Source organism: Pseudophryne corroboree, chromosome 11 (assembly GCF_028390025.1).
Source record: "Pseudophryne corroboree isolate aPseCor3 chromosome 11, aPseCor3.hap2, whole genome shotgun sequence".
Taxonomy (NCBI): Eukaryota; Metazoa; Chordata; class Amphibia; order Anura; family Myobatrachidae; genus Pseudophryne; species Pseudophryne corroboree.
In genome coordinates, this window is record NC_086454.1 from 99,479,654 (window position 1) to 99,623,832 (window position 144,179).

A 144,179-nucleotide genomic window follows, 5' to 3' on the forward strand; every position below is an offset into this window, starting at 1 on the left:
CAAATTGCTAGATGCTGACCTACAATATGGGAGCAGGAAACTTGCGGCTGTAAAACACGTAACAAACATGGCAGTGTAGAGGGGTGGTCTTCTGTTTGCCGGCGGTCGGGCTCCCGGCGCTCAGTATACCGGCGCCGGGAGCCCGACAGCCGGCATACCGACACTTATTTTCCCTCGTGGGGGTCCACGACCCCCATAGAGGGAGAATAAAATAGTGTGGCGCGCGTAGCGCGCCACCGTGCCCGTAGCGTGGCGAGCGCAGCAAGCCCGCAAGGGGCTCATTTGCGCTCGCCAAGCTGTCGGTAAGCCGGCGGTCGGGCTCCCGGCGCCGGGATGCTGGTCGCCGGGAGCCCGACCGCCGGCCAGCCGTAGTGAACCCGTGTAGAGCAGCTTCCACTTGCCTTAGTTTTCTTTCAAATGCATTTTTTCAGTGGTGTGCCATTGCACGCAATTCTCATGAACTATAAGACATCACTAAACTGTGCACAAAGTAAAGTCGGAAAGTATTTGCACTACTTGCTATTGACTTTGCACTAGTAAAATTATGGGGCCCTTACAGCTTAATGCCAACTATAAACGCCCAAGTTTCCATTCCCATTGCTCATGCATTCATTTATACAATCTGGACAGGAAACATAACGTATAAATAGGAAAGCAATGAAGGGGCAAAGGGTAGACGGTTTCCCTGTTTGCCCAACAGTGAGTGAAACATGGTAGTGTGACTATATGCCTTTACTGGGCAGCAAAGTGTAGTAGTATGGCCTTATGTAAATTCTCATGGGCAGACGGTGAGTAAGCGACCCTGAAAGCCAATTCAGTTCTCTCGTAAGCCCCCCATTAACAGACCAATGACATTGGTTGGCAAGTAGCCTTGGCTGGTAAAGGATGAGTCATGCAAGACTGCCATGAGGCGGCATCCTCTTAGTGCAATGCATCACTTTCCTGGGTTTGTGATCTTCACAAAAATTCTAAAATCCATTTTAGCTGCTGCATGGTCTGCAACACAATGGTGCCACAGGCATAGAACTTGATGGCAGAAGGGCAGCTCTCTTTGCCAACTCAATTACCACTGGTAATTAAGATCTGGTATATCTCTTCATAACCCTGCAGGATTCTGCTCCTAAAGCTGCATTCCCACTACATATCCCAGTTTCCTGTGTGCTTTCTGCTAGAGAGCCGAGATGAGCAATTCGTCCTGTTTGCCATAACTGGGCCCTGTTGGCGTGGCAGTCCGTTTGGGATCAGGTGTCAGGCACTCCTGGCTGCTCATTCCTGTGGGTGTCAGGTCCATAAGCTCACTAGAAGAGCTGAGAGGGAAAGAGGCCGACACAGATATACCAGATGAAGGATCTGCCGAGCCGGCAAAGAGTCTGGGAGGTTTCGGCACCAGATTTGGCTCAAACTGTGCCCTTAGCAGAATTTCTTGATCACTAACAGACTTGGGCATTTCACGGTCTGTTCCTTCTGATACCATTATATGGTAGAGGTCCTGTAGAGAACCACTTTTACTGTCTAGATTGAACAGACTGTCTATAAACTCTGCAAACTCTAACACTTGGGGGCTTGGTACATCTGTGAGGCGCCCATTCTGTAGTGCCAGCTCCTCCTGGGTTGGGGTCTGTACCCTGGTGATCTCGGCTCCTGCCACCACTTCCTCCTCCCAGGGTGGCAAGTCTCCCGGCGATGAACGTCCACTGTTTTGAACAATCTCTGTGTGTTGGCTCTCCTGAGAGTGCTTAGAAAGGGCATCTGCTCCTAGAAGCTCAGTGCGGGAGCTTAGGGATGGATTCTCCTCTGGAATGGTGGGGTCAATGAAGAAGCAGTGTGTCTCGTCACGCTCTAGAACAGCTCGCAGACTGGGGGAACCACGAATGCTTCTGAATCCAGAGGAACGCCTTGAATCAAAGCTGTATACGGACTCATTGTCTGAGAGGCTCTCCATTGTTGCCAACGGTGCTCTGCGGTCCTGCAGAGACACTGCCAAACAATCCTTCGTGCTCATCAGTAGAAGTTCGACAGGATCTTTCAGCACCGGGGAAAGAAGCCGGGAGTCATAAAATCCCTCAAAGCTGATCTCAGACTGTTTACTCCTGCAGCGATTTAGAAAATATAAAAATAGACAGTATTAATACATAGATGGGGTGGGTGATCAGTCAGACATATACTAGGTAACATAAAAGTAAAAAGAGAAAGGGGGTAGTTACCGAGAAAACAAACACAAAGGGCCTAGGCTAAACCTCACAGCAGGCCACGTTTTAGAAGGACTAATGGGATTGCTGAATTTGTACCATCCCTCTGTGCTGCTTTGTAAGGAGACTGCAGACATAAACTGCAAGACGTGACCTGTCAATGTTACATAATTTCAGTCTAACACATTGCTGTTGACATATATGTGCCACTCCTACAGTTTTTGAAAGCCAGTAGTGATCAGATAAAAGAAGGGTAGTGATCAGATAGTCTTCTGAAGCTAGGCTGTCATTTCTGAAATTCCACAATGACTATTGAGTAACTCTTTGAACCTCATTTGAATGCCGTGTTCACTGTCCTGAAAAATACAATGTGCACAGTTGTAACTGTGACCACTCAAACAAAACTGCTCTTCTTGATAATATGTGGGCTGTGAAATCATCCAGAGCATACTATGCTCCGGTGTCCCAACAGCAAAAACTGCAATATGATTTCTCCGTGGATCAATATTATTCTGTGAGTTAACCGAAGTGTCAGAACACTACAAGAATGATGTGCCAGCCAGACCTTAACCCAATTCACGGCTGTGACAGCAGAGCCAAATATAGGCAGTATTGACAATGAATACAGAAAAACCTGAAATTAGAGGAGATAGAAAGCCCTGGGTGAATCACACAAATGGCAGTAATAGGCTGCAAAGTTCAACAGCAGAGGGCACTCCTAGTCAAAACAGGAATCTACTATTGTGACCCAATCACATTATTCTCACCACGTCTCATCCTGGGACTTCTACCACCAAACACCTTCTGCTGCACAGCCTCCTGGTGATTACTGCAGCTCAGCCAGGGGCTTCCTCCCACATTATAGTGTATTCTACAGGACTCTAATTTAAGAGGGAGGGCTGATAACACGAGGAGCTGCATCATGTAACTGTACCCAGTAAAGCAAGCTTTAGACCACTCTCTTTAATTTTCAGGTTTGTAAGTGAAAACATATAGCACATCACAATACCACTTTCCATATACATATTTATAGTTTAAGTCCCATACTACACTAATGAACACCCTTATACTGGACGCCCTATATATCTAAATGAAAAACATCCTCATATTATAGTCATTAAGCCACTAGTGAATTTGAATATTTACTATAAACAATTGTGCATAACTGAGTTGACTAAGATACAATAAATAATTGTATGGTTTGTACACTTTTCTATATAAATCCACAGTGTTTTATTTAATTGCTATTTTGGAATGTTAGGAAAAATAGGCTTCACTAACTGAGCAGATAGTGAGTGACTGGCATGGTTACAGCCATGCTCTGCACACATTAACTGTGAGGGCAGGACAGGACCAGTGATATCACAGCAGCTTAGAAGACTGCAACGTGATGCTTTTGATCACATCTGGAGAAAGCCTAAAGGTGGGTACACACTGGAAAGATATATCTGCAGATCAATTGATCTGCAGATAGATCTATGGACGGATCGGGCAGTGTGCTGTGCATACACACTGCCCAATCCGTCGGGGACTGACGTCATGAACTGGGCCGGGCATGTACACACGCCCGCCCAGTTCAGCTGTCAATCACCGCCGGCCGCCGCAGCATGTGTACGGGCGGTCGGCCGACCGCCATACACACACAGCGATGCGCCAATATATCGTTAGATATATTGGCTGCCGGCTGTGCTGCGGGGCCGACGCGATACGTCTGTGAACGAAGGAGTTCACAGACGTATCGGCCGTACACACTGGCCGACGGACCCGCGATATATCGGCCGTTCAAGAGAACGGCCGATATATCGACCAGTGTGTACGGGCCTTAAGGAGGTCAGATAAATCGATACTGTAGGCTTAAAGCTGACCCTGGAGAAATTGCAGATAATTCTAGGGATATTAGACATGTTATTGGGATATCAGACATGTTCATTTACATAGAACATTTAACTTTCTGTTTTCAGGTCAATATTCTTTACTTCACATGCAGCGCAAACTTTCAAGGCAAATCAGTATGTCTAATGGACATACCGTACAATTCATCCTCACATTCAGAGTAAGAGCAGTTGCACAGATCTCACACCAAGATGGACAGCACTAAAAACTACACACAGGACAAACAACCGACAAAGAAGCCCAGGAAGGATGGATTCTGAAGGCACATATGGGACAACGGAGAACACAGGGGCTGTGTAAATAATGGTGGGTGGTACATACAACAAGCAAATGAATTACAGATGTAATAAAGATTGAAAAACTCACAGATGAGATTATTAATCGCGACACAAACTGGCCATGGTAATGCAAGAAAAAGTGACAGAACAGTGTCCATTATACAGGCGAACAAAGAGAAATCAGATCACACAGGCCCCTGAATAATGAGGACAAGAGACATGCGTAAGGAAGAGGGGACGGTGGGGAGACAAAAAAAATAAAATAAAAGGTACAGTGGAGAATGTAAGATCATGTTCCCCACAACTGTGTTAATTATGTATACAGGAAGAATACAGCCCCGGATGCTGCAGGACACATCACTTACTGACTGCTCTGCAGCATATGGGACCTGCTAAATTCAATGCAATTTCCGAGTCTTACTTGGTACTGCTGTTCCTCCTGTTGGCATTTGTCCCAGGCATTATGGCAGGTATCACCTCCAAGATAGGGGGAGACAGGTGTGGTGGCTGGTGAAAGATCAGTTCTGGGTTCAGATCCACCTCTGTTGGACTCACCATCACCTTGGCAGCTGAGAGAAGGGCAGTCTTACCCTTGTTATAATTCTCCAAAACCTGTTCGGGAGACACCAATCATAGTAGAATATGTCTGTAGCTATCACACCTAACACAGGACTCGTACCTGATGAACTAAAATAAAAATGAGCAGCAAAAAACCCACCTCAAATAATAGGATTTTAATACCTACCGGTAAATCCTTTTCTCCTAGTCCGTAGAGGATGCTGGGGACTCCAAAAGGACCATGGGGTATAGACGGGATCCGCAGGAGCTTGGGCACACTATAAAGACTTAAACTGGCTCCTCCCTCTATGCCCCTCCTCCAGACCTCAGTTATAGGAACTGTGCCCAGGAGAGACAGACATTTCGAGAAAAGGATTTTTGTTCAAAGAAAGGGCGGAAACGTACCAGCCCACACCACAACATACCGTACAACTGGAATAGTATAAAACCAGATAACCGTATGAATCAACAACAGCAACAAGCTGAATAAACCAATACACATCACATGTGTAAACAAAAACAACCAGTAAAACTACAACTGCAAGTAACAGTCAGCACTGGGAAGGGCGCCCAGCATCCTCTACGGACTAGGAGAAAAGGATTTACCGGTAGGTATTAAAATCCTATTTTCTCTTGCGTTCTAGAGGATGCTTGGGACTCCAAAAGGACCATGGGGTCTATACCAAAGCTCCAGACCAGGCGGGAGAGTGCGGACGACTCTGCAGCACCGAATGAGCAAACATGAGGTCCTCATCAGCCAGGGTATCAAACTTGTAAAACTTAGCAAATGTGTTTGAACCCGACCACTAGCTGCTCGGCAAAGCTGAAGTGCCGAGACCCCTCAGGCAGCCGCCCAAGAAGAGCCCACCTTCATAGTAGAATGGGCCTTAACCGACTTCGGCAACAGTAGCCCAGCCAAAGAATGAGCCTGCTGAATCGTATTACAAATCCAGCGAGCAATAGTTTGCTTAGAAGCAGGATTTCCAATCTTGTTGGAAGCATACAGGACAAACAAAGCTTCTGTTTTCCTGGTACGAGCCGTTCTGGCGACATAAATTTTCAAAGCCCTGACAACATCAAGAGACTTTGGAACCGCCACAGCATCCGTAGCCACAGGCACCACAATAGGCTGGTTAATGTGGAACGAAGAAACCACCTTCGGCAGAAATTGTTGACGAGTCCTCAATTCCGCTTTATCCGAATGGAAAATCAAATACGGGCTCTTGTGAGACAAGGCCGCCAACTCGGACACTCGCCTGGCCGATGCCAGAGCCAAAAGCATGACCACCTTCCAAAGCGAGAAACTTTAACTCGACCTTACGCAAAGGCTCAAACCAGTGAGACATAATGAACTGCAAGACCACTTCAAGATCCCATGGCGCCACCAGCAGCACAAATGGAGGGTGGATATGCAACACTCCCTTCACAAAAGTCTGAACCTCGGGAAGGACGGCCAATTCTTTCTGAAAGAAAATAGATAAAGCCGAAATCTGCACCTTTATGGAGCTCAATTTCAGGCCTGCATCTACGCCTGCCTGCAAAAAATGGAGAAACCGACCCAAGTGAAACACCTCCGCCGGCGCAGCTTTAGTCTCACACCAGGAAACATATTTTCTCCAAATACGGTGATAATGTTTCGCCGTAACCTCCTTCCTAGCTTTAAGGAGAGTAGGGATGACCTCCCCTGGAATACCCTTCCGAGCTAAGATTTGGCGCTCAACTCCCACGCCATCAAACGCAGCCGCGGTAAGACCGGAAACACACAGGGCCCCTGCAACAACAGGTCCTCTCGTAGAGGAAGTGGCCAGGGATCTTTCACTAGTAATTCTTGAAGATCCGGATACCAGGCCCTCCGTGGCCAATCTGGAACGACGAGTATCGCCTGAACCCCTGTTCGTCGAACGATCCTCAGCACCTTCAGAATGAGAGGAAGCGGAGGGAACACATACACCGACGGAAACACCCACGGAGACACCAGGGCGTCCACTGCGCTGCCTTGGGGGTCCCTTGACCTGGCACAAAACCTCGGAAGCTTCTTGTTGAGGCGAGACGCCATCATATCTATCAGAGGAAGTCCCCAACGCTTTGTCACTTCTGCAAACACCTCTTGATGAAGAGCCCACTCTCCTGGATGGAGATCGTGTCTGCTGAGGAAGTCTGCTTCCCAGTTGTCTACTCCCGGGAGGAATAATGCTGACAGAATGCTCACGTGCTGTTCCGCCCAGCGTAGGATTCTTGTGGCCACCCTGCTCCTTGTTCCGCCTTGGCGGTTTACATACGACACTGCTGTTATGTTGTCCGACTGGATTAGGACAGGGCGACCTAGAAGAAGGTTCTTTGCTTGCAGCAGGCCATTGTAAATGGCTCTCAACTCGAGAACATTTATGTGGAGACAAGATTCCTGGCTTGACCACTTTCCCTGGAAATTTCTTCCTAGTGTGACTGCGCCCCAGCCTCGGAGACTTGCATCTGTTGTCAGGAGGACCCAATCCTGGATTCCGAATTGGCGTCCCTCTAGAAGGTGAGAGCCTTGCAGCCACCACAGGAAAGAAATCCTGGCTCTGGAAGATAGACTTATTTTCCGGTGCATGTGCAGGTGAGACCCGGACCATTTTTTCAGCAGATCCCACTGAAACACCCAGCCATGAAACCTGCCAAACGGAATGGCTTCGTAAACCGCAACCATCTTTCCTAGTACCCGAGTGCATTGATGAATCGACACATTGTCAGCCTCAGGAGCTCCCTGACCATGGTCTGGATTTCCAGAGCTTTGACCTCCAGAAGAAACACTCTCTGTATCTCCGTGTCCAGGACCATGCCCAGGAAGGGCAGCTGAGTGGCCGGGCTCAACTGAGACTTTGGCAAATTTAGTATCCAACCGTTATGCCGCAGAACAGACAGGGAGAGATCCACATTTCTTAACAACTGCTCCTTGGACCTCGCCTTTATCAGGAGATCGTCCAAGTACGGGATAATTGTGACCTCTTGCTTGCGCAGGAGGACCATCATCTCCGCCATTAACTTGGTGAAAACCCTCGGGGCCGTGGAAAGCCCAAACGGCAACGCCTAAAATTGGTAATGACAATCCTGTACCACGAACCTCAGGAAGGCTTGATGAGGAGGGAATATCGGGATGTGTAAGTAAGCATCCTTTATGTGGACTGACGCCATAAAATCTCCCCCATCGAGACTGGAGATCACCGCTCGAAGAGACTCCATCTTGAACTTGAAAGTCTTCAAGTATGGATTGAGGGATTTTAGGTTCAGAATCTGTCTGACCGAACCGTCCGGCTTCGGCACCACAAAGAGGCTCGAATAGAACCCTTTCCCCCGATCCGACGGTGGTACCGGTACCATGACCCTCTGTTGACACAACTTTTGTATCGCATCTCTTACCACCTCTCTTTCGGGAAGAGAAGATAGCAAGGCCGACACGAAAAACCGGTTGGGGGGGCATCTCCTGAAACTCCAGTCTGTACCCTTGGGACACTATGTCTAAGACCCAAGGATCCAGAGCCGAACGAACCCAGACCTGACTGAAGAATCGGAGACGGCCCCCCACCGGTAGGGACTCCCCCAGGGGAGCCCCAGCGTCATGCGGTGGACTTGGTAGAGGCAGGGGAGGACTTTTGTTCCTGGGTGCCTGATACTGCAGGCGACTTCCGTCCCCTACCTCTACCCTTTGAAGCGAGGAAGGACGAGCCCTTACCTCTTTTGTATTTATTAGGCCGAAAGGACTGCATCTGTTGATGAGGTGCCTTCTTCTGTTGTGTGGGATCATAAGGAAGAAAAGACGACTTACCCGCCGTAGCGGTCGACACCAGGTCAGCCAGGCCTTCACCGAACAAGACACTACCTTTAAAAGGAAGAGCTTCCATATTCTTCTTGGAGTCGGCATCAGCATTCCATTGGTGAATCCACAGCGCCCTCCTGGCCGAAATCGCCATGGCATTGGCTCTTGATCCCAAGAGACCAACATCCCTTGCCGCATCCTTTAGGTAATCTGCAGCGTCCTTAATATAACCAAGAGTCAGAAGAATATTATCTTTATCAAGAGCATCCATATCAGAAGCCAAATTTTAAGCCCACTTTGCAATAGCACTACTCACCCATACCGACGCCACAGCAGGTCTGAGCAATGCACCAGTATTGACGAAAATGGACTTCAAAGTCGTCTCCAGCTTACGATCCGCCGGATCCTTGAGCGCAGCCGTGTCAGGAGATGGAAGGGCCACCTTCTTGGACAATCGGGATAGAGCTTTGTCCACATTCGGAGACGACTCCCATTTTTCCCTATCATCAGAGGGAAAAGGATATGCCATCAAAATTCGCTTGGGAATCTGCCACCTTTTTTCTGGCGACTCCCAAGCCTTTTCACAAAGTGCATTATTTCATGAGAGGGGGGAAATTTTACCTCAGGTCTTTTCCCCTTAAATAAACAGACTCTAGTGTCAGGAAAAGCAGGTTCCTCAGATATACGTAAAACATCTTTAATGGCTATAATCATGTGCTGAATACTCTTGACAATCCGTGGATGCAAAGAAGCCTGATTTAAATCGACATCGGAGTCAGAGTCCGTGTCAGTACCTGTATCTGCCATCTGATTAAAAGCACGCTTTTGAGACCCTGAGACTGTCTGTACCTGAGACAATGCGTCCTCCACCGACTGTCTCCATGTTTGTGTCTGAGAATCAGATTTATCCAGTCTTTTCGACAATAAAGTCACATTTGTATTCAGTGTACTCAGCATAGTCATCCAGTCAGCTGTCGGCTGTGCCGACAGACACATACTTAAATCTTTTTCTGCAGCCCCCATAACCTCCTCCGGGGAGGAACACCCAGGCTCAGACATGTCGACACCACTTGCCGACACACGCACACAGTCCAGAAACCCGGGGACCAACCCACAGAGAAGCCCTTAGGGAGAACACAGAGAGAGTATGCCAGCTCACAACCCCAGCGCCCATACACTAACCGAAGCCAGTAATATGCTCAGCGCCGGCAATATAATTTGAAAAACACCAATTTTATGCGCAACCCCCCCCCCCCCCATTTTTCCTCCCCATGTACTTGCGGGAGCTTGGAGGTCCGGGCAGCGTCTCTGCAGCGCTGTACAGATAGGAGAAAATGGCGCTGGTGAGCAATGTGCGGCTCAGCCCCGCCCCCTTCCCGGCGCACTGTAGCCCGCTAAAATTTGAATCTTTAACCTGGCGGGGGTACTCTATACAGTGATCGGACACTGTATAGCCTGTTATTATGCCAGCCAAACCTCAGTAACTGCTGCCCAGGGCGCTACCCCCTAGCGCCCTGCGAGTGCCGTTGGTGAAGTGTGTGGGAGCATGGATCGCAGCGCTACCGCTGCGCTGTACCTCCGTTACTGAAGTCTTCTGCAGTCACTGAAGTCTTCAATTCTTTTAATATTCACCCGGCTTCTTTCTTCTGGCTTCTGTGAGGGGGGTGACGGCGCGGCTCCGGGAACAAGCAGCTAGGCGAACCAAGTGATCGAACCCTCTGGAGCTAATGGTGTCCAGTAGCCTAAGAAGCAGAGCCCTTGAACTAAGAAGTAGGTCTGACTTCACTCCCCTCAGTCCCACGATGCAGGGAGCCTGTAGCCAGCAGGTCTCCCTGAAAATAAAAAACCTAACAAAGTCTTTTAGAGAAACTTTGTAGAGCTCCCCTAGTGTGTGTCCAGTTACTCCTGGGCACAAAGTCTAACTGAGGTCTGGAGGAGGGGCATAGAGGGAGGAGCCAGTTCACACCCAGTTTAAGTCTTTATAGTGTGCCCAAGCTCCTGCCGATCCCGTCTATACCCCATGGTCCTTTTGGAGTCCCCAGCATCCTCTAGGACGTAAGAGAAAAAAATATTATATAAACAAACATGACAGGATGTTCCATCCTAAGTATCTCTATCCATTTATGAAGAACAGGTGACCTACATAAATTGATTAGATGCTTTCCATTTGTGTATTACACTTTGCGAGACGTGTACATGATCAGAAACGGGGAGGGAATGCTGGTCACTGTAACGTCTGCTTGTTCTGAGGACACAGGGTACCACCTGGTAGGTTTGTTTGGGTACTCCTACTGTTTGGCGTTAGGACCATCCAATCTGCAGAAACACTGATCCGGCGGATGGCTTATAGCATATTTGCAAATGTGTACAATTAAGAATTCTGCAGCTTCTTTGTAAATAGAAGACAGTTTTAATTACTTTATTAGTGGCGGAGTGAGTGCTGGGGATTTTAGATTTCTTTCCTAGATAACCTGTCCAAGTACCCATTTTTAAACAGATCAATGAATTTACAATTTAGGTATCATTGTTACTGAAAACATCACACACATTTATTTAAACTCTGAATCTTCCACCCATGTAGCAGAAACACACAAGCCAAGTCTCTGCAACATGTAACTTACTCCCCTACATTAATTTAAACTCTCTAAATTCACACAATCCTCAATAATCCCAATACAGTGTTTGACATCTATTGTACCATTTATCTATTGGAGCTTAATAAGACCACAAACCTAAAATACAAGTTAATTTACCCACAAGAGCTACTACTAACACTCCAAAATATATATCCCATGTAACAGTCCTCTCCGTGACACTAGCCTAACTGCAATAAAACAGAGATTTACAGTGAATCAATATTTCATCCCAATAGATTATAATGGGGGTGCTGTTACTACAATTACTATCGGTCCCTTTAATGTGACTTGCTATCGCGTGCAGAGGCAGAACTCTGGGAGGCAACGGAGTCATCTGCCGCCGGGCTCCTGCTCTGAAGGGGGGCACCTCTCCTCTCATTCTGTGACACCATTGAATTACGTTAATTGATAGCTGCCGCTGTCTTTTCAGTGGCCGACTTCCTCACTGGTTCCCTGCACCTTACAAATCACACCCTCTTACACATTTTACAAGTGTCATACCCAGGATTAGAAACCACAACCTATTACACTGGAAGCAGACACCTTACTGATGAAGCTGTTTGCTCTTGTATAGGAAATATGAGAATTTTAACTATATGAAGATACTTCTCTGACAATTACACGTAACTTCATATAGTTAGCATTCTCAGGCTTCCTCTACAGGAGCAAATAGCTCCATCAGTAAAGTGTCTGCTGTTAGTGCAACAGGTCATGGGTTCTAATCCTGGGTATGACTGCTAAGAAATGTGTGATTTAAAATAAAGACAATATACAGTATATACATTTTTTTCAGAACACTCCATACACACACACACACACACACACACACACACACACACACACACACACACACACACATTTATCTTGATATAGGAAATAGGGGGGCACCAATATTTATCTTGCCTCCGGGCAACTGGGACGAACTTAGGCCACTGATCGCGTGCAAGTATGCATTCTTGATGCACATGCAGGTTCTCAGCAGGTCCTATTACCATTGCACTACCTTGTGGTCTATTCCAGGGGAACACAACTACAGTTGGACTTTTTGAATAACATTTCTGATCACTGAATAAGATAATTTGCACTCAGCTGTATGACAAATTAATTTACAATATGGAATTAATTTCTTAATATACTGGAATGGTTCCATAAGGAGACATTCAGCTTTAGTGGTCTTTAATAGGCATCTATGTCTTTTACCTAAATAACCAGTGTAAATACACAAATCAAGATGACTGCATAGGAAGACATTCCTGCAGCATGTCAGACCGGCCTGTCCCGGTGTTCCCAAATGTTTTGTTGATTGGCTGATAGAATTACCCATTGGAAAAATCCGAATTGCAGGAATAGCATGGAAATCATTGTTGGTGAACTAGTTTTAAGCATTAGAACCCTGCTGAATTTAGAAAACAGCGGGACTACAGAACTAATGGGTAAAGGTTTAAAATAAATTAGGAAATCCTGTTGAAGGAATTTGTCCATTAGGACTGTAATTGCCCCTTACCTTGTTCAGTCCTTCCATGACTACGTGTGGGAGATGTTCATGCAGCATGGCCGGTGAGATGATTACTTCCTCAAACGCTTTGTTGTCTCCCCAAATGGCAAAGTAGGTTGGCTCCTCTTGATCCCAGAAACTGTATAATAATAAGTGAAATGTGTTATTATCATCATCCCATACATACAGAATAGGAGACCAATGACTGAACTGAAGCCCTGGCACTCACCAGCACTGCTCTGCAGGATGATTGTGTACAACATGAATGATTCGTCCAGGAGGGTAGAGCGGTGTGCTGGCTGAGAGTGCTATGGTCAGGTCACTGGGGTGGGTCCAGAGACGATTACTGGGCACCGTTATCCCCTCAGACTCATCGGGAAGTTCTGATTTAGGTATACACTTTGTGCCCCCTAGAATGATCCGCCACTACGGAAACATAACAGAAGTGTATAAAGAGAAGATCAACAAACGTTCTTTACTCCATTACAAAAGGGTTTGTGGCCAAGGTCTAACCTTTGGCTTGTTACTCCTCTGTAGAACATCTAAAAGATGCCTGCGGAATCCTTCAAGCTGAGATAACCCAATCCTAGGGAAGGTGAGAGCAGAGTAAATCCCATATTCTGTCTAGCATGTAGGTCACACAGCAGCTGAGAAACATTACCTTGGAACTAAGTCTTTTCCCAGCACTACAGATGTAACAAACTCCTTTGAATATTCCATAGCATCCTCACTGTAAAGCAAGTATTGGCATTAATTAGTATGGGGTGGCATCCTGCACAAGAGTACACTTATATTGTCCTATGCAGTAGGTACCTCAGGAGGCCCCCTGGTGGAGAGTAAGCAAAACACTTCAGGGTTGGGTACTGTGGGCGCAGCAGAAAGGAAAGAATCGCAGCAGTGCCCGCGCCCAGCGAGTGGCCCACCACGATTAGGCCGTAGTGTTTCGTCCCACGGCCCTGGATGACAAAGGTAAATTAGATGTAACTGATCACATATAGCTGCCACTTTCTGAGCTCAGGAAATGATTGACAGCCAAAGGCTACAGGAAGAAAGAACACATGGGGACTATAAAAAAGAACCTAAAAATCATTGTGCAAATAAAACCTACCCTAAAAATATTGCTTTGAAACGTATGGCCATCATGGATGAGCCTTCACGTGCTAACTTACTGGACTCAGATGTGTTTCTGCATTGAGACATCATGTCCTTTTATAGCTTTAGTCGAACGGTCACCCAGGCATAACCACCCAAAGAAACTATTCCTCATACTCCTGAAACTGAATGCAGCCCTTTCTACCAAAGATGTCCCCAGTCTGGTATTTGCAACTTACCAGGTCTCGGCCGAATGCTTGGGAAAGCACCATTTCTTGCTCAAGCTTCTTCTTAATGTACTCAGCAGAGAGAACCATTCCCTGTTAACAACAAGATGCATGCGTGACCACACAGCCTTACATTTAGTCAGCCCCACCCCGGCACAGAGCTAAGCAGAAGTTCATGTCCATGCCAAGGACACAACGTTGACATAACTAGAAGTGCAAAGTGCGTGTCACTCATCGCTCAGTCCCAAAGGGTCATCAATGAAGGTGAACCTGCTCTTATTTGGGATATGTGTATGATGTCACATAGGCATGACTAACGCATACATTACGAAATAACTAGGTTAAAAGTGTCCGACAGTGGTGTGAAACATGACCAATATACTAAAAGTAGTGTAACTACATAAAAATCCTTTTAAGGCAGCATACTAACGGAAGTTTTACATGCATTTGTATAGATATAGATGCGCTTAATATGTTGCTTTTAGTTAAATCAGCATTTTTTTTATACTTTTAAAATACATTTTTGAGATCATTAGAGGCTTCCTGTTGTGTGTAAATGCAAAAAATGGAGCAAATAGCATTAACGAGATATACTCCCAGCAAAGAGGACAATTGGTGCAGAAACAAAAGGGTTTCATTGTGCACTTTACAAACATTAAAAAGCCAGTAAGATGCATCAAGAACCACCAGTGGGAACAAGGCCTAAAAAGCATATTGGGCTCCTGAGGCCAAAGGGAACTAAGTCCCTAGAATATGGAAATAAAAATAAAAGTAACTGAGCAGGAGCTCAGTCAGCAGTGACCGGCTCCCTCGGCACCAATTCAAAACTGAGGGACGATGGGGTATAAAGGGGGAGGGAGCCTGTTCCACTTCTTAAATTATTTAAAGTGCCAGCTCCCTGTAAGCCACCATCATCACCCCCACGGTCTTGAAGTTGTACCAGTGTCCCCTAGTGGCTGACAGAATTTTTTTTTTTTTTTATAAAGTGGAGTGATTTTTGGATCCTTTGGAAACCATACCCGTTCTGCATGGAATCTAGTTTGTGGCACAGACCCAACGATAAAATAAATCTACATATATATTTTTTTCTTATTTAGAACCTGGTGTTGACCCCATTTAAAGGATAACTGAAATCACTATCTCACAGAACCACTGCTATAGAATACCATCCACTATTAAACTTCATATATTGCCTACAAATTAAGCAATGATTTAGAGATGACAACTAAAGCCCAGTGCATCTCTACCTTGTGCCCCAACCACGTTCCATGGTGGCCTTCCACCGGCAGGCGCTCCGCATCTCCTGTAAGGTCTGTCAAGGCATCCTGAGAAAATTAAGAGTCAGATTTCTAGCATATACCTGGAAATACGAATTACATCAAATAAGACTTTAACGTCATACCTTTGGGGAGAGAGTCCCACGTATACTTATCACCACTTTCTTTTTATCATGATCTACGGCCACAAAAAATGGTGTTTCGTAAACCTGTAAATACAAAATGATGTTACAGGACAATCTAAAGACTCACTGAGTTACAGCAAAACACTACAGAGGATTAGTAAATATTCATTCCAGAACTATTATAATCAATAGAGAACTCTAATTAGCGTGTTGTGTTATATCATTATCTTACATCAAAAACCCTTTTCTAGATACGCTGACCATTCACAGCCTGGTACAAAAAGAATGTGAGAAGGAAGATGAGCAGGGCAGGAAAACTGACCGCATCGTGACAGGAAGTGTACACAATGTCCACCATATTCATGTTCTCATCCAGGAAGTGTCGCTTTATGGCAATTGCATTACAGCCACAGCAGTTATCTTCCTCGATGGTAACTCCGGGGGCAAATCGGGGACGAGTAGAGAAGAGGCAACAGCAGCTGCTACGGTGGTCATACCATGGATATGCAGAAACAAGGAGAGGTTACATGTTAGGCAGGAAAAAACCTGCAAATGTAAAAATTTGCAAAGAAAAATAAAGTACAAAATAAATGGAGAAGTGAATAAAATTCATGAAAACAAAATGGAAAAAAAAAAAAAAAAAATCAGGAGGAACTCACGAGCATGCACCTGCCAATCGGCAAATGCCACACGTTGGTTTCCGGATCAGGTACATGGGCCAGCCATATGCTGCCAGTGCGAAGAGCATGTAATAACAAACCTCCTTGTACCGCTGCATCTCTTGCTGGAGGGAAAGAGCGAGTATTACAAAGAGACAGAACTCGGGTACAGCTGTACTGTAACGACAGCAGCAATACTCACAGTATTTTTTAGGTCCAAGTACTTTGTTTTTCTAGTGACAGGCATGCCAGACAAGAATGCCAGAATGTCATTATTAGCCTGTAAGTAGAGCAAAATGACAATCAGAACATGACATGCGTTTCACTCAGTAAGTCACCATTCTGTGCAATACCATTTGTTTAACCTTGTCACAGGACACACCTCATCCAGCACTGCGTTCCGTTTTGCCCGCTGTCTCTGACGTAGGAGGACTAGCCCAGCAATGATGTCAGATGGAACAATATCCAGATCACGGAAAAACTCCGCAAACAAATAGGCAATCTCTGAATATGCATCCTGGAAAAAGAGACAGCTTTTCGTTAGGCACAAGAAGGTTAACAGAATAGCATACAATACTATGTCATTCTATATTTAACAGTCTTAGTAGTTACCTTTGCACATAAAAAATACAATTAAAACATGTATATCTGGGGAGAAACCAGTACACAAAAATGATGCAAAGCAGCTGTTATGTAAATGTAGCAATATAAAAGTAATATATCAATATTGTTTGCACAAAAGCGCTCCCAGTGTTGTACAAATGGCATAAAGTGCACGTTCCTCCCCGGTACTTGTAGTGTGAGCCTGAGATGTGTGCGTGACTTGGCCAGTTAACACTGCTTAGCACTCAGGAGGGGTGCAGACTATTTCCGAGGTGTCAAGGAAACAATATTAGATGAAACAAATAAAATAACTAGCTGTGCATTTGCTTTTGTTACGATTTATAAAACCTGATAAAAAAAATAAGAATTTACTTACCGATAATTCTATTTCTCGGAGTCCGTAGTGGATGCTGTGGTTCCTGAAAGGACCATGGGGAATAGCGGCTCCGCAGGAGACAGGGCACAAAAAGTAAAGCTTTACGATCAGGTGGTGTGTACTGGCTCCTCCCCCTATGACCCTCCTCCAAGCCTCAGTTAGGTACTGTGCCCGGACGAGCGTACACAATAAGGAAGGATTTATGAATCCCGGGTAAGACTCATACCAGCCACACCAATCACACCGTACAACCTGTGATCTAAACCCAGTTAACAGTATGATAACAGCGGAGCCTCTGAAAAGATGGCTCACAACAATAATAACCCGATTTTTGTAACTATGTACAAGTAATGCAGATAATCCGCACTTGGGATGGGCGCCCAGCATCCACTACGGACTCCGAGAAATAGAATTATCGGTAAGTAAATTCTTATTTTCTCTATCGTCCTAGTGGATGCTGGGGTTCCTGAAAGGACCATGGGGATTATACCAAAGCTCCCAAACGGGCGGGAGAGTGCGGATGACTCTGCAGCACCGAATGAGAGAACTCCAGGTCCTCCTTAGCCAGGGTATCAAATTTGTAGAATTTTACAAACGTGTTCTCCCCCGACCACGTAGCCGCTCGGCAGAGTTGTAATGCCGAGACCCCTCGGGCAGCCGCCCAAGAAGAACCCACCTTCCTTGTGGAGTGGGCTTTTACCGATTTTGGCTGTGGCAGGCCTGCCACAGAATGTGCAAGCTGAATCGTACTACAAATCCAGCGAGCAATAGTCTGCTTAGACGCAGGAGCGCCCAACTTGTTGGGAGCATATAGTATAAACAGCGAGTCAGATTTCCTGACTCCAGCTGTCCTCGAAATGTATATTTTTAAAGCTCTGACAACGTCCAACAACTTGGAGTCCTCCAAGTCGCTTGTAGCCGCAGCACTACAATAGGTTGGTTCAGATGAAATGCTGACACCACCTTAGGGAGAAAATGCGGACGAGTCCGCAGTTCTGCCCTGTCCGAATGGAAAATCAGATATGGGCTTTTGTAAGATAAAGCTGCCAGTTCTGACACTCTCCTTGCCGAAGCCAGGGCTAGTAGCATGGTCACTTTCCATGTGAGATATTTCAAATCCACAGTTTTTAGTGGTTCAAACCAATGAGATTTGAGAAAGTCCAAAACAACATTGAGATCCCACGGTGCCACTGGAGGCACCACAGGGGGCTGTATATGCAGCACTCCCTTAACAAAAGTCTGGACTTCAGGAACTGAAGCCAATTCTTTCTGGAAGAAAATCGACAGGGCCGAAATTTGAACCTTAATAGATCCCAATTTGAGACCCATAGACAATCCTGATTGCAGGAAATGTAGGAATCGACCCAGTTGAAATTCCTCCGTCGGAGCACTCCGATCCTCGCACCACGCAACATATTTTCGCCAAATGCGGTGATAATGTTGCGCGGTTACTTCCTTCCTTGCTTTAATCAAAGTAGGAATGACTTCTTCCGGCATGCCTTTTTCCTTTAGGATCCGGCGTTCAACCGCCATGCCGTCAAACGCAGCCGCGGTAAGTCTTGAAACAGACAGGGACCCTGCTGAAGCAAGTCCCTTATCAGAGGTAGAGGCCACGGATCTTCCGTGATCATCTCTTGAAGTTCCGGGTACCAAGTCCTTCTTGGTCAATCCGGAACCACTAGTATCGTTCTTACGCCTCTTTGCCGTATAATTCTCAATACTTTTGGTATGAGAGGCAGAGGAGGAAACACATACACCGACTGGTACACCCAAGGCGTTACCAGCGCGTCCACAGCTATTGCCTGCGGATCTCTTGACCTGGCGCAATACCTGTCCAGTTTTTTGTTGAGGCGAGACGCCATCATGTCCACCATTGGTCTTTCCCAACGGGTTACCAGCATGTGGAAAACTTCTGGATGAAGTCCCCACTCTCCCGGGTGAAGGTCGTGTCTGCTGAGGAAGTCTGCTTCCCAGTTGTCCACTCCCGGGATGAACACTGCTGACAGTGCTATCACATGATTCTCTGCCCAGCGAAGAATCCTTGCAGCTTCTGCCATTGCACTCCTGCTTCTTGTGCCGCCCTGTCTGTTCACATGGGCGACTGCCGTGATGTTGTCCGACTGGATCAACACCGGTTTTCCTTGAAGCAGAGGTTCTGCCTGGCTTAGAGCATTGTAGATTGCTCTTAGTTCCAGAATGTTTATGTGAAGAGACGTTTCCAGGCTCGACCACACGCCCTGGAAGTTTCTTCCTTGTGTGACTGCTCCCCAGCCTCTCAGGCTGGCGTCCGTGGTCACCAGGATCCAATCCTGTATGCCGAATCTGCGGCCCTCCAATAGATGAGCACTCTGCAACCACCACAGAAGAGATACCCTTGTCCTTGGAGACAGGGTTATCCGCTGGTGCATCTGAAGATGCGACCCTGACCATTTGTCCAACAGATCCCTCTGGAAAATTCTTGCGTGGAATCTGCCGAATGGAATTGCTTCGTAAGAAGCCACCATTTTTCCCAGGACTCTTGTGCATTGATGTACAGACACCTTTCCTGGTTTTAGGAGGTTCCTGACAAGCTCGGATAACTCCTTGGCTTTTTCCTCCGGGAGAAAAACCTTTTTCTGAACCGTGTCCAGAATCATCCCTAGGAACAGCAGACGTGTTGTCGGAATTAACTGGGATTTTGGAATATTCAGAATCCACCCGTGCTGTTTTAGCACTTCTTGAGACAGTGCTAATCCCATCTCTAGCTGTTCTCTGGACCTTGCCCTTATTAGGAGATCGTCCAAGTATGGGATAATTAATACGCCTTTTCTTCGAAGAAGAATCATCATCTCGGCCATTACCTTGGTAAAGACCCGAGGTGCCGTGGACAATCCGAACGGCAGCGTCTGAAACTGATAGTGACAGTTCTGTACGACGAACCTGAGGTACCCCTGGTGTGAGGGGTAAATTGGAACGTGGAGATACGCATCCTTGATGTCCAAGGATACCATAAAGTCCCCTTCTTCCAGGTTCGCTATCACTGCTCTGAGTGACTCCATCTTGAACTTGAACTTCTTTATGTACAGGTTCAAGGATTTCAGATTTAGAATAGGTCTTACCGAGCCATCCGGCTTCGGTACCACAAATAGAGTGGAATAATACCCCTTTCCTTGTTGTAAAAGGGGTACCTTGACTATCACCTGCTGAGAGTACAGCTTGTGAATGGCTTCCAAGACCGTCACCCTGTCGGAGGGGGACGTTGGTAAAGCAGACTTCAGGAAACGGCGAGGTGGATCCGTCTCTAGTTCCAACCTGTACCCCTGAGATATTATCTGCAGGATCCAGGGATCTACCTGCGAGTGAGCCCACTGCGCGCTGAAATTCTTGAGACGACCCCCCACCGCCCCCGAGTCCGCTTGAGAAGCCCCAGCGTCATGCTGAGGCTTTTGTAGAAGCGGGGGAGGGCTTCTGTTCCTGGGAAGGAGCTGCCTGTTGCTGTCTCTTCCCCCTTCCTCTGCCTCGTGGCAGATATGAATATCCCTTTGCTCTCTTGTTTTTAAAGGAACGAAAGGGCTGCGGTTGAAAAGTCGGTGTCTTTTTCTGTTGGGGAGTGACTTGAGGTAAAAAGGTGGATTTCCCGGCTGTAGCCGTGGCCACCAAATCCGATAGACCGACACCAAATAACTCCTCCCCTTTATACGGCAAAACTTCCATATGCCGTTTTGAGTCCGCATCGCCTGACCACTGTCGCGTCCATAAACTTCTTCTGGCCGAAATGGACATAGCACTTACCCGTGATGCCAGTGTGCAGATATCCCTCTGTGCATCACGCATATAAAGAAATGCATCCTTTATTTGCTCTAAAGACAGTAAAACATTGTCCCTATCCAGGGTATCAATATTTTCAATCAGGGACTCTGACCAAGCTACCCCAGCACTGCACATCCAGGCTGTCGCTATAGCTGGTCGTAGTATAACACCTGTATGTGTGTATATACTTTTTTGGATATTTTCCATCCTCCTATCTGCTGGACCTTTAAGTGCGGCCGTCTCAGGAGAGGGTAACGCCACTTGTTTTGATAAGCGTGTGAGCGCCTTGTCCACCCTAGGAGGTGTTTCCCAGCGCGCCCTAACCTCTGGCGGGAAAGGGTATAAAGCCAATAACTTCTTTGAAATTAGCATTTTTTTTTATCGGGGGCAACCCACGCTTCATCACACACCTCATTTAATTCATCTGATTCAGGAAAAACTATAGGTAGTTTTTTCACACCCCACATGATACCCTGTTTTGTGGTACCTGTAGTATCAGCATTATGTAACGCCTCCTTCATTGCCAAAATCATATAACGTGTGGCCCTACTGGAAAATACGGTTGATTCGTCACCGTCGCCACTGGAATCAGTGCCTGTGTCTGGGTCTGTGTCGACCGACTGAGGCAAAGGGCGTTTTACAGCCCCTGACGGTGTTTGAGGCGCCTGGACAGGCACTAATTGATTGTCCGGCCGTCTCATGTCGTCAAACGACTGCTTTAGCGTGTTGACACTATCCCGTAATTCCATAAATAAAGGCATCCATTCTGGTGTCGACCCCCTAGGAGGTGACATCCCCATATTTGGCAATTGCTCCGCCTCCACACCAATATCGTCCTCATACATGTCGACACACACGTACCGACACACAGCAGACACACAGGGAATGCTCTTAACGAAGACAGGACCCCACTAGCCCTTTGGGGAGACAGAGGGAGAGTTTGCCAGCACACACCAAAAGCGCTATATATGACAGGGATAGCCTTATAATAAGTGCTCCCTGTATAGCTGCTTTAATAATATAGTTTTGCCACAATTTTGCCCCCCCTCTCTTGTTTTACCCTGTTTCTGTAGTGCAGTGCAGGGGAGAGCCTGGGAGCCTTCCTGACCAGCGGAGCTGTGTGAGGAAAATGGCGCTGTGTGCTGAGGAGATAGGCCCCGCCCCTTTTTCGGCGGGCTCGTCTCCCGCTCTTTAGTGGATTCTGGCAGGGGTTAAATATCTCCATATAGCCCCCGGAGGCTATATGTGAGGTATTTTTAGCCAAAAAAGGTTTTCATTTGCCTCACAGGGCGCCCCCCTCCCAGCGCCCTGCACCCTCAGTGACTGCCGTGTGAAGTGTGCTGAGAGGAAAATGGCGCACAGCTGCAGTGCTGTGCGCTACCTTAAGAAGACTGAGGAGTCTTCTGCCGCCGATTCTGGACCTCTTCTCGTTTCAGCATCTGCAAGGGGGCCGGCGGCGAGGCTCCGGTGACCATCCAGGCTGTACCTGTGATCGTCCCTCAGGAGCTAATGTCCAGTAGCCAAGAAGCCAATCCATCCTGCACGCAGGTGAGTTCACTTCTTCTCCCCTAAGTCCCTCGTTGCAGTGATCCTGTTGCCAGCAGGACTCACTGTAAAATAAAAAACCTAAGCTAAACTTTTCTAAGCAGCTCTTTAGGAGAGCCACCTAGATTGCACCCTTCTCGGCCGGGCACAAAAATCTAACTGAGGCTTGGAGGAGGGTCATAGGGGGAGGAGCCAGTACACACCACCTGATCGTAAAGCTTTACTTTTTGTGCCCTGTCTCCTGCGGAGCCGCTATTCCCCATGGTCCTTTCAGGAACCCCAGCATCCACTAGGACGATAGAGAAAAGAGAATATAGTAATAACAACTGTCTAGCTGTATCCTCCAGTAATACTGTTCTACGGGTTTAATGTTATTACAATCTCCATCTCTACTGATGAGGAAAGTGAGGTTTGATTTTGCTTACTTGTCAAATTGTATCTGGTGCAACTTGTTAACTATTGATCATCCCGTAATATTTAACCACCCACAGTTACAATTTGCAATACAAAGCTGGCACATTCTTAGGTACAGTAATGAAGGATGGGCTGTATGAATTCTTTCATATAACTGGTAGAATACATTCTAAAACACCTGCGATTAATCAACTAATGAGCTGATGGAGGAACGGTCAAAACGCAGCAGCAATTGATGTAAGTGCCCCCATTGTGTGTAATATCGTAGACTCTGCAATTTAAGTATACTAAGAAGGTTAACGTTCTGCAATCAACAACAAAAAAAAAATAGATTATAAATCATCAGTATCATAGTAATTGAGGTTGAATAGAGGCAAATTGCCCCTCATGTTCAACCCGTATTAAGTTGTGATGATACAACATACCCGCTGAATAATGTTTCATCGCTAGTTAATCACTATAACTCATATTACCCCCGGATTACCCATGTAGATATTTGAAATATTATAACCTTGGATATCATTTTCATTCAGAAATTTATCTATTCCTTTTTTAAATCCATTTACAGAGTCTGCCATTACCACCTTCCCTGGCAGGGAATTTCAAATCCTTATTGCCCTAACAGTGAAGAACCCTTTCCTCCGTTGCGTTCGGAACTTTCTCTCCTCCAGCCGCAGCTAGTGCCCACGTGTCTTAAACTGTGTTCTTTTAATAATTCCTCTGATAACTCTTTGTAATGCCCCTTTACATATTTGAAGATATTAATAATATCTCCTCTTAGGCGCCTCTTTTATAGCGTATACATATTCAACCTAGTAAGCCTTTTCTCATAATCCAGTCCCTCTAGGCCTTTAATCAATTTAGTAGCTCGCCTTTGAACCCTTTCAAGTTCACCGATATCTTTTTTATACAGTGGTGCCCAAAACTGAACACAATATTCCAGGTGCGGACGTACCAATGCTTTATACAGCGGCAGGATTACATCTGAGTCCCTTGTCTCGATACCCCGTTTTATGCACGCTAGCACCATACTTGCCTTCTTTACTGCGCTTTGACATTGTGTATGGTTGTTAAGCCTATTATCAATGAGTACCCCCAAATCTTTTTCCAATTCTGTTTCCCCTAGACCAGGCATGTCCAAACTGCGGCCCTCCAGCTGTTGAGAAACTACACATCCCAGCATGCCCTGACACAGCTTTAGCATTCCCTGACAACAAAACTGTGTCAGGGCATGCTGGGATATGTAGTTTCACAACAGCTGGAGGGCCGCAGTTTGGACATGCCTGCCCTAGACGTTCCCCATTTAATATGTAGGCTGCGAGTTTGTTTTTAGTCCCGTTAGTATCGTTTTTTTGTTTTTTTAATGACCAACACCGGTGCATTGAGTTTTATTTCTTTACAGAGGAATGTGTTTGGATACTATTACGGACACAATTCTGGACTATGTTGTTTATCTTACACTGCAAAGATCTCCCACCTTGTATTATAATGAGCCATATTATTCAGCTATGAGATCTCAGAGCAAAATAGATCCTCGCACCACTTGTACTTCTCTAGAATAAGAGTGAGCATGCACAAGAGCTGGGGAATGCAATCTACAGTACTCCTGCACCCAGCAGGCACACCATCAAGACTGCGGTGACCATAGCCAGGAGGACCCCTGGAAAGAGCAAAGCAGTGAGTCAAGGGCCCCAACATAGCAGGGTACGTTTTTTGTAATTACAGGTTGAGTATCCCATATCCAAATATTCCGAAATACAGAATTTTTTGAGCGAGGCTGCGATAGTGAAACCTTTGTTTTCTGATGGCTCAATGTACACAAACTTTGTTTAATACACAAAGTTATTAAAAATATTGTATTAAATGACCTTCAGGCTGTGTGTATAAGGTGTATATGAAACATAAATGAATTGTGTGAATGTACACACTTTGTTTAATGCACAAAGTTATTAAAAATATTGGTAAAATTACCTTCAGGCTGTGTGTATAAGGTGTATATGAAACATAAATTCATTCTGTGCTTAGACTTGTGTCCCATCGCCATGATATCTTATTATGGTATGCAATTATTCCAAAATACGGAAAAATCTGATATCCAAAGTACTTCCGGTCCCAAGTATTTTGGATAAGGGATACTCAACCTGCACTATGTTTGTGGGGCATTAAAACAGACAGGACTGTACTAAAAAACACTCACATGGAGCACTGATATCAAAGGAAGTGTATACAGAGAACGTCGGTCGTTTAAAGCTGATTTAATGGAATTACACTAATAAAAAAAATTCCACAGATAAATGGCAATATAATATCCCAAGGGGAGATCTCGGTGTTTCAACAAAACAAGATGCATGTAGGTGGGCATTACGAAGCTACATATGTAGATTATCCAAATATTAGCTGAGGTGTAGATCTAAGTGCAGGTGTTGTGATGAGGTTTTCACTTAGAACACCAGCATACTATACACAAGATCAAGATAACAAGACCAGCTATGAAATGATTAAGAATGCCGCATAGGCCAAGGACTGTCTGAACTGAATAAGCACAAGTTGTAGGTGTGAAGTGAACTGCAAAAGCAGCCTGTCCTACTCTGCACAGTAGCTATATTCCTTCCTAATACACTGTAACATGCCAGCTACAGGACTCAATGACTAGAGCAGGGGTGGGGAACCTTTTCTATACCAAGGGCCATTTGGATATTTATAAAATCCTTCTGGGGCCATACAAAAATGATCAACTTAAAAACTAGCCTGCTATATTTGGCAAAAAATTTAATTAACTCTCCCCTAATGTGTAATAACGTGTAACGTGTAATATGCTTTCTTTCTTGTGTCAATATATGTTTTTCTTCTTTCTAAATTGCAATATTTGGAAGCAGTCTGACATGAACTAGCTATAGTACAGGGGGTGAGGGCAGATCTAGGTGCAGGGGTGACACTGGTAGGGGTGAAGGCAGATCTGGGGACAGAGTGTGAGTGCAGATCTGTTACAGGAGATGACAATGCCAGGGGGGTGAGGGCATCTCTGGGTACAGGGGATGAGGGCAGATCTGGGAGCAGGGGGTGATGGCAGATCTGGGTACAGGGTGTGAGGGCAGATCTGGGGGCAGGGGGTGACACCAGCATGGGGAAAGGACAGATCTGGGAGCAGGGGGTGAGGGCAAATCTTGGCAAAGGGCGTTAGCGATCTGGGGGCAGTGGGTGAAGGCAGATCTGGGGACTGTGGGTGACACTGGCATGGGGAGAGGGAAGATCTGGGAGCAGGGGTGAGGGTAGATCTGGGGACAAGGGATTAGAGATCTGTGGGCAGGGAGAGAGGGCAGATCTGGAGGCAGCAGGTGACACTGGCAGGGGGTGAGTGCAACAGATGACACTGGCAGGGGGTGAGGGCAGCGGGTGACACTGGCAGGGGGTGAGGGTAGGTCTGGGGCAGAGGATGAGGGTAGATCTGGGGCAGCGGGTGACACTGACAGGGGGTGAGGGTAGATTGGCAGCGGCTGACACTGACAGGGGGTGAAGGTAGATCTGGGGCAATGCATGACACTGTTAGGGGCAGAAGGCAGATCTAGAGACATGCAGCTCTTTTGACTGCACCAGACTTTAATAAGCTGGAGCTTTCCCTATTACCGGTAAACAGGCATTTCCCCCCTTACCTGACGGGTCGAGCTTGCTCCTTGCTCCCAGATGGAGGGAAGCTGCTGTTGGAGTATGCGGGCGGCGTGAGGCAGCGACAGCATCTGCAGCTCTTGAGCATATTCCAAGGAGAGCTGCTGCAGATGCGGGCGGGCGGAGCGGGAGCTGCTGCTGGTGCGGGCAGAGCGGGAGCTGCTGCCAGTGCAGGTGGGGAGACCGGAAACCAACAGCCGCAGAGCACATAATAGACACTGGCTTCACAGCAGCCCTGGATATGAAGAAGCTGCGAAAATCTTGGCCCTCCGATTGAACAGTGTGTTACCTCAATTTATCCACAATGACCAAGTGGGCTTTATTCCTGGTAGACAGGCTCGAGATAATACGTGTTATTAGCCTTGTACACAATATAAACCTCAAACATACTCCTGCTCTTTTGCTTTCTCTGGACGCGGAGAAAGCATTGGACAGGATCAGCTGGCCCCTCATGTTTGAAACTTTCACACACTTTGGCTTTAGGGGTGAATTCCTCAAAGGGATTCAGTCCATGTACTCGGGCACCTCGGCAAGGGTCTCTGTAAACTGAGTATTGTCAGACCCACTGCAGATTTCCAATGGTATTAGGCAGGGCTGCCCGCTATTGCCCCCGGTATTCGCTTTAGTAATCGAGCCATTAGCGGCTCATATACGGACTTCGGAAACTATTGGGGGGTTGACTTGGGGGTCTCTGCCTACAAGATATCATTGCTCGCAGATGATGTCCTCCTCTCTCTTTCCTCACCACACACCTCCTTGCCAAGCCTTTCAGCCTTCTTTCTGAGTATGGATGCGTGTCTGGTTACAAAGTTAATTGGTCTAAAACTGAAGCTCTTCCCTTCCACATACCCCAAAACCCACCTGTTCCATATGCAATCTAACTATAAATTTTCCTGGTGTTCCTCCAAAATCCGATACTTGGGGATTTCTATTACACACCGCTACAGAGATCTGTATAAAGAGAATTTCTCCCCTTTACTTATATCTATTAAGGCCGATCTCCATACAGTGCTTTGCTAAAGTATTCACCCCCCTTGGCTTTTTACCTATTTTGTTACATTACAACCTGTAATTTATTATTTTTTTAATCTGAATTTTATGTGATGGCTATGCACAAAATAGTCTAAGTTGGTGAAGTTGAATTAGAAAAATTTATATAAAAAAAAAAGAATGTTTATAAATAAAAATTTTAAAATTGGCATGTGCATATGTATTCACCCCCTTTGCTATGAAGCCCCTCAAAAGTTCTGGTGCAACCAGAAGTCACATAATTAGTGAAATGAAGTACACCTGTGTGCAATCTAAGTGTCACATGATCTTTCAGTTAAAAACACCTTTTCTGAAAGGCCCCAGAGGCTGCAACACCATTAAACAGGAGGCATCACACCATGAAGACCAAGGAGCTCTCCCAACAAGTCAGGGACAAAGTTATTGAGAAGTACAAGTCAGGGTTGGGTTATTAAAAAAAAAAAAATCCCCCGGAGCACCATCAAATCCATCGTCTTCAAATGGAAAGAACATGGTACCATAACAAATCTGCCAAGAGAGGGCCGGCCACCAAAACTCACAGACCGGGCAAGGAGGGCATTAATCAGAGAGGCAGCACCGAGACCAAAGGTAACCCTGAAGGAGCTGCAGAATTCCACAGCAGAGACTTGTGTATCTGCGCATGTGACCACAATAAGCCCTAAACGCCATAGAGCTGGGCTTTATGGAAGAGTGGCCAGAAAAAAGCCATTACTTAGTGTTAAAAATAAGAAGGCACATTTTGAGTTTGCCAAAGGGCATGTGGACGACTCCCCAAATGTATGGAGGATGGTGCTCTGGTCAGATGAGACTAAAATTTAACTTTTCGGCCACCAAGGAAAACGCTATGTCTGGCGCAAACTCAACACATCCCATCACCCCAAGAACACCATCCCCACAGTGAAACATGGTAGTGGCAGCATCATGTTGTGGGGATGTTTTTCAGCAGCAGGGACTGGGAAACTGTTTCGAGTCGAGGGAAAAGATGGCTGGAGCTAAATACAGGGAGATTCTTGAGCAAAACCTGTTTCAGTCTGCCTGTGATTTGAGACTGGGACGGAGGTTCACCTTCCAGCAGGACAATGACCTGAAGCATACTGCTAAAGCAACACTCGAGTGGTTTAAGGGGAAACATTTAAATGTGTTGGAATGGACTAGTCAAAGCCCAGATCTCAATCTAATTGAGAATCTGTGGTCAGACTTGAAGATTGCTGTTCACAAGCAGAAACCATCCAACATGAAGGAGCTGGAGCAGTTTTGCCTTGAGGAATAGGCAAAAATCCCAGTGGCAAGATGTGGCAAGCTCATAGAGACTTATCTAAAGCAACTTGCAGCTGTAATTGCCGCAAAAGGTGGCTCTACAAAGTACTGACTTTAGGGGGGTGAATAGTTATGAACGCTGAAGTTTACTGTTATTTTATCCTATTTGTGGTTTGCTTCACAATAAAAAAACAAAAAACATCTTGGACGTTGTAGCCATGTTCTGTGAATGAAATGATGCAAACCTTCAAACAATCCATTTTAATTCCAGGCTGTAAGGCAACAAAACATGAAAAATGCAAAGGGTGGGTGGATACGGGTGGTCTTCAGGTTGCCGACTGTCGGGATCGCGGCGCACAGTATACCGGCGCCGGAATCCCGACAGCCAGCATACCGACAGATTTTCTCCCTCGTGGGGTTCCATGTCCCCCCTGGAGGAAGAATAAATAGCGCAGCAAGCCCGCAAGGGGCTCATTTGCGCTCGCCACGCTGTCGGTATGCCGGTGGTTGGGCTCCCGGCGCCGGTATGCTGGTCGCCGGGAGCCCGGCCGCCGGCATACCATACTTTAGCAAGGCACTGTAAGTGGCAGTCTTTGATTATCTCCTGGCTAGGACGTATAGTGGCCCTAAAAATTAATATTATCCACCGCCTTCTTTATTTGTTTCAAACATTGCCAGTAAAAGTCCCGGACTCAATCTTAGCACAAATACACTCCTGGTTCCTTCATTTTGTTTGGAGAAACAAAGTTCCTAGGATAGGTTTCTCCACTCTGCGCAAACCGGTACTGGAAGAAGACCGAGGCTTCCCTGATATTTCGGCTATACTATTTGGCCACTCACCTAAGTCAAGCTATCGCTTGGTTTGCCCCTGCTCATATTCATAGGTGGCTTCAGCTGGAATCTGCGCTAGGTCACACTATTTCTTTGACGTCCTTGCTCTTGTCTCCCTCCAAATCCAGACCTCCTCACATACAATTACATCCTGTGCTGGAATTTTCATGTCAGGTCTGAGACTATTGCATTTAATCTACTGTCATCCCCTTCTTCTCTTTACCCCCCTGTGGGACAAACCTTCTTTTGCACTGGCTTGTTCCTTGGCTTGTTCCCGCCTATGGTCGAGCAAGAATATCAGTTTTGTTCTGGATGTATTGTCTGAGGGTTCCTGTGCGCCCTTATCGGATCTCATGACAAGATATCACTTTCCAGAGGTAAAACCTTTCACTTATTTTCAGATAAGACATTTTGTCTCCTCTCCGTCGAATTCTTCCCCATTTCAGCCCCTATCCACGTTAAGAGTCTTTTTGCTATCATAGGCCGCTTGTTCGTGGAATAATTTCATTGCTATACTCCCTCCTCATGAATTGTGGTCAGTCACCGACCCCCGTCATTCATACTTCAGTGGGAACGGGATTTGGGCCCGCCGCTTGGTGAACATGATTGGTCAGACATCTTCACTGCTGTTTCAAAAATAGGATTTTGGTTACCTACCGTTAAATCCTTTTCTCGTAGTCCGTAGAGGATGCTGGGGTCCACATTAGTACCATGGGGTATAGACTGGTCCACTAGGAGCCATTGGCACTTTAAGAGTTTAGAGTGTGGGCTGGCTCCTCCCTCTATGCCTCTCCTACCAGACTCAGTCTAGAAATTGTGCTTGAGGAGACGGACATCTTCAAGAGAAAGATTTAACACGGATAGTGGTGAGATTCATACCAGCTCACACATACAAGGCACATCAAGCTAGCTTAGCTTGAAAACTCAGCAACTGCTAAAACATTACTTACCAAGTAACAATGCAGTACATAACTAAAAAAAGTCATACTGAACCAGATAACGGTTGCAGGAAAACAAAGCGCTGGGCGGGCGCCCAGCATCCTCTACGGACTACGAGAAAAGGATTTACCGGTAGGTAACCAAAATCCTATTTTCTCGTATGTCCTAGAGCACAGGTTCTCAAACTCGGTCCTCAGGACCCCACACAGTGCATGTTTTGCAGGTCTCCTCACAAAATCACAAGTGAAATAATTAGCTCCACCTGTGGACCTTTTAAAATGTGTCAGTGAGTAATTAATACACCTGTGCACTTGCTGGGTTACCTGCAAAACATGCACTGTGTGGGGTCCTGAGGACCGAGTTTGAGAACCACTGTCCTAGAGGATGCTGGGGTCCACATATTAATACCATGGGATGTACCAAAGCTCCCAGAACGGGAGGGAGAGCGCGGAGGGTCCTGCAGAACTGATTGGCCTCTGATGATCTGAAGTTCAGTCAAAGTATCGAACTTGTAAAAGTTTGCATTCGTGTTCGACCCAGACCAAGTTGCAGCTTGGCAAAGTTGCAATGCCGAGACACCCTGGGCAGCCGCCCAGGAAGACCCCACCTTACGAGTAGAGTGGGCCTTAACAGATTTTAGACACTGCAGTCCTGCTGTAGAATAAGCGTGCTGGATAGTGAACCGAATCCAGCGAGAAATAGTCTGCTTAGAAGCAGGACACCCAATCTTCTTGGGATCATATAGGACAAACAGAGAGTCCGACTTTCTGTGACAAGAATCTCTCTTCACATATATGTTCAGAGCCCTTACAACATCCAAGGACTTTGATGTAACTGAGGAGTCAGTAGCTACTGGCACCACAATAGGTCGGTTGATATGAAATGCCGACACAACCTTCGAAAGAAACTGCTGACGTTTCCGGAGTTCAGCTCTATCTTCATAGAAGATCAAGTAAGGATTTTTACAGGACAAAGCCCCTAATTCCGACACACGTCGGAAGCTAAGGCCAACAATGTGACCGCCTTCCAAGTAAGAAATTTGAGCTCAACCTACTGTAGAAGTTCAAACCAATCCGACTGGAGAAACTGCAACACCACTTTAAGGTCCCAAGGCGCCGTAGGCGGTACAAAGGGAGGTTGGATGTGCAAAACTCCTTTCAAAAAAGTCTGAACCTCAGGGAGCGCAGCCAATTGTTTCTGGAAGAAGATGGAGAGGGCCGAAATCTGGACCTTCACAGATCCCAACCTCAGGCCCATATCCACACCTGCTTGCAGGAAGAGGAGAAACCGTCCGAGTTGAAACTCCACCGTAGGAAACTTATTGGATTCACACCAAGAAACATATTTCTTCCAAATACGATGGTAATGTTTAGACGTTACCCCTTTCCTAGCCTGTATCAGGGTAAGAATGACCTTCTTCGGAATGCCCTTCCGAGTTAGTATCAGGCGTTCAACCTCCATGCCGTCAAACGTAGTCGCGATAAGTCTTGATAGGCGAACGGTCCCTGTAGCAGCAGATCCTCCCGAAGAGGAAGAGGCCTCGGCTCTTCCTGCAAGAGATTCAGAAGGTCCGCGTACCAAGCCCGCCTTGGCCAGTGCGGAGCAATGAGGATCGCCTGAACCCTTGATCTCCTTACGAGCTTTAGAACTCTTGGAATGAGTGGAAGAGGTGGAAACACATACACCGACGGGAACACCCATGGAGACACCAGGGCGTCCACTGCCACTGCCTGTGGGTCCCTCGACCTGGAACAATAGCGTTGAAGCTTCTTGTTGAGACAAGAGGCCATCATGTCTATTTGGGGTAACCCCCAAAGGTCTGTAATTTGCTTGAACACATCCGGATGTAGACCCCATTCCCTGGATGGAAATAGTGTCTGCTAAGGAAGTCTGCTTCCCAGTTGTCTACTCCCAGAATGTAGATTGCTGAGAGTGCCAACGCGTGTCTTTCTGCCCAGAGGATGATTCTTGTCACCTCTGACATTGCAGCTCTGCTTTTCGTTCCGCCCTGTCGGTTTATGTAGGCCACTGTCGTTATATTGTCCGACTGCACTTGAATGGCCCGATTTCTTAGAAGATGGGCCGCCTGAAGAAGATAGACGGCTCTTAGTTCCAGGATGTTGATGGGCAGGCCGGCTTCCAGACTTGACCACCTTCCTTGGAATGTTTCCCCCTGAGTGACTGCGCCCCAGCCCCGAAAGCTCGCATCCGTGGTTAGAAGGACCCAGTCCTGAATCCCGAACCTGCGGCCCTCCAGAAGGCGAGGCAATTGGAGCCGCCAGAGGAGTGAAATCCTGGCCTTTGGCGACAGACGAATCCTCTGGTGCATGTAGAGATGAGATCCTGACCACTTGTCCAGGAGATCCAGTAGGAAGGCCCGAGTATGGAACTTCCTGTATTGGAGAGCCTCGTAAGAGGCCACCATCTTTCCCAAAAGGCGAATGCAGTGATGAACTGACACCCGGACTGGCTTCAGGACATCCCAGACCATTGTTTGTATCACCAACGCCTTTTCCTGCGGAAGAAACACTCTCTGCACTTCTGTGTCGAGGATCATCCCCAGAAAAGAAAAAAAGAGAATCGGCGCTACTGGCTAGACAGAGCTATTCATTAGTAAAAGCCAATGTTGGAAAATTAGTAACAATAATATGTTTCTTATTTACACATATATTCCAGCAGCTGCTAAAAAGGGGATACTCAACCCTTATCAAAACACAATATAGACAATAACAACAGCGCTAATATACGAGTAAAATTTATTACCACAATTAGAAATTAATAACAATCAAAAATATATATGTATATTATATATATATATATATATATATATATATATATATATATATATATATACTCGTGCCGGCTACCATAAAACATGCAACTGGATATACTTAGAAGCTTATGCACAAGCACCTATATTAGAAGCATGTCACAACTTTTGTAGTTGGAAATAAACCATTAGTTCATTAGTCCCAATTATATTCATGCAATTTAGATCGGCTCCAAATGTGACTTTGGGAGATTCAGAATCCAACCGTGGACTCTGAGTAGGTGCGTTGTGAGAACAATGGACTGCAACAGCTTCTCCTTGGACAAAGCCTTTATCAGCAGATCGTCCAGATATGGAATGATGTTCACCCCTTGTTTGCGGAGGAGAACCATCATCTCTGCCATTACCTTGGTGAACACCTTCGGTGCTGTTGAGAGGCCGAATGGCAGGGCCTGGAACTTGAAATGACAGTCCAATAATGCGAAACGGAGTTAAGACTGATGCGGCAGCCAAATCAGAATGTGTAGGTACGCATCCTTGATATCCAGGGATACCAGGAATACCCCCTCTTCCAGACCTGATATCACCGCGCTGAGAGACTCCATCTTGAACTTGATCTCCTTTACAAAGGGGTTCAGTGATTTTAGGTTCAGAATGGGCCTGACCAAACCATCCGGTTTTGGTACCACGAAAAGGTTCGAATAGTAACCTGTGGTTTGTAAATGAGGAACTAATACAATGACCTGTGCCTCCACCAACTCCTGGACAGCTTCCTGTAGTACAGTTCTGTCTGCCAGTAGAACTGGCAAGTGTGATTTGAAAAATCGGTGAGGAGGGAGATTTTGAAATTCCAGCCTGTATCCCTGGGACACAATATCTATCACCCAGGGATCCAGGCCGGATGATACACAGACGTGACTGAACTGTCTGAGTCTCGCCCCTGCCGGCCCCACCTCCAGGCCGCGCGGTCCACCGTCATGCGGAGGACTTTGGCGTACCTGAAGCAGGCGTTTGTTCCTGAGAACCTGCAGCAGCAGGTTTCTTGGATTTAACTCGACCTCCCCTAAAGAAGGTATTGGACGTTTTGGCCTTTCTAGGCTTGTTAGGCCGAAAGGATTGAGATGGTGATGAAGAGAAGTATTTCTTTGGAGCAGGAGCAGCTGAGGGAAGAAATGGAGACTTACCCGCTGTAGCCGTGAATATCCACGCATCCAAAGCTTCTCCAAAGAGAGCCTGACCTGTGTAGGGTAGGGACTTCACACTTTTCCTGGACCACTGGCGCAGCCACAGTCCCAAACGAGCTGAAACAGACATGGAAGAGATCCCCGCAGCCATGGAACCCAGGTCTTTCATGGATTCTACCATAAAAGCTGCTGAATCGTTGATGTTACGCTAAAACAATTCAACATCCCCTCTATCCATCGTATCCAAATCCTCTAGTAAGGTAGCCGACCACTTTACTATAGCCCTTGCAATCCATGCACTAGCAATAGTGGGACGTAATATGGCCCCTGAAGCAGTGTACATTGATTTAAGTGTATTATTAATTTTTCTATCAGCCGGCTCCTTTAAGGCGGTAGATCCTGGAACAGGTAAAACCACCTTTTTTGAGAGTCTGTACACAGATGCGTCAGCAATAGGTGGGTTTTCCCATTTTTTCCTATCCTCCTCAGGGAAAGGAAACGCCACCTGAACCCTTTTAGGGATCTGGAATTTTTTCTCTGGGTTTTCCCATGCTTTCTCAAATATAGCATTCAATTCTTTTGACGCAGGGAAGGTTAGTGAGGCTTTCTTATTTTCAGTGAAAAAAGCCTCCTCAACCTGCTCAGGTGTGGTATCATTTATATTTAACACATCCCTGATAGCCTCTATCATTAATTGCACCCCCTTTGCAAGAGAGGCAGACCCCCGCAACAAATCCCCATTGCCGTCTGTGGTATCAGAATCGGTATCAGTGTCATCTTGCGTGATGTTAACAAGCGCACGTTTTTGGGGGTATATAGCGGGGCGTCCTGAGATACCATGGAGTTCTGTAATATCTGGGTTGCAGACTCATTACTCGCAACCCTGTCAGAAATCTGAGTAATTCAAGATTTGATAGAGGAAAACCATTAAAGGTTCCCTTGCTGGAATCTGTGCTAAACCAGTGCTATCCTGACTACATGGAATGGGATCATCCTGCGAGGACATATCCTCCGCAGCATATGACACAGTCTCCCTGGACATAGCTAAAGGAGACCACCAAACACTCCACACACACACAGGTGAGGGCAGACAGAGTTCCCCCCCCCCAAGAATGGCAAGAGAGACACAGAGATTGGAGCCAACCCACACACAGCGCTTTTACCAAAGGGAGACCCCTTGTCAGCGCTGACTGTGCACCTTAATAGGATACACAGTCGTATTGCAGCCCCCCTTCTACAACCCCCTGGTACCGTTTACAGATAGCTGGAGTTGCTGTGGAGGGACCTTCTTTGCTGGTCAGCGCTGCGCAGGCAGGAAAATGGCGCTGAAACGCTGCTGGGTCCACTCTGAGAAGCTCCGCCCCCAAAATGGCGCTGTCTTCCCGCTCTTCCTCTGCTTATACTGGCCTGAGGATTTAGTACTGGCTGAGATCCGCAGACCCCGTCAGGCTTCTGGACCAGTATAGGGTGTAGCGCTGGCTCAGGGCGCCGCACCATGTACCGCTGAGCCATCCCCGGAGCGCAGTTAATACTGCGCCATCTTCACACCGACCCCCCACTTGCTAGGGGGGGGTCGGTGTCTCAATCGCCACCAATTCTTCAGCTCTGCAAGGGGGTGGCGGCATGCTGCTGGGGCAAGCGGTCCCCTGTGGTGGAGAACGATCAGACCCCTCTGGAGCTCAGTGTCCAGTCAGCGGAGACAGTGGCTCAGACCCCGCAGGGCGGACACTGCTCCCCCCCCCCTCAGTCCCTCGCTGCAGGGAGGCTGTTGCTAGCAGCCTCCCCGTAAAACAAAAAACTCTAAAACAACATTTTACTAGGAAAACTCAGGAGAGCTCCCCTAGCTGGGACCGGCTCCTCCGGGCACATTTTCTAAACTGAGTCTGGTAGGAGGAGCATAGAGGGAGGAGCCAGCCCACACTCTCAAACTCTTAAAGTGCCAATGGCTCCTAGTGGACCCATCTATACCCCATGGTACTAATGTGGACCCCAGCATCCTCTAGGATGTAAGAGAAATCCTCTATTTCAACCTTGGTAAAAGAAAATGCCTACAAAATTTTGTATAGATGGTATCTTGTCCCCACTAGACTACACAAAATATTCCCTTCTTCTTCTCCCTTGTACTGGAGAGGTTGCGGTGGGCAAGGCTCTTTCCTCCATGTATGGTGGTCGTGTCCTAAGATTGTGCTTTTTTGGGATAGGATCGTAAACCTAATAAGTACAGTGATCAACGCCACGGTGTCTAAAGATCCTTGGTCTTTTCTCCTAGGCTTCCCAATTGTAAATACTGCTCCAAATTCCGGTAAATTAATAACGCCGCCAGATGCTTAATTGCTCTCCACTGGAAACAGCTGGAGGCCCCTCCTCTTAGTCAGGTCATTGATAAAGTATGGTACTTCGCAAGCATGGAAAAGATCACTGCATACCTCAATAACAAGTCATTCAAGTTTATTCAGGTGTGGGACATGTGGTTCAGCTCCCAAGCTCCCACACTCAGCTCACGTTCCTCTAGGGCAGGCATTCCCAACCACGGCCCTCAAGGCACACTAACAGTCCTGGTTTTAGTGATATCCAGGCTTCAGCACAGGTGACTTAATTAGTAGCTCAGTTATTTTGATTTAACCACCTGTGCTGCAGCCTGGATATCATTAAAACCTGCACTGTTGGTGTGCCTTGAGGACCGTGGTTGGGAATGCCTGCTCTAGGGGATCTCTAGCACTCCTCCTGTGAACTTTTATAAGACCTTTCCCAGTTTTGCAGTCCTGAGAACGTACTTTGCACTAACATACTGTTTATTTCAGCTAATATTTCCAACCTTGCATTAGAATCATGAGATGTATATATTGTATAAGGGGACGCACCAGCGGGTCCTCCATCCCTTTCTCTTCTGTCCCAAATCTGTATCTTTCCCCTCCTTCTTCTTCTCTTACCTCTTCTTCTCAATTCCTTCTACTATTTGTGCTATTACTAGTCTATCATTTGGTTCTTCCACGTATAACATGCTTTTGTTTTTCACAATGTCTATTCCTTCCAGTGTAATGTTTACTACACTGAGTACCCTATTGCTTATTCATTATTGTTATACTCCTGCTTTGTATGTTATGTAGTTTTATGAATATATTCTCTCCTAGATGTAAGGAGACAATGTTGTCTATTTTAACCTGAAAAAAATAAACAATTGAAAAAAAAAACCTTAAAAAACAAAACAAAAACTAATCTATGAAAAGGTGGCAAGAAGTCAATCTTTCAGTGGTTATGAGTTTTACAGTTTAGCTCCAGTTCTAACCCTGTCTAATCTTCTGTGGGATTTATACTGTAAAATAAGATTTTACTCACCGGTAAATCTATTTCTCGTAGTCCGTAGTGGATGCTGGGTACTCCGTAAGGACCATGGGGAATAGACGGGCTCCGCAGGAGACTGGGCACTCTAAAGAAAGATTTAGGTCTACCTGGTGGGTGCATATAAAATAAACAGCGAGTCAGTTTTCCTGACTCCAGCCGTCCTGGAAATATAAATTTTCAGGGCCCTGACTACGTCCAGAAACTTGGAATCCTCCAAGTCCCTAGTAGCCGCAGGCACCACAATAGGTTGGTTCAAGTGAAAAGCTGATACCACCTTCGGGAGAAACTGAGGACGAGTCCTCAACTCTGCCCTATCCATATGGAAAATCAGATAGGGGCTTTTACAGGACAAAGCCGCCAATTCTGACACACGTCTGGCCGAAGCCAGAGCCAACAACATAACCACTTTCCACGTGAGATATTTTAAATCCACAGTCTTAAGTGGCTCAAACCAATGTGATTGCAGAAACTCCAAAACCACATTGAGATCCCAAGGTGCCACTGGGGGCACAAAAGGAGGCTGAATATGCAGAACTCCCGTGACAAAAGTCTGAACTTCAGGCAGTGAAGCCAGTTCTTTCTGGAAGAAAATCGACAGGGCCGAGATCTGGACCTTCATGGACCCCAATTTGAGGCCCAACGTCACACCTGCTTGCAGGAAATGCAGGAATCGACCCAGTTGAAATTCCTCCGTTGGGGCCTTCTTGGCCTCACACCAAGCAACATATTTTCGCCAAATGCGGTGATAATGTTTTGCGGTGACATCCTTCCTGGCCTTGATCAGGGTAGGGATGACTTCCTCCGGAATGCCTTTTTCCCTTAGGATCCGGCGTTCAACCGCCATGCCGTCAAACGCAGCCGCGGTAAGTCTTGGAACAGACAGGGTCCCTGCTGCAGCAGGTCTTGTCTGAGCGGCAGAGGCCAAGGGTCATCTGCAAGCATCTCTTGAAGCTCCGGGTACCAAGCTCTTCTTGGCCAATCCGGAGCCACGAGAATAGTTCTCACTCCTCGCTTTCTTATTATTCTCAGTACTTTGGGTATGAGAGGTAGAGGAGGAAACACAAACCGACTGGTACACCCACGGTGTCACTAGAGCGTCCACAGCGATCGCCTCAGGGTCTCTTGACCTGGCGCAATATCTTTTTAGCTTTTTGTTGAGGCGGGACGTCATCATGTCCACCTGTGGTTTTTCCCAACGGTTTACCAGCATCTGGAAGACTTCTGGATGAAGTCCCTATTCTCCCGGGTGGAGGTCGTGCCTGCTGAGGAAGTCTGCTTCCCAGTTGTCCACTCCCGGAATGAACACTGCTGTCAGTGCTAACACATGATTCTCTGCCCATCGGAGAATCCTTGTGACTTCTGCCATTGCCCTCCTGCTTCTTGTGCCGTCCTGTCTGTTTACATGGGCGACCGCCGTGATGTTGTCTGATTGGATCAGTACCGGCCGGATCTGAAGCAGGGGTCTTGCTTGGCTTAGGGCATTATAAATGGCCCTTAGCTCCAGAATATTTATGTGAAGTGAAATCTCCTGATTTGACCACAGTCCTTGGAAATTTCTTCCCTGTGTGACTGCACCCCAGCCCCGAAGGCTGGCATCCGTGGTCACCAGGACCCAGTCCTGTATTCCGAATCAGCGGCCCTCTAGTAGATGAGCCCTCTGCAGCCACCACAGCAGCGACACCCTGGTTCTTGCCGACAGGGTTATCCGCTGTTGCATCTGGAGATGGGACCCGGACCATTTGTCCAACAGGTCCCACTGGAAAGTCCTTGCGTGGAACCTTCCGAATGGAATCGCCTCGTACGAAGCTACCATTTTTCCCAGGACTCGTGTGCATTGATGTACCGACACCTGTCCCGGTTTTAGGATGTCTCTGACTAGAGATGACAACTCCTCGGCTTTTTCCACTGGAAGAAACACTCTTTTCTGGTCTGTGTCCAGAATCATTCCCAGGAACAGAAGACGTGTCGTCGGGACCAGCTGTGACTTTGGAATATTGAGAATCCAGCCGTGCTGTTGTAGCACTTCCCGAGAAAGCGCTACCCCCACTACCAACTGTTCCTTGGACCTCGCCTTTATCAGGAGATCGTCCAAGTACGGGATAATTAAAACTCCCTTCTTGCAAAGGAGTATCATCATTTCGGCCATTACCTTGGTAAAGACCCTCGGTGCCGTGGACAACCCAAACGGCAGCGTCTGGAACTGATAGTGACAGTCCTGTACCACAAATCTGAGGTACTCCTGGTGAGGAGGGTAAATGGGGACATGGAGGTACGCATCCTTGATGTCCAGGGAGACCATGTAATCCCCCTCTCGTCCAGGCTCGCAATAACCGCCCTGAGCAATTCCATCTTGAACTTGAACCTCTTGATAGAAGTGTTCAAGGATTTTAGATTTAAGATGGGTCTCACCGAACTGTCCGGTTTCGGTACCACAAACATTGTGGAATAGTAACCCTTTCCTTGCTGAAGGAGGGGTACTTTGACAATCACTTGCTGTGAATACAGTTTTTGAATAGCCACCAACACCGCCTCCCTGGCGGAGGGAGTTGCCGGTAAGGCAGATTTTAGGAAACGGCGGGGGGGGGGGAGACGTCTCGAATTCCAGCTTGTACCCCTGAGATATTACTTGAAAAACCCAGGGATCCACTTGTGAGAGATCCCACTGAGCGCTGAAATTCCTGAGCCGGGCCCCCACCGTCCCCGGGTCCGCCTGAGCAGCCCCAGCGTCATGCTGTGGACTTACCGGACGCGGGGGAGGACTTCTGCTCTTGGGAACTAGCTGTGTTTTGCAGCTTTTTTCCTCTACCTTTGCCTCTCGGCAGAAAGGATGAGCCTCTAGCCCTCTTGCTTTTCTGGGGCCGAAAGGACTGTACCTGATAATACGGTGCTTTCTTTTGCTGTGGGGCAGCCTGTGGCAAAAAGGTCGATTTCCCAGCAGTAGCTGTGGACACGAGGTCCGAAAGACCATCCCCAAACAGTTCCACCCCTTTATAGGGCAAAACTTCCATGTGCCGCTTAGAGTCGGCATCGCCCGACCATTGCCGAGTCCATAACCCCCTTCTGGCGGCAATGGACATAGCGCTTATTCTTGATGCCAGTCGGCAAATATCCCTCTGTGCATCACGCATGTATAAGACTGCATCTTTTATATGCTCAATCGTCAGCAAAATATTGTCCCTATCCATATTATCCGACAGGGAATCTGACCACGCAGCAGCAGCACTGCACATCCAAGCTGATGCAATCGCTGGTCGCAATATAATGCCCGTGTGTGTGTAAATAGCTTTTAGGGTAGCTTCCTGCTTTCTATCAGCAGGTTCCTTCAGGGTGGCCGTCTCCGGAGACGGTAGTGCCACCTTCTTTGATAAGCGTGTCAGCGCCTTATCTACCCTAGGGGGTGTTTCCCAACGTGACCTATCCTCTAGCGGGAAAGGGTACGCTGCCAATAACCGTTTTGAAATTATCAATTTCTTATCGGGGGAAGTCCACGCTTCCTCACACACCTCATTTAATTCCTCAGATGTAGGAAAAACTACAGATAGTTTTTTCTCACCAAACATAATACCCTTTTTTGTGGTACCTGGGGTATTATCAGAAATGTGCAAAACATTTTTCATTGCCTCAATCATGTAATGGGTGGACCTATTGGAGGGTACACTAGTCTCATCATCGTCGACACTGGAGTCGGTATCCGTGTCGACGTCTGTATATGTCACCTGAGGTAGCGGGCGTTTTAAAGCCCCTGATGACATTTGAGACGCTGGAACAGGCACAAGCTGTGTAGCCGGCTGTCCTCTGTCGTCAAACCTTTTGTGTAAGGAGTTGACACTTTCACGCAATTCCTTCCATAAGTCCAACCACACAGGTGTCGACCCCGCAGGGGGTGACATCACATTCACAGGCAATTGCTCCGCCTCCACATCCTTTTCCTCCTCATACATGTCAACACCGCAGTACCGACACACAGCAGACACACAGGGAATGCTCTTACAGAGGACAGGACCCCACAAAGCCCTTTGGGGAGACAGAGGGAGAGTATGCCAGCACACACCAGAGCGCTATATATCACAGGGATATCACCTATAAAAACGTGTTTTCCCCTTATAGCTGCATAATATATTTATACTGCGCCTAATTTGTGCCCCCCCTCTCTTTTTTACCCTTTTCTGTAGTGCAGGACTGCAGGGGAGAGCCAGGGAGCTTCCTTCCAGCGGAACTGTGAAGGAAAAATGGCGCCAGTGTGCTGAGGGAGATGGCCCCGCCCCTTTTTCGGCGGGCTTTCTCCCGCTATTGTAAAAGTTCTGGCAGGGGTTAATAAGCACCCATATAGCCCCTGGGGCTATATATGGTGCCAGTTCGCCAGCCAAGGTGTTAATATTGCTGCTCAGGGCGCCCCCCCCCCAGCACCCTGCACCCATCAGTGACCGCAGTGTGTGGTGTGCATGAGGAGCAATGGCGCACAGCTGCAGTGCTGTGCGCTACCTTGGAGAAGACAGAAGTCTTCAGCCGCCGATTTTCCGGACCTTCTTGCTTCTGGCTCTGTAAGGGGGACGGCGGCGCGGCTCCGGGAACGGACGACGAGGTCGGGTCCTGTGTTCGATCCCTCTGGAGCTAATGGTGTCCAGTAGCCTAAGAAGCCCAAGCTACCACCACTTAGGTAGGTTTGCTTCTTCTCCCCTTAGTCCCTCGGTGCAGTGAGCCTGTTGCCAGCAGGTCTCACTGAAAATAAAAAACCTAACATATACTTTCTTCCTAGGAGCTCAGGAGAGCCCCTAGTGTGCATCCAGCTCGGCCGGGCACAGAAATCTAACTGAGGCTTGGAGGAGGGTCATAGGGGGAGGAGCCAGTGCACACCAGGTAGACCTAAATCTTTCTTTAGAGTGCCCAGTCTCATGCGGAGCCCGTCTATTCCCCATGGTCCTTACGGAGTACCCAGCATCCACTAGGACGTCAGAGAAATGAATGTTTGCAGGTGAAATGCAGCACATAATGATGGAATGGTTAGCTAGATGGTACTATACAAAATAGGTGCAATGCCCCAGATTGTTTGCATATTTTATGATGTGTACCCGTACACACTATTGCGCCAGTCGCGCCACACATTCCTTCCCAGTGCATCAAGTCCTATTAACTCGGCTGGTGCACAGCGACTTTTTTGCTCAAATGTACATCTTAATCGCAATGCAACAAAGCTGTTTCACGAGATTGCACTGATTAATTTTATATGACACTTGCATATCAGTGTACAATGGGATCCGGTAAGGATCCCGTCGGTCATGATCCAGGCAGTCGGAATACCGATGCCGGAATTCCGACACTGCTCGGTATACAGACACCGGGATCCAGACATGGAATAAAAAGCTGGTGCGGAGAGGATAGACTGCGGGGGAGGGAAGGTTAGGTCAAGGCTGATGGGGGTTGTGGTTAGGCAGCACCAGGGACGGTAAGGTTATGCTGCTGAAGGAAGGGGGCTGTTAGGGTCAGGCTGCAGGTAAGGTAGGTTAGAGATTAGAGATAATATATTTACCAACTAGGTGTCGGGATCCTGAGCATCGGGATGCAGCTGGTGGTATTCTGACTGCCAGCATCCCAAACGCCGGGATCCCAATTCCATCCCATGTACGACTGATCCGGATTCTGTATACAGAGTACTATGATGCAGCGGTCCCTGCATATCTTCATGCCAAGAACCATTGTGCTTCGTATGCAGATTCAGACTCCGTTGCACACAGCTATACAAGTGTTGCATATCAAATTAAGCAGATTCACATTCTAACAACAAAACCGCTATACCACTTGGCACAGCTCACAGTCGCCAGGTGTCTCGCGGCATATGACGCATTTAGGCTAGGTGTATGAGAACACATCTGTATATGTTGCTGCATGAATAAAAAGCACGCATGAGCAATTTTTGAATAATTAAAATTGTGGGGATTTAGCTTCGTCCTTCACATCTTTTGGAAAATACAGCACCATAGCAGGTAACTGTGTAGTATGTATACAGGGGCAGTCTTAAGGGAGACCAGGAGCACTGCCCCTACAGAAAGGAGACTTAAGCAAGGAACATTAAATCATGCCTTCTATGCAGTCAGGCTATACTATACACAACATGTGTATATCACCTGCTCTTCAGCAAAGTGCCTAAGATTATATTAAAATGTTACCTACTATCAGTATATAATATATAACCACACAATTATACTCTTTACAGATGCAAAGGAAGACTAGGCTCCTCCATAACTACCCCTAGTCCCCTATCATTTTATATAATAAACCCCTCAATGTTCGTCTAAGTAGCGCCACACAAAGATCTCATACAGTAAAGCTCTCCTTGTATATGTAACTCAACAGCAGAGCCATGTAGCACACAAAGATATAAGACTACATAACAACATACATTCATTATTGCAGCTCTGTTCACAGCTTGGGTTCTGTTCCTGCCAGCTTTGTGAACCTGTTGCCGGCCCTCTGCAGCACTGAGCAATACCACAGCAGGTAACGGTGTAGTATGTATATTACACAATCAGTGTACAAGGGCTGTCTTACATGTTGGATAATACAGCACCATAGCAGGTAACTGTGTATTATGTATACAGGGGCTGTCTTACATGTTGGATAATACAGCACCATACCAAGTAACTGTGTAGCATGTATACAGGGGCGGTCTTACATGCTGGATAATACGGCACTATAGCAGGTAACTGTGTATTATGTATACAGGGGCGGTCGTACACGTTGGATAATACAGCACCATAGCAGGTAACTGTGTATTATGTATACAGGGGCTGTCTTACATGTTGGATAATACAGCACCATACCAAGTAACTGTGTATTATGTATATAGGGGCGGTCTTACATGCTGGATAATACGGCACTATAGCAGGTAACTGTGTATAATGTATACAGGGGCGGTCTTGCACGTTGGATAATACAGCACCATAGCAGGTAACTGTGTAGTATGTATACAGGGGCGGTCTTACATGCTGGATAATACAGCACCATACCAAGTAACTGTGTATTATGTATATAGGGGCGGTCTTACATGCTGGATAAAACGGCACTATAGCAGGTAACTGTGTATAATGTATACAGGGGCGGTCTTACATGCTGGATAATACAGCACCATAGCAGGTAACTGTGTAGTATGTATACAGGGGCGGTCTTACATGCTGGATAATACGGCACCATAGCAGGTAACTGTGTAGTATGTATATTACACAATCAGTGTACAAGGGCTGTCTTACATGTTGGATAATACAGCACCACAGCAGGTAACGGTGTAGTATGTATATTACACAATCAGTGTACAAGGGCTGTCTTACATGTTGGATAATACAGCACCATAGCAGGTAACTGTGTATTATGTATACAGGGGCTGTCTTACATGTTGGATAATACAGCACCATAGCAGGTAACTGTGTAGCATGTATACAGGGGCTGTCTTACATGTTGGATAATACAGCACCATACCAAGTAACTGTGTATTATGTATATAGGGGCGGTCTTACATGCTGGATAATACAGCACCATAGCAGGTAACTGTGTATTATGTATATAGGGGCGGTCTTACATGCTGGATAATACAGCACCATACCAAGTAACTGTGTATTATGTATATAGGGGCGGTCTTACATGCTGGATAATACGGCACTATAGCAGGTAACTGTGTATTATGTATACAGGGGCGGTCTTACACGTTGCATAATACAGCACCATAGCAGGTAACTGTGTAGTATGTATACAGGGGCAGTCTTACATGCTGGATAATACGGCACCATAGCAGGTAACTGTGTAGCATGTATACAGGGGCGGTCTTACATGTTGGATAATACAGCACCATAGCAGGTAACTGTGTATTATGTATACAGGGGCGGTCTTACATGCTGGATAATACAGCACCATAGCAGGTAACTGTGTAGCATGTATACAGGGGTGGTCTTACATGCTGGATAATACAGCACCATAGCAGGTAACGGTGTAGTATGTATACAGGGGCGGTCTTACACGTTGGATAATACAGCACCATAGCAGGTAACTGTGTAGTATGTATACAGGGGCGGTCTTACATGCTGGATAATACGGCACCATAGCAGGTAACTGTGTAGCATGTATACAGGGGCGGTCTTACATGCTGGATAATACGGCACCATAGCAAGTAACTGTGTAGTATGTATACAGGGGCTGTCTTATATGCTGGATTATACAGCACCATAGCAGGTAACTGTGTAGCATGTATACAGGGGTGGTCTTACATGCTGGATAATACAGCACCATAGCAGGTAACGGTGTAGTATGTGTATTACACAATCAGTGCACAAGGGCGGTCTTACATGCTGGATAATGCAGCACCATAGCAGGTAACTGTGTATTATGTATACAGGGGCTGTCTTATATGCTGGATAATACAGCACCATAGCAGGTAACGGTGTAGTATGTGTATTACACAATCAGTGCACAAGAGCGGTCTTACATGTTGGATAATACAGCACCATAGCAGGTAACTGTGTAGTATGTATACAGGGGCGGTCTTACATGCTGGATAATACGGCACCATAGCAGGTAACTGTGTAGCATGTATACAGGGGCGGTCTTACATGCTGGATAATACGGCACCATAGCAAGTAACTGTGTAGTATGTATACAGGGGCTGTCTTATATGCTGGATTATACAGCACCATAGCAAGTAACTGTGTAGCATGTATACAGGGGTGGTCTTACATGCTGGATAATACAGCACCATAGCAGGTAACTGTGTATTATGTATACAGGGGCTGTCTTATATGCTGGATAATACAGCACCATAGCAGGTAACGGTGTAGTATGTATATTACACAATCAGTGTACAAGGGCGGTCTTACATGCTGGATAATGCAGCACCATAGCAGGTAACTGTGTATTATGTATACAGGGGCTGTCTTATATGCTGGATAATACAGCACCATAGCAGGTAACGGTGTAGTATGTATATTACACAATCAGTGTACAAGGGCGGTCTTACATGCTGGATAATACAGCACCATAGCATGCATGCATGCATGCATGCATATATATATATATATATATATATATATATATATATATATATATATATATATATAGGGGCTGTCTTACATGCCAAATAATACAGCACCATAGCAAGTAACTGTGTATTATGTATACAGGTTTATGCCTATTTGCTACCTCATGCCTTTAAATGGTTAATTAACTAATTAGTGATTTGTAATGGCCTAATTATTGAGGAGCAGATTATGCTTTATATGTCACATGCACTGTACTGTTCTTCCAGATTATTAGGTGACCATGCCTTTTTAAAAGAAAAAGAACCTTTAATACAAGTTGATGAAACCTAAAATGTAAGTAAACATGGTAAGTAGGAAGATACGAATCATGTCACACAATAAGTATTATTCAGGTGTAATGCTGAGCAACCTGCTCCAACATTAATCATTTGCTGCAAACTTACAGACTGAGAGTCCTTGGTACGAGTGCAGCACAGGAAGACCTTCAGGCGACGAGTCCAGCTACTGGCTTGTCCTTCCTCCAGACGGTGCCTAAGGTTGGGAAACACATAAGATCAGGTCAGGCTAGAATAGAGTAAATAAAAATAAATGAATATAAAAACGCGGTACATGGCACATGAATAGCAACGAATCGCTAGCAAGAGCATCACTCACCGTAAGTTGTATGTGCGCAGGTTTCTCTGCCTTCTCTTCGTCGCTCGCAACTTCACAAAGGTTCTTCCGGTTGGATCAAAAACACAGAGCACCGTGATGCAAACACTGAGTATGACCACCCAATTGCATACCACCATCCCTGCAAAATGCAATTAAGGAGAGTCTGACCATATAGCATGGGGAAAGCGAAAATAGGATTTTGGTACTCACCGTTAAATCCTTTTCTCCTAGTCCGTAGAGGATGCTGGGGACTCCAAAAGGACCATGGGGTATAGACGGGATCCGCAGGAGCTTGGGCACACTAAAAGACTTAAGACTGGGTGTGAACTGGCTCCTCCCTCTATGCCCCTCCTCCAGACCTCAGTTATAGGAACTGTGCCCAGGAGAGACGGACATTACAAGGAAAGATTTTTGTCTTAACTAAGGGCTACCAAATTACCAGCCCACACCATAACATACCGTACAACCGGAATAACACCAAACCAGATAACAGTATGCATAAAACTCCAGCAACCAGCTCAAATAACCCAATACACAAGTCGTGTAAAAACTAACTTAACCAGTAAGAAAAATATATATATATAATGCAAGAAACAGTCCGCACTGGGACGGGCGCCCAGCATCCTCTACGGACTAGGAGAAAAGGATTTAACGGTGAGTACCAAAATCCTATTTTCTCTTACGTCCTAGAGGATGCTGGGGACTCCAAAAGGACCATGGGGATTATACCAAAGCTCCAGAACGGGCGGGAGAGTGCGGACAACTCTGCAGCACCGACTGAGCAAACGCCAGGTCCTCATCGGCCAGGGTATCGAACTTATAGAATTTTGCAAAAGTGTTCGAACCCGACCAAGTAGCCGCACGGCAAAGTTGTAGTGCCGAAACACCTCGGGCAGCTGCCCAAGAGGAGCCCACCTTCCTGGTAGAATGGGCTTTCACCGACTTTGGCACCGGCAACCCCACCGAAAATTGAGTTTGCTGGATCGTACTACAAATCCAGCGTGCAATAGTCTGTTTTGACGCAGGATGACCAACCCTGTTCATCAATAACAAATAACGCTTCCGTTTTCCTAGTAACCGCTGTCCTAGAAACGTAAACTTTTAACGCTCTTACAACGTCCAGAGATTTTGGAATCGCCACCTCTTCCGTAGCCACCGGAACTACAATAGGTTGGTTAATGTGAAATGACGAAACCACCTTTGGCAGAAATTGTTGACGAGTCCTCAATTCCGCCCTATCCGAATGAAAAACCAAGTACGGACTCTTATGAGATAACGCTGCCAATTACGATACTCGCCTGGCAGATGCCAGTGCCAAAAGCATAACCACCTTCCAAGTGAGAAACTTTAACTCAACCTTCCGCAAAGGTTCAAATCAGGAAGACATGAGGAACCGCAAGACTACCTCAAGGTCCCATGGCGCTACAGGCGGTACAAACGGTGGATTGATATGCATTACACCCTTTACAAAAGTCTGAACCTCTGGGAGAGCAGCTAACTCTTTTTGAAAGAAAATAGACAAAGCCGAAATTTGCACTTTGATGGAACCCAATTTCAGGCCTGCATCTACACCCGCCTGTAAAAAGTGGAGAAAACGACCCAAGTGAAAATCTTCCGCAGGAGTCTTTTCTTCCTCCAGATACGGTGATAGTGTTTCGCCGTAACCTCTTTCCTAGCCTTAATAAGAGTTGGAATGACCTCCCTGGGAATACCCTTACGAGCTAAGATCTGGCGCTCAACCTCCATGCCGTCAAAGGCAGCCGCGGTAAGTCCGGAAACACGCATGGACCCTGTAACAACAGATCCTCCCTTAGAGGAAGCGGCCAAGGATCTTCCACCAGTAAGTCCTGAAGATCCGGATACCAGGCCCTTCTTGGCCAGTCTGGAACGACGAGAATCGCATGAACCTTTGTTCGACGAATGATCCTCAGCACCTTTGGAATGAGAGGAAGAGGAGGGAACACATACACTGACTGGAAAACCCACGGAGACACCAGGGTGTCCACCGCCGTGGCCTGTGGGTCCCTTGCTCTAGAACAATACCTCGGGAGCTTCTTGTTGAGCCGAGACGCCATCATGTCTATTAACGGAATTCCCCAGCGTCTTGTCACCTCTGCAAAGACCTCTTGGTGCAGAGCCCACTCTCCTGGATGGAGGTCGTGTCTGCTGAGAAAATCCGCTTCCCAGTTGTCCACCCCCGGTAGGAAAACTGCTGACAGTGCGCTGACGTGTTGTTCCGCCCAGCGAAGTATCTTTGTGGCTTCCGCCATTGCCGCTCTGCTCCTTGTTCCGCCTTGCCGGTTTATATGGGCCACTGCTGTGATGTTGTCTGACTGTACCAGGACCGGTCGACCCTGAAGAAGATTTCCTGCTTGGAGCAGGCCGTTGTAAATGGCTCTTAACTCTAGACATTTATTGTGGAGACAAGCTTCCTGGATTGACCATTTTCCCTGGAAGTTTCTTCCTTGGGTGACTGCACCCCAGCCCCGGAGACTTGCATCTGTTGTCAGAAGTACCCACTCCTGGATACCGAATCGGCGTCCCCCAAGGAGGTGATGAGCTTGTAGCCACCACAGGAGAGAAATTATGGCTCTGGGAGATAAACTTATTTTCCGGTGAATGTGTAGCTGAGACCCGGACCATTTGCTTAGCAAGTCCCACTGAAACACGCGGGCATGAAATCTGCCGTATGGAATGGCTTCGTACGCCGCAACCATCTTCCCCAGAACCCGAGTACAATGATGTATCGACACACTCGACGGCTTCAGAAGTTCTCTGACCATCGTCTGCAATTCCAGAGCCTTTTCTTCTGGAAGGAATACCTTCTGTAACTCCGTGTCCAGAACCATGCCCAGAAACGTAAGCCGAGTGGTCGGAGTCAACTGGGATTTCGGCAAATTGAGAACCCATCCGTGTTGTCGCAGAACCGATAGAGACAACTCCACACTTCTCAGCAATCGTTCCTTGGACCTCGCCTTTATCAGGAGATCGTCCAAGTACGGGATAATTAAAACCCCCTGTTTGCGAAGAAGAACCATCATTTCCGCCATGACCTTGGTGAAAATCCTCGGAGCCGTGGAAAGCCCAAACGGCAACGTCTGAAATTGGTAATGAGCATCATGTATCGCAAACCTGAGGAAAGCCTGATGCGGAGGATATATCGGGACATGCAAGTAGGCATCCTTTATGTCGACTGACGCCATAAAATCCCCCCCTTCTAGGCTGGAGATCACAGCTCGAAGGGATTCCATCTTGAACTTGAAAACTTTCAAGTATGGATTGAGGGATTTTAGATTTAGAATTGGTCTGACCGAACCGTCCGGTTTCGGCACTACAAAGAGGCTTGAGTAAAACCCCTCCCCCCGTTGCGACGAGGGAACGGGAATAATGACCCTCTGTAGACACAGTTTTTGAATTGCTGCTAACACCACGTCCCTGTCCGGCAGAACTACTGGTAACGCCGAAATGAAGAACCGGTGAGGGGGCAACTCCTGAAACTCCAGCTTGTATCCCTGAGACACGATCTCTAGTACCCAAGGATTCAGGCCTGATTGAATCCAGACCAGACTGAAAGTTTGTAGACGGCCCCCCACCGGTTCGGACTCCCCCAGGGAAGCCCCAGCGTCATGCGGTGGACTTGGTAGCAGCCGGGGAGGACTTCTGGTCCTGTGCGCCTGAGGCTGCAGGAAGTTTTCTTCCCCGTCCTCTACCCTTTGAGGCGAGGAAAGACGAACCTTTTCCACGCCTGTATTTATTGTGACGAAAGGACTGCATCTGTTGATGTGGTGCCTTTTTCTGTTGTGTGGGAACATAAGGAAGAAAAGAGGACTTACCCGCAGTCGCGGTCGAGACCAGGTCAGCCAGGCCGTCCCCAAACAAGACATTACCTTTGAAGGGTAGCGCTTCAATAGCCCTCTTGGCATCAGCGTTCCATTGATGGATCCACAGGGCCCTTCTGGCGGATATCGACATGGCACTGGTTCTTGAACCCAAGAGACAGACGTCCCTCGCCGCATCTTTTATGTAATCTGCAGCGTCCTTAATATAACCGAGAGTTAGAAGGACATTATCTTTATCAAGAGTATCCATATCATTAGCTAAATTTTCAGCCCATTTAGCAATAGCACTACTCACCCATAACGACGCCACAGCGGGTCTGAGTAATGCACCCGAATTAGCGAAAATGGACTTCAAAGACGTCTCCAGCTTGCAATCCGCCGGATCCTTGAGAGCTGCCATGTCGGGAGATGGAAGTGCCACTTTCTTAGACAAACAAGATAAAGCTTTATCAACAGTCGGAGATGCCTCCCATTTTTCCCTGTCATTAGAGGGAAAAGGATACGCCATGTAAATTCTCTTGGGAATCTGCCATTTCTTATCCGGCGACTCCCAAGCCTTTTCACAAAGAGTATTCATCTCATGAGATGGGGGAAATTTTACCTCAGGTTTCTTTTCTTTGAATAAGCAAATCCTTGTTTCCTGAACCGCAGGTTCATCAGAAATGTGTAAAGCATCTTTTAGCCACAATCATGTACTGAATACTCTTAAGCAAACGGGGATGTAACGCTGCCTCAGTGAAATCGACGTCGGAATCAGAGTCCGTGTCGGTATCAGTATCCCCCACCTGATTAAATGGCCGCTTTTGCGACCCAGATGGGGTTTGCACCCGAGACAAAGCCTCTTCCATGGACTTTTTTGCACACCTGGGTCTGCGCCTCTGACTTATCTAACCTCTTTGATAAGGAAGTTACATTCGAGTTTAATATACTGAGTAATGCTAACAAATCCGGTGTCGGCTGCGTCGACATTCCCAATTCTAACCCCACATCCACTCCCCCAATAACCTCCTCCGGTGAATAAGCTTCCGCCTCAGACATGTCGACACACAGTACCGACACCACAACACACAGAAAGTCCCTGCTAGGTGACAGGTCTAACAACCAAGCCCAGATAGAGGACACAGAGGGAGTATGCCAGCTCACACCCCAGCGCCCATATATCGCAAAACACGATATATGTACCCAGCGCTGCCTACACCACTAATAAGCACCAACACTGCGGCCCCCCTCATAACAAGCCCCCCGTTACTTGGAGAAGCGTGGAGGTCCCCGCAGCGTCTCTCTCCTGCAGCCGCGTGTTGCAGGGAAAATGGCGCCGGTGAGCTGCGGGTCGAAGCTCCGCCTTCTTCCCGGCGCGCTTCGGCCCGCCAATTTCAAATTTGTAAAAGGTGCCGGCGGGGGTCTGTACTCGGTGCAGAGGCACCCACAATCTTTGCGCCGCTAAGAAAACTCCAGTAGCATGCTGCCCAGGGCGCCCCCCAGCGCCCTGCACCCAGTGAATACCGTTGGTGATATGTGTGGGAGCATGGAGCACAGCGTGACCGCTGTACTGTACCTTCCGTCACTGAAGTCTTCTGATTTTCTCATACTCACCCGACTTCTGTCTTCTGTGAGGGGGTGACAGCGTGGCTCCGGGAACAAGCAGCTAGGCGCACCAAGTGATCGAACCCTCTGGAGCTCATGGTGTCCAGTAGCCGAGAAGCAGAGCCTTGAAACTCACAGAAGTAGGTCCTGCTTCTCTCCCCTCACTCCCACGCTGCAGGGAGCCTGTAGCCAGCAGGTCTCCCTGAAAATAAAAAACCTAACAAAAAGTATTTTCCTAGAGAAACTCTGTAGAGCTCCCCTAGTGTGCATCCAGTCACTCCTGGGCACAAAGTCTAACTGAGGTCTGGAGGAGGGGCAAAGAGGGAGGAGCCAGTTCACACCCAGTCTTAAGTCTTTTAGTGTGCCCAAGCTCCTGCGGATCCCGTCTATACCCCATGGTCCTTTTGGAGTCCCCAGTCCTCTAGGACGTAAGAGAAAACGTGGCTGTAGAACAATCATCTCTATAGAGATATAGTTGGGTAAGTAAATGTCTGTGCCAATACACCTGATAAATGTCCAAAGATTTACCTAACCTCTCTGGGGCAATGCCGAGACAGACGAGATGCACAGGTAAGATCTGGTAGGCAAAGAGATTAGGAAAATGATTCCACTTACCCAGCGTAACGTTCTTTGCAGTGACATCATTGCAGGATGTGTAATACTGAGCGAGCCAGACAATGCCCACAATGGCATACACAAACTCAATCACCAGAATTGCTAGAGAGAATGAAAGACAGTGTAAACAGACTAAGTGCCTCTACTCTGCACATAGCAAGAGAGATTAAATGTAGCTCTAACCCACCAAGCCGCACGTATAGCACATACTGCATGGAGTCCCGGGGCTCAGTGTATAGGATTCCTCCTCTCATACTCAACCAGATGATGGCCACCTCTGCAATCATGCAGCTCAGCAGAATGCCCAGATATCCACGTCCATGATCCACCAAATTCAGGGAACATGTCTCATGCGGGTTATAGGTCAGACCGAAGAGAACCACAGAGAGGATAACAAACCTTTAAGAGACAGAGGCGCACAAACATTCACAAGATCATTAGTACCATCACAGAACCCCACACCACACTGACACACATTGGTGTTACACACAGACGCATGCATGCAAAGTGTGTGTACAGCTACTTAGCAGGGATACTCTTTATGCCAGGTACAACAATGCATTCATTCTATGATATGTCACCCTCTTTATAACACCACCCTTGCTGTAATGCCAGGCCTTGCTTATGTATTAAGCTGGCATTACACAGAGGAAGCCCTGTAATTACAACAGCCTGTACCAGGTGGCGGGATCTCATACTGATCCCCCTGTAGGACACCTGTAACATTGGCTTCTGCCAGGCTACATGGCTACTACCCTGCTCCTCAGTCACTTCTGAGTTCACCCTGTTCAGTACACTGCACACAGTTAAAGGTTTCCAGCTCATGCTTAGTTCAGTAAGAGGCCTGCAGTGCTGAGGACGGATGAATAGATTACAGTAAGAACTAGCGCTGTGTAATAAAATGAAGGAATGGCGCCTGAGACAAGAGAAGAAAATGGGAAATTAGGCATTAGTTGCAGCAAGATCGTCGCCTGCAACTCGGAAGGTGGAGGATATCTGGGCCTCCTGTCAATATAAATGATACCCATGACCTGTGAGGAACGGGGGTCCTGCCTGTGTCATCATGCCCAGGGACAAGTTGGGTATGTGTGACCGGCAGTCACCATACCGACTCCGGGATCCCGGCTTCATAACGCCCGGTGGTGGTGGTGGTGGGGAGCGCGATGAAGCCCCTTGCGGGCTTTGTAGCGCTCCCTTGCGAGCTTCGCCACAGGTTCTTTTCCCAGTCTACGAATAGACACCCATGAGTGGGAATGGTCCCTGTTAAGCAGCATGCCAACTATCTGGATTGATTGGTGGCGGTATCCCGGCGTTGGTATTGTGATCGGCGGTCTCCTGACCGGCAGTCATGCAACTACATCCCCTTAGGGACAGTGCGTAGGATAAATGCAATCCTTTGCAATGCAAACGCGGGAGGAGGTGTATACCACCTAGCTGCATTTGCAATCACATCTGTGAAGAACATCGCGACCATTGGTTGCATGTTCATCTATGACGGCAGGCTGAGTAAGCCTGAGTTTACTCAGGCTTGCCGTCACAGTGCTGCTTGTGAGGCCTCGCCACTCCCGGCAATGCATCCCGCCGCTCCCCCCAAACACCTCTGCCTGTCAATCATCTAGAGGCGTTTGCATGACCCGTTCTGTACATGCGCAGTTCCCGACCATCAAGAAACTGCAGTAAGGATCACATAAGCGAGCCTTACTGAATTAGGCCCTAAATCCATAAACTCAATCCCTGGTCATTGTCTATCTGTGTGGAGTTTGTATGTCCTACATGTGTCTGCATGGGTTTCTTCCCAAACTCCAAACACATGCTGGTTGGGTTTATTGGATTCTGACAAAAATGAAATACTAGTGTATATGTGCTTGTGAATCAGGGAATAAAGACTGTAAGCTCCAATGGCACAGGGACGGATATAAATGGCATATATTCTGTACAGCACTGTGTTTATTGGTGGCGCCATATAAACAAATAATATTAATACTATCCCTAGAAGTACTCTCTCTGGCCAGGCCAGTTTGGGGACGTCACCAGGAGTAACAGCATACCATATATCGGCATTCCGTTTCCACTCACCAGGTGCTGTGCAGTACAAAGAGGAAGATTCCCGGCAGTACCAAATCATCGCTGCCCACAGACCAGCGCCGGCGGAACACGACAATCCCCGGCATGGTGAGCAGCAAGCACTGTGTCACCGCGGCCTGCCTTTACTGTCTGTACAAAAAGAAAACACACTCTTTGGTATACAAGGAGGAAATAGAGAGTAGTAATTACTGTCATTTACTTTATAATAGTAAATAATAATAGCCTATAAAATAAATAGTAATAGTAATCCTGCACAATAAAATTGCTGTAATTGTTTGATAGCAAATACTGATGGCTCAGACAGCATAACCAGATTATGTAGCACAGATATAGACAACCTTAGGATAACTGGCTAGAAGGGCTTAGGGGAGATGTAGTTATCTTACATGCTTTTTCACAGTCAAACACAAATGGCAGAGCTGTAACGCAACCTAAAGCACATCTTACACATTACATATTCACTACTGACACAGGAAGAATTGTTTTCCCCGCAGAGTTTACAATCTGGGATTCGCTAACCGATTTGTAGTCTGCTTCTTTACATCTAGCTTGAAAACGGAATATTAAGATCTTGTTTTTGAAGCCCCAGGCCATACCCAGAACAATTGTGAATGTACAGTAAAGTTCTGCTGTCTGACGCCGCAGTATAACAAGCAGCCTCTGTTCCCACTCAATGCAGCCCCCACCACCATCCATTCCTATCCCATGCTCAGTTTATTTCAATGGCTGCACACACCTGCTGCAACAGACTGTGCGTCGTGTCCTCCTTTTGTCCCAACTATAGCTGGAAACATACATTACTTCTGCTATTGCTCAACGATTTCCTGAATCATTTTAGTCTCTTGCAACATGGCATTATTTGGCTTTCTAACCACAAATCACACATTAGGCTCTATGGAAGTTAGCGACACCCTTTCTATTACTTACTTCCACTCACATCTCTCCTAGATTACTATTTTTACCCACCTTTTCCTACTAATTTGATGTGTCCCCAGCTCTAGCCATCTTGTCTCTCCCCCTTACTACACCTCTGTCATCAGATGTATAGCATACAGTTAACCCTTTACTGGTGACTATACCACTGGCTCTAACACTTGTGTCTTTGCCACCTTTTCATCTAAAAACAATTCAACCTGACTGCTTTTATTATTATAACTCATATTAAACATTGTGCTGTTTATTAGTTTATTGCTCCCTGCTTATTAGAACTTTGAATATCTTGTTTACAGAACTTAAGACTACAACCACGACATACAAGACACCCGTTTGAAGATGCACACATAAGGCATACATTCCCTTACACTAGGGGTGGGGAACCTTTGGCCCTCCAGCTGTTGTTGAACTACACATACCAGCATGCCTTGCTACAGTTTTGCTATTTGCCCATGCTAAAACTGTTGCAGGGCATGCTGGGATGTGTAGTTCCACAGCAGCTGGAGGGCCGAAGGTTCTCCATTCCTGCCTTACACAAATGCACTGTCCGTTTTAGTTCCATTAGCCCTTGTTCATATACAAATAGTTAAAGCAAATAGATGCACGCACCGTATAGCAGATGTGGCTAGTGACGCTTTTGTATGCAGTGCTACTTCCACAGGCTGCTGCATCGCTCCACTGTTTCTCAAACCCAGGCTCCAGACAGAAGTACTAGAACTTATTCTTTAATCAGTGTTTTAATGGCGGAAAGTCCATGTCTCTGCCGAGGCCCACCGGACTCACCGTGCAATGTCTTCCCAGTACTTGCTGTGCCCTCTCATCCGTCCTGCACTCTGCTCTCCCTCTATTCTCTGTCTGTACTATTGACTTTCCAATCAATATTGACAGTTTGATCTATGCCCAGTGAAACAGGTGTAAATAGACAAAATGCCCTGTGCAGTCACACTCTAGATATTTCTTAACCTTTTCCTAGTCTAAGCCTTTTATTACTGCAAACTCCACTTTAGCTGCTCCTTCCTCTCCTCATCCTATGTCCGGGGGATGCCCATTCACCTTAATACAGCAAGGCACATATATTATACAGGCCATGGATAATGTACTGTGTGACTAATGTCAACAACATGTAAGTAATCCTAGATTGATAATTCTTAAAAAAAATTCTACCATCTTTTTACTGTGACAGATCTGCAGAATTAAATGAGAGACTGAGATAAGTGCATGCAGTGCCCTCAGAATACTGAAAGGACATTTATACCCCTTTCAGACATAAGCCTCATACACAAATTTTTGCACGTGAACGCTCACAGACCCGGGTCTGGCTTATATCTGAATGATTGGCTGAGGAAAGTAGTGCTTGGAGATCATCTCCAAGTGCCCACTGAATCCTGGAAGACCCGGGTCCGGTGTGAAGGGGGATAACCTGGGAATAATCCTGCTCATCACCCATGTATGAAAGGGGTAGCCGCGGCTTCAAGCCGTGCCCTGTGTCCTGGGTCTGAGCCGGGATTTTATGTCTGGAAGTGGTATTACCCATGTACTGTGTCTAAATAGGGCAAGTCCTTTCTATGGAGGCTGTCAAAACTGTGAGGATGCAATGTTGCAAAACGCAGACCATAAACATCAGAAAATGTCTCAATTTGGCAGTCTCGGAAGACATTTACAAGTAATGTAAGTAATATCAACAATAATTTTAGGAATAATCCAAGACACCCATCCAGTATTGTGAATCAAACTAGTGTCACTCCAAGATAACAGTGGATGTGAACCTTCCAGCATACCGTTGCCACATACAAAAAAAGAATAGGAGAGGAGGTCCTTAGTTTTGAAACTACTCCAACCATCCATGTGACAAGCTTGTGTCACTATTGCCTGTGATAGCTAAGTAATCACTGCTGACAGCTAAAGTCTGAAATATAATCTTCAAAATCTAGGCCCACTCACTCAGATTTATTATTCACATAGAATTCTCATTTTAATTTAAGCAAATAATGTAAGGAAATTGAAACACTGTTTTAACTAAAAACGACAATATACAAATCCTAATTAGTAGAAATTCTTACTTTTTTAAACAACAGTTGAAATAGTTAACAAGGAAACAACAGCAAAGAACTTTGTCAAGTACATGTATTATTAGTACTGAATGTAACGATCCTGAATATATGTATCTGTGTGTGTTGACTGATAAAGAGGAAAAATAGGATTTTAATTACCTACCGGTAAATCCCTTTCTCGTAGTCCGTAGAGGATACTGGGGTGCATTTAGTACCATGGGGTATAGACAGGTCCACTAGGAGCCATGGGCACTTTAAGAATTTGATAGTGTGGACTGGCTCCTCCCTCTATGCCCCTCCTACCAGTCTAGGAAACTGTGCCCGAGACGACGGACATACTTTGAGAGAAGGATAGATAAGAATAGTGGTGAGATTACCAACCAGCACACACAAGATGAAAGCCAAGCTAACCAAACTTGAAACAGGAACAGCAACGGCTGAACCAACATTATTTAACCAAGTAACAGTGCAGGAAGAACAAAGCACTGGGCGGGCGCCCAGTATCCTCTATGGACTACGAGAAAAGGATTTACCAGTAGGTAATTAAAATCCTATTTCTCTTGTGTCCTAGAGTATACTGGGGTCCATTTAGTACCATGGGGATGTACCAAAGCTCCCAAACCGGGTGGGAGAGTGCTGAGGTTCCCGCAGAACTGATTGGTCCTCAGAGGCCAAAGTATCGAACTTGTAGAACCTAGCAAACGTGTCCGAACCTGACCAAGTAGCTGCTCGGCAGAGCTGAAAAGCCGCGACACCCCGGGTAGCCGCCCAGGAAGAACCCACTGACCTAGTAGAGTGGGGCTGTATAGATTTTGGACACAGCAAACCTGCCGTGGAATAAGCATGCTGAATAGCAAGCCTGATCCAGCGCGCAATGGACTGCTTTGAAGCAGGACACCCAATTTTATTAGGATCATAAAGAACAAACAGCGAGTCAGATTTTCTGTGACGAGCTGTTCGCTTTACATACACCTTCAAAGCCCTCACAACATCCAAAGACTTTGAAGTAGCAGAGGTGTCGGTGACAACTGGAACCACAATAGGTTGGTTGATGTGAAATGCGGACACCACTTTAGGAAAAAATTGCTGACGAGTTCTGAGTTCAGCTCTGTCCTCATGGAAAATTAAATATGGACTTTTGTGAGATAAAGCCCCCAGCTCCAACACACGTCTTGCTGAAACCAAGGCCAACAGTGTGACGATCTTCCACGTAAGATATTTTACGTCCACCTCCTGTAACGATTCAAGACAGTCCGACTGGAGGAACTGCAGCACTACATTGAGATCCCAAGGTGCAGTAGGAGGCACAAAGGGAGGTTGGATGTGCAGAACACCTTTCAAGAACGTCTGGACCTCAGGGAGAGAAGCCAATTGTTTCTGAAAGAAAATAGACAAGGCCGAAATCTGGACTTTTATGTAGCCCAGACGCAGGCCAACATCCACGCCTGCCTGCAGAAAAAGCAGAAAACATCCCAGATGAAATTCCACCGCAGAATAATTTCTGCTCTCTCACCAAGAGATGTATTTCTTCCAAATACGATGATAATGCTTAGTCATAGTCGGGATAACCTTGTGAAGGATCCCTCTCCTGGCTAAAATCAGCCGTTCAAATTCCATGCCGTCAAACGTAGCCGCGGTAAGTCCTGAAAACCGAACGGGCCCTGTTGCAGAAGATCCTCGCGAAAAGGTAGAGGCCACTGATCTTCGAGGAGCATCTCCGGAAGGTCCGCGTACCAGGCCTTTCTTGGCCAGTCCGGAACAATGAATATTGCTTGAACCCTTTCCCTTTTTATTCTCCTTAGAATTCTTGGAATCAGAGGAAGTGGAGGAAACATGTACACCATCTGATAGACCCATGGACTCAAGGCGTCCACCACCACTGCCTGTGGGTCTCTGGACCTGGAACAACACCGCTTAAGCTTCTTGTTGAGATGAGAGGCCATCATGTCGATCTGTGGATATCCCCATCGACTTGTCAAGCACCTGAACACTTCCGGGTGAAGGCCCCACTCCCCCAGGTGCAGGTCGTGTCTGCTGAGGAAGTCTGCTTCCCAGTTGTCTACTCCCGGAATGAAGACCCCTGACAACGCCAAAGCGTTTCTTTCTGCCCAGAGGAGAATTCTTGACACCTCTGACATTGCTGCTCTGCTATTTCGTTCCACCCTGACGGTTTATGTACGTCACATGGGTGGTCATTCAGAGTTGTTCGCTCGTTGCCGATTTTCTCTATATTGCGATTAGTCGCTTACTGCGCCTGCGCAAGGTTCGCAGAGCGCATGCGCTTAGTTATTTTACACAAAAGTAAGGTATTTTATTCACGGCATAACGAGGATTTTTCATCGTTCTGGTGATCGTACTGTGATTGACAGGAAATGGGTGTTTCTGGGCGGAAACTGGCTGTTTTCTGGGCGTGTGCGAAAAAACGCTGGCGTTTCTGGGAAAAACGCGGCAGTGGCTGGAGAAACGGGGAAGTGTCTGGGCGAACGCTGGGTGTGTTTGTGACGTCAAACCAGGAACGAAACTGACTGAACTGATCGCAATGGCAGAGTAAGTCTGGAGCTACTCAGAAACTGCTAAGAATTTTCTATTCGCAATTCTGCTAATCTTTCGTTCGCAATTCAGCTAAGCTAAGATACACTCCCAGAGGGCGGCAGCTTAGCGTGTGCAATGCTGCTAAAAGCAGCTAGCGAGCGAACAACTCGGAATGAAGGCCATTGTCCGACTGGACCTGAATGGCCCAATCTTGAAGAAGATGTGAGGCCTGCAGAAGGGAGTTGTATATGGCCCTGAGTTCCAGAAATGTTGACTGGAAGGACGACTTCCTGACTTGACCATCTTCCTTGAAACTGCACCCCCTGAGAGACTGCTCCCCAACCTCTGAGGCTTGCGTCTGTGGTTAACAGAATCCAGTTCTGAATTCCGAACCTCCGACCCTCGACGAGGTGAGAAGTCTGTAGCCACCACAGAAGGGAGATCCAGGCTTTTGGCGACAGACGGATCCTCTGGTGCATGTGAAGATGCGATCCGGATCATTCGTCCAACAGATCGAGCTGGAAGGGTCGTGCGTGAAGCCTTCCGTATTGAAGAGCCTCGTAAGAGGCCACCATTTCCCCCAGAAGGTGAATGCACAGATGCACCGACACCCGGGTTGGCTTCAGGACATCCCGAACCATCGACTGGATTACCAATGCCTTCTCCAACGGAAGGAACATTTTCTGCGACTCTGTGTCCAGTATCATTCCCAGGTATGGGAGCCTCCTTGTTGGCTCTAGGTGAGACTTTGGAAGGTTCAGAATCCATCTGTGATCCTGGAGGAGTTTGGTTGAGAGACCAATGCTGTCCAGCAACCTTTCCCTGGACAGTGCTTTTATCAGGAGATCGTCCAGGTACGGAATTATGTTCACTCCCTGTTTGCGAAGTATAAACATCATCTCTGCCATCACCTTGGTGAACACCCTCGGTGCCGTGGAGAGACCAAATGGCAGGGCCTGGAACTGGTAGTGTCAGTCCTGCAATGCAAACCATAGAGAAGCCTGATGAGGTGGCCAGATTGGAATGTGAAGGTACGCATCCTTGATATCCAGAGACAATAGGAATTCCCCCTCCTCCAGACGTGAGATTACCGCTCTCAGGTACTCCATCTTGAATATGAACACCTGTAAGTACGGGTTCAAAGACTTTAGGTTCAGAATTGGTCTTACCAAACCATCCGGTTTCGGTACTACGAACAAGTTGGCGTAGTACCCCTTGTTGAGCAGATGAGGTGGAACTGGAACAATGACTTGAGTATGTACCAGTTTTTGGATGGCATGCTGTAAAGTAATATTTGCCTCTTGTGAAACTGGCAAGCCTGCTTTGAAGAATCTGTGAGGTGGGAGCTTTTGGAACTCCAGTCTGTAGCCCTGGGAAATAAGATCTATGACCCAGGGATCCTGGCACGAACGTGACCAGATCTGACTGAAGAATTGTAGGCGGGCTCCCAGTGAAAGGACTGTAACTTAGAAACTGAATAAGTCTTCTTGGTAGGGGGGCTGCGGAAGGAAGATACGTAGACATACCCGCAGTAGCTGTGGAGATCCATTTGTCTAGTTCATCTCCAAACAAGGCCTCTCCTGTGAATGGTAGGCCTTCCACGCCTTTCCTGTTGTCTGCGTCAGCAGTTCACTGGCGTAGCCACAAGTCCCTGCGTGCCGACACTGCCACAGCAGTGGTGCGTGCGTTAAGCAAGCCTCTGTCTTTTATGGCTTCCACCATAAAGTTTGCAGAGTCCTGTATATGCTGCAGGAGAAAAACAACATCCCCCCCTAGACAAGGAATCTAACCCCTCAATTAGGTTACCTGACCATTTTGCAATGGCTTTTGTGATCCACGCACATGCAATAGTGGGTCTGTCGATCACCCCAGCAGCTGTGTACAATGATTTGAGTGTAGTCTCAATTTTACGATCAGCCGTGTCTTTTAGGGAGGCTGCACCAGGAACAGGCAATACAATTTTTCGTGACAGCCTAGAGACTGGTGCGTCCACTATCGGTGGATTTTCCCATTTTTTTCTAACTGCAGAAGAAAGGGAAAAGATGAGAGTGACCTTTTAGGGATCTGAAATTTCTTATCAGGATAAACCCACGGTTCTTCAAACAGGGTGTTCAATTCCTTTGCCACAAGAAAAGTGACTGAGGACTTCTTTTTTACATTAAAATAAGATTCCTCACACTCCTCTGACACCTTATCAGGAATATAGAGAACATCTCTGATAGCGTCTATGAGAGCCCCTATTCCTTGTGACAGAGCCGCATCCCCTCCCTCCAAGTCTACCTCACACTCCTCCAAGTCTGATCCATCAGCGTCACAGTCAAATTGCAGGATATGGGCCAGGGATCGCTTTTGCGGACAAATGGGAGGGGATTGAGACGCTGTTTTGGGGACTGAGTCTCTGTTCATAAACTCATCCACAGTCTGTTTTAAGTATTGCGTCTCTTTCTCATTGCAGGACAATTTTGTAGACAGAGTGGAGATCATTCCTTTAAGAGAATTAACCCACTCCAGTTCAGCCCCGCTATTCTGTGATCCCGGAGTACCCAGTAGTGAGCCCCCTGGTAAAGTGGAAGATTCCGCTGTACAAGAAACACACTCTTTGCCTGACATAATGTAATGTGACAGCGCGCACACACACACACACACACACACACACACATAGGAAAAGGTTAAGTACAAGTAACCCACAAAGAGCCCTTCAGGGAGACACAGAGTTGTTTGGAGCCAGCCCACACTATCAAATTCTTAAAGTGCCCATGGCTCCTAGTGGACCCGTCTATACCCCATGGTACTAAATGGACCCCAGTATCCTCTAGGACGTAAGAGAAAAGTGGTTTTAAACTCACTCACTGTTGGAGTGGATGTGAATTAGCACCTATTGGGCTAATCCATCATGCAATGTCTAAAAATGTTTATTCTAAAAACAATTCCTTTTACAATGTAGCATAATATAAACAAATACAAACGTAACATCTTTTTTATTAAAACACCTATAAATGACCTACACCTTTTAATTTTCCCTCTTTATCAAAATACTTCCAGATGTGTCCTCATACATCCAGCCTCAATACGCCATGCAGCACGAGATCCAGTTCAACTCTGCTGACTTTTTTGCATGTTATTCGCTATGTCATATGGCTAGGACGAACCAGATGCCAATATATGGCACTTGTATATTGTGTGTGACTTTCGGGGACATGTACAAAGCAGTGATAAAAGTGGAGAAGTGAGCCAGTGGAGAAGTTGCCCATGGCAACCAATCAGAATTGACGTAACATTTATAATTTGCATACTATAAACATATACAGAGTAGCTGATTGGTTGCCAGGGGCAGCTTCTCCGCTGGCTCACTTCTCCACTTTTATCACTGCTTAGTACATGTGCCCCTGACAGAACATGTAGTGGCTGCTACATTGTAGCACTTTGTGTATAGATTCAGAAACTCAGTCGCACACAGATATACAAGTGTCCTACAGTATACCAAATGAATCAGTACAGTCGCATTGTGAATAAGAAGCAATTTTGGCAAAAGGTAAAGCAAAAAAAGACGGCCAATGCTAAAAGATTCTCAGGAGACCTTGCGTGGCACTAGGGGCTGTGATGTCTGAGGACACATCTGTATAAACACACCATTTTCATCTCAATAATCAAAACATGGGAACTACAGTACATGGGCTGCTTAAACTTATCATACTGTACCTCTATCATTCTATGTCAGCACCTCACATTAAAAATGTTGTACCTAGAAGTCTTCTGTGATCCCCGATGTTTCTTCATGGTTTTGGTTTTGTGCTACCCTCACATGTGTGTTCAAGGCTTCAACATTGCACATACAGTACAGTAGCATTTATATAATGGAACAATGCCATAAGTGACAGCAATCTTAATGAATCAGGGAGAGACAACCATCATTGATACCCCCTCTCTGTGGACCAATGGGATGAGGGCGTTCCCAATCTACTATGGTACTTAAGCAAAGCCCCCAGCACTACACCATTATCTTTGAAAAAGTATGCCAAGCATGCTGAAACGGCCATCCCACTACAATGCATCCAAACTGCTCTTTGTTGAAAGACCAACATCTGCTTAAACATTGCATGATGTGCCCATATTGAGCTTCAAGTGAGTGTGAACTGCTGCAGTCATATACAGACCCCTGGCTATGCCCTAAGCCCAGCTGTCTACCACCTGCAAGTCTCAGCAGCCACACCAACAAGGTCTAGTTCAAGGGCAGCCGGACAGCCCCCACACAAATGGCCGGGCCTTCTCAAATGATGACCACTGTACAGACGCTGAAGTAAGTGGCAGCGGCATACATGTCACTACTAACAGCTGAGTCCCGGCAGGACCGCCTGCTAGCCTTCCCCCAGTAGCACTGTGCCTAAACCCATCCCACAGATCAACTCAGCCTTTTACACCTCTTTTCCACCCTTGGGTTTGACCCAAGATCTGGAACACAGTTCCAAACCGGACTGGCCCCTATCCACCGCAGCTCCGACCCAAATTATTCCTGGGTCTGAGCTGTTTACACTGCGCAGAGGTGCCATAGCTGCCGGGAGTCTCAGCTGCAGTAAAATAAAGACTCTGGCTCCACCACCTGACATGACTGGCTCCACCCCTGCATAGTGTCATCGCTGCAAGAACCATGGAACCTCCTATGCTGTAAACTGAAGCAGTATTGGATAACCCTGCATACCTGTTTACACTGCCCCTTAATTCAGGACCAACCCTGCAAAATAGCCGGATTGGATTCTCGGGTTACTGGGCGCGGATTAGCCATTTTCCGCTGAGCTGTGACCTGGGTTATCACGGCAATAATTAATGTTTTAGCAGCAGTGGAAAAGGGGTATTACTGAGGACAGCAGATACTGGAGTAAGGTGTTCGGCGTAGTACCTATCGGGAGGGCTGCGACTGCAGAAAAGATCCCCATGACTGTTGCAGAGTCATGGGTCAGACCCACATCAGACTTTACTGAACTGAAATCAACATCCTAGGAACATACAAATCTCCAACTGGTACTTAACACTAAGTAGTCAGAAGGGGGTACATAACCCAATGAAACTTTTAACGGGACATTAGAGCTTAAGACTTTATCAACACTTATCTGTACTCTAATACCCCCACTTCCCCCATTTTTTTATGTTATTTTATATTATGTGTCATTTATATACTTGTCCTAAATTGTAATATGAATTGGTTTTAAAATAAAAATGTATTATACAAATATCCTAGTTTTTCTCTTGGTCACTGCATCATGGATTAACCCAACAGGTGCCCAATTCACATCCACTCCAACAAGAGAGTTAAAAACCACTTTCTTTTTCCTTTATCAGTCAACACACACAGACAAAGAAGAGGTGAGCACAGAGTATTTATCCTTTATATTTTCCATATTGTGGGGAGGGCGACCCCACTAACGTGGCTGCTCCCCAATGCATTATAGTGATCCCCCAAGTGAGCGCACCCCATAACCTTTTATATGTATCTAGAAGTAATCGTTACTTGTGACTCTTCAGCAAGCCAGTGTCCTGCATGTTTAACAAACATGTACTGAACCAGGTTAATTCTCTCCAATTACATTCCCAGATAGTCTACACTGGGGCACCCCCCACGTGAGTGTTCGCCAGGCTTCAAAGCATGGAAAATATTCAAAGGGAGAGTAATGAACTGCAGCTTATGCTGTCTGTCAAGATTCAATACTGATGCTGTGTGTTGGGTCCTAGATAAACGGATAAGCCACAATTAGCCATGATCCAGTTAGGGCTTGTTCACTTACACACTCTTTTTTGTGCTTTCACATATTAATAAATGCATTAAAAGCTTTTTAAAAATAGTAAAATAATGATGCAGCTCTCACCATTGTGTTCTAAACCGTTACAGCTGTTTAATAATCTAGAATGCGTCATGACCTATTTTTCAGGTCTTAATGCGTACTACCAGTACAGTGGATTGTATCTTGTGTACATAGTGTATATACGTCCACATTCACTAATACCGTCAGGAAATCCCTGTTTGGTCGCATCTGATGCGCCCATGACTGTTGACATGTACATGCTGTACCACTGTATACAATATCTACAAAGCGATCGATCCATTGTGGCCCTGCGCAGTACATTTGTCGCACTAGTGTGATACTGTATTGTAAATTGGTTGCAGTCCTCTAGCAGAAAACTTTATTTTTGTGGGTGGGCCTAGATGTCAAATGCTGGACAATGGCTGTTAAATGCAGATGCAGCCCAGTTTCGAAAAACCATCACCTGAAGTTTGAAAACTGGAGTTACATTGTGTAGTGGCTTAGTGTGCCATATTTAGACTTGGCGCATGAATAAGATGTAACACGTATGATGCGCTATGTGGTGGAAAAAAGGGAAATTAAGACATATTAAATTATAAAATGCACCTACAGTGGGCATTAGTTTCATGAGTTTTTACTAATTTTCCCGGCTCATGTGCAAACGAGGCCTCAGTCCTGCTTGTTCAAGGTGAGTCACCAGGCTCCGGCACCCAGAGCGCACACTGGAAGTGGGGAGAAATCCTGATGGCTTAACTATAATATGGGGTAGGTTTAGGTCATTTGTTTTGGAAGCTGGAGTTCGCAAGTCCATGTCACTGTCTTTATTACATCACTCTGGCTGTACTGCCAATCTCAGTCTGAGTTCTAAACTGCCAGCACAGAGGACAAATACTGTAAATAAATATTAACATAAGCCCTCAGAAGGAGAACAAACATTACAAATGTTTAAAACACAAAACCACATTTATTTGGTCGACAAATTCCTGTTATAATACAGAGAATATTCAAGACGTTTAGGTATCAGAACACATTACGTTCTGCTGAAAAGGAGTTTTAATACTGGAATCTACTCTGGGGCAGATGTATTATACCTGCACGTATTGTGTGGGTATAGCGCTTCCTGCTACGCCTCGTTACCGAGGTGAAGCAGGAAACAGTGAAAATTTCTCCCTCTGGCGAGCCCTGTCAGACCCCCACAGCGGCTGATGCGTCGGATCGGATCCATTCCGACATGCATTTGTCGGAATGGATCTGACAACCCCAATTCAATCTCATCTCAATTCGACTTTTAAAAAGTCGAATTGAGAAGAGGGACCCAGAGGAGGAGAAAAAGGGGGGGGGGGGCACAGCCACGGGCAGACGGAGAGCAGCGTTACAGTAGCGCTGCAGGAGGTTGTCTCACAGCCGCCCGACCTCACGGCAGTGTCCACCCGGCTCCAGCAGGCGTGACCTCACTTGCTGGAGCCGGGTGGACGCTGCCATGAGCGGCGCGGCTGTGAGACATCCTGCTGCAGAGCTTCGCTGTAGCACTTCTCGCCCCTGTATGCCCTGCGGCTGTCCCCCGACTCCCCGCTGCTCACCCCCCTCTCCTCCTCTGGGTCCCACATCTCAGTCCGACATTTTTTTTATGTTGGACTGAGATGGTCGGAAACTGGGGCAAACCCTGTCGAATCTGGCCCCGTTTCAGTCAACAGTACGTGAATCGGCAGCTATACCGACGTTTCACGTACTATTTGACAAGTCGAAAAACTGATGAGACTGAATAGGTCGAATCACTATTCAACCTTAAAAAGACAAAAACTGGCGTCTTTTCGACAGATGGCAGGTTTCGACCCAATTGAATATATCCCTGGGTGTCTACTATTTTTTACTTTATTACCCTATGGGGTGAATTCAATCGGTTTGGGCACCGTGCTAATTAATGGGTTACAAACGAGAAAGTGGTTCCTGCGCACTGACAAAGCAATTAAATTGTTTCTAGGTGACCATTATCATGCTTCTTGCGCCCAAAACCACTGCTTACATGGCTTAACCCATCTAAAGTCCTTGTTATGGTGCCCTAATGGAGCAACAACTGAATTGCTATGTCGGACACCATTTATGCAGAGTTGCGTTAAAAACAATTAAATCCCCCCCCCCCCCCCCCCCCCATAGGTCTCTTTCTTTCATTTTGAATAAACTGAATCTAGAAGAGGTTTGAGACACAGAGGAGGATAGGAGCAACTGAATGATCCTTTTTGTTGCTTTAACATATGAATTATATACAGTGTGCACTTGTTTTTTTCCAATATCTTTTTACTGCTGTTGTAAACCCTATAGATGCCAGTGTTCGAAGCTGTTGAACCTGTTCATGCCGCTTTCTCACACCAACAAGTATGGGTTCCACAGCTAAGTTATTTGGGGCATTAATATGTATACAATTATTTGATGTTACAATGGAAAACAATGCAGGTGGAAAATACATAGAGCGGTCTTTTCTTAGCAGCACATGATCACATTGCTAAGGCAGGCCTGTGAGCCGTAACATTCTGGGCCAGTGAACTGGATTTACTACATATTTTGTAAACTATGATTACTCTGCTGAACGCACAGAGAGGGATGGCAACCTTAAATGCTATGCCCGGCAGAGAATGATGGCAAATCTAGGCAAGTGGCTGGTGAGATAAAGAACACGTCTGTGTTTTGTACCCGTGCTTTACAATAAAATAAAACTCTAAAACTATATAATATCATGTTCTTATTTACCAACAGATTTCTTATTTCAGTCCTTATAGTCACATATCTTTCTGAATCTGTTCTACCTTCTCAGGAGCTATTAATACTGTCCGCATTCCTTACAATAAGCGAAGGCTATCTAGCCGATCAGAGCTTCTAATCCTAACTATTTAAGCCCAGTGGGTCAGATAAGGCATTAACGCAGGACTAATCTCCAGGCATACTAATTTGATTGTAATAAAATCTCTGCTAATCTGTTTACAGTACTGTAATTAAAGAAAAGAGGATATTCAAGGCATGAAAGCGGGACTTCGGAAGGATCCAACACTTCATGATTTAAAAACAGACTCAACACCAGAGAGTCGTGATGCAGCCCTGATCGCTGAAGAGAGGGGTGTCATTGTGTAATGGGCACTGTCTATGTTTAGCCTGTGCTAGCAAGTTTACTTTGGCACAAATGAGGGAATGTGGTAATACAAGACCTGGGAAAATTCACAAGAAAATACATTAGCACCTCATGGCCTGCAAAATACTTTATAGCCACATGCAGGATACACCTGACCCTGACGGCTCTCTGATCAACACAAAGTGAGCTGCTACCAAACCCCACATGCCAGTACCTGCACAGCGCAGAACCTTCCTTTGGTTACAACAATTCTTTATGACACACCCTTAATAAGGAGCATCGCCTCCAGCACAGATAAAACTGCCGCCACCGCCCAAAAACATCTCGAATATTATTCTAAAGCATTCACTAATCTAGCAGAGAAATCTCCCATGAGCCTGAGTACTACCATGCTTCAGATCAATACATAAGAAAAAAACAAAACACTTTTTTTTTTTTTCCAAATCAGACTACTGCACAGTCAGACTGATACAGTTTAATAAAAGTGTAACTTCCAACGTACAATATCATTACAACTGGGGGAACACTGCAACCTACATACAGTCTGTGCAAGATATGGTACCACACTGATTCTAGATAGAATAAACATGATTGACCCCACCATGCGAGTGGGAATACCCCGCATTTGTCGGGATTCCGTCCGGCGGCATTTTGCCGGCTGCCAGGATTCCAGGGTTGGGCTCCTGCACGCTGGGATCCCGACAGCCGGGATATTAACGGCTTCTCCATTAGATGGCATGTGTAGAGATACATTCTGCATTGTCGCACTAGGATTACGGGACATAAGGTCATTTTGTGGTTTCCAATGAACCCAGATAATATAAGGTACTGCTTGAAAGCATATAACAACAAGATACTAAATGACATTTTCTTTTGCAACACCACAAGGTGACATTAGTGTGACCGCCAGCGTATATTCTGTGTTGTGGCATACAATTATATGGATGGGTTCTGTGGCGTAATATTACATGTAGTCAGCAATCTGTGTAGCTGGAATACAGGAATAAATGTGGCTGTACACAGCTATATCATTTTACTGCTAATCACTATTCCTGGACTGTGGGCGACTAATATACTACAGATGTGCATCGGTAATATTGGAATCCAAACAGGTGTATATAGCCCCATCAGATCATTGTCCTAGTATCAGTGTCATGTAGTATAGTATAGATATGCAGCTGTAACATAAATGTATGTGTATATAGCCATAGCAAATCATTGTACCACTGCCCATTGCAAAAAACATGTACAGGTTTAATATAGGAATAAACACAGCTACAGTCACATCACATCATTGTACCAGTGTCTGGGTAATATAATATACCAGTGGTTCACAAACTTAGTGCTCAAGGTACCATAACAGTCCAGGATACCTATGCTTAAGTACAGATGTCTTAATTAATACCAAAGTCAATATTATTATACCATCAGTGCACAAGCATGACTATCTTTAAAACCTGAACTGCGGAGGTGCATTGAGGACAGTTTGGCAAACCCTGTAACATACTACAAAGCTGTCATATAGGAATAAACCCAAGTGTATACAGCAGCATCATATCATTATACTAGTATCAGTGTCATATAATATACTTTACATGTGCATCTGTAATAAAGGAATAAATACAGGTGTATAATATACTATAGATATGCATCTGTAATACAGTAATAAGTACATGTGTATACAGTCACAGCACATGAATGGACCACAGTCAGTGCAACAGAATAATATATTATAGATGTGCACACATTATTAGTGAGGAGACTGTGATGTAGTGATTATTCTAGCTCCCTGCACCTAATCGGTGATGATGGCATCATTTAATTTTGAAGGGCAAAATTTAGACATGATGTATCGCTATAACTACTGTAAAAATGTTGCCCTTAAAAATCAAAATGTGCCCTCCTTACTGATTATATGCAGGGTCTAGAATGAACACTAAGGATGTGAGACACATCTGTCAGTAAAAGGAGGAGACATCAGTGTAGACATCTACTATATAATATACAGTAGAGGTGCAGGCATATCCTATATATAATATACTGCAGAGGTGCAGACATATTCTATATATACTGTAGAGGTGCAGCCATATCCCATAACATACTGTAGAGGTATAAACATATCCTATAATATACTGTAGCAGTGCAGACATATCCTATATATAATATACTGTAGAGGTGCAGACATATCATAATATACTGTAGAGGTGCAGACATATCATATAATATACTGTAGCGGTGCAGACATATCCTATATATAATATACTGTAGAGGTGCAGACATATCATAATATACTGTAGAGGTGCAGACATATCATATAATATACTGTAGCGGTGCAGACATATCCTATATATAATATACTGTAGAGGTGCAGACATATCATAATATACTGTAGAGGTGCAGACATATCATATAATATACTGTAGCAGTGCAGACATATCCTATATATAATATACTGTAGAGGTGCAGACATATCATAATATACTGTAGAGGTGCAGACATATCATATAATATACTGTAGCGGTGCAGACATATCCTATATATAATATACTGTAGAGGTGCAGACATATCATAATATACTGTAGAGGTGCAGACATATCATATAATATACTGTAGCGGTGCAGACATATCCTATATATAATATACTGTAGAGGTGCAGACATATCATAATATACTGTAGAGGTGCAGACATATCATATAATATACTGTAGCGGTGCAGACATATCCTATATATAATATACTGTAGAGGTGCAGACATATCATAATATACTGTAGAGGTGCAGACATATCATATAATATACTGTAGCGGTGCAGACATATCCTATATATAATATACTGTAGAGGTGCAGATATAGCCTATATATTATATACTGCAGAGGTGCAGGCATATCCTACATATACAGTAATATATACTGTAAATGTGCAGGCATATCCTATATATAATATACTGCAGAGGTGCAGGGATATTTTATATATAATATACTGTGGAGGTGCAGGCATATCCTATATGTACTGTACAGCAGAGGTGCAGCCATATCGCATAAAATAATGTAATTTTATATATATATATATATATATGGTAGAGGTGCAGGCATATAGAATACTGTATGGATGCAGGCATATCCTATATATAATGCACTGTAGAGGCGCAGGAACATCCTATATGTAAAACACTGTAGGGGTGCAGGCATACCCCAGCATACATAGCATACTGTAGGGGAGCAGGCATATGCAGGCATTAGTGATGGGAGACACATCTGGACGCGGCTGGCATGTCAGTGACAGGAGAGACCCCGGTGTACATGCAGCGGACACACATGCCTGTGCAGTAGGGATGCTGCGCTGTATACACCTGTCTATGACATCACGCACAGCTGTATGCCAGGACCGGCCCATGCTTCCCCGGGGGATCTCCCCCAGAGCGCCGGTTCCCGCGCCGGTTCTCTCACCTCTCGGAGGCTCCATGCTTCCTACTCTCGCTCCTGCTTTCCGTGATCCCGGCGCAGCGGCACGTCCGCACCGGGGCGGGACCTGACGTCACTTCCGGAACCTCCTCCCGCACCGGCGGTAACCATAGTAACTACGCGGCCGCCGTGACGGAGCCGGGGGGATTGTCGTGACACTTTATGAAGATGACGTGGTCCTGGTGCCGCTGGTCCCTCATCACTCTGTCAGACTGCCACTAGCAGCAATGCGCACACATAACAGTACCGGCACTAGCTATATCACTACTACACCGGGACCGACCCCGCAGCGGCTGCACATACGCACAGTCCCGTCACCCGCCTGCACACAGGAGATATACGTTCTCTGAGCGTAACCCATCCGCTATGCCGCATTACTATACAGGATGCTATAGTACTGTCATACCATCCGCTATGCTATATTACTATAGTACTACCATCCAGGAGGCTATGTTACTATAGTACCATCTGCTATGCTACATCATTATACAGGATGCTATATTGCTATAGTATCATCTGCTATGCTACATCACTATACCTGATGCTATAGTACTGTAATACCATCCGCTATGCTATATTTCTCTATCGTCCTAGTGGATGCTGGGGTTCCTGAAAGGACCATGGGGAATAGCGGCTCCGCAGGAGACAGGGGCACAAAAGTAAAGCTTTCCGATCAGGTGGTGTGCACTGGCTCCTCCCCCTATGACCCTCCTCCAAGCCAGTTAGATTTTTGTGCCCAGCCGAGAAGGGTGCAATCTAGGTGGCTCTCCTAAAGAGCTGCTTAGAGAAAGTTTAGCTTAGGTTTTTTATTTTACAGTGAGTCCTGCTGGCAACAGGATCACTGCAACGAGGGACTTAGGGGAGAAGAAGTGAACTCACCTGCGTGCAGGATGGATTGGCTTCTTGGCTACTGGACATCAGCTCCAGAGGGACGATCACAGGTACAGCCTGGATGGTCACCGGAGCCTCGCCGCCGGCCCCCTTGCAGATGCTGAAACATGAAGAGGTCCAGAATCGGCGGCAGAAGACTCCTCAGTCTTCTAAAGGTAGCGCACAGCACTGCAGCTGTGCGCCATTTTCCTCTCAGCACACTTCACACGGCAGTCACTGAGGGTGCAGGGCGCTGGGAGGGGAGCGCCCTGGGAGGCAAATGAAAACCTATTTGGCTAAAAAAATACCTCACATATAGCCTCCGGGGCTATATGGAGATATTTAACCCCTGCCAGAATACACTAAAGAGCGGGAGACGAGCCCGCCGGAAAAGGGGCGGGGCCTATCTCCTCAGCACACAGCGCCATTTTCCTTACACAGCTCCGCTGGTCAGGACGGCTCCCAGGTCTCTCCCCTGCACTGCAAAACAGGGTAAAACAAGAGAGGGGGGGCAAAATAGTGGCAAAAATTATATTATAAAAGCAGCTATACAGGGAGCACTTATTATAAGGCTATCCCTGTCATATATAGCGCTTTTGGTGTGTGCTGGCAAACTCTCCCTCTGTCTCCCCAAAGGGCTAGTGGGGTCCTGTCTTCGTTAAGAGCATTCCCTGTGTGTCTGCTGTGTGTCGGTACGTGTGTCGACATGTATGAGGACGATATTGGTGTGGAGGCGGAGCAATTGCCAAATATGGGGATGTCGCCTCCTAGGGGGTCGACACCAGAATGGATGCCTTTATTTATGGAATTACGGGATAGTGTCAACACGCTAAAGCAGTCGTTTGTCGACATGAGACGGCCGGACAATCAGTTAGTGCCTGTCCAGGCGCCTCAAACACCGTCAGGGGCTGTAAAACGCCCTTTGCCTCAGTCGGTCGACACAGACCCAGACACAGGCACTGATTCCAGTGGCGACGGTGACGAATCAACCGTATTTTCCAGTAGGGCCACACGTTATATGATTTTGGCAATGAAGGAGGCGTTACATTTAGCTGATACTACTGGTACCACTAAACAGGGTATTATGTGGGGTGTGAAAAAACTACCTATAGTTTTTCCTGAATCAGAAGAACTAAATGATGTATGTGATGAAGCGTGGGTTGCCCCCGATAAAAAGATGCTAATTTCAAAGAAGTTATTAGCTTTATACCCTTTCCCGTCAGAGGTTAGGGCGCGCTGGGAAACACCTCCTAGGGTGGATAAGGCGCTCACACGCTTATCTAAACAAGTGGCGTTACCCTCTCCTGAGACGGCCGCACTTAAAGATCCAACAGATAGGAGGATGGAAAATATCCAAAAAAGTATATACACACATACAGGTGTTATACTACGACCAGCTATAGCGTCAGCCTGGATGTGCAGTGCTGGAGTAGTTTGGTCAGAGTCCCTGATTGAAAATATTGATACCCTGGATAGGGACAATGTTTTACTGTCTTTAGAGCAAATAAAGGATGCATTTCTTTATATGCGTGATGCACAGAGGGATATCTGCACACTGGCATCACGGGTAAGTGCTATGTCCATTTCGACCAGAAGAAGTTTATGGACGCGACAGTGGTCAGGCGATGCGGACTCAAAACGGCATATGGAAGTTTTGCCGTATAAAGGGGAGGAGTTATTTGGAGTCGGTCTATCAGATTTGGTGGCCACGGCTACAGCCGGGAAATCCACCTTTTTACCTCAAGCTACTCCCCAACAGAAAAAGACACCGACTTTTCAACCGCAGTCCTTTCGTTCCTTTAAAAACAAGAGAGCAAAGGGATATTCATATCTGCCACGAGGCAGAGGAAGGGGGAAGAGACACCAACAGGCAGCTCCTTCCCAGGAACAGAAGCCCTCCCCCGCTTCTACAAAAGCCTCAGCATGACGCTGGGGCTTCTCAAGCGGACTCGGGGGCGGTGGGCGGTCGTCTCAAGCATTTCAGCGCGCAGTGGGCTCACTCGCAGGTAGATCCCTGGATCCTGCAGATAATATCTCAGGGGTACAGGTTGGAACTAGAGACAGATCCGCCTCGCCGTTTCCTGAAGTCTGCTTTACCAACGTCCCCCTCCGAAAGGGAGACGGTTTTGGAAGCCATTCACAAGCTGTACTCTCAGCAGGTGATAGTCAAGGTACCTCTTCTACAACAGGGAAAGGGGTATTATTCCACTCTATTTGTGGTACCGAAGCCGGACGGCTCGGTAAGACCTATTCTAAATCTGAAGTCCTTGAACCTGTACATAAAGAAGTTCAAGTTCAAAATGGAGTCACTCAGAGCAGTGATAGCGAACCTGGAAGAAGGGGACTTTATGGTGTCCTTGGACATCAAGGATGCGTACCTCCACGTTCCAATTTACCCCTCACACCAGGGGTACCTCAGGTTCGTTGTACAAAACTGTCACTATCAGTTTCAGACGCTGCCGTTCGGATTGTCCACGGCACCTCGGGTCTTTACAAAGGTAATGGCCGAGATGATGATTCTTCTTCGAAGAAAAGGCGTATTAATTATCCCATACTTGGACGATCTCCTAATAAGGGCAAGGTCCAGAGAACAGCTAGAGAGGGGATTAGCACTGTCTCAAGAAGTGCTAAAACAGCACGGCTGGATTCTGAATATTCCAAAATCCCAGTTAATGCCGACAACTCGTCTGCTGTTCCTAGGGATGATTCTGGACACGGTTCAGAAAAAGGTTTTTCTCCCGGAGGAAAAAGCCAAGGAGTTGTCCGAGCTTGTCAGGAACCTCCTAAAACCAGGAAAGGTGTCTGTACATCAATGCACAAGAGTCCTGGGAAAAATGGTGGCTTCTTACGAAGCAATTCCATTCGGCAGATTCCATGCACGAATTTTCCAGAGGGATCTGTTAGACAAATGGTCAGGGTCGCATCTTCAGATGCACCAGCGGATAACCCTGTCTCCAAGGACAAGGGTATCTCTTCTGTGGTGGTTGCAGAGTGCTCATCTATTGGAGGGCCGCAGATTCGGCATACAGGATTGGATCCTGGTGACCACGGACGCCAGCCTGAGAGGCTGGGGAGCAGTCACACAAGGAAGAAACTTCCAGGGAGTGTGGACGAGCCTGGAAACGTCTCTTCACATAAACATTCTGGAACTAAGAGCAATCTACAATGCTCTAAGCCAGGCAGAACCTCTGCTTCAAGGAAAACCGGTGTTGATCCAGTCGGACAACATCACGGCAGTCGCCCATGTGAACAGACAGGGCGGCACAAGAAGCAGGAGTGCAATGGCAGAAGCTGCAAGGATTCTTCGCTGGCCAGAGAATCATGTGATAGCACTGTCAGCAGTGTTCATCCCGGGAGTGGACAACTGGGAAGCAGACTTCCTCAGCAGACACGACCTTCACCCGGGAGAGTGGGGACTTCATCCGGAAGTCTTCCACATGCTGGTAACCCGTTGGGAAAGACCAATGGTGGACATGATGGCGTCTCGCCTCAACAAAAAACTGGACAGGTATTGCGCCAGGTCAAGAGATCCGCAGGCAATAGCTGTGGACGCGCTGGTAACGCCTTGGGTGTACCAGTCGGTGTATGTGTTTCCTCCTCTGCCTCTCATACCAAAAGTATTGAGAATTATACGGCAAAGAGGCGTAAGAACGATACTAGTGGTTCCGGATTGGCCAAGAAGGACTTGGTACCCGGAACTTCAAGAGATGATCACGGAAGATCCGTGGCCTCTACCTCTAAGGAGGGACTTGCTTCAGCAGGGTCCCTGTCTGTTTCAAGACTTACCGCGGCTGCGTTTGACGGCATGGCGGTTGAACGCCGGATCCTAAAGGAAAAAGGCATGCCGGAAGAAGTCATTCCTACTTTGATTAAAGCAAGGAAGGAAGTAACCGTGCAACACTATCACCGCATTTGGCGAAGATATGTTGCGTGGTGCGAGGATCGGAGTGCTCCGACGGAGGAATTTCAACTGGGTCGATTCCTACATTTCCTGCAATCAGGATTGTCTATGGGTCTCAACTTGGGATCTATTAAGGTTCAAATTTCGGCCCTGTCAATTTTCTTTCAAAAAGAATTGGCTTCAGTTCCTGAAGTCCAGACTTTTGTTAAGGGAGTGCTGCATATACAGCCTCCTGTGGTGCCTCCAGTGGCACCGTGGGATCTCAATGTGGTTTTGGAATTTCTAAAATCTCATTGGTTTGAACCACTAAAAAAGGTGGATTTAAAATATCTCACATGGAAAGTGACCATGTTACTAGCCCTGGCTTCGGCCAGGAGAGTGTCAGAACTGGCAGCTTTATCTTACAAAAGCCCATATCTGATTTTCCATTCGGACAGGGCAGAACTGCGGACTCGTCCGCATTTTCTCCCTAAGGTGGTGTCAGCATTTCATCTGAACCAGCCTATTGTAGTGCCTGCGGCTACAAGTGACTTGGAGGACTCCAAGTTACTGGACGTTGTCAGAGCATTAAAAATATATATTGCAAGGACAGCTGGAGTCAGAAAATCTGACTCGTTGTTTATATTGTATGCACCCAACAAGATGGGTGCTCCTGCGTCTAAGCAGACGATTGCTCGTTGGATCTGTAGCACAATCCAACTTGCACATTCTGTGGCAGGCCTGCCACAGCCTAAATCTGTAAAGGCCCACTCCACAAGGAAGGTGGGCTCATCTTGGGCGGCTGCCCGAGGGGTCTCGGCATTACAACTTTGCCGAGCAGCTACGTGGTCAGGGGAGAACACGTTTGTAAAATTTTACAAATTTGATACTCTGGCTAAGGAGGACCTGGAGTTCTCTCATTCGGTGCTGCAGAGTCATCCGCACTCTCCCGCCCGTTTGGGAGCTTTGGTATAATCCCCATGGTCCTTTCAGGAACCCCAGCATCCACTAGGACGATAGAGAAAATAAGAATTTACTTACCGATAATTCTATTTCTCGGAGTCCGTAGTGGATGCTGGGCGCCCATCCCAAGTGCGGATTATCTGCAATAATTGTACATAGTTATTGTTAACTAATTCGGGTTATTGTTAGGAAGCCATCTTTCAGAGGCTCCTCTGTTATCATACTGTTAACTGGTTTTGATCACAAGTTGTACGGTGTGATTGGTGTGGCTGGTATGAGTCTTACCCGGGATTCAAAATTCCTCCCTTATTGTGTACGCTCGTCCGGGCACAGTACCTAACTGGCTTGGAGGAGGGTCATAGGGGGAGGAGCCAGTGCACACCACCTGATCGGAAAGCTTTACTTTTGTGCCCCTGTCTCCTGCGGAGCCGCTATTCCCCATGGTCCTTTCAGGAACCCCAGCATCCACTACGGACTCCGAGAAATAGAATTATCGGTAAGTAAATTCTTATTTACTATAGTATAGTACCATCTGCTATGCTACATCACTATACAGGATGCTAGATTACTATAATACCATCTGCTATGCTACATCACTATACAGGATGCTATATTACTGTAATACCATCCGCTATGCTATATTACTATAATACTACCATCCAGGATGCTCTGTTATAGTACCATCTGCTATGCTACATCACTATACAGGATGCTATATTACTGTAATACCATCCGCTATGCTATATTACTATAGTATAGTACCATCTGCTATGCTACATCACTATACAGGATGCTATATTACTGTAATACCATCCGCTATGCTATTACTATAGTACTACCATCCAGGGTGCTCTGTTATAGTACCATCTGCTATGCTACATCACTATACAGGATGCTATATTACTGTAATACCATCCGCTATGCTATATTACTATAATACTACCATCCAGGATGCTCTGTTATAGTACCATCTGCTATGCTACATCACTATACAGGATGCTATATTACTGTAATACCATCCGCTATGCTATATTACTATAGTATAGTACCATCTGCTATGCTACATCACTATACAGGATGCTATATTACTGTAATACTATCCGCTATGCTATATTACTATAGTACTACCATCCAGGATGCTCTGTTATTATAGTACCATCTGCTATGCTACATCACTATACAGGGTACTACATTGTTAATGCATATAATACAATGCGGGGTACCCCAACAATGTGTGATTGATGATAAATGTCCCAAACGATAAAAAAGTCTCTAATCTTGAGAGAAAAAGTTCACAGAAGGAAGTTCTTGACAGCGGAGAGGAATTTCACGGGGTACACACCGTACTCACGTGGACATGGGGAAGTCCAATGTTCGTAATGGTTTATTTTCCGTCAAGGGTTCACTGATGGGGTGTCTCTAGGGGAAGAGTTCTTCAACCACGGGTGTGCGATTTCCTCGGAAACACAAAGGTGGAAAAATTGTTGGTGCAGTAGGTTTGGACCAATTTATAGATACTGATGATAAGGAAAAGGGATGGTATCTGAATATTAAGGAGTTTTGCGTACCGAACTTACGTTGGTACGCATGTGAACCTCCTATAATGGTATCTTTTAATGGATAATTCACAAGAGGGGATATCCTAGGGTGCAGGAGTATAGGTTGTTTTCTTAGTACACACCGTACTCCCGTAGAATCTGGGTGATTTGAAGCTCATAAAGGTTTTTTTTTCCGGTCAGTGGTTCGTGCGGTAGGTGTTCTCTTAATGATACTTTTTCGTAGTGATGGATGATCTCCCCGGTGGACCGGAAATATAAGCAGTAAAGAGACCAATGGTATAATATATCTCACCCGTAACAAAGGTATAATGGAAATGATACAGACAGTGGGGACGTACCAAACTCACATAAACATAAGTATGGATCCTCATAAAAAGGTATCTTTAACAAGTAGACAACCAAATAAGGGGAAGGTCCTAAAATGGTGCGTACCGAACTCACATGGGAGAGATATAGGATGAAACTCGTAAAGGTATCTTTAAATGGTGTCTCCAGAGGATATTCTATCTTCGTGGGGACAATGCTCACTTTTCTAGCGGAAAAAGTTGCTCCAACGGCCTCCTTCTTTCTGCTTTCTCTCGTGGCACCACGGAAAACAAGCACAAACAGGGAACCAGTCTTTGGTAATCACTAATCAGTACACGTACCACAATGGGTGGGAGAAAGGTAAGTACTCCCTATGTTGCACGTATATTTTTATAATGAAGGGGTTGCCCACAATAATTTTTTTAAAAACCAACAGATTTAATAGACCATAAAAAATTAAGTCTCCAATGAGGCACCTGTTCACTTGGGGGTCAAGTCCCTGGGAGTGTGACGGTCCGGACATCACCACTAACCAGGTTCTGTGTTTTTCTCATCTACCTCCCAAGTTACATGTGCTTCTGTATTCTTCATTGGAGACTTAATTTTTTATGGTCTATTAAATCTGTTGGTTTTTAAAAAAATTATTGTGTATAGACGGGCTCCGCAGGAGACTGGGCACTCTTAAAAGAAAGATTAGGTACTATATCTGGTGTGCACTGGCTCCTCCCTCTATGCCCCTCCTCCAGACCTCAGTTAGTATTTGTGCCCGGCCAGAGCTGGATGCACCCTAGGGGCTCTCCTGAGCTTCCTAGAAAAGAAAGTATTTGTTAGGTTTTTTATTTTCAGTGAGATCTGCTGGCAACAGACTCACTGCTACGTGGGACTGAGGGGAGAGAAGCAAACCTACCTGCTTGCAGCTTGCTTGTGCTTCTTAGGCTACTGGACACCATTAGCTCCAGAGGGATCGAACACAGGCCCAGTCCTCGGTCGTCCGGTCCCGGAGCCGCGCCGCCGTCCCCCTTGCAGAGCCAGAAGAACGAAGAGAAGTTGAAAATCGGCGACTGAAGACTCCGGTCTTCATTAAGGTAGCGCACAGCACTGCAGCTGTGCGCCATTGCTCCCTTAGCACACCACACACTCCGGTCACTGATGGGTGCAGGGCGCTGGGGGGGGGCGCCCTGGGCAGCAATTAGATTACCTTACTTGGCGAAAAGCACATAATACAGTCTGATAAACTGTATATGTGCATTAACCCCCGCCATTAAAGTACATAAAAGGACAGAAGCCCGCCGCTGAGGGGGCCGGGCCTTCTTCCTCAGCACACCGGCGCCATTTTCTCTTCACAGCTCAGCTGGAAGGAAGCTCCCCAGGCTCTCCCCTGCAGTATCCTGGTACACAAAGGGTAAAAAAGAGAGGGGGGGCACATAAATGTAGGCGCAAAACTGTGTATATAAGCTGCTATAGGGGAAACATCACTCAGTATAGTGTACATCCCTGTATTATATAGCGCTGTGGTGTGTGCTGGCATACTCTCTGTCTCTCCAAAGGGCCTGGTGGGGGAACTGTCTTCAAATAGAGCATCCCCTGTGTGTGTGGTGTGTCTGTACGCGTATGTCGACATGTCTGAGGTAAAAGGCTCCTCTAAGGAGGTGATAGAGCGGATATGTGTGTGGGAGGGTGTCTCCGTCGACAACGCCGAAACCTGTTTGGATATGTGTAAGTGCTGAGGTAAAATTATTGCACAAAAGGTTAGGGAACAGAAAGGAAATCTACCCATGTCTGTCCCTATGTCACAGAGTCCTTCAGAGTCTCTCTATGTTCACTATCCAAAATAACAAACACTGGTATCGACACGGAGTTTAACTCCACTGTCGACTACGATAATGCAAAGTTACAGCCAAGAGGGCTAAAAGATATTCAATATATGATTATTGGAATAAAAGATGATTTGCATATCACTGATGACTCATCTGTCCCTGACACGAGAGTACACATGTTAAGGGGAAGAATGCTGAGGTAAATTTCCCTCCTCTCATGAGGAAAAAGAGCGGGAATCTCCAGACAAGAGACGGCAGCTTCCCACAAGAGAATTCTCAGGCTGTATCCTTTCCCCACTAGGGCCTGGATGTGTTGAGAATCTTCCCCTAGGGTGTCCTGTTTGCACTACCTATTCTCAGGGATCCTGCAGATAGTGTGCACATTCTAGTATACTACCCAGACCGGCGATTGTGTCGGCATGGGTTTATAGCGCTGTGGCAGCGTGGACAGGTACCTTATCAGCAGAGATTGAGACCCTAGTATGCATATAAATATTCTAAGATGCTGTCTTAAGTGATAGATATATAATTATAAAGCATGCCCAAAGGGACATGAGTATACTGGGTCCTAGAGACAAAAGCTATGTCGATTTCTGCTTGACGTGTCCTGTAGAATATACATTGGACAGATGATGCCGACTTAAGAGGCATATGGAAGGCTGAGGATTGTGTGGAGAAAGGTTCTCGGGCCTGGTCTCCACAGCTATAGCTGGTAATTCTGATATTTTGCCTTATATTCCTGCACAGCCTAGGAAAGCACGACATTATTAAATGCAGCTTTTCGAATAAAGAAACAAGAAAGTCTGAGGTGTGTCCTTTCTTGTCAGAGCCGGGGGCAGAGGAAAGAAGCTGTACAACACAGCTAGTCCCCAGGAACAGAAGTCCTCCCCGGCCTCTACAAAAATCCACCGCATGTCGCTGATGTTATGATTCCAGCACTCTGGTCAGAGGAGATCTTATGGCAAGGACCGGAGCACTGGAACGGAATGCTGGGGAAGGGAGCAGGACAGGAAAATAGCCCCTGGCGCCCTAACTCTGTTGTCTCACCCGTGTTGTCAGAAATCCTCTGCGAGACTATGGTTTCTTGAGCCCTTGGCAGCCGCGTTTGAAGGGCGGATTATGTCTGCCCAACTTCGATGCCCCCCGGTCTTAATGAGAGACAAAGGGAAACCCGAGACAGGGTGATAACAAGAGGCCCTCTAACTAAACAACCAGGCCAGGGGCTAAGCGAACTCAAAACTATAATATGTGCGGAGAAACCGCCAGGGAAAAGGACAACCAAAATATCCACTTGTCCAATTCTCCTACCCGGCACCGCCGAGTACCAGAGAGGACTTGTGGAAGCGGAACCCTCCGCAAATGCTCCAAACACAAAATATAAAAGGTAAAGCGGCTGAGCCGCAACACACGGCAGAGCCGCAACTCACGAACACCACTGGATATAAAACGGTGATCAGTCAGGACTCTAGGGAACCAAACGACCTCTTGGGATGAGATGACAACTCCCGAATACCGGACTTCTGAGGACTGGAATGACCGGATACAGCAGGACTGGAAACAGACTCTCAGCAAACAAAGGCAGCATGCAGGAAGCTATTACCGGCGTCTGTGAGAAGCCCTGGGAGTGTATTTAACAAGGAGTCCTCCAATCAGCTGCTAAAGGCTGATTAGAATAAATGCCGTGCAGCTGCCTTGCTGCACGGCCAGAGAGCAGGTGAATATCTTAATTTCCTAAAGCCTAGCAACGGAGAACGCGGTCCGCCAGTGGCGTCCCCGTTGCTAGGGTCCGTGTGGCTCAGCGCGCCCGGCGTCTAGCGTTGCTAGGGAGCCGGCGGCTGTACGCGCATGGCGTCTCTAGTTGCTAGGCGCCGGGCCGCGCAGACAAGCGGACCCCGGCGCCTAACAGTACCCCCCCCCCCCTTGAGGAGGGGTCAAGGAACCCCTAAAGCCAGGTTTCTGAGGAAATTCCCGAAAAAATGCCCTCTTGAGCCTCGGGGCATGAAGATCCTTATCCAGGACCCAAGACCTTTCCTCCGGACCATAGCCTTTCCAGTGAACTAGAAAATACAGCCGACCCCGGGACAATTTGGAATCGAGAACCTTCTCTACCAAGAACTCCTGTTGTCCCTGTACATCCACTGGAGATCTACCCTGAGAGATCTTCCGAGGAAATCTACTGGAAGAAACGTATTGTTTCAACAGGGAACAATGAAACGTATTTCCAATCCTGAGAGATCTTGGTAAACGTAACCGAAAGGCAACTGGGTTGACTCTTTTAATAATAAGACATGGCCCAATAAATTTGGGTCCCAGTCTAGCCGAGGATTGTCGAAGCCTGATGTTGCGAGTCGACAACCACACCCTATCTCCCACCTTAAAAGTGCAAGGACGTCGGAGCCTGTCAGGAAATTTCTTCTCTCGAAAGGCCGCTTTTCTGAGAGCAAGGTGCACCTTTTTCCAAATGGCTCTGAGATGGGTGGTTAAGGTTAGCGAGGAGACTGAGGAATGATGAAAAAAAGAATTAGCTCTGGGGTGAAAACAAAAAACTGAAAAGAGTGGAGACTCTTTAGTGGAGGAATGACAAGAATTATTGTAAGCAAATTCAGCCAACGGAAGAAACTCGGACCAATCATTCTGGAGTTTGGCTGAATACAAGCGCAAATATTGTTTCAATGATTGGTTAACTCGTTCGGTTTGCCCGTTGGATTGTGGGTGGTAACCGGATGTTAACGACAATTTCATCTTCAATGAGGCACAAAAACATTTCCAGAATTGTGCGATGAATTGTGGACCCCGATCAGAAACAATATCAGTAGGCAACCCATGAAGCCTGAATACATGGCGGAGAAACAAAACCGCCAACCCTTGGGCAGAAGGCAATCGGGGAAGAGCAATAAAATGAGCCATTTTACTAAAACGGTCCACTACCACCCATATGACTCGGAATCCGGCTGAAAGGGGAAGGTCAACCACAAAATCCATGGAAATATGAGACCACGGCCTGAGAGGAACATTTAAGGGCATAAGTTGCCCGATGGGCAAGGAACGGGGAACCTTATGCTGTGCACAAACCTGACATGAATAAACAAATTCCTTGACGTCTTTAGAAAGACCAGGCCACCATACTGAGCGAGAGACTAACTCCAATGTCTTAGAGACTCCTGGATGCCCTGAAACTTTGTTCTCATGGAATTCCGTTAAAACAGTAGCTCTCAAAAACTCAGGGACGTAAAGACGACCAGCAGAAGTAATTCTAGGAGCTTGGTGTTGAAGCTGTTTTAACTGGGTAAATAAATCTTGTGTGAGGCCCGCCCAGATGACCGAAGATGGAAGTATGGGGGTAACAGGATTGTTATTGTGAACCGGAAGAAAGCTACGTGACAGGGCATCAGCCTTAGTATTCTTGGAACCAGGCCTGAAAGTGATTATAAATTTGAAACGCGTAAAAAATAATGCCCAACGTGCCTGCCGGGCATTAAGCCGCTTAGCCGATTCAATGTATTGCAGGTTCTTATGGTCAGTCAATACCGAAACAGTATGTTTTGCTCCCTCCAGCCAATGCCTCCACTCCTCGAAAGCCCACTTTACCGCCAGTAACTCCCGATTACCAACGTCATAGTTGGATTCAGCGGAGGAGAATTTCCTGGACATAAAGGCACAAGGATGAAACTCCAGAGACTCCGGATCCTTTTGAGAAAGGATAGCCCCCACTCCAACCTCCGAGGCATCAACCTCCACCACAAAGGGCAATTCCGGATTAGGATGTCTGAGGACTGGAGCCGAGACAAAGGCTTGTTTCAAGGCCCGGAAGGACAACTCAGCTTCACGCAACCAGTTGGTAGGATCCGCTCCTTTCTTTGTCAGAGCTACAATGGGAGCAACCAGGTCAGAAAAAGAATGAATGAACCTCCTATAATAATTCGCAAACCCTGAAAAGCGCTGAATTGCTTTTAAATTGGTGGGTTGCGCCCAACTAAGGATGGCCTGGAGTTTCTTTGGTTCCATGGAAAATCCCTGAGGGGAAATGATGTACCCTAAAAAATATACTTCCGTGACATGAAACTCACACTTCTCCAGCTTGGCATATAAATGATTCTCACGTAACTTTTGAAGAACCAGACGCACCTGGGTAACATGTTGTTCCATTGATTCAGAAAAAATCAGGATGTCGTCTAAGTAAACGACCACGAATTTCCCTAGGAAGTCACGGAGCACATCGTTAATGAGGTCTTGAAAAACTGCCGGAGCATTGGACAGGCCGAACGGCATCACCAGGTATTCGTAGTGACCCGACTGAGTGCTGAAGGCCATTTTCCACTCATCTCCAGATTTAATTCGGATGAGGTTGTACGCTCCTCTAAGGTCAATTTTAGAAAAAATCACAGCAGAACGTAACTGATCAAAGAGTACAGAAATCAACGGCAAAGGATAGGTGTTTTTAACTGAGATCTTATTCAGGGCCCTAAAATCAATGCAAGGTCTAAGCGAGCCATCCTTTTTCTCCACAAAGAAGAAGCCTGCACTTAAAGGAGATTTTGATGGTCTAATAAATCCGTTCTCAAGGCTCTCCTTTACATAATCATTCATAGCCGCAGTTTCTGGCCCGGATAATGCATATAATCTTCCCTTTGGCAATGCGGCACCAGGAATTAACTCAATAGCACAATCATAAGGCCGATGGGGAGGCAGAATGTCCGCATTGCCTTTGGAGAAAACATCAGCAAACTCCTGGTATTCCACCGGAATGAGTTCTGGAATGATAGCTGCTACTCTGACTGGAAACGTGATACATTCCTTATCACAAAAAGTACCCCATTGTGAAATCTCCCCCGACCGCCAATCAATGGTGGGATTATGAAAGGCCAGCCAAGGGTGACCCAGAACAACTGGAACTGCTGGGCAATGTGTAAGAAAGAACTCGATTTTCTCGGAATGTAGAGCTCCTACTGTAAGTAGTACAGGGGGTGTATGGAGAGAAATAATCCCATTAGACAGCGGACTCCCATCTAAGCCATGCATGGTGACACACCTACCCAAAGGTAACTGAGGAATGCCTAAGGCCTTAGCCCAAGTTAAATCCATAAAGTTTCCTGCAGCTCCACTGTCAACAAAAGCCGACACCGAAGAACTGAGGCTGCCAAAGGAAACTTTAACTGGGACTAAAAGGGAGTTATTAGAGGAGATAAGCTGCAGACCTAGGTGAACCCCCTCACAATTCACCTGGTCAAAGCGTTTCCCGACTTGTTCGGACAATTACGAGCAAAATGTCCCTTACCCCCACAGTACAGACAAAGACCAGAATTTTGCCTTCTGGCTCTTTCTTCAGGAGACAGCCGGGAGAGACCCATCTGCATGGGCTCCTCTACGTCTTCAGGAATGGAATATACACACGGACTTGACCTTACAGGTGCTCCTTTTTCAGCCCTCCGCTCTCTGAGACGACGATCAATCTTAATAGAAAGCTCCATGAGTTTATCGAGAGTCTCAGGAGCGGGGTACTGAAGGAGACTGTCTTTTATAGACTCTGATAAGCCGAGGCGAAACTGACTGCGCAGGGCTGAGTCATTCCAGCCACAGTCGTTCGACCAACGGCGAAACTCCGTACAGTAAACCTCCGCAGGATTTCTACCCTGTCTGAGAGCGCGCAACTGACTTTCAGCGGACGCCTCTCTATCAGGGTCATCATACAAGAGCCCTAAAGACTCAAAAAAAGCGTCAACTGACAACAATGCCGGATCCTCTGCTCTTAAACCAAATGCCCAGGTCTGAGGATCCCCCTGGAGCAAAGAAATAATAATCCCGACCCGCTGAGATTCAGTACCCGAGGAAGTCGGTCTTAAACGAAAATAAAGTTTACAGGATTCTTTAAAATTAAAAAACTCTTTTCTATCACCAGAAAAACGGTCAGGCAAATGCATCTTTGGTTCAGGGACTACCCTTGGGGAAGCTCGCAAAAGATCTTCCTGCGACTTCACCCAAAGAGAAAGATCCTGAACCATCTGAGTAAGTTCTTGAATCTGGCTGACTAAGAGCTGACCAGGATTTGGCCCTAAACCTGTTGGATTCATGAGGCCGATAAACTCTCACAAAACTGAATGAGAAAAAAATTAAACCCCGTTTAATTTTAAGTTTTGGTATGGCCGGTAATAATGTTATGATTCCAGCACTCTGGTCAGAGGAGATCTTATGGCAAGGACCGGAGCACTGGAACGGAATGCTGGGGAAGGGAGCAGGACAGGAAAATAGCCCCTGGCGCCCTAACTCTGTTGTCTCACCCGTGTTGTCAGAAATCCCCTGCGAGACTATGGTTTCTTGAGCCCTTGGCAGCCGCGTTTGAAGGGCGGATTATGTCTGCCCAACTTCGATGCCCCCCGGTCTTAATGAGAGACAAAGGGAAACCCGAGACAGGGTGATAACAAGAGGCCCTCTAACTAAACAACCAGGCCAGGGGCTAAGCGAACTCAAAACTATAATATGTGCGGAGAAACCGCCAGGGAAAAGGACAACCAAAATATCCACTTGTCCAATTCTCCTACCCGGCACCGCCGAGTACCAGAGAGGACTTGTGGAAGCGGAACCCTCCGCAAATGCTCCAAACACAAAATATAAAAGGTAAAGCGGCTGACGAACACCACTGGATATAAAACCGCAACTCACGAACACCACTGGATATAAAACGGTGATCAGTCAGGACTCCAGGGAACCAAACGACCTCTTGGGATGAGATGACAACTCCCGAATACCGGACTTCTGAGGACTGGAATGACCGGATACAGCAGGACTGGAAACAGACTCTCAGCAAACAAAGGCAGCATGCAGGAAGCTATTACCGGCGTCTGTGAGAAGCCCTGGGAGTGTATTTAACAAGGAGTCCTCCAATCAGCTGCTAAAGGCTGATTAGAATAAATGCCGTGCAGCTGCCTTGCTGCACGGCCAGAGAGCAGGTGAATATCTTAATTTCCTAAAGCCTAGCAACGGGGAACACGGTCCGCCAGTGGCGTCCCCGTTGCTAGGGTCCGTGCGGCTCAGCGCGCCCGGCGTCTAGCGTTGCTAGGGAGCCGGCGGCTGTACGCGCACAGCGTCTCTAGTTGCTAGGCGCCGGGCCGCGCAGACAAGCGGACCCCGGCGCCTAAAAGCTGGGGCTCCACAGGCGGAGCTAGGCCCGGTGGGGACACGCCTTCCTAAGTTCAGCGACAAGTGGGTTCACTCCCTGTTAGATCCCTGGGCAATAGAAATTGTATCGCAGGGATACAGGCTGGACTGTGAGAAGATGCCCCCTCACCAAGGACCCGGCGGGCTTCCCCCCAAGAGAGGGAGCCAGTGTTAACTGCAATTCGTAAATTGTATCTTCAACAGGTGGTGGTCAAGGGTCCCCTCCTTCAACAAGAGGGTGTTATTATTCGACCATGTTATAATCCCGAAACCAGACGGTTCGGTTAGACCCATATTGTATTAAAATCCCTGAACATATACCTGAAAAGGTTCAGGTTCAAGATGGAATCGCTAAGAGCGGTCATTGCAAGCCTGAAATGAATCGGGACATAAGGGATGCATACCTTCGTGTCCCCATTTATCCACCTCATCAGGCGTACCTCAGAATTGCGGTACGGGATTGTCATTACCAATTTCACCAAGGTAATGGCGGATATGATGGTGCTCCTGCGGAAGCAAGGTGTCACTATTATCACATACTTGGATGATCTCCTCATAAAAGCGAGATCAAGAGAGCAGTCGCTGAACAGCGTATCACCTTCTCTGGAAGTGAAACGGCAACACGACTGGATTCTATATATTCCGAAGTCGCAGTTGGTTCCTACAGCTCATCTGCCTCGCCGAGGCATGATCCTAGACACAGACCAGAAGAGGGTTTATCTCCCGATAGAGAGAGCTCAGGAGCTCATGACACTGGTCAGGAATCCATTGAAAACCAAAACAGGTGTCAGTGCATCACTGCACTCGAGTCCTGGGAAGGATGATGGCATCATACATCCCCTTTGGCTGGTTCCATGCAAGGACAATGGAACTTACTGGACAAGTGGTCCGGATCACATCTTCAGATGCATCGGTTAATCACCCTATCCCCCAGGGCCAGGGTGTCTCTCCTGTGGTGGCTGCGGAGTGCTCACCTTCTCGAGGGCCGCAGTTTCGGCATTCAGGACTGGGTCCTGGTGACCACGGATGCAAGCCTCCGAGGGTGGGGGGCAGTTACACAGGGAAGAAAATTCCAAGGTTTGTGGTCAAGCCAATAGACTTGCCTTCACATCAATATCCTGGAACTAAGGGCCATATACAACGCCCTAAGTCAAGCGGAGTTCCTGCTTCGCGACCAACCGGTTCTGATCCAGTCAGACCGCAGGGGCTCATGTAAACCGCCAGGGCGGCACAAGGAGCAGGGTGGCGAGGGTAGAAGCCACCAGAATTCTTCGCTGGGCGGAGAATCAAGTAAGCGCACTGTCAGCAGTGTTCATTCCGGGAGTGGACACGACCTCCACCCGGGAAAGTGGTGACTACATCAGGAAGTCTTCACGCAGTTTTGCAAATTGATGGAAACTGCCTCAGGTGGACTACATGGCGTCCCACCTCAATAAAAAGATAAAAAAAGGTTTTACGCTGGGTCAAGGGACTCTCAGGCGATAGCTGTGGTCGCACTAGTAACACCGTGGGTGTTCCAGTCGGTCTATATATTCCCTCCTCTTCCTCTCAGACCCAAGGGCTGAGAATTGTAATAAACGGAGGAGTGTGAACAATATTCTTTGCTCCGGATTGGCCAAGAAGGACTCGGTACCCGGAACTGCAAGAAATGCTCTCAGAGGACCCATGGCCTCTGCCTCTCAGTCAGTACATGTTGCAACAGGGACCCTGTCTGATCCAAGACTTACCGCGGCTGCGTTGGACGGCATGGCAGTTGAACGCCGGATCCTAGCGGAAAAGGGCATTCCGGATGCAGTTATTCCTACGCTGATAAAGGCTAGGAAAGACGTGACAGCAAGACTTTTTCACTGTATATGGCGAAAATAGGTTGCTTGGTGTGTGGCCGGGAAGGCCCTACAGAGGAATTCCAGGGGGGTCGATTCCTGCACTTCCTACAGTCAGGAGTGACTATGGGCCTAAAATTAGGATCCATAAAGGCCAAGATTTCGGCCCTATCCCTTTTTCTCTCAAAAAGAACTGGCTTCACTGCCTGAAGTTCGGACGTTGTTACAGGGGTGCTGCATATTCAGCCCCTTTTGTGCCTCCAGTGGCACCTTGGGATCTTAACGTGTGTTGGATTCCTAAAATCCCACTGGTTTGAGCCACTTAAGACCGTGGAGCTAAAATATCTCACGTGGAAAGTGGTCATGCTTTTGGCCTTAGCTTGGACTAGGCGTGTGTCAGAATTGGCGGCTTTGTCATGTAAAAGCCCATATCTGATCTTCCATATGGAAAGGGCAGAATGGAGGACTCGTCCCCAATTTCTCCCTAAGGTGGTATCATCGTCTCATTTGAACCAACCTATTGTGGTGCCTGCGGCTACTAGGGACTTGGAGGATTCCAAGTTGCTGGACGTAGTCCGGGCCCTGAAACTTTATGTTTCCAGGACGGCTAGAATCAGAAAAACTGACTCGCTATTTATCCTGCATGCACCCAACAAGCTGGGTGCTCCTGCTTCAAAGCAGACTATTGCTCGCTGGATCTGTAGCACGATTCAGCTTGCACATTCTGCGGCTGGACTGCCGCATCCTAAATTAGTAAAAGCCCATTCCACAAGGAAGGTGGGCTCTTCTTGGGCGGCTGCCCGAGGGGTCTCGGCTTTACAACTTTGCCGAGCTGCTACTTGGTCGGGTTCAAACACTTTTGCAAAATTCTACAAGTTTGATACCCTTGCTGAGGAGGACCTTGAGTTTGCTCATTCGGTGCTGCAGAGTCATCCGCACTCTCCCGCCCGTTTGGGAGCTTTGGTATAATCCCCATGGTCCTTACGGAGTACCCAGCATCCACTAGGACGTCAGAGAAAATAAGAATTTACTCACCGGTAATTCTATTTCTCGTAGTCCTTAGTGGATGCTGGGAGCCCGTCCCAAGTGCGGACTCTCTGCAATACATGTATATAGTTATTGCTTAACTAAAGGGTTATTGTATGAGCCGTCTGTTGAGAGAGGCTCAGTTATTGTTCATACTGTTAACTGGGTATAGTTATCACGAGTTGTACGGTGTGATTGGTGTGGCTGGTATGAGTCTTACCCTGGATTCCAAATCCTTTCCTAGTAATGTCAGCTCTTCCGGGCACAGTTTCCCTAACTGAGGTCTGGAGGAGGGGCATAGAGGGAGGAGCCAGTGCACACCAGATATAGTACCTAATCTTTCTTTTAAGAGTGCCCAGTCTCCTGCGGAGCCCGTCTATACCCCATGGTCCTTACGGAGTACCCAGCATCCACTACGGACTACGAGAAATAGAATTACCGGTGAGTAAATTCTTATTATTACTATGGTACCGTCTACTATGCTATAGTTCTATACAGGATGCTATATTACTACAGTACCATCCGCTATGCTATAGTGCTATACTGCATGCTATATTACCATCCACTATGCTATAGTGCTATACAGGATGCTACTGTACATTACTATAGCACAATCCACCATGCTAAATTACTATACAATATGCTATATTACTATAGTACCATCCACTATGCTAAATTTCTATACCTTTTGCCATATTACCATCCACTATGCTATAGTACTATACAGGATGCTATATTACTATAGTACCATGCACTATGCTAAATTACCAACAGGATGCTATATTATTATAGTACAATACATTAGGCTGAGTTATTATATGGTATTCTATATTACTGTAGTACCATCCACCTGAATTACTATGCATTATGCTAGATTACCATCCACTATGCTATAGGGGATCCGGTCTGAAGATCGACACTGTCTAGGTTGACAATGTTTAGCTTGACCACTATAGGTCGACAGTCACTAGGTCGACAGGGTTAGAAGGTCGACAGGTCAAAAGGTCGACATGAGTTTTTCACTTTTTCCCCCCGTTTTTTTAAAAACTTTTTCATACTTAATGATCCATGTGGACTACGATTGGAACGGTAATCGAAGCAAGCCATGCGAGGGGACACAGTGCACTAATTCGGCTTTCCGGTCACTGTACGCAAAAAATGACACCCAAAAAATAAATAAAATTCATGTCGAACTAGAACATGTCGACCTAGAAACCCTGTCGACCTTCCAACCCTGTCGACCTAGTGACTTTCGACATATAGTGGTCGACCTAAACATTGTCGACCTAGACAGTGTCAATCTAATGATCCACACCCATGCTATAGTACCATACAGGATGCTATATTACTATAGTGCCATACACTATGCTAAATTACTATACACAATGCTACATTATTATACAGGATTCTATATTACTATAGTACCATCCACTGTGCTTTATTACCACGGTATGTTACTGCATTACTCCTAGGCTGTATTAATACTTTACCATCTTCTGTGATCTTACTAAACACTGACCTGTATTAACGTTCACTGGGGGTCATTCCGAGTTGATCGCTAGCTGAAAATGTTCGCTGCAATGCTACGTGTGACGTACTTTCACAACGGCCGATGTATTTTCTCTTACGTCCTAGAGGATGCTGGGGACTCCGTAAGGACCATGGGGTATAGACGGGCTCCGCAGGAGATAGGGCACCTAAAAAGAACTTTGACTATGGGTGTGTACTGGCTCCTCCCTCTGTGCCCCTCCTCCAGACCTCAGTTAGATCTTGTGCCCAGAGGAGAATGGGTGCACTGCAGAGAGCTCTCCAGAGTTTTCTGTTGAAGAAGAATTTTGTTAGGTTTTTTATTTTCAGGGAGTCCTGTTGGCAACAGGCTCCCTGCATCGTGGGACAGAGGAGAGAGAAGCAGAGCTGGCTTGTCAAGTTGGGCACTGCTTCTAAGGCTTCTGGACACCATTAGCTCCTGTGGGAGTCGGAACACAGGTCTCACCTGGGGTTCGTCCCGGAGCCGCGCCGCCGTCCTCCTCACAGATGCCGAAGATAGAAGCCGGATGAGAAGGCAGAAGACATCTTAGGCGGCAGAAGACATCAGATCTTCATGAGGTAAGGCGTACCGCTGCGCGCCATTGCTCCCAGTCACACACACACAGAGCAGCACTGAAGGGTGCAGGGCGCAGGGGGGGGGCGCCCTGGACAGCAATAAACCTCACATTTGGGCACATGCAGATTGATTAGGCTGCGGAGGCAGTAAATCTATGATCCCCCGCCATTTTAATTGAAAAATCACTGGGACCGAAGCCCGCCGTCGGGTGGGCGGGGCTTGATCCTCAGCACTAACCAGCGCCATTTTCTCCACAGAAGCTGCATGAGGAAAATGCTGGCTCCCTGGTCTCTCCCCTGCTGAACTTCACAGGCTGGAAAAAAGAGGAGGGGGGCACATTAGCGACGCAGTGAGTGGGAATTGGTATATTATATATAGAAAAGCGCTATCTGGTCATATTTTTTCCAGTGTTTTTAAGCGCTGGTGTGTGCTTCCATACTCTCTCTCTGTCTCTCCTTAGGGCCTGGTTGGGGTTTTGTCCCCTTATAGGCTAATCCCTGTGTGTGGGGGGTGTCGGTACGTGCGTGTTGACATGTCTGAGGCGGAAGGCTTCTCCAAGGAGGAGGTGGAGCAAATGAGTGGTGTGTCCCCGTCGGTTGTGCCGACTCCGGATTGGATGGACATGTGGCATATGTTGAATGCAAGTGTGGCATCTTTACATAAAAGGCTTGATAAGGCTGAATTAGGGGGGACATCAGGGGGTCAATCCTCCGATTGGACCGACTCACAGGGCCCGTCGGGGTCTCAAAAGCGTCCCTTAACACAAGACACTACTACCGACACGGATTCTGATTCCAGCGTCGACTACGACGAAGTAAAATTGCACCCTAGGGTGACAAACCATTCAGTGTATGATTGTGGCAATAAGGGATGTGTTGCATATTGAGGATGAACCCTCGGTCCCCGACACAAGGGTACACATGTTTAAGGAAAAGAAACAGATTATTAACTTTCCCACATCTCATGAATTAAATTAATTCTTTGGAAAAGCTTGGGAGACTCCGGAAAAGAGACCGCAGATCCCCAAAAGAATTTATATGGCATACCCCTTCCCTAAGCAGGACAGGGAGATTTGGGAATCACCCCCCACTGTGGACAAGGCCCTGACGCGCCTGTCCAAGAAAGTGGCGCTATCCTCTTTCCTCACCAGAGGTAAGGGCAGAGGCAAAAGAGCACCTGCTTCGGCAGGTGCCCAGGAACAAAAGTCCTCCCCGGCTGCTCCAAAACCCACAGCATGACGCTGGGGCTCCCCTGAGGGAGTCCGCACCGGTGGGGGCACGTCTTCGACTTTTCAGTCAGGCCTGGGTCAGTTCAGACCTGAATCCCTGGGTGTTGGACATAGTTTCCCAGGGTTACAAATCGGAATTCGAGGAGGTGCCCCCACGCCGATTTTTCAAATCGGCCCTACCAGCTTCCACATCGGAAAGGGATATAGTGTTAGCTGCAATTCAGACGCTGTGTATACAGCAAGTGATAATCATGGTTCCCCTGCACCAGCAGGGAAGAGGTTACTACTCAACCCTATTTGTGGTCCCGAAACCGGACGGTTCGGTCAGACCTATTTTGAATCTGAAATCCCTAAACCTGTACATAAAAAGATTCAAATTCAAAATGGAATCTCTCAGAGCGATAATAGCCAACATGGAGGAAGGGGAGTTTATGGTGTCTCTGGACATAAAGGATGCGTAACTTCATGTCCCCATATATGCCCCCCATCAGGAATACCTGAGATTCGCTGTACAGGATTGTCATTACCAATTTCAGACGTTGCCGTTTGGACTCTCCACGACCCCGAGGATTTTCACCAAGATAATGGCGGAAATGATGGTGGTCCTGCGCAAGCATGGAGTCACAATTATCCCATACTTGGACGATCTCCTGATAAAAGCGAGATCAAGGGAGAAATTGCTGAGCAGTGTGGCGCTCTCTCTGAGAGTGCTCCAGCAACACGGTTGGATTCTAAATCTACCGAAGTCACAGTTGATTCCGACAACTCGACTACCGTTCCTAGGTATGATACTGGATACGGAACAAATGAAGGTCTTCCGCCCAATAGAGAAAGCCCAGGACATCCAGAACATGGTCAGAGACCTGCTAAAACCGAAAAGGGTGTCAGTTCACCAATGCACTCGAGTTCTGGGAAAAATGGTGGCGGCCTACGAGGCTATTCCCTTCGTAAGGTTCCATTCAAGGACTTTTCAATGGGACCTTCTGGACAAGTGGCCCGGGTCCCATCTGCACTTACATCGGAAAATAACTCTGTTCCCAGGGGCCAGAGTGTCCCTCCTGTGGTGGTTGCAAAGTGCTCACCTCCTGGAGGGTCGCAGGTTCGGAATTCAGGATTGGATCCTGGTTACCACGGACGCGAGCCTCCGAGGATGGGGAGCGGTCACACAGGGAAAAAAATTTCAGGGTCTTTGGTCAGACCAGGAGTCCTGTCTACACATCAATGTGTTGGAACTCAGGGCCATTTACAACGGCCTTCGACAAGCGGAGAGTCTTTTTCGAAACCTACCGGTTCTGATTCAATCAGACAATGTCACAGCAGTGGCTCATGTGAACCGCCAAGGCGGGACACGAAGCAGAGTCGCGATGGCGGAAGCCACAAGGATTCTTCGCTGGGTGGAAAATCATGTAAGCGCTCTGTCGGCTGTCTTCATTCCGGGAGTGGACAACTGGGAAGCAGACTTCCTTAGCAGACACGATCTCCATCCAGGAGAGTGGGGACTTCATCAAGAAGTCTTTGCAGACGTAACGCGTCTTTGGGGAACTCCTCAAATAGACATGATGGCGTCACGCCTCAACAAAAAGCTTCGGAGGTATTGTGCCAGATCTCGGGACCCTCAGGCAGTAGCATTAGACGCTCTGGTAGCACCGTGGGTGTTCAAATCGGTCTACGTGTTTCTTCCTCTTCCTCTCATCACAAAAGTGTTGAGGATCATAAGACGAAGAAGAGTACAGACGATACTCGTTGTCCCAGACTGGTCTCGAAGGGCCTGGTACTCGGATCTACAAGAGATGCTCACAGGAGATCCCTGGCCTCTTCCTCTCAGGGAAGACCTGTTGCAACAGAGGCCCTGTGTATTTCAAGACTTACCGCGGTTACGTTTGACGGCATGGCGGTTGAACGCCGAATCCTAGCGAAAAAAGGGGGTTCCGGAAGAGGTCATCCCTACTTTAATAAAGGCTAGGAAGGAGGTGACGGTAAAACATAATCACCGTATCTAGCGAAAGTATGTGTCTTGGTGTGAGTCCAAGAATGCGCCTACGGAAGATTTTCATCTGGGTCGTTTTCTCCACTTCCTACAGACAGGAGTGGATATGGGCCTGAAATTAGGCTCTGTTAAGGTACAGATTTCGGCCCTCTCGATTTTCTTTCAGAAGGAATTGGCTTCTCTTCCAGAAGTCCAGACGTTTGTAAAGGGAGTGCTGCACATCCAGCCCCCTTTTGTGCCTCCAGTGGCACCATGGGACTTGAAAGTGGTGTTGCAGTTCTTAAAATCACACTGGTTTGAACCGCTTACCAAGGTTGAGTTGAAATTTCTTACCTGGAAGGTGGTCATGCTGTTGGCCTTGGCATCAGCAAGGCGAGTATCTGAATTGGCGGCTTTGTCACACAAAAGCCCCTACTTGATTTTTCATGTGGATCGAGCTGAATTGAGGACACGTCCGCAATTTTTGCCTAAAGTGGTTTCTTCATTCCATATGAATCAACCTATTGTGGTGCCTGTGGCTACAAGTGACCTGAAGGATTCCAGATACCTGGATGTAGTCAGGGCCTTAAAGATTTATGTAGCCAGAACGGCTAAAATTAAGAAAACAGAGGCTCTGTTTGTCCTGTATGCTGCTAATAAGATTGGCGCACCTGCTTAGAAGCAGACTATTGCTCGCTGGATCTGTAATACGATTCAGCAGGCTCATTCTACGGCTGGATTGCCGGTACCAAATTTGGTTAAAGCCCATTCCACTAGGAAGGTGGGCTCTTCTTGGGCGGCTGTCCGAGGCGTCTCGGCATTACAACTAGCTGCCCTCACTCTGTAGGTGACAGCGCCAGGTGTACATTTCTGCATTATTCTTCCCAGTGTGACTGCTCCCCATCCTCGGAGGCTCGCGTCCGTGGTCACCAGAACCCAGTATTGAATGCCGAACCTGCGACCCTCTAGAAGGTGAGTACTCTGCAGACACCACAAGAGAGATACCCTGGCCCTGGGGGACAATTTGATCTTCTGATGAATATGTAGATGGGACCCGGACCACTTGTCCAGAAGGTCCCACTGAAAAGTACTCGCATGGAACCTGCCGAAGGGAATGGCCTCGTAAGACACCACCATCTTTCCCAGAACTCGAGTGCATTGATGGACTGACACCCTTTTCGGCTTCAACAGGTCCCTGACCAAGCTCTGGAGTTCCTGGGCCTTTTCCAATGGGAGAAAAACCCTTTTTTGTTCCGTGTCCAGAATCATGCCTAAGAAAGGCAATCGGGTCGTTGGAACCAACTGTGACTTTGGTAGATTGAGAATCCAGCCGTGCTGCTGCAACACCCTCAGGGAGAGTGACACGTTGTTCAGCAACTGTTCTCTCGATCTCGCTTTTATCAGGAGATCGTCCAAGTACGGGATAATTGTGACTCCCTGCTTGCGCAGGAGCACCATCATTTCCGCCATTATCTTGGTGAAAATCCTCGGGGCCGTGGAAAGTCCAAACGGCAACGTCTGAAATTGGTAATGACAATCCTGTACAGCAAACCTCAGGGACGCCTGATGAGGAGGATATATGGGGACATGAAGGTATGCATCCTTTATGTCCAGAGACACCATATAATCCCCCCCTTCCAGGCTGACGATGACTGCCCTGAGCGATTCCATCTTGAATATGAACCTGTTCAAATATAGGTTTAAGGATTTTAACTTCAGAATGGGTCTGACCAAACCGTCCGGTTTCGGGACCACAAACAGGGTTGAGTAGTACCCCGTCCCCGGTTGAAGCAGGGGAACTTTGACCACCACTTGTTGAAGACACAGTTTTTGAATTGCACTTAAAACTACCTCCCTCTCTGGGGAAGAAGCTGGTAGGGCTGATTTGAAAAACCGGCAAGGAGGCACATCTTCGAATTCCAGCTTGTAACCCTGGGAAACAATTTCTATTGCCCAGGGATCCACCTGTGATTGAACCCAGACGTGGCTGAAAAGTCGATGACGTGTCCCCACTGGGGCGGACTCCCTCAGCGGAGCCCCAGCGTCATGCGGTGGATTTAGTAGAGGCCGGTGAGGACTTCTGCTCCTGGGAACTAGCTGTAACTGGCAGCTTTTTCGCTCTACCCTTACCTCTGGCGAGAAAGGAAGATCCCCGTCCTCTTTTGGATTTATGCGACCAAAAGGACTGCATCTGATAATGTGACGTTTTCTTTGGCAGTGAGGAAACATAAGGTAAAAAAGCGGATTTACCTGCGGTAGCTGTGGAAACCAGGTCCGTGAGACTTTCCCCAAATAAGTCCTCACCCTTGTAAGGCAAAACCTCCATATGCCTCTTTGAGTCGGCATCACCCGTCCATTGGCGGGTCCACAGGGCTCGCCTAGCAGAAATCGCCATTGCGTTGGTTCTGGAACCCAGTAGGCCAACGTCTCTCTGAGCATCTCTCATATATAGGACAGTATCCTTTATATGACCCAAGGTCAGTAAAATGGTATCTTTATCCAGGGTATCAATGTCAGCAGACAAGGTATCTGTCCACGCTGCTACAGCGCTACAAACCTAAGCCGATGCTATCGCCGGTCTGAGCAAGGTACCAGTATGTGTATAAATTGACTTCAAGGTAGTCTCCTGCCTGCGATCAGCAGGATCCTTGAGCGCTGCGGTATCTTGCGACGGCAGCGCCACCTTTTTGGATAAGCGCGTTAACACCTTATCCACCCTGGGGGAGGATTCTCACCGTATCCTGTCCTTAGCTGGGAAAGGATACGCCATAAGAATCCTTTTGGGAATCTGCAGTTTCTTGTCTGGAGTTTCCCAAGCCCTTTCAAACAACTCATTTAACTCATGGGAAGGGGGGAAAGTAACCTCCGGTTTCTTTTCTTTAAACATATGGACCCTCGTGTCAGGTACAGAGGGGTCATCCGTGATATGCAACACATCTTTTATTGCAATAATCATATAATGAATACTTTTTGCCAACTTTGGCTGCAACCTCGTATCATCGTAGTCGACACTGGAGTCAGAATCCGTGTTGGTATCAGTGTCTGCTATTTGGGATAGCGGGCGCTTCTGAGACCCAGAAGGGCCCTGTGACATAGTAAAAGGCAAGGATGGACTCCCTGCATTTTCCCTGGACTCCGCTTTGTCCAACCTTTTATGTAATAAATTCACATTTGCATTTAAAACATTCCACATATCCAACCAATCAGGTGTCGGAGTTGCCGACGGAGACACCATACTCATTTGCTCCACCTCCTCCCTAGAAGAGCCTTCCGCTTCAGACATGCCGACACACGCGTACCGACACCCCCACACACTCAGGGAAATATCCAATCTGGAGACAGTCCCCCAATAATGCCCTTTGGAGAGACAGAGAGAGAGTATGCCAGCACACACCCAGCACCAATGACCCCGGAAAACAATTTCCCAGACACACAGCGCTTTAATATTTTTCAATATACCTTCACTGCCAAATTAAGTGCCCCCCCCCCTTTTAAGCCCTCTGTCACCGTGTTCAGCAGGGGAGAGTCAGGGGAGCCAGCTTCTCTGCAGTGTGCTGTGGAGAAAATGGCGCTGGTCAGTGCTGTGGAATCAAGCTACGCCCCCTCAGCGGCAGGCTTCGATCCCGCTCAAAAATACAATACTGGCGGGGGATTTGTCTATATATTGCCTCTGCAGCCCATTTATAATAAAATGCCAGCCTAGAGGTTTTATATTGCTACCCAGGGCGCCCCCCCTGCGCCCAGCACCCATTCGTGCCTCAGTGTGTGTTGTGTGTGGGAGCAATGGCGGCAGAAGACTTCTGATCTTCACTGAGGTAACGCGCAGCTGCGCGTTACTTCAGCGAAGATCAGAAGTCTTCTGCCGCCTGTGATATCTTCTTTCTTCTAATACTCACCCAGCTTCTATCTTCCGGCTCTGCAAGGAGGACGGCGGCGCGGCTCTGGGACGAACGGCGAGGGTGAGACCTGTGTTCCGATCCCTCTGGAGCTAATGGTGTCCAGTAGCCTAAGAAGCAGAGCCTATCGCTTAAGTAGGTCTGCTTCTCTCCTCAGTCCCACGACGCAGGGAGCCTGTTGCCAGCAGGGCTCCCTGAAAATAAAAAACCTAACAAAATTATTTTAATCAGAGAAACTCAGGAGAGCTCCCCTGTAGTGCACCCAATCTCCTCTGGGCACAGGATCTAACTGAGGTCTGGAGGAAGGGCATAGAGGGAGGAGCCAGTGCACACCCATTCTAAAGTTCTTTATAGTGCCCATGTCTCCTGCGGAGCCCGTCTATACCCCATGGTCCTTACGGAGTCCCCAGCATCCTCTAGGACGTAAGAGAAATATAGATTTGTATTTCTATTTTATATATTATTACGTGTAAAGATGGCAGATAAAATGAGACTGAGGCTTGAGACACAAAGAGAGGTTTTAAACGTATCAAAAATGGCCACCAGCATTAGGAAGTGAAAGAGGGTTGGGAAACTAATCCAAAGATGGCCGCCGGAGCTTATAAATAAGAGCAGGTGGAAGCGAGGCTTGGAACGCACAATGTGAAAGTACAGCACAAGGACGCCGGGACCGGCGACTATAAATAGCCACACCGGAGAAGGTTCACTATGTGTCTGAGGAAGCCGCTGAGGCAAATGAAGAGGCGGAGAAACGCATTACATGGAGAGCCTAACAGTGAGTTATACTGCCGTGAAAAGCTGCGCTGCTGACCACAAAAAGCCGATGGGACCACGAAAATACAAAACCCTGTTTCCGCCAATGCTGTGACTAGCTGGCAGAGGTGTATCTAGGGGACCGGATTTCCCTGGCCAAGTAAGGGACTGGCTCCCCCCCCCCCATATTTGAAATAGGGAAGGTGCATGTGCAAAACAGGGGCATGATCTTGTGGGAAAGGGGCATGACCACACAATAGTACTCCCAATTCAAATTACATTTCACAGTAGTACCCCTTATACACATTATGTCACACACTAGTGCCCCTTACACATCATGCCCACACAGTAATCCTTGTCACACTGGAGAAATCAGTAGTGCCTGGCACGGCCAAGGAGGGGCACTGCCCAGCGATGCCACCAGCAGTCAGGGGGTATAATCAAATTTCTCTAACGTCCTAGAGGATGCTGGGGACTCCGTAAGGACCATGGGGATAGACGGGCTCCGCAGGAGACATGGGCACTTTCAGAAAGAATTTAGTTCCTGGTGTGCACTGGCTCCTCCCTCTATGCCCCTCCTCCAGACCTCAGTTTGATACTGTGCCCAGAGGAGCTGGGTGCTTTTCAGTGAGCTCTCCTGAGTTTGCTGATAGAAAGTATTTTGTTAGGTTTTTTATTTTCAGGGAGCTCTGCTGGCAACAGACTCCCTGCATCGAGGGACTGAGGGGAGAGAAGCAGCCCTACTCTCTGAAGCTAGGTCCTGCTTCTTAGGCTACTGGACACCATTAGCTCCAGAGGGATTGGTACGCAGGATCTCACCCTCGCCGTACGTCCCAGAGCCGCGCCGCCGTCCCCCTCGCAGAGCCGGAAGATAGAAGCAGGGTGAGTATGAGAAGAAAAGAAGACTTCACAGGCGGCAGAAGACTTCATGATCTTCACTGAGGTAACGCACAGCACTGCAGCTGTGCGCCATTGCTCCCACACACCTCACATACTCCGGTCACTGTAAGGATGCAGGGCGCAGGGGGGGGACGCCATGGGCAGCAATATAAACCTCTTATTTGGCAAAAGGAGCATATATACAGCTGGACACTGTATATATGCAGGAGCCCCCGCCAATTTTACACTTTTAGCGGGACAGAAGCCCGCCGTTGAGGGGGCAGGGCTTCTCCCTCAGCACTCACCAGCGCCATGTTTTTCTCCACAGCACCGCTGAGAGGAAGCTCCCCGGACTCTCCCCTGCTTATACCACGGTAGAAGAGAGGGTTTTAAAGAAGAGGGGGGGCACATAATTCGGCGCAGATAATAACAGCGCTACTGGGTGAACATTAAATTGCTGTGTTTTTTCCTGGGTCATATAGCGCTGGGGTGTGTGCTGGCATACTCTCTCTCTCTCTCTGTCTCTCCAAAGGGCCTTGTGGGGGAATTATCTTCAGATGAGCATTCCCTGAGTGTGTGGTGTGTCAGTACGTGTGTGTCGACATGTCTGAGATAAAAGGCTCTCCTAAGGAGGAGATGGAGCAAATGTGTGTGTGAGTGGTGTCTCCGTTGACAACGCCGACACCTGATTGGATATGTGAAATTAAGTGCTAAGGTAAATTTATTGCACAAAAGAGTGAGAACAGAGAGTGAATCTACACATGTCTGTCCCTATGTCGCAGAGACCTTCAGAGTCTCACAATGCTCACTATCCAAACTAATAGACACTGATATCGACACGGAGTCTGACTCCAGTGTCGACTACGATAATGCAAAGTTACAGCCAAAACTGGCAGAAAAGTATTCAATATATGATTATTGTAATAAAAGATGTTTTGCATATCACTGATGACTCATCTGTCCCTGACACAAGGGTACACATGTTTAAGGGGAAGAAAGCTGAGGTAAATGTCCCTCCTCTCATGAAGAAAAAGAGCGGGAATCTCCAGACAAGAGACTGCAGATTCCCACAAAGAATTCTCAGGGAGTATCCTTTCCCTACTAGGGCCAGGATACGATGGGAATCTTCCCCTAGGGTGGACAAAGCTTTGTCACGTTTACCCAAAAGGTAGCGCTGACTTAACAGCTATCCTCAGGGATCCTGCAGATAGCATGCAGTAAAAGTACTTTGAAGTCCATTTACACACAGTCTGGTACACTACTCAGACCGGCGATTGTGTCGGCAAGGGTTTATAGCGCTGTAGCAGCGTGGACAGATACCTTATCAGCGGAGTTTGAAACCCTAGATAAGGATACCATGTTATTGACCCTAGTATATGTATATATATATATATATATATATATATATATAAAAGATGCTGTCTTATATATATATAAAACATGCCCAAAGAGACATTAGTCTACTGTGTTCTAGAGTCAACGCTATGTCGATTTCTGCTAGACGTGTCCTGTGGAACATGCAATGGACAGGTGATGCCGACTAAAAGAGGCATATGGAAGGTTTACCTTACAAGGCAGAGGAATTGTGTGGAGAAGGGCTCTCGGACCTGGTCTCCACAGCTATAGCTGGTAATTCTGATCTTTTGCCTTATATTCCCTCACAGCCTAAGAAAGCACGACATTATCAAATGCAGTCCTTTCGGTCGCAGAATAACAAGAAAGTACGAGGAGCGTCCTTTCTTACCAGAGGTAAGGGCACAGCTAGTTCCCAGGAACAGAAGTCCTCCCCGGCCTCTACTACATCCACCGCATGACGCTGGAGCTCCGCTAAGGGAGTCCGTCCCAGTGGGAGCACGTCTTCGACTCTTCAGCCACATCTGAGTTCACTCACAGGTGGATCCCGGGCCAATAAAAATTGTTTCTCAGGGTTACAAGCTGGAATTCGAAAGGTGCCTACTCGCCGGTTTTTCCTTATCGGACCTACCGGCTTCTCCCCCAGAAAGGGAGATAATATTAAATACAATTCACACATTGTATCTCCAACAGGCGGTGCTCAAGGTTCCCCTCCTGCAACAAGGAAGGCGATATGACTCAACCTTGGCTGTAGTCCCGAAACCGTACGGTTCGGTCAGGCCTATTTTAAAATTAAAATCTCTGAACCTATACGGGAAAAGGTTCAAATTTAAAGTGGAATCGCCCAGAGCGATCATCGCCAGCCTGGAAGGGGGGGATTTGATGGTGTATCTAGATATAAAGGCTGCATACCTTCATGTTCCCATTTATCCACCCCATCAGGCGTACCTGACACTTGCGGTACAGGATTGTCATTACCAATTTCAGGGTAATTGGCGGAAATAATGGTGCTCTTACGCAAGCAAGGAGTCACAGTTATCCCATACTTGGACGATCTCCTAATAAGGGCAGGATCAAAAGAGCAGTAGTTCAACAGCGTATCACTTTCGCTGAAGGTGTCACAGCAACACGGCTGGATTCTCAATTTCCCGAGGTCACAGTTGGTTCCTATAACTCGTCTGCCCTTCTTAGGTTTGATTCTGGATACAGACCAGAAATGGGTTTACCTTCAGATAAAGAAGGCCCAGGAACTCATGACTCTAGTCAGGGACCTATTGAAACCAAGACAGGTGTCAGTGTATCACTGCCCTTGAGTCCTGGGAAAAAACATTCCCTTAGGCAGGTTCCATGCGAGGACTTCAAATGGGACCTACTGGACAAGTGGTCCGGGTCACATCTACAGATTCATCAGTTGATCACCCTATCCCCCAGGGCCAGGGTATCTCTCCTGTGGTGGCTGCAGAGTGCTCACCTTATAGAGGGCCGCAGATTCGGCATTCAGGACTGGATCTTGGTGACCACGGACGCGAGCCTCCAAGGCTGGGGAGCAGTCACACAGGAAAGAAATTTCCAAGGTCTTTTGGTCAAGTCAAGAGACTTGTCTTCACATCCACATATTGGAACTAAGGGCCATATACAACGCCCTACGTCAAGCGGAGACCTTTCATCGCGACCAACCGGCTCTGATCCAGTCAGACAACGTCACCACAGTAGCTCATGTAAACCGCCAAGGCGGCACAAGGAGCAGAGTGGCGGTGGCAGAAGCCACCAGAATTCTTCGCTGTGCGGAGAATCATGTAAGAGCACTGTCAACAGTGTTCATTCCGGAAGTGAACAACTGGGAAGCAGACTTCCTCACCAGACATACGTCCTGGAGAGTGGAGACTTCATCAGGAAGTCTTCGCACAGATTGCAGTTCGCTGGGGACTGCCACAGATAGACATGATGGCATCCCGCCTCAACAAAAAGCTGCAGAGTTATTGCGCCTGGTCAAGAGACCCTCAGGCAGTAGCGGTAGACGCCCTAGTGACACAGTGGGTGTTCCAGTCAGTCTATGTATTTCCTCCTCTTCCTCTCATACCCAAGGGTTGAGAATAATAAGAAAAAGGAGGAGTGAGAACAATCCTCATTGTTCCAGATTGGCCACGAAGGATCTGGTATCCGGATCTGCAGGAAATGCTTACAGAAGATCCGTGGCCTCTTCCACTAAGGCAGGACCTGTTGCAACAGGGCCCATGTCTGTTCCAAGACTTACCGCGGCTGCGTTTGACGGCATGGCAGTTGAACGCCGGATCCTAGCGGAAAAAGGCATTCCGGATGAGGTCATTCCAACGCTGATAAAGGCTAGGAAGGACGTGACATCTAAACATTATCACCGTATATGGCGAAAATATGTTTCTTGGTGTGAGGCCAGGAATGCTCCTACGGAAGAATTCCATCTGGGCCGTTTCCTTCACTTCCTACAAACTGGAGTGAATTTGGGCCTAAAACTTAGGCTCCATTAAGGTTCAGATCTCGACCCTATCCATTTTCTTTCAAAAAGAATTGGCTTCTCTCCCAGAAGTTCAGACTTTTGTGAAGGGAGTGCTGCATTTTCAGCCTCCTTTTGTACCTCTGGTGGAGCCCTGGGACCTTAACGTGGTGTTAAGTTTCCTTAAGTCACACTGGTTTGAACCACCTAAAACGGTAGAGTTAAAAATATCTCACTTGGAAGGTGGTCATGTTATTAGCCTTGGCTTCGGCTAGGCAGGTGTCGGAATTGCGGCTTTGTTTCATAAAAGCCCCTATCTGGTTTTCCATGTCGATAGAGCGGAGTTGCGGACACGTCCTCAATTCCTGCCTAAGGTGGTATCATCCTTTCATATGAACCAGCCTATTGTGGTGCCGGTGGCTACGCGTGACTTGGAGGACTCCAAGTCCCTGGATGTGGTCAGGGCTTTGAAAATTTACGTAGCGAGAACGGCTAGAGTCAGAAAAACAGAATCACTGTTTGTCCTGTATGCTGCCAACAAGTTTGGCGCTCCTGCTTCAAAGCAGACTATTGCTCGCTGGATTTGTAACACCATTCAGCAGGATCATTCTACGGCTGGATTGCCGTTGCCTAAATCAGTTACGGCCCATTCCACTAGGAAGGTGGGCTCTTCTTGGGCAGCTGCCCGAGGGGTCTCGGCATTACAGTTGTGCCGAGCTGCTACTTGGTCAGGTTCAAACACTTTTGCTAAGTTCTACAAGTTTGATACCCTGGCTGAGGAGGACCTCTTGTTTGCTCAATCGGTGCTGCAGAGTATTCCGCACTCTCCCGCCCGTTTGGGAGCTTTGGTATAATCCCCATGGTCCTTACGGAGTCCCCAGCATCCTCTAGGACGTTAGAGAAAATAAGATTTTACTTACCGGTAAATCTATTTCTCGTAGTCCGTAGAGGATGCTGGGCGCCCGTCCCAAGTGCGGACTTCTTCTACAATACTTGTATATAGTTATTGCTTCAATAAGGGTTACGTTATAGTTGCATCGGTCTTGAACTGATGATATGTTGTTTTCATACTGTTAACTGGGTAGTTATCACAAGTTACACGGTGTGATTGGTGTGGCTGGTATGAATCTTGCCCTTGGATTAACAAATCTGTCCATCTCCTCTGGGCACAGTTTCTCTAACTGAGGTCTGGAAGAGGGGCATAGAGGGAGGAGCCAGTGCACACCAGGAGCTAAATTCTTTCTTAAAGTGCCCATGTCTCCTGCGGAGCCCGTCTATCCCCATGGTCCTTACGGAGTCCCCAGCATCCTCTACGGACTACGAGAAATAGATTTACCGGTAAGTAAAATCTTATTATTAATGGCAGTGAAAAGGTATCTATGCACACTACCTAGTAGTGGTGAAGTAGTGATATATTAAGAATAGCATTCTAGTAGTTTATTTTTAGTTTCTTTACTGTGGTGCATTGTTGAGCCAACACTGGTGCCAGTTCTTAGCTGCTGTGCAAACCACCAGCCCAGGCACTGCCACTACTAAGTGATTCTACTCCCTGGCCAAGGGTGGCACCACCAGGCAGTGCCCCCTCCTCGGCCAGTGCACCTGGTGAGTGCCATCCTGGCCAGTGGGTAGATAACCTCCTGTCCCCAGCACATAGCCATAGTCCCCACCCCCTCCCAGCACATAGAAGTCCCCATCCCGCTCCCAGCACATAGCCGTAGTCTCCATCCCGCTCTAGTAGAAGCTTTGGTATTGGCCCCATGGTCTATGATGCTATCCAACATCCTCTAGGACGTAAGAGAAAATAGGATTTTAATATACCTACCAGTAAATTCTTTTCTCGTAGTCCGTGGAGGATGTTGGGCGCCCGCCCAGTGCTTCTGTTCCCTGCGCAGTTATTACTTAAGTAATGGCAGCTGTTGCTGACACTCTTTGGTTCATGTATATTGACATGTTTTCGTTGAGTTACATGTGGTTGCATGTTATAAGTTCAGTGTGAGTTGGTGTGAATCTCGCCACACAACATTGTAGTATCCTCTCTCGAGGTTGTCCGTCTCCTCGGGCACAGTTCCTAAGCTGAGGTCTGCAGGAGGGGCATAGAGGGAGGAGCCAACCCACACTATTCAAATTTTATGGTGCCCAAGGCTCCACAGGACCCGTCTATACCCCATGGTCTATGATGCTCCCCAACATCCTCTATGGACTACGAGAAAAGGATTTACCGGTAGGGTCTCCCCCCCCCCACATATAGGTCTCTCCCTTCCCGGCACAGTCTCCCCCACTGCATATAGTCCTCTCCCCTCCCAGCATATAGTCCTATCTCCTCCCAGTACATAGTCTCCCCCTTTCCTGCATATAGGGTCTAATTCAGAGTTGATCGCAGCAGCAAATTTGCTAGCAGTTGGGCAAAACCATGGGGGTAATTCCAAGTTGATCGCAGCAGGATTTTTGTTAGCAATTGGGCAAAACCATGTGCACTGCAGGGGAGGCAGATATAACATGTGCAGAGAGAGTTAGATTTGGGTGGGCTATTTTGTTTCTGTGCAGAGTAAATACTGGCTGCTGTATTTTTACACTGCTATTTAGATTTCAGTTTGAACACACCCCACTCAAATCTAACTGTCTCTGCAAATGTTATATCTGCCCCACCTGCAGTGCACATGGTTTTGCCCAACTGCTAGCAAATTTGCTGCTGCGATCAACTCTGAATTACCCCCATAGTCCTCTCCCCTTCCAACACATAGTCTCCCCCCTCCCTGCCTATAGTCCTTTCCCCTCTCCAGGGCTGTCTTAGCAGCAGTGTAGGCCCCTGGGCAAAGCAATGCACTGGGGCCCCTACCCATCCTCCAGCGGTAGGGGTGGGGGGTGTTATCAGCAGCAGCTTTGATGTCCTGTGGGCGGTAGGGGGTGTTCGATCTTCCGCTCAGCATGTAGGACCTGGAGCAGTGATTTCTGCTAATTACTCCTTTACTGCACATATGGTGGGAGATGGGGCAGGAGGGCAGGCTTGGGGGCCCACCTCCTGCTTTAAGGATCAGGTTCCAGACTATGCATTGAATTATACATTGTACATATGTTACCTTATACTGGACTATGGTGTATTTTGGGGGTCATTCCGAGTTGTTCGCTCGTTATTTTTTTTTGCTATGGAGCGATTAGTCGCAAACTGCGCATGCGCAATGTACGCAGAGCGCCTGCGCCAAGTAAATTAGCACAAAAGTTTAGTAATTTACTCACGGCGTAACAACGTTTTTTCATCGCTCTGCTGATCGTAGTGTGATTGACAGGAAGTGGATGTTTCTGGGCGGAAACTGGCCGTTTTATGGGAGTGTGCCGAAAAACGCAGGCGTTCGAGTTGCAAAACGCAGGAGTGGCTGGAGAAACGGGGGAGTGGTTGGGCAAACGCTGGGTGTGTTTGTGACGTCAAACCAGGAATGAAAAGGACTGAGCTGGTCGCAATGGCTGAGTAAGTCTGGAGCTACTCAGAAACTGCGGGGTAATCGTTACGAGAAAATTAGCGAAGCTTTCGTTAGCAAATCTGCTAAGCTAAGATACACTCCCAGTAGGCATAGGCTTAGCGTGTGCAATGCTGCTAAAAGCAGCTAACGAGCGAACAACTCGGAATGACCCCCTTTGTACAGTGCATTGCTGTTATTAATCTGTTATTAGTCTGGTACATTATCATGCATGCAGCAGCTGAATTTACTGTATATATTTATGAAGGGGCCCAGACATTGCACTCTCTAATGGTTAGTCAAACCAATGAGGAGCAGACCAGCCACACCCCTAACATGGGCCCCTACCACTGTATACCCCCGGTGGGCCCTACATACCCCAGTCTGACACTGCAGGAGGGTGAACACTAAAATGTAGAAGGGGTCATTGGGCTGAATGAAGGGGGCCCGGTAAATGACTTACAGGGTGTTAGGGGTTGTTTAATATGTAGTGGAGGCGTGGATAGCGGAGTGGGCTTAATATTCATAATTATCCGGTGGGAGGGCAGTTTACTTAACTGCAGATATCTCCAGTTTCCAGAAATAGATTTCTTAGCTTTCAATGGGGTAAAACACTAGAGAGGCCTACCTTTCAGGAGGTACTGGGGACTTAGGGATCAGCGTTCAGAAGTCAGAGCAGTCCACCGATGAATATATAAAACTGCAAACCAGGCGTGTTAAGCTATAGCAGGGACCAGCTGCTGGAAGGCTGGTATCTGTAGTTGTGGAGACAAGCTGCCAGTGTTCACCGAAAGCGGAGAGTCACAGCTTTTGGAATATACCCTCATAAAAACTCTTGGTCAGACAGAACCAAAGATATCTGGCTGGGAAGAGCAATTAACAGGCTCGGATGTGGACCACTGCTTAGAAGTTGGATATCTCAGGTTCCCCAGGGCCGATTTTCAAAATCTGGTACCCCTGGAAAGAGGGGACACTCAGCTATCAGCCTAGGGCCCTTACACTCCTGGGGCCTTTGGGCAAGTGCCCATTGAGCCCATATGAAAAGACGGCCCTGCCCCTACCTGCATATTGTCCTCCCCCCTCAAAGCACATATCAATTAATATGTTGCAGCACCAAGTGTGATGGGGTGTAGTATGGTATGCCGGCGGCCGGGCTCCCGGCGACCAGCATACCGGCGCCGGGAGCCCGACCGCCGGCATACCGACAGTGTGGCGAGCGCAAAGGAGCCCCTTGCGGGCACGATGGCGCGCTACGCGCACCACGCTATTTATTCTCCCTCCAGGGGGGTCGTGGACCCCCACGAGGGAGAATAGCTGTCGGTATGCCGGGTGTCGGGATCCCGGCGCCGGTATACTGTGCGCCGGGTTCCCGACATTCGTCATACTGAAGACCACCCGTGTGATGAGCTGGGCTGGAGGATTGCACAGTAGGCAGGAACACCACACTTAGGCACCACACCACACTTCGTGAAGAAAGTGAGAGTAAACTACAGCTCCCAGCAACCCTTTCTGCCAGGAGCTCCCGACAGCAAGGGCTGTTGGGAACTGTAGTTTACTTTCACTTTCTTCACTAGTGCATTGATGTGCCGAACACCGGCGCCTGTTCCTGCCTACTGGGAGATCCTCCAGCCCAGGCTATGCCACTACCAAGTGATACCACCCATTGGCCGAGGGTGGCACTGCCGGGCGGTGCCCCCTCCTCAGCTGGTGCCCATGGTGAGTGCCATCCTGGCCAATGGGTAGATATGCCCCTGCTAGCTGGACCTGCAGCAGTGGGTAAGAGGGAGAGAACATTTATGCGGGAACCCAGGACACACTAATGGTCTTGAGGACTGTGCAATAAGTGTAAATCACTGCAAATGGAAGAGTAGGGACTAATTTGAATTAACAGGCTTAAAAAAACTGCGCTAAAAAATATTTGAGAGCATATGAACTGTGCAATCTATGTCATATCAATAAGCCATCATATCAAGCTATTTGGGACATTTTCTGACTTACATTTATGCAAGCTTGTTATGAAATTATTGTGGCCTCTAACATAAGTTGAATAGCCATCTTTTATTGTAAATTCTGTAATATTGTTTTTAAATTGTGGATTAATTTTTATATTGTGGGAATAAATCCTTTTCTTTTTATCACAATTTACCGCAAACAGAGTGATGTTTATATGATTTTTATGGGTTAATTGCCGATTGGTAATAAAGTGCTCCCAATTCTATAGTTTTGTTTTTCATAAAAAAAGAGGTTTGCTATTACCTCTCTCTGTGGATGTTGCAGTTAATTCCATTGGGTGATATAACCCTATAGTTTTTTTTATATATATTTCCACCAAGCGCTGTTTCTAGCACTGGGCGTCTGCCACGGCACTTTTCTGTGTGCAGTAATGGTCCCAGCCTCCCCCTCCTCCCTGTCATTAGTACTCCGCTTGGGGGCGGAGTTTCACGGAATGACGCAAATGCGTCATTTTGTGAAACTCCGCTCCCTAAGTGAAGGACTATGACAGGAGGTAGGGGAGAAGAGGAGCGGCTGGTGGTTTAGCAGGCTGTGGGGCGCTGTACATAGCCCAGGCCTGGCATTACACACCCCTGGCCTGGCATTACACAGCCCCGGCACTCATGGCATTACACACCCCTGGCACCCCTAGCAGTACACACCACTGGTATTACACACCCCTAGCACCCCTGGTATTACAGACCCCTTGCAATACACACCCCTGGCGACAAGCATTACCCCTGGCAACATGAATGACAGCCATCCCAGAGCATAAAACCCGTGGCAACAAGCTTAGATCCCAGAGCACAAAACCCCTGGAAACGAGCATGCCACCCAGCATGTGAAACCCTTGGCAATGAGCAGGTAATTTGAAAGTTATTAGAAGCTTTACTGTAGGGCATAATGTATCACAACATTGTAGTGTGTGGCATAATATGGTGCAAGGGTCATTACTGTGTGGGGCTTAATATGATGTAATTTTTTTTTCCCCTGTGGTGGCCAAGGTCTGTTGGTGGCAGGGTCAAAAACTGGGGTATAAGATAGTCTTTTCCTGCGAGGCCATACCAATATTTAGCTAGACCAATCCCATTTTAGTGAGGCAACGCCCCCTCACTGGGAGTACATTTGTGTTTTTTTATCTCTATGGGGGGGTGGGGGGCACATTTTTAAATCTCGCACTGGGAGCCAAATTGGTTAGAAACAGCCCTGTTTCCAACAGTAGGTCAGTGCACCTTCCTTATGTTTTGTTGTTTACACATCTTTCAGCTCACACCTCAGGAGGGTGCGAGCTGAAATGTGTCTCCCCGGCTGCATGCGTGCCCGAACAAAGCAACAATTGAAGTGCTCCGTTGGGCGTCATCTAGTAGCGGCCAGGAAGACCAACAATTGAATCTGCCACTTAGTATCAAGACAAAGGAGATCTCATTAGGAATTTTGATATCCTATAATTGTGGAATAAATGTTTGACACATTATGCTATCACGCTCTGTTGATATAAAAGATTAAATATAGACACCTATTAAATCTAAATTATAATTTTTTAAAACATATTCCTTTTGTCCAAATTCTATATTTAAAATGTTATTTAATATATGTCTCCTTGTATAATAAGAGCCTTAGGGCCTAATTCAGAGTTGATCGTAGCAGCAAATTTGTTAGCAGTTGAGCAAAACCATGGGGGTAATTCCAAGTTGATCGCAGCAGGAAATTTTTTAGCAGTTGGGCAAAACCATGTGCACTGCAGGGGGGGCAGACATAACATGTGCAGAGAGAGTTAGATTTGGGTGGGGTGTGTTCAAACTGAAATCTAAATTGCAGTGTAAAAATAAAGCAGCCAGTATTTACCCTGCACAGAAACAAAATAACCCACCCAAATCTAACTCTCTCTGCAAATGTTATATCTGCCACACCTGCAGTGCACAAGGTTTTGCCCAACTGCTAACAAATTTGCTGCTGTGATCAACTCTGAATTACCTCCTTATTCAGCTGCAATAACTAGGGGGGTCATTCCGACCCGATCGCACGCTGCACTTCTTCACAGCCGTGCGATCGGGTCGGAACTGCGCATGCACCGATGCCGCAGTGCACCGGTGCATGGTTGTCATCGTTGCCTAGCGATCGCCTCTAAGACAGAGGCGGTCGCTAGGCGGGAGGGGGCTGAACGGCTGCGTTTAGCCGCCGTTTAGCCGCTGTTTAGGGGGAGCGGTCCAGTCAACGCAGGCATGGCCGGACCGTTGGGGGGGGGGGGGGGGCGCTGCGGCCGCATGACATGTCACGCAGCCGCTTAGCACAGCTACGATCAACTCGGAATGACCCCCTATATAAGAACGAAGGTACATGAATTAAGCTATAGGATGAATTACATGATAATGTATTCAAAAACAAGCAGTGGAGCTCTATTATATACCATCAAAAATTAGGAAGTGCGGTAGAATTCATAACGTGATTCAGTGCGTGCATTGCAACCCGGAAACGAGGTCTGGAACAGTCAGACAGATGCATATGTATTAACCAGGAGACGGCATAAGGAAGTGATAAAGCAGTGATAAGTGCAAGGTGATAAACGCCCCAGCCAATCAGCTCCAATATGTAAATTGACAGGAGCTGACTGGCTGGGGCGTTTATCACTTTGCACTTATCACTGGTTTATCACTTCCTTATGCCGTCTACACTGTGCGCAGACACGCACACGGAGATGACGGTATTTAAACCAGCTCCTGGGACTACCAATTTACATTTTGCGGAAGCCAATGATAACAGGAGGAGACGGAGAAATGTGTAAATCTCCAAGTAACTTTTTTATACCAGCTGGTTAACAAGCGCACCAAGGCAAGGGAAACAGCAGGAAGGACTTGTACTAACTCTAGATACAGCTGCAATCTGTGGATGAGCACCAGCAGCTGGGAGGTATGCCGTGTTACTGGCTGCACTTTGCTTTCCATTTGAATTATAAATATGGCTGCAACCTTGCATTAACTTTACTAACTCCTTATAAACCGCAACTAAGTCCTGATATGGACGGGGGATTATTAACATACTTAACGGGCTCAGCATATATGCTTAACTAACAAAGCACCTGCAAATGCTCATCATGGACATCTCCTGAAATACTGCTTGCTTATAAGGTGTTTGAGGTCCTTATAAGCACAAGGACCTATATGTTATACCAGCTGTGATTTTAGTTGAGTCATTCATTTATTACTATTTTATGTTTCTACACTGCTCAAAAAAATAAAGGGAACACTTAAACAACACAATGTAACTCCAAGTCAATCACACTTCTGTGAAATCAAACTGTCCACTTAGGAAGCAACACTGATTGACAATCAATTTCACATGCTGTTGTGCAAATGGAATAGACAACAGGTGGAAATTATAGGCAATTAGCAAGACACCCCCAATAAAGAAGTTGTTCTGCAGGTGGTGACTACAGACCACTTCTCAGCTCCTATGCTTTCTGGCTGATGTTTTGGTCACTTTTGAAAGCTGGCGGTGCTTTCACTCTAGTGGTAGCATGAGACGGAGTCTACAACCCACACAAGTGGCTCAGGTAGTGCAGCTCATCCAGGATGGCACATCAGTGCGAGCTGTGGCAAGAAGGTTTGCTGTGTCTGTCAGCGTAGTGTCCAGAGCATGGAGGCGCTACCAGGAGACAGGCCAGTACATCAGGAGACGTGGAGGAGGCCGTAGGAGGGCAACAACCCAGCAGCAGGACCGCTACCTCCGCCTTTGTGCAAGGCGGAACAGGAGGAGCACTGCCAGAGCCCTGCAAAATGACCTCCAGCAAGCCACAAAAGTGCATGTGTCTACTCAAACGATCAGAAACAGACTCCATGAGGGTGGTATGAGGGCCCGACATCCACAGGTGGGGGTTGTGCTTACAGCCCAACACCGTGCAGGACGTTTGGCATTTGCCAGAGAACACCAAGATTGGCAAATTCGCCACTGGCGCCCTGTGCTCTTCACAGATGAAAGCAGGTTCTCACTGAGCACATGTGACAGACGTGACAGAGTCTGGAGACGCCAAGGAAAACTGCTGCCTGCAACATCCTCCAGCATGACCGGTTTGGCAGTGGGTCAGAAGTGGTGTGGGGTGGCATTTCTTTGGGGGGCCGCACAGCCCTCCATGTGCTCGCCAGAGGTAGCCTGACTGCCATTAGGTACCGAGATGAGATCCTCAGACCCCTTGTGAGACCATATGCTAGTGCGGTTGGCCCTGGGTTCCTCCTAATGCAAGACAATGCTAGACCTCATGTGGCTGGAGGGTGTCAGCAGTTCCTGCAAGACGAAGGCATTGATGCTATGGACCGGCCCGCCCGTTCCCCTGAATCCAATTGAGCACATCTGGGACATCATGTCTCACTCCATCCACCAATGCCACGTTGCACCACAGACTGTCCAGGAGTTGGCGGATGCTTTAGTCCAGGCCTGGGAGGAGATCCCTCAGGAGACCATCCGCCACCTCATCAGGAGCATGCCCAGGTGTTGTAGGGAGGTCATACAGGCACGTGGAGGCCACACACACTACTGAGCCTCATTTTGACTTGTTTTAAGGACATTACATCAAAGTTGGATCAGCCTGTAGTGTGTTTTTCCACTTTAATTTTGAGTGTGACTCCAAATCCAGACCTCCGTGGGTTAATAAATTTGATTTCCATTGATAATTTTTGTGTGATTTTCTTGTCAGCGCATTCAACTATGTAAAGAACAAAGTATTTAATAAGAATATTTCATTAATTCAGATCTAGGATGTGTTATTTTAGTGTTCCCTTTATTTTTTGGAGCAGTGTATAATACCATTTTAATAATAAATGTATATTTGTCAGTGCTTTCATATGTGTTTATATGTCTCTATATTTGAGGTTTGAGTATCCACTATTCTCAAAGCTGCAAACCCTGAATTTGTATTAAGCACTGAATATCGGCGCCAGGATTTTATTTTAACAGTATTAGGTCTGCAGTCAATAGTAGAGACCCCCTATCTTCCCAATGTTTTTTTTTTTCTTGCCTTAGTTAGTGCTGGGAGACAGAGGCTAGCTCAGTGAAAGAGCAAGGATAACCATGGGTGAAGCCATCGATGGTCCTCCATTGCATAGTTTAAGTCATCAATGGTGAGTGTACCGATGGCAATCCCTAGTTAGGGGTAGAGTGTCCACTGGCTATATAGAGTGAATGGTGAGAAGAACCAAGTGTGCAGACCCTAGCAGCATATATAGGCTGATGTGGCCAAACTCATATAGAGTAACATATGACAATACTACTACAACCCGGCATTCTCCTATGTAAGAGGGACGTCTTGAGCTGTCCACACATCAAAAAGATTACCTTTTCAATCAACCACTGAGGTGGCTGGCTGCTCACATGCATTACCAGATTTTCATCTCAAACAGTCGACCATTTGCTCTCAAACGGCAGAAGACAGCCAAAAACAGTTGTGTCGGCTAAATACATTTGATTTAAGTAACTTGTTTGAATGTTCATTTTCTGACATTTGGGAGCAAATGGGCAATTGTAATGTCCTCCCACACATTACCAGATTTTAGTTTCAACCAACCGGTTAGTTGGACAGATAACTTTATGCTGTGTACACACTGGCTGATATATCAGCCATTCAAGCGTACGGCCAATATATCGTGAGCCAGGCGACAGGTGTGCACCCTCCGATATGCCTGAACAACGTAGTTCACAGACACATCTTGTCGGTTGTGCACCCCAGGCAATGGTCATTATATCAGACCATCTGGCTCTGTGTACGGGTGGTTTGTTGACTACCCATACACTTGCAGTGGAGGACTGACGTCACAGTTGGGGGCAAATTCAAATGCTCACCCAGTAGGGGATCCTGACCGACACTAAGCAGCCGATCAGTAAGTGTGTATACTTACTTGATCAGCTGCTCAGTCAGCGTGATGATGGGTCCTCAGACGTGTCAGTCAGGTGTATACCCACCTTTAGGGTATATAGCCAACTGTAGTCACCCTCAATTTAATTCCTCCCTAAACAATGATTTATAGAAGTAATCATACGTTTGAGCCAAAAATTACTCCATCATGTTAAAAAATGACAATTGCATTGTACATAGTATGATCATGTCATGGTATGTAGAGTGTAACTATTTTAGCAGGTAGGTTCACTAGACAGCCAAGTGTTGGAACGTTCTACACCCAGGTATTATTCAGAATCAGATGCACCCACATATGGTCTTGGGCTTAGCTGTTGGCAGTGTTTTATTCTGATGGAACTCAAATAGTACACAGGAGCAGCATCATTTTGTTGTCATTTTTAGTTGTTACAACTAGTTCTATAAAAAGTATGTAATATGTCCCACAATGGCACTCCTACAGAAAAGGGGAATATAGATGAAAAAGAGTCCAAATCACCAAAACATATGTCTCTTACTCTCTAGGTATTGCCTTTGAACCCACTTAGAAGCACAGCGATAACCTTTTACTCCTTCTCAATGACACAGTGAGATCAAACTGGCTCTTATTCAGCATGCAGATTTAGTATACACTTTCTAAAATTCCATAAAATGCTTCAAGTTTGAAAATGCAAACAGAAAGACAGCCACAGTAGTGTGACATCGCTGTGCAAAAAAGTTACATTTTATTTATACACATTTCATATAGTGTTAAAAGCATCAATCACCACCTATACATCAGAATTGCACCCAGGGACCAGTTGCATTGGGGAACCAAATTACCACATCAGGTGGAATAGAAATAATAGAGCTGACAGGTCCCAGACACCAGTGCTCTCTCTCCCAGATTAGGCAGCTGCTAGTCCCATCTGTGGTTCTCCCAAGGTTACAGTGTCACCCGCATAATGCATTTTGGACAAACCAGTCCTTCATCAGAAGTGTGGTGACAGAGTCATGGGCAGTTGTAAATACCCTTACCAATGCCTAATACCTCGCCTGATATTGCTACGGTTTCCCGATTTCCAGGTGTGTCCATAACCGGAAATTACATTACATGCCCACCAAAACAAGATGGCTGCTGCTTCTCCAACATATATATTCTACTTACATTCCGTATGCAGATCACAGCGGTCCATTTTAAAAAAGACAGATTAAGAAAAAATAAGACAAAAAATTAACAAAAATAGTGTGATTAAATTATTAAAATTCTTTTTTTTAACTCACCACAATTGTCCACATAAGTGCAGGAGTTCATTTTTGTTAGTATTAAATTTATTTCAATGGGAAGCATTCGATATCCCAGCTGTCGGGATCCCAGGGCTCAGCATACCGGCGTCGGGATACCGACAACTATTCTCCCTCTAGGGGTGTTCAAGATGCCCTCGGAGGCAGAAAAAATAGCGTGGCGTACGTAGTGATCCCGCATGGGGCTCTTTTGCACTCGCCCCACTTCCGGCATTCCGGCGCCGGTATGCTGGACACCAGGATCCCGACATCCGGTATATGGTAGTACACCTTATTTGAACATATTACTTCTATTTCAACAGGTCATTTTTGCAACAAATTGGGACTGCTATGGGTACCAGGTTTATCCCCCAGCTATGCCAGTTGTGACAGGGACATCATGCTTTCACATGAGGTTAATCTGGAGCAGCAGGTTTGTGCAAAGCTGGAGCAGTAAACAGCATGGTGTAATGAGATCCAGTCTAGGTTTTCCTAGCATAAGTGGTAAATCATGTACAAGGCTAATTAACAGCACCTGACATCTGTTTTTAAAGTTGTGTCAGTGCAGTTCCACAGGGTTTCCGATGGTGAACCAGTCACCCGGACAACAGGCTGGGTGTGTGGGGCTATGGTAAGAAGCCATATCGATGTGTCACCAACTTGCTTGTGAACTGCCATGCTGTGAAGTGTATGCTGTGTGAAGCTAATCTGATGCTGTTACCTTCTTGAGAATAAAGGAACCGCTTGAACCTTTTAATCCAGCCTATGTGATCCTTTTCACACAACCGATTTATGGCATTTTGGGAGGAACAAGTGATTTGGCATAAAGATCAGCTGAGGCCAAACCTGGTATCCTTTTATTTGTGTGAAGGGATACACAGGAAGAACTTCACTCTGCCAGTCCATCAATACAAAGCAATCTTTTTTCATTAGTAAAAATGAAATGGTCTTTCTAGATCTTAGCATTTATATAAAAGATGGATATTTATATACCAAAAATGACAGAAAGTAGACTGATTTAAACAGTTACAGATAGGCTATATGATTTGCTCCAAATCACAGGGGGTTCTCACCCTTTCCAACCTGACTAGGTACCATGAGGCAATGCTGCTATGCCAATTATGTGACTGGTTTCTCCCTTCCCATTTTAAACCTTGGGTAGATTTAGGACATGCCCTCCTTCAAGATTTACCTCTCCATGATCACCTTTGGTTACCCCGTCAACTCCGCCCTCAATCTTCATTGTCCCCTGCAGCTGTTCAACACTTTAATGGTGCCCACACACGGTGCGATTATCGCATGCTATTTGATATTTTTAGTTCAAATAGCATTGTGTCTAGTTCATATCGCACAGTGTTTAGTTTCCCTTGCGATCCGCGCTCCCGTGTAGACAATACCGCAAGGCAAAATAGTATGTGCAGGCAGGTATTTCTGAACTACATCGCATACATTACATGTTGTAGTGTAGCCAAAATCGTGTGTAGTTTAAATAGTATACCACTAAAGTACAAATCGCATAGCACAAATAGTATAGCTCAAATCGCACCTAGCCCAGATCTCACCGTGTGTGGGCACCATAAGAGTTTGGGACCTTAAGCACTCGGGATCCGGTCTGAAGATCGACAGTGTCTAGGTCGACAATGTTTAGGTTGACAGTCACTAGTTCGACATGGATGGAAGGTCGACAGGGTTTCTAGGTCGACATGTGCTAGGTCGACAGGTCTAAAGGTCGACATGAGTTTTTCAAAAAAATTTTCAAATTTTTTCATACTTAACGATCCACGTGGACTACGATTGGAACGGTAAAGTGTGCCGAGCGAAGCGGTAGCGGAGCGAAGGCGCCATGCCCGAAGCATGGCGAGCGAAGCGAGCCATGCGAGGGGACGCGGTGCACTAATTTGGGATCCCGGTCACTCTACGAAGAAAACGACACAAAAAAAATATCCTCATGTCGACCTTTAGACCTGTCGACCTAGCACATGTCGACCTAGAAACCCTGTCGACCTTCCATTCATGTCGACCTATAGTGGTCGACCTAAACATTGTCGACCTAGACACTGTCGATTTGATGAACCACACCCAAGCACTCATCCTGTTTTGACCTTACCCTCCCTACTAGAAGTGTTCCACTTCAGGTGTTAGATAGATCATCTTCATGTCTCCTATTGGGTACAGCTAGTCATTGAGCCCTTAGCGGATTTTTCTCTCCATCCTCTATCGTACCATTTACTGACCTTAGTGTTAAATTTAATTTAGGCCCCTCCGCTTGGTTTTATATTATTTCCAACTTCAGCATTGGGTGGATAAAATAGGTACTAACTCTGCTGTATTTCAGACTCCTCCAGTTAGTGTCTTGAGTAGATTCTCTAAGTACTCCTCCCGTGGTGCCATATCTCTTTGGTATGACTTTTTGTATCCCCCAGACTTAATGGTCAAATCTTCTGTTCAGCTTTAATGGGAGGCATACCTTCACCCTTAAACAATGGGAATTTATCCACTTCCCCATATTTAAATGTACCTACCATACTGAATTGCACATTAAACTATTAATAGTTTGTATCTAACTCCCTTCAAACTACATAGGATATGGCCAGCTGCACCCAAATTTTGTTGGTGTCTTTTTCACTCTGATGGTACCATTTTCCATGTCTTCTGGAAATGATCCCTTATTTTATAGCTCTCTCTTCTCCCATTATGAAATGGCTCCCATGGCATATATATATATATATATATATATATATATATATATATATATAAAACAGAGGGTAAGGGTGCTCCCCCACAAGCTCTACTTCAAGGAGCTCTTCCCATCCTTTTAATTTAAATGAACCGCCAATCAAGAGTGGATCTTGATCTAGAGAGGCACCAACAGGCTAAAGCTTTAGGCTGTCCCAGGATGCAATGGGGCCTCCTCTTTAACCCCGCCTCCAGGCACTGTGAGCTCAGTTTTTGAGTTGGTGCCTGTAGAAGCAGTCACTAACAGGAGGGCTCCGCTGGGCAGCCCTGAAGAAAAGCTTTAAAGAAGACTTCAAGGGATACAGCGCTGTTGCATGTCAGGGTGACATTCAGCTCTGCGTCTCCATCACCTCCCAAGCGGCGTCACATACTCCCGCTGCTCAGTTCCCGGGTACTTGCGGCAGAGACGCTCCGACTCTAGGCACACAGTCACAGATGCCCTCCGGGTTCGCGTGGCTGCTACGGGGAGGAGGTAAGAGGGTCTCCCAGGTGGGACTTGCCACTAAATCGCGTTCCGGTCGCAGTCTAGGGTGACGGACTGTGACGCTGGCATGGACACTGTCACCGGGCACGGACCCCACTATATACACCAGGGCATAGGAGTACAGGTCGGGTGTACTAACGCCCATGTTAATAAGGCTCCATAGTACCGGCAGTGAGGCCCAGCATAGGGGAGTCGGCGCTTGACCTGTAACTTCCCCCCTGGCCCAGGGCGACATTTACTGCAGATTTTCCCACCCTGGAGCTTCCTCACACTCTCCCTCACTCCCGGATTGAGATGCTGGGCGCCATCTTAGGTATAGCTGCAGCTGGTATCTGGGACTGAGGGCAAGGTCTCCCTTGTAAAGCCTCCTGTATACAGCGCTGTGACTTTACAGACACTTGAGTACTCTACATGTCTCTGTATAGACAGCGTTAGCTAAGAAAAAGTGTACCAATTACAGAAAATATTGTATGAGTATTCTGATATATACCTCTGCCCTAGGACCACGCGGTGTTTTATATATATATATATATATATATATATATATATATATATACATTTCCATCAACCATTTTAACCTGAAATTCACTGAGAAACATGACCAAATCCAAATAGAGTTCCTTGATCTGACACTTTCTTCGAAGGAATCTAAAATTACCACCTGCAATCATATCAAAAAGGTTGACACTAATAGTTATTTACACTTCAAAAGCTGTCATCAGCAAAGCTGGAAAAATAATATCCCGTACTCTCAATTCCACCGTGTCCAAAGAAATTGCAGCCAGAAAGAGGATCAAGATACACAACTGAAAATTTATGCTGAACGCTTCAAAGAAAGACCAAAATAAAACAAGAGTGATGTAACTTGCGCCCTGTAGCTGCTTTGCACTATCCCCCCAAAGATCACCACTCTTCAATTCACATATAACACAACAATATGGAGTAGTTCACAAGCGCTACAACACAAATAGACCGAAGCCCTTCAAGGACTTTCTTAGTGTTCAGGCAGTAATCTCCTCGATCAGGCTCGCACCTCTGGACTGACCTCCTCTTATTGGGGAGCGTACACCAAAAGGTTTCTTTCACACCACCTCTGATCCGTTTAGTTCCTGGGATTATTCTCTCCCTCAGTGTGGGCGCTCACCTTAGTACAGGTCCCTATGTGCCTTGAAAGGTATCTTTTCTCAGACCTTCATATATCACTTTCTATTCACAGCATTAGGGGTCACCCTCTCCCTCCAATGAGACGCTCACCTTAAACACAGGCCCTATATTCCTTGAAAGGTTTCTTTCAACGTGTCCTTCCACAGACCTCATGCCCTGAGGAAGGATTTCTTTATCCGAAACGCGTTGGCACCAGTGTTTTAAGCCCCAGGTGGTAAGGTTTTTCCATATTTACAACCCTGTATTGAGGACCGTTGGCTGGAGAGATTTTTAAACAAATTTTTTTTTTCCTCGTTGCATTTTTGGGAGGAATTTCTCCTATCGGTTTCCAAGGGGAGTGTTAAAGGATAAACCCAGGCTGCCTTCTTTGGGGATTCTATTTGAGTTTTTTTTTTTTTTAATTGTTTTTTAATGTTTTATGCTGCTATTTATTTGCGGTGTTGTATCTGGAATAAATCTTTTAATACTTTTTGGATGGATTTTTTGATATCTACCCTATAACTGACGAGAATCAATCACCTTGAGGAAAGACGTCACGTCCTCACAGAAGAGGTCTGTGGAAGGACACGTTGAAAGAAACCTTTCAAGGAATATAGGGCCTGTGTTTAAGGTGAGCGTCTCATTGGAGGGAGAGGGTGACCCCTAATGCTGTGAATAGAAAGTGATATATGAAGGTCTGAGAAAAGATACCTTTCAAGGCACATAGGGACCTGTACTAAGGTGAGCGTCCACACTGAGGGAGAGAATAATCCCAGGAACTAAACGGATCAGAGGTGGTGTGAAAGAAACCTTTTGGTGTACGCTCCACAATAAGAGGAGGTCAGTCCAGAGGTGCGAGCCTGATCGAGGAGATTACTGCCTGAACACTAAGAAAGTCCTTGAGGGGCTTCGGTCTATTTGTGTTGTAGCACTTGTGAACTACTCCATATTGTTGTGCTTCAAAGAAAGAGACTACCCCGAGGATGTCATTGAAAAAGCTCTCGTGAAAACTAGAACCGTACACAGACCATCAAGGAAGACAGAAGCGGAAGGGACAGAGAAAAGGATTACAGCCCCATTCATCACAATTTACAGCTGTCACGAAAAACTCATCCGCCAATCCCTAAATAAACACTGGAATATTTTAATGATGGACCCAGTTCTAAGAGAGGTTTTGCCTCCCAAACCCCAAATTGTGTACAGAAAAACAAGCAACTTTAAGGAGATTTTGGCACCCAGTCTTTTGAAGTCTACCACATCCAACCAAACTAAGCCATGTCAGGGCTGCTATAAATGTGGAAGCTGTAATATTTGCAAACTGGTCCACCGTAAGCGGAAGAAGTTTTCAAACAGTGACAATTCTCGGGAATATACCATTAAGCTTTTCATAAACTGCAATTCTACAATGGTGATTTATCTTTTGGAGTGTCCATGCGGACTCAAGTACGTCAGCAAGACGAAGAGACTTCTTAAGCTGCGTATCCAGGAACATGCAAGGAATACTAAAAACAAAGTCACCACACATGCAATATACAGGCACTTTCACGAAGTCCATCACTCAAATCCTGAAGAAATGACCTTTAAGGGTATTGAAATTGTCAATCTTGGAGAAAGAGGCGGAGACATCTTAAATAAATTATCCAAGAGGGAAATGTTCTGGATTTTTGAATTAAAGACACTTGCTCCTCTAGGATTTAATGAAGGGTTTGAGATTGCACCCTTCTTGTAATCCCCTCTTTTTTGATATTTTGTAGATAAATAAGATATTCACCTTCACCTCCATTGCACTTCACCAATCATTAATATTACTTTCTTCACCTAGTAGAGATCATGTTGAGATGTATATATACTTATTTCTTATGTTCTAAATATACATTTGTTATACTGCAATCAAAATTCAAAAATTAACTTTTTACTGGTATTCATTATACACCTTTTCATATTAAATTTTTTAATCATTCTAGATATAAAAGATCCACAGATTCGTTTCATCTGTGTAATATGATTATATGTCAAGCTTTTATCAAAATGGCCGTGAGTTCCACGGTGCTACTACAAGCAGGAAATGGCTGGGGCCAAGGCATTTGAAGATGGCCGTGCGTTCCAGGACATTTAAATCAACTTTAAACTGCATCTCCATCCTTCTCCATTGAACCGGACCGGAAGTGACATTCAACAGTGGAAGTGACGCAGTGTGTTCCACACTGCGTGTCACCGCTGATTATCCTTAACTGTTCCTCCTAGCGGCCGGCAGAAATGACGTGTGCGGCTCACGCCGCACGTCATATGACGCACGATCGCTCCCCATAGCGCCGGGCGGAAGTGACGTCATGCGGCTCACGACCGCGTGTAAGCCGTTTTACAATATAAAAACCCTTCTCTCTGAATGTATTTTTTACTGTGTGTACACCTCACCTGCTAATATTTATGTCAATGCATTACTATAGATACTTCATGTCTAAAGAACACATTTCTGTATTATATTCCATTCTTCACAGGAAGTGAGGTTTGCTTCCTGTTGGTCATGTGACTAATTACTAGCATCATAAATACTCTGCATTGCTCCCACCATGTATCCCCTTGATGAAGTCCTACGATACAGGACGAAACACGTTGGGACTGGGACTTATGACTCACCCGTGACTTCTCTGAATGGACAGATAAGCTGTTTAAAGTTATTTATCTTGTACGTATGCTACCAGCATTTGCTTTAGGACATTTTAACATATGCTAATGAGACTGGGCTGCGGCTCACCTTGTGATTCCAATTGTGGACAGATAAGCTGTTTTACTTGTTTTTCTCTTGTACGTGTGTTACCTACATTGGCTTCAAGACTTGTTATATTAAATTTTGTTTGTGTTTTATAAATTTGTCCAGCTCTTGTATACTGGAATAAGCATTTTTTATCCAGCTTTTGTGTTTATACTGGGACTAGCAAGGTCCCTAAAGCGTGGAATGTTGTCTGCTATTTAAAACAGTACACACTATGTTGGGTTTTATCTTTTTCATTTACATGCTCTAAAAGTATCATCAGACTGAAGTTGTTTCCAAGGAAGCTAAGTCGAACCTTTTTCAATTTACACCTTGCAGTTTTCACATGGTGATTTGGTTATGTAAAATTTTTTCTAAATATTTAAACACCATTAGGCGCTCTTCTGCACTTTATTTTTTAAACATTTCTACCAACATACTGGGCACAGGCTGCCACCCATTGACTAATGGGGGGTGTCAATATATTTTAGCGTACTACACTTAGTATATTCCATTTGTGTGTCTAATTTAGGATTAGCCTAGGCGCTATTCTCCATTTTCTATATCTAATTCTATTATTGTTTAGCTGCCGGTTACCCTCAGACACTTTTATAATGTTTAGGAATAGAGGTCTAGATAAAAGGAATGACCTTTGTCAAAAAATTTTTAATGAAGACAATCATGTTACACCTCAGACCACCCCACAGACTGATTATCTAGATGCACTCTTTTGGCACACAGAAAGATTACTAACAAAAGAGATTAAAACTTGGTGGGAAATTAAGGGACTAGAACATTATTTGACTGCAAATAGGATCCCCAGGGGACTAAGTATCTTAAAGAACCCCACATTTGGAGTGGAAGATCACGAGTTCATCGCCAGCTGGGATAAGATCCTACATGACTGTTCGGTGAATTTGATGAAATTAATTATCACCGAAAAAAACAAAACACTTCTCAAAATTGAGGAGGACCTGAAGATCAAAGAGAATCTTCTATCCCCCCACCAAGACAAAGACATTTTTAAGGCCAATGACTTAACGCTGACCAGGATAATTGAACGGATTGAGGAAGAAGTTATTAAAGGGAAAGAGAAAAAGTTCCAAAGGGATAAGCAGGACTATCTTTCCAATAAAGTGAAAAATTGGAGCAGATTTCAATCACACCATACTGGAAATATCCCTGTTTATCAGGACCCAAGAAAGAAAGGTTTGAAAAATACACCACGTCAACCATACAAAAGGAGAAATTTTCTGGCACCTCAGCCAACCACATATACACCACGTCTAGGAAGAATAAACATGAACAATAGATTCTCTGTCCTACAGAGACAGGAATACAATAGCGATTCTGATTTTTTATCCCCAGACCCCCACAGAGAGAACCCCCAATCCCAAAAGGAATCCTTCTTCAGGAAACGATTCAAGAAATCCCCACCAGCAAAAAGAACATTCCAAGAAGAAGAGGTACTTGGGGCGGAGGGTGGACAAAACGCAAAGAGACGGTATCAGCCAGTTTAGAAGCCATCTCAAATGGCATCTTCAATTTGTCTAAACATAGTCTAACACCATCTGAGACCCTACTATAAAGTAATGGCCTTAAGTTTGCGCCTAGCAGTCAAATGAACAAATTCAACACTTTCATCGATCTCAATAAATTCACAAGAACTCTCACATTGAAAAGGCATTTTGCCAGAAAAAACAACAAAGCCATTCCATCACAAGAATCAAAATCTGGGTTGAAGAGGAAATCCAAATACTACCCTTTGGAATCTAAAGGACATTATATAACAGCTTTTCATGACTTGGTCAAGAAGGACCTTTGTGACCAAGATCTACCACCCATCAAATTAAATAACCTAAAGAATAAGGAGAAACAAGCATTGAAAGATCTTCAGAACAACCAGGAAATCGTCATCAAACAAGCTGATAAGGGGGGAGGAACAGTGATCCTGGACAGATCGGATTACATAAAAGAGGCAACACGTCTTCTTAGTGATACCAATTCCTACAGGAAATTACAACATGATCACACCACACAATATATAGATGAATTAAGAATCATGCTGGTGCACTATTTACGTTGCCATGTGTTAGATAAAGAAGAATATCAATTTTTGATGACATCTTCTCCGGTCATTCCGATATTCTATTTCCTACCGAAAATACACAAGAACCTTCAGAACCCTCCTAGAAGACCAATTATTGCAGGAATTGGCTCGCTCACATCCCACCTGTCCGAATATATAGATGTCTTTTTGAGCAGATATGTTACTAAACTACCATCCTATCTTAAGGATACTAAAAGTGTACTGGACGCCCTTAAGGATGGCATATGGAAGGGAACTTACTGGTGGGTGACAATCGATGTTGAAAGTCTATATACTTGCATCATCCACGATATAGGAGTTTCAGCTTGCAAAAAATTTCTTGATAGAGATAGGGAGATGACACAGGCCCATAAAGAAGCTATTTGCGACTTCATAAGATTTATCTTAAGCCATAATTATTTCAAGTTTCAAGATTCTTTTTTTCTGCAGACATGCGGGACAGCTATGGGGACAATCTTTGCCCCAAGTTTCGCGAATCTACTGATGGGGAGCTGGGAAGAAGAACACATTTATTCCAACAACCCATTCCTCAACCAATTGATACTATACAAAAGATACATAAACGATATCATCATCATATGGGATGGCACTGAATCATCTTTTTTGGAATTTTTCAGGAATATTTCCATTAACCATTTTAACCTGAAATTCACTGAGAAACATGACCAAATCCAAATAGAGTTCCTTGATCTGACACTTTCTTCGAAGGAATCTAAAATTACCACCCGCAATCATATCAAAAAGATTGACACTAATAGTTATTTACACTTCAAAAGCTGTCATCAGCAAATCTGGAAAAATAATATCCCGTACTCTCAATTCCACCGTGTCCAAAAAATTGCAGCCAGAAAGAGGATCAAGATACACAACTGAAAATTTATGCTGAACGCTTCAAAGAAAGAGACTACCCCGAGGATGTCATTGAAAAAGCTCTCGTGAAAACTAGAACTGTACACAGACCATCAAGGAAGACAGAAGCGGAAGGGACAGAGAAAAGAATTACAGCCCCATTCATCACAACTTACAGCTGTCACAAAAAACTCATCCGCCGATCCCTAAATAAACACTGGAATATTTTAATGATGGACCCAGTTCTAAGAGAGGCTTTGCCTCCCAAACCCCAAATTGTGTACAGAAAAACAAGCAGCCTTAAGGAGATTTTGGCACCCAGTCTTTTGAAGTCTACCACATCCAACCAAACTAAGCCATGTCAGGGCTGCTATAAATGTGGAAGCTGTAATATTTGCAAACTGGTCCACCGTAAGCGGAAGAAGTTTTAAAACAGTGACAATTCTCGGGAATATACCATTAAGCTTTTCATAAACTGCAATTCTACAATGGTGATTTATCTTTTGGAGTGTCCATGCGGACTCAAGTACGTCAGCAAGACGAAGAGACTTCTTAAGCTGCGTATCCAGGAACATGCAAGGAATACTAAAAACAAAGTCACCACACATGCAATATACAGGCACTTTCACGAAGTCCATCACTCAAATCCTGAAGAAATGACCTTTAAGGGTATTGAAATTGTCAATCTTGGAGAAAGAGGCGGAGACATCTTAAATAAATTATCCAAGAGGGAAATGTTCTGGATTTTTGAATTAAAGACACTTGCTCCTCTAGGATTTAATGAAGGGTTTGAGATTGCACCCTTCTTGTAATCCCCTCTTTTTTGATATTTTGTAGATAAATAAGATATTCACCTTCACCTCCATTGCACTTCACCAATCATTAATATTACTTTCTTCACCTAGTAGAGATCATGTTGAGATGTATATATACTTATTTCTTATGTTCTAAATATACATTTGTTATACTGCAATCAAAAATTTACTTTTTACTGGTATTCATTATACACCTTTTCATATAATTTTTTTTAATAATTCTAGATATAAAAGATCCACTGATTTGTTTCATCTGTGTAATATGATTATATGTCAAGCTTTTATCAAAATGGCCGTGCGTTCCACGGTGCTACTACAAGCAGGAAATGGCTGGGGCCAAGGCATTTGAAGATGGCCGTGCGTTCCAGGACATTTAAATCAACTTTAAACTGCATCTCCACACTGCGTGTCACCGCTGATTATCCTTAACTGTTCCTCCTAGCGGCCGGCAGAAATGACGTGTGCGGCTCACGCCGCACGTCATATGACGCACGATCGCTCGCCATAGCGCCGGGCGGAAGTGACGTCATGTGGCTCACGACCGCGTGTAAGCCGTTTTACAATATAAAAACCCTTCTTTCTGAATGTATTTTTTTACTGTGTGTACACCTCACCTGCTAATATTTATGTCAATGCATTACTATAGATACTTCATGTCTAAAGAACACATTTCTGTATTATATTCCATTCTTCACAGGAAGTGAGGTTTGCTTCCTGTTGGTCATGTGACTAATTACTAGCATCATAAATACTCTGCATTGCTCCCACCATGTATCCCCTTGATGAAGTCCTACGATACAGGACGAAACACGTTGGGACTGGGACTTATGACTCACCCGTGACTTCTCTGAATGGACAGATAAGCTGTTTAAAGTTATTTATCTTGTACGTATGCTACCAGCATTTGCTTTAGGACATTTTAACATACGCTAATGAGACTGGGCTGCGGCTCACCTTGTGATTCCAATTGTGGACAGATAAGCTGTTTTACTTGTTTTTATCTTGTACGTGTGTTACCTACATTGGCTTCAAGACTTGTTATATTAAATTTTGTTTGTGTTTTATAAATTTGTCCAGCTCTTGTATACTGGAATTAGCAATTTTTATCCAGCTTTTGTGTTTATACTGGGACTAGCAAGGTCCCTAAAGCGTGGAATGTTGTCTGCTATTTAAAACAGTACACACTATGTTGGTTTTTATCTTTTTCATTTACATGCTCTAAAAGTATCATCAGACTGAAGTTGTTTCCAAGGAAGCTAAGTTGATCCTTTTTCAATTTACACCTTGCACTTTTCACATGGTGATTTGGTTATGTAAAATTTTTTCTAAATATTTAAACACCATTCGGCGCTCTTCTGCACTTTATTTTTTAAACATTTCTACCAACATACTGGGCACGAGCTGCCACCCATTGACTAATGGGGGGGTGTCAATATATTTTAGCGTACTACACTTAGTATATTCCATTTGTGTGTCTAATTTAGGATTAGCCTAGGCGCTATTCTCCATTTTCTACATATATATATATATATATATATACAGTGGGACAAAAAAGTATTTGGACAGCCACCGATTCTGCAAGTTGACCCACTTAAAGATGAGAGAGGTCTGTAATTTCCATCATAGGTACACTTCAACTGTGAGAGACAGAATCTTAAAAAAATAAACAGGAGATCACATTGTGTGATTTTTAAACAATTTACTTGTATATTCTTGCGGAGAATAAATATTTGGACACCTACCAAGCAGCAAGATTTCTGACTCTCACACACCTGTTACTTCTTCTTTAAGAAGCTTTTCTATCCTCCACTCGTTACCTGTAGTAATGGCACCTGTTTGAACTAGTAATTTGTATAAAAGACACCTGTCCACACCCTCAAACAGTCAGACTGCTACCTCTCCACCATGGCCAAGACCAGAGAGTTGTCTAAGGACACCAAGGCCAAAATTGTAGAGCTGCACAAGGCTGGGATGAGCTACTCGACAATAGGCAAGCAGCTTGGTGAGAAGAGATCAACTGTTGGCGCAATTATTAAAGAATGGAAGAAATACAAGAAATACACTGACAATCTCCCTCGACCTGGGGCTCCATGCAAGATCTCACCTCGTGGGGTATCAATGATCTTGAGAATGGTGAGGAATCAGCCCAGAACTATATGGGGGGACCTGGTCAATGACCTCAAGAGAGCTGGGACCACAGTCATAAAGGTTACCATTAGTAACACACTATGTCGTCATGGATTGAAATCCTGCAGCGCCCGAAAAGTCCCCCTGCTTAAGCCAGCACATGTCCAGGCCCGTCTAAAGTTTGCCAGTGACCATCTGGATGATCCAGAGGAGGATTGGGAGAATGTAATGTGGTCTGATGAGAGCAAAATCAAACTTTTTGGTATAAACTCCACTCGCCGTGTTTGGAGAGAGAAGAATGATGAATGGCATACCAAGAACACCATACCCACTGTGAAGCATGGGGGTGGAAACATCATACTTTGGGGCTGCTTTTCTGCAAAGGGGACAGGACAACTGATCTGTTTTAAGGAGAGGATGAATGGGGCCATGTATCGTGAGATTTTGGGCAAAAACCTCCTTCCCCCAGTAAGAGCATTGAAGATGGAACGTGGCTGGGTACATTAAGGCAAACAGTAATGCTGCTATGGTTGTAATACAGAAGATATTGTAGACATTAAAAAGATAAACAGTTATTTGGTTGACAGTAAAAGGTCGACAGTCAAAAGGGCGACACTCAATGTTTGAAAAAAACATTTAACCCCAATTTGTGGAAATGCGTTAAGGGGGAGATAGAAAAAGGTCCACATGAGTATTTTATGTTTTTTGGGTGTTGTTTTCTTCGTAAAGCTAACGGGATCCCCAATTAGTGCCCCATCTCCCCTCATCATGCTTCAGGCAAGGTGCCTCACTGTGGTCGGCACAGGTTACTATTCACAATCATAGTCCACGTGGATCGTAAAGAACTGTATAAACAAGTTTAAAAAAAAAAAAAAACAATTTCAAAAACTCATGTCAACCTTTTGCCATTTCGACCTAACGGCCATGTCAACCTATATCTGGTGTCGACCTACTGTAGTAACTGTTGACCAATTGGTGTCGACCTAAGGTGTGTCGACCTAGGCAATGTCGTTTTTGACATGGATAGTAAATGGGAAAAAAGTTGGAAAAAAATGCTTTAAAAAAATATTGACCTTTTGACCCTGGCTAACTTTTGCACCTTGTTTAACCATTTGTTTACTACAGGTACAGTATAGACCGGATACCTACTGCTACAGCAGACTATGTTTTATACAGTACCTGTAATGACAGTAACTTAAAGTACAGCAATAAACTGTACTGTACTTACAGTCACGAATGGCATCTTGGGGTCCTCTGGACAAGGTCACTCCATCATCTTTGGAGTGACCTCATAGTCCGACTCCGGTTATACCTCCGGAGGATCTCCCTGCATGCCCTCCGGTATGCTCTCACCTTCTCCTCGCTGCTGGCGAGAGCTTGGTCCCACCAGCAAACGAGGAGTCGGAGCTCACCTAGAGAATAGAGACGGTCTCTGGCAGCCATGATATACAGTAATCACAATGAGCGTCTCAGATGTTGTGTGTCCCAGGTTGTTCATCTTGCACCCAGGACATCAGTCACTTTGATAGGTGTGTAAATGGTACAGTAGCTGTGATCCCTTCTCATAAAGTACAACACAGATTCTCTATTGCTGATGATCTACAGTACTGTGTTGCTTGAACAGTTAATTGCATCAGGATACACTCATTTATATTTATTGATATGTCTATGGGTGCTCATTACCACTGTGTATTTTAGATAGCGGAATCAGATGCTCCTGCAGATTTACCCTGACTTATGTGAAACCTGTGCGCACACTTCTATTGAATGGATTACAAAAACAAAATAATAATAATTAATAAACTGAGTATCAGAAAAAAACCACCAAAAAAACACATTCGCACTTTGGGAATCAAACCCAGAACTCTAAGCGTGGGAGGCGGAAGCCTTCATCACTTGCCCACGTCGCTGCATGGAAGATACACAAGTTTATGTGTAAAAGTACTGCAAGCAGCGATTCCTTCCTATTGGTGTATGTTTATGCCTTTAGGGGACTCGGACGCTCATATTCAAAACACGGTATTTACCACCGCCTCCCCCTACCCCCATCCCACTTCCCCCTTCCCCCCTGGGAACCTACACAGTTCATACAGTAGACAGGGAGGGAGGTCAGGTTACAATAAATGTACAACACAATACTACAGTATACTGTATATGAAAATCAGATAGAGAACTGCAGTCACTTTGATAGGTGTGTAAATAATACAGTAGCAGTGATCCCTTCTCATAAAGTACAACACAGATTCTCTATCGCCGATGATCTACAGTACTGTGTTGCTCAGTTAATTGCATCAGGATACTCATTTATATTTATTGATATGTCTATTGGTGCTCATTACCGCTGTGTATTTTAGATAGTGGAATCAGACGCTCCTGCAGATTTACCCTGACTTATGTGAAACCTGTGCGCACACTTCTATTGAATGGATTACAAAAAAAAAAACAATAATAAGCTGAATGTCAGAAAAATAAAATTAAAATACATTCGCACTTTGGGAATAGAACCTGGGACTCTTAAGCATGTGAGGCGGAAGCCTTCACCACTTGCCCACGTTGCTGTATGGAAGATACACAAGTTCATGTGTAAAAGTACTGCAAGCAGCGATTCCTTCCCATTGGTGTTTGTTTATGTTGTTAGGGGACTCGGACGCTCATAATGCAAAACATGGTATTTAATGCACTGTATATATTTTAAAGTCAATAAACTACATTATTCCTTTCACACATTAGTTGCGTCTGCATACACTATTTTAATTTTTCCTCTATTGCTTTGTCTATGGGACTTGGACGCTCACATGCAGTAACACAGCAATTGACAAGTGTTTTAACACATTCGTTTGCGTCTGTATAAACTATTTTTATTTTATTTTTTTACTCTCTCTGTCTGACCATTGGTCACCATCTGTGTGTACAGTATGCAGTACAGGACTGTATATTAACATTACAGTTGTCACTGACCATTTGCCAGAGCTTGTACTGTAGATCAATCCGCCGCTATTCGATCTAAAGTACTGGATTAGTGGAGCATTAGCCATACAGTGGTGGAGATGTGTATTGCATGCTGAGTATATAGTTGTGCCTCAACGCGCCTGATTAAACTCAGCAACCTAAGCTATCGCCTAGGCATGACTAAACTTCCGTTTAGGCGGAGAAACAGCCAAAATAACGGAGGCTCCATCTGTACACTGCAGGGGATGGCATGGGCCTATTTTCATGGGAGGTCTGGAGCTGCAGCTCGATCCGCCTCATTGATAATCTGGCACTGGCTAAATGGTAGAGAGAGAGTCTGGATATCTTGCTAAATAATCAAATAAATCATTGTCAATCTGAATACACAGATGGTTTCTACAGTTTATGCGAAAATGCATTATAAATCATTACATCAATCTTATTTCACTCTTAGATTGCGATGTGGAATTGGGGCCACTGCAGATGCTTATTGCTTGAAGTGTGAAACACCTGAAGCTGATTTTATGTACTGTATTCCAGCTATTCTGGACAGAGGTCCAGAATTCTATACATAATGATTTGGGAATCACTCTTTAATACATGGGTCTTCAACCTGCGGCCCTCCAGCTGCTGTGGAACTACACATCCCAGCATGCCCTGCCTCAGTTTTAGCATACCTTAATAGCAAAACTGTGGCAGGGCATGCTGGGACATGTAGTTTCACAGCAGCTGGAGGGCCACAGGTTGAAGACCCATGCTTTAATAGATGCATGGACATTATGGAATATATATATATATATATATATATATATATAGTAATCCTGACGACAATCTTCAATGTATTGAAATGTTGATTTATCTTCACGGACTGTGGCTGTTTATTTACCCGTTTCTGCAAAGCTGTGAGTGCCGCCATTTACACTTCATGTTCATCTCCATTTGGCTGTTAGGGCACTGGGCGCGGTATTTTGGTTTATTGGAGTGCCGGACACCTTTGAATATGGAAGAGTTCCCTGAGTAGCTGCTGCCTATCCTAATTTAAGAGACCTATAATGTAAGAAGGATATTTAATGGTATTAAAGGAAAAATAAATGTATTGTAATGGAAAGTGAAAACAACTCTTGTGAATGTTATAAGTGAACTGTGTTTACATAATTGTGAGGTTTTTGATATTTTAATGAAGAACAAAATTGTTAAGATGTGTAATATAAGTGGATAATGTATCCATCAATAAAGATATATATATATAAAAAAACACTGAAATGTGAGTATTGTAGAAATAAAATTGTACTTTTTTGCATGGCGGTGTCACACTGAGGCTGTCTGTTTGAGAGCTTGAAGCATCTTATGGAATTTGATAAAGTGTATACTAAATCAGTATGCTGAAGAGTCCGTTCCATCTCACCGTCATTGAGAAGGAGGAAAGGGTTATCTACGTGTTTCTAAGTCGGTTCAAGGACTATATCAAGAAAATAAGAAGTGTTATTTTTAGTGATCTGGACTCATCTATATACCCCCCTTTTCTGTGGGAGCGCCATTGTGCAGCATATTACATACTTTTGCACATTTTGAAGAGAACAGTGGAGGCTTTTTGTATTTACAGGCTGCCATTGCAGTGGGTTGTGCAGATTTAAATTTACTGTATTAACTAGTTCTAGAAAGACAAAATACAAAGAATGGAAGGGAAGACTGAATGGAAGGGAAGGGTAATAGCTGACTTATAATATAGGCAACCTAAGGGGCGACACAGAGCTGCTGCACATGCCCAGTCAGAGCCGGTCCTAGGCATAGGCAAACTAGGCATTTGCCTTGGGCATTTGGTATGCTATGGGGCACAAGCAGTTTCTGCTGATTAAAATTATATGCAGCATGCCTATATTGTGTGTATGACTGTGGCTGTATCTGCATACAATGCTGTGTTACAGTGTATTCCTGGAAATCACTGTAATGTAGAATTCTGTATGCAGATACAGCCACAGTCATACACAGAATATAGGCATGCCGCATATCATTTTAGTGTGCGACTGTGGCTGTAGCTGCATCAAAAATGCTATGTTACAGTGTATTCCTGGAAATCACTGTAACAGCATTTGTATGCAGATACAGCCACAACACAGAATATAGGCATGCTAATTATTTTAATCAGCAGAAGCTGCTTGTGCATCCTAGCCACATAGTAATGCAAAGACGCATTTTCGTTACCAGCTGACACACGCCAGGCATCTCTTGCTGCATGGCATATTAATGCAAGATTTATGAGGACGCATCTGTATTCATGCAGAGGCAGAGGTCACAGTGTTAGCGACAATGTGAGTGCTGTGTGCAGGGGGGTTGGTTATGCAGTAGTGTTCAGCATATGTGTAAGGGGTATTATGTGTGTCATATGTATAAATGCACTAATAATGTGCGGCATACGTGTAAGGGGCACTGTGTCATTATGTGTACAAGGGCATTAATAATGTGTGGCATATGTGTAAGGGGCATTATGTGTATCTTTATGTGTATAAGGGCATTCATTTGTGGCATGTGTGTAAGGGGCACTGTGTCATGTGTATAAGGGCATTAATAATGTATGGCATATGTGTAAGGGGCATTATGTGTATAAGGGCATTAATACTGTGCAGAATTTGTGTAAGGGACATTATGTGTATAAGGGCATTAATAAAGGTTGGCATAATGTGTAAGGTGCATTATGTTCATAAGGACATTAATAATGTGTAAGGGGCATTACTGTGTGGTATTATGTGTATAAGGTTCTCTACTGTGTAGTGTAACGTATAGAAAGGGCACTACTGTGTGGTCTAATGTGAATAAAGAGCAATATGCTGTGGTGTAATGTGAATAAAGAGCAATTCAGTGTGATGTAATGTGAATAAGGGGCACTACTGTGAGGAGTAATGTATATAAGGTAAAGTGGTTCTACTGTGTGATGTAACGTCAAGAAGGGACATTATCGCATGATAAAATGTGAATAACGTTGCACTACTGTGTGGCGTAATCTGAATTGGGCGTACTATTGTGTGGCCATGCCCCTTCCCAGCAAGAACATGCCCCTTTTTGAGCTGTGTGCCGAATGTGCGCAGTGTTCCAACTTAAAATATAGGGGGTAGGAGCACCAAAATGAGGACTGTCATGGGTGAGGGGTGATGGTGCTTGGAAAGGGATGCAGGGTCAGAGGCGGAACTAGCGGCGGTGCTAAGGGGCACCAGACAAATCTTGCCTAGGGCATCATATTGGTTAGGGTCGGCTCTATGCCCAGTGACAGCAAATTCAATCATTGCACTGGATCAGAAAGAAGCTGGTAAGCAGATTACTGTGATGGTTGGCCCTGTATAGATGTCGGAAGGGCTCATAATTCACACATAACAAGCTATAAATTTGACCCATACAAAGTGTACTTTGTGTGGGTCAAAATATAGCTTATGTGCAGCGGCGGAACTCCCGGAGGCAGCGGAGTCAGTTGCCGCCGGGCTCCAGTGCTGAAGGGGGCACCTAGATCCAGCCTCCTCCATTGCACCCCGACCGCACGGCCATAACTAGGGTAATGCGGATGGTGCTCAGACCACATTTGTCCTGTGGGCACACCATCCGCAGGCACCCGCCTATGCATGCGGTACCACGGAAACACCAGTCTACTGTCCTCCCTCCCACCTCCTCCCCCCGGCCAGCCAACTCAATCTGCAATCTTCCGTCAAACCACGCCCCCTTGTGACAATCATGGAAGTTCTTCCCCGGCACACAGAAACAGGACACCGTGACAGGCAGCTGATCATCTTGGTGTCCACACCGCACAGGTCAGCGAATAGCTCCAGGAGTCTGTCCCACTACCTCCAGTCCTTCCCCCTCCCCTCTTCCACTCTCTCCCTAATGTGAGTAACAGACGCTTCTGTGCGGTGCAATGTGAGTAACGGACACTACTGTGCGGTGTAATTTGACTAACGGACGCTACTATGCGGTGCAATGTGAGTAACAGGCGCTACTGTGCGGTGCAATGTGAGTAACAGACGCTTCTGTGCGGTGCAATGTGAGTAACGGACACTACTGTGCGGTGTAATTTGACTAACGGACGCTACTGTGCGGTGTAATTTGACTAACGGACGCTACTGTGAGGTGCAATGTGACTAACGGACACTACTGTGCGGTGCAATGTGAGTAACGGACACTACTGTACGGTGCAATGTGAGTAACGGACACTACTGTGCAGTGCAATGTGAGTAACGGACGCTACTGTGCGGTGCAATGTGAGTAACGGACACTACTGTGCGGTGTAATGTGAGTAACGGACGCTACTGTGCGGTGCAATGTGAGTAACGGACGCTATTGTGAGGTGTAATGTGAGTAACGGACACTACTGTGCGGTGCAATGTGAGTAACGGACACTACTGTGCGTTGCAATGTGAGTAACGGATGCTACTGTGAGGTGTAATTTGACTAACGGACGCTACTGTGCGGTGCAATGTGACTAACGGACACTACTGTGCGGTGCAATGTGAGTAACGGACACTACTGTGAGGTGTAATGTGACTAACGGACACTACTGTGCGGTGCAATGTGGGTAACAGACACTACTGTGTGGTGCAATGTGAGTAACAGACACTACTGTGCGGTGCAATGTGAGTAACGGACACTACTGTGCGGTGTAATGTGAGTAACGGACGCTACTGTGCGGTGCAATGTGAGTAACGGACACTACTGTGCGGTGTAATGTGAGTAACGGACGCTACTGTGCGGTGCAATGTGAGTAACGGACACTACTGTGCGGTGCAATGTGAGTAACGGACACTACTGTGCGGTGCAATGTGAGTAACGGATGCTACTGTGAGGTGTAATTTGACTAACGGACGCTACTGTGCGGTGCAATGTGAGTAACGGACACTACTGTGCGGTGCAATGTGAGTAACGGACACTACTGTGCCGTGCAATGTGAGTAACGGACACTACTGTGAGTTGTAATGTGACTAACGGACACTACTGTGCAGTGCAATGTGAGTAACGGACACTACTGTGTGGTGTAATGTGAGTAACGGACACTACTGTGCGGTGCAATGTGAGTAACGGACACTACTGTGTGGTGTAATGTGAGTAACAGACACTACTGTGAGGTGTAATGTGACTAACGGACACTACTGTGCAGTGCAATGTGAGTAACGGACACTACTGTGTGGTGTAATGTGAGTAACGGACACTACTGTGCGGTGCAATGTGAGTAACGGACACTACTGTGTGGTGTAATGCGAATAGTGGACGCTACTGTACAGCGTAATGCGAATAATGGCTGCTACTGTATGGTGTAATGCGAATAATGGATGCTACTGTACAGCGTAATGCGAATAATAGATGCTACTGTGCGGTGTAATGTGAGTAACGGATGCTACCGTGATGTGTAATTAAAATAATGGCCACTGATTTAGTCAGTGATTTAGTGTAGGGTATAGAGGTGTCAGTGATTTACTGTAGGGTATAGAGAGACGGGGTCAGTGATGTAGTGGCGGGTATAGAAGGGTAAGTTAAAATACTAATCATTTTTTGTGGGGAGGGGGGCACACAACATTTATCTTGCCTCCGGACAACTGAGATGAAGTTACGCCACTGCTTATGTGCCATTTATTAAATCTTGGGCTAGCCGCACACTACGATCAAGCATTTGCAAACTGAAACGGTCCTGCAGAAATCCTGCATTTTTACCCTGAATACAGTAGCTAAGCAATTTTAGGTGACATCACCAGTAATAAATATGCACTGCAACACTCAACTTCAAAGATGCATGTTTATCATGCTCTTGTGCTTATTAAGCTAGAGTAAGTCTTAAGACTAGAGGATCTAGTACTGCAGCCAATAGCAAAGGAGATTTGTTTCCAATGAACTGCTCCAGTCTATTTTAGTGGGATGGTTCTGCACAGAATGGAATCTAAAATCTAGGTACCATCAACTGTCTATAGTAAGCATAGAATTTTCACATACCAAGGTAGTCTGCGGTACACCCAATAAAAAGGCTTCCTTCGAATCAAGGAATAGATTTTATTGTTATTAAGTGAAGATTTTATTATGTTTTTTCAAAAAGATAGCATAGAGAATGTAGTAAGCACAGAAAAAGACCATTTGGAACGTATTTCTCCAGGTGCAGCTACTGTAAGTCGAAATACCACGAAAGGTACAATACAAAGATGTAGCAGCCCATCCTAGCAGACGTCGGATAAGACATTATGCTAGATCCCCACTTGTTTCTCTAGATAATCCAGAAAGTCTAGGAGTATTGAGTAATGCATGATTTGAGGAGCTGCAGTATTCTGGAAGTTGTGTTTACTGCACCAACTAATTATACGCAAGCAACACCAGGGCACAGATCTAGCGGGTTCCCAGGTATTCACCACTAGGTTATACAATCCAATGTGGAGTTACAGGACACCCCATATTATGAAGCTGCATTACCAGTTTGCGGATGAGGTACCAATAGGCTGAACTATGGCAAATATAAGTTCAGCCTGAAGATGAGGTGGTCAGAATTATATTGATCTAACACAGTAAATGTCGCTAGTGATCATGGATATTAGAAATGCAATATAAAACATATTTATTCTTTTTATTAAACCTAAACTTACCAAGTTCAAGAAAGAGGGTTTCTCTCCAGGTGGGGGGAGGAGGAGACGGAACACCCCACCGGAAACAAGCCCTAAAGATTGACTTTATCCCCCCCCTGCTTCACTATAGGATACTATACATTAAAACTATCTCCCTCCCTAATATCCTAAAAGGCCATCCCCAGCCCCTGAGGTTTAACCCTCTCCTTTTCTATCTAGTCAATATGCTCTTCTTATCAAAGTCCATCTTCTTCAAAGAGCAGAATAGTAAATTTGCATGAAAAGAATTCATTTTCATGTTACAAGTTTAAACAAAAAATATTTCACAGCCATAATAAAAATGCGGACTGTGATAAGTATGCCCCCCTTTAATAGGCTACCATATTCCTGATCCATGTGAGAACTCTAACAAAAGTACTCCTGCAGTTCTATAAAACCAAATGATCACACATATATTCATGTTTGTAAATTTTTTTTACATTTTCTAAAAAAAAGAAACCATTTCTCAATTTGACTTGAAAATAGTAATGCTGGTGTTTAACACTTTGAAATAATGCAACATATGTCACTAGTACAGTGATTATTAAACTTTTTCAATTAACGGCACACCGAACAAGATTTTAAAATTGCTACGGTACATCATCAGTACCCCACGGAAACACAAAAAAACCATACATTGGCCCCCAACAGTAATTCTACCAGTCACCCCCCACAGTAATGGCACCAGTCTCTCCCCCCCCCTTCCCCCCCCCCCCCCCCACACACACACACAGTAATGGCACCACTCAGTCACCTCCCACACAGTAATGGCACAGTCTCCCCCACACAGTAATTCCACACACCGTATCCCCCACAGTTATTACATCACACACTGTCCGCAGTAGTAATGGCTTACAGTCACCCACAGTAATTTCACGCATTGCCTGTATCACCCCCACCCCTTCCTCATCCAACAGTAATTACTCAAATTGGCCTCCACAGCAACCAAGTTAAAAAAGCACTGGCCCAAACATGATAATCAAAGTAAAAAGCTCTTCTTTTCCCCCTCAGTGGCGGGAGCAGTGAGGGGCACAGAGCAGCACTGGGTAGGCAGGAAGGAGATGTGGCATGCATGACCTGTGTCACGCATACTATGTCAGCCATGCCATAGGGATCACGGGCCAAGCTGTGGAGAAGCTGCCCAATGTCAAGTTCAAAATGTCAATCAAATTATACAACAGCCAACTGGAACTTCCAGTTCCTTTGGATCCCGGCACTTGTACAGTAGATGAAGTAACTTGATTGTAGAACGTACCAATAGCATGGCTAGAAAAAACACAGTTCAATGTGTTGTTTATATAGTTCATAAA

At 46.2% G+C, this 144,179-nt stretch overlaps 1 protein-coding gene across 4 annotated transcripts; it reads right to left on the reverse strand.

Moving 5' to 3' along the window:
* Positions 1-372: 372 nt before the first annotated feature.
* On the reverse strand, positions 373-73,772 carry DAGLA (diacylglycerol lipase alpha). Of its 4 annotated transcripts, none has more exons than XM_063944670.1 (20): positions 73,640-73,772; positions 55,753-55,890; positions 53,864-54,075; positions 53,677-53,778; positions 47,639-47,777; positions 47,428-47,515; positions 16,605-16,739; positions 16,425-16,502; positions 16,223-16,347; positions 15,886-16,045; positions 15,564-15,647; positions 15,409-15,486; positions 14,174-14,254; positions 13,656-13,798; positions 13,504-13,572; positions 13,356-13,428; positions 13,072-13,268; positions 12,852-12,981; positions 4,782-4,972; positions 373-2,090 (listed from the first exon to the last, which is right to left on the reverse strand). In XM_063944670.1, exons 2-20 carry the CDS (start codon positions 55,845-55,847, stop codon positions 1,169-1,171), a joined length of 3,102 nt encoding a protein of 1,033 aa, XP_063800740.1. In that variant the 5' UTR covers positions 55,848-55,890; positions 73,640-73,772; the 3' UTR covers positions 373-1,168. The 4 variants fall into 4 exon arrangements, with proteins under 4 accessions (XP_063800740.1, XP_063800742.1, XP_063800741.1 ...); XM_063944672.1 differs by lacking the exon at positions 73,640-73,772 and adding an exon at positions 57,478-57,565; XM_063944671.1 differs by lacking the exon at positions 73,640-73,772 and adding an exon at positions 57,304-57,554.
* Positions 73,773-144,179: the final 70,407 nt, after the last annotated feature.

Coding starts and splice junctions, on each gene's coding strand:
- DAGLA (XM_063944670.1), bottom strand. CDS start 55,847: ATGCCGGGGATTGTCGTGTTCCGCCGGCGCTGGTCTGTGGGCAGCGAT. Junction 16,348..16,424: donor ACTTGGACCTAAAAAATACT/GTGAGTATTGCT, acceptor CTTTCCCTCCAG/CAAGAGATGCAGCGGTACAA. Junction 4,973..12,851: donor TCATGGAAGGACTGAACAAG/GTAAGGGGCAAT, acceptor TCTCCCGAACAG/GTTTTGGAGAATTATAACAA.